The 105957-nt window shown below is 40.1% G+C and overlaps 2 protein-coding genes across 9 annotated transcripts; one reads left to right on the top strand and one right to left on the bottom strand.

The window, feature by feature from the left end:
- The first annotated feature begins 3564 nt into the window (after positions 1 to 3564).
- LOC128737837 (uncharacterized) lies at positions 3565 to 9841 on the top strand. Its single transcript, XM_053832573.1, has 4 exons — positions 3565 to 3675; positions 8907 to 9434; positions 9501 to 9665; positions 9701 to 9841. The coding sequence occupies exons 1-4, from the start codon at positions 3565 to 3567 to the stop codon at positions 9839 to 9841; spliced, it is 945 nt and encodes a 314-aa protein (XP_053688548.1).
- A 19148-nt stretch (positions 9842 to 28989) lies between these two features.
- On the bottom strand, positions 28990 to 89304 carry LOC128738196 (trehalase). 8 transcript variants are annotated; one of them, XM_053833144.1, is made up of 8 exons: positions 88677 to 89304; positions 46693 to 46731; positions 32146 to 32497; positions 31951 to 32082; positions 30908 to 31879; positions 30719 to 30842; positions 29293 to 29392; positions 28990 to 29213 (listed from the first exon to the last, which is right to left on the bottom strand). In XM_053833144.1, exons 1-7 carry the CDS (start codon positions 88688 to 88690, stop codon positions 29295 to 29297), a joined length of 1731 nt encoding a protein of 576 aa, XP_053689119.1. In that variant the 5' UTR covers positions 88691 to 89304; the 3' UTR covers positions 28990 to 29213; positions 29293 to 29294. The 8 variants fall into 8 exon arrangements, with proteins under 8 accessions (XP_053689119.1, XP_053689116.1, XP_053689115.1 ...); XM_053833141.1 differs by lacking the exons at positions 46693 to 46731; positions 88677 to 89304 and adding exons at positions 38991 to 39359; positions 68884 to 68900; XM_053833140.1 differs by lacking the exons at positions 46693 to 46731; positions 88677 to 89304 and adding exons at positions 38991 to 39359; positions 68505 to 68765.
- Between the last annotated feature and the right edge of the window lie 16653 nt (positions 89305 to 105957).

The following is a 105957-nucleotide window of genomic DNA, read 5'->3' on the forward strand; positions in this document are numbered from 1 at the left end:
CACTCAAGTAAATAATTCAGTTTCATTAGATTTGTTTTACGCTGATTCATCTAACTCAGCTCGTTCCCTACAACAAGCTGTGGCAGATAATGCACGAATACGGTTTTCCGGACAAACTGACGCGACTGATCAGAGCTACATTGGATCGAGTGATGTGTCTCTTACGCATCTCTAGGACACTCTCGAGTTCCTTCGAGACGCGACGAGGGTTGAGACAAGGTGACGGTTTATCCTGCATGCTGTTCAACATCGCTCTTGAGAGGGTAATCCAACGAGCGGGCATCGAAACAAGAGACCATTTTTACCAAGGGTAGCCAACTTCAAGGCTTTGCAGATGACTGTGATATTATAGCCAGGAACTCTGCGACGGCTGAGGCAATCCACGCCAGACTGACAGCGGAGTCTAGGAGAATTGGGCTAAAAATAAATTCATCAAAGACCAAATACATGAAAGGAAGAGGCTCAAAGGAAACAAACGCGCGTTTCCCACGGACGGTAACCGTTGACGGCGACGAACTAGAAGTTGTAGAGGAGTTCGCGTATTTGGGATCGCTAGTGACTGCGGACAACAACAGTAGTAGGGAGATCCAGCGGCGCATCCAAGCGGGAAATCGGGCCTACTATACTTTTTTTTGAAACGATGGTTCTACAATTGATGAAGGGACGGTAGGGGAAAGAAATGAAAATTTTTTGGTGAAGGAGGGGAAGAGCGGAAAGGAAGGGCGGGGGGGTATTGGTAGCTATGCTTGACAAGTAGTCATTTTGACTCCTACCTTTTGTCCAATGCTGGAAGGTGCATGAGTCGAACTAAGCTTCCAGCGATGTTGAACAGCATGCAGGATAAACCGTCACCTTGTCTCAACCCTCGTCGCGTCTCGAAGGAACTCGAGAGTGTCCTAGAGATGCGTAAGAGACACATCACTCGATCCAATGTAGCTCTGATCAGTCGCGTCAGTTTGTCCGGAAAACCGTATTCGTGCATTATTAGTTCTTTATAGACTTGAAGCGGTGACGCTGCTCACGGAGGACTACGCGCCATTGCCGTGTTCGAGCGGAAAGTGCTGCGGACGATATTTGGCGGAGTACAAACTGAGAGCATAGAATGGCTGAGGCGTATGAACCACGAGCTACAGGCACTGCTTGGGGAGACTCCCATCGTACATCTAGCGAAAGTTAGCAGACTACGATGGGCCGGACATGTCGTAAGGATGCCGGACCACAGTGCGACGAAAATAGTCCTCTTCAACAACCCTACCGGCACCAGGAACAGGGGGCCCAACGTGCACGATGGCTCGATCAGGTCGAAAGCGATTTGCGACTTCTGAGACGACTAGGAAATTGGCGACGAGTGGCCCAAGACCGAGTTGAATGGAGACGAGTGCTTGAAACAGCACTAGCCACCCCGGCTCTATGCTGAAGAAGAAGCAAATATTCAAATTAAAAATGAGCTCGGCTGATCCGAACAAGGTGTCATTTATATTATTTTCTTATTAAATGTTCTATTCGATTGTATACCACTCCCCCGAAAACCATTCCCCAGAAATCCATTCGCCCGAATTCCAAACCCCAGAATGACCCATTTCTATGCTGAAGAAGAAGAAGACAAACACAAGAGTGTCGGACGCCAGGGTGACGCAGGAAGGTAGATGGCTCAACGACATCGAAGTTCAGCTGATTTGCCAGTGTCAAGATGTTGTACAAATTAGCGACGAGTGGCCAAGGACCGAGAGGAGTGGGATGAGTTCTTAAAAGGGCACGAGCCGATATTATCGATATTTTTTATTTCATAAATGGGTTCTGTAAACTTCTTCGCTACTTAACTAATTTTATTATAATCTGACAGCTAATTTACTTATTTTATTTGTGCCTATTTTATTTCAGTTTTCTTTTTTCGCAGCCTATTTTGCTTACCAAGTTTAAAAATTATAAAAGTCTTCTCCAAACTGCTACCAATAGAACCAAAAAAGTTTTAATTGAAATATTGGAATAATGAAATTGTTTGTGATATTTTTAAACTATAGAATAGAAAACCAATATCTAGTTTTACCGGTTACAAACTTCGATAAAAACAAATTTAAACTTAAAATCTAACTTGCTAGTTTCTGTTACATTTGAAATATGGCTTTAAAATCTAACACTGCTTACCACGCTTAGATCGGAACGCTCTCTTACAGCATATTTACAACGCGTAAAACACGGGGAAAACTTGAGCGGGGAGAGCATGAACTGAACGATCGCGTGAAACTCCCTAGGTTCAGGCGCAGAATTTTCTTTTTATTTTCACTCAATATTCAAAGAAAATGTACGCTTTCCCTATATTCGTTCGACGAACGGTCAGTTGTCGTTGGATCGTTGCAGAGAGAGTTCTGAAATTTGGTGAACATTTTCCGGTCCTGCGGTTCGTTTTAATTCGGCGCTTTTGAGGTCGACACACCTCACAGCTGTCGGTGTCGATCGAGTACTTGTAAAAAGGTAAATTTGTTCTTGTCAGGAAAACGGGTGATGGAGCTGATTCATTAAAATTTTCCGTATTCACTTTGCAGTACATGGTTTATAGCTTCTGTCAAATCAATGGTTGACATATTGCGAAAAACCCATGCACATGGACGATTTCGGTGCTCTGTAGCAAATACCGGTACAACGGATAAATCGAGTTGGTACCAATCGTTTATATAAATCGAACTACGAAAAGTGTAATAACTGTGATAATTTTGCGAATAGTATTGAATAAATTAACGAATTTAACGAGCTGTTCCTTTGGCTCGAATAAACATGTCGCCAGATCGTGTAGAGGCGGATGTTTAAAATTACGAAAAACAATCGCACTAGTATAGTTCGAAAGCTAAATCATCCTTGTGGGGCTAATTGGAACGGTGAACAAGGTGAAGTTTTAGCTTAAATGCGTATGTGCAATATAGATTCGGAAAAACAGTGAATAGCAAAGATCAACTTCACTTAGACCATTCAGGCTATAAATAATGAAAAGATATTTTTAGTTTAACAACACACACCCATACAATCGTGTTCGAATCTAGTCAGCGGGGATCGAGACAACCAGTGCGAGAAAAGAGAAAATAAGACGGGACGAAAGGAAAATGCCTACCGCGATCACTGCCAACGAAAGGTGTGCGCTCATCATCCCGTAGAGTATCAAATTTTCTTCCCGATGCCCTATGCGCATTACGCGTACATATAAACATATGGAAATAGTATAATACACAAATAGTGAAGATTATTTTCGGTATGCCGACGAAAATGCCTTAAGCAAAAACTAAAACAGAACGAATGAAATAACAACAGGAAAAGTTTACCGTATCAACACGTTTCGAAAATAAAGCGAGACGGCATCTCGGACACACCAACGAGAAAAGCCGGAAAATCGTTTAAGTGAGTTAACAAGACATTCGACGACGGTCGTGACAACGTGTGTGCGTGTGCCTCTGCGGTAACACAGATTTCCCAGCGCGCAACGTGGTTCGTTGTTCACAGTGTGTCGCACTGTGACTGATTCCTGCTCTGTTGGGAAGAATTGAGGTTACATTTTGTAATTGCTGATCGAACGCGATGGGCCTAGAGGGTGTCCAACCGAGGCAGAACGGCTCCAACGGGCTATACTCATCGTCCCTGCAGTGGTACTATCTGCCCAATGTGGACCATTCGAGTGATTCGATACAGGTGAGTTGGCAGAAAAATATATTTTAAGTTTATAATAATCGAACCAAATTTGCTCTGAGATAGGAATAAATAGCTTTTCGATCCAGTGACTCGGTGAGATTCAATATAAGATTATAATATTGGTCTGAGAATCTTTTCGTTCTAGAAATTTTCTCAGCCCATTGCGTGATACCCACAAAAAAGGGTAACAAAATGTCAGATTCTATTGGCTAGTTGCTGTTCTAGAAAGTTATAGCTTGAACGTTTCGGCTCTTTAACCAATCGGTTCGTTTATCGTTCTGGTTATATATTAAGCTAGTTCTGGGCGAAGGCCTTCGTTTTTGAATATGAAAGCGTATATTTAGCTCATAAACGTCTAAATTTGATGTGCTAGATTTGATGTCAGTTAATTCGTAGGTAAGCTAAGTGAAAACTTCAAGGTATACATCCGCATGGAATGTACAAGAGGATTACGTAGGGTATTATATCAATAGTTTATCAATTTAATACAATTTCTAATTCTGCAATTATTTATTAGCAGTTCATATTAGGTAAAACCTTCATTTTCAGTACATTTTTTGCGCAAATTTTAAGACGTTTGCAAAGAACTAAACCAGACCGCTGGGTCACGATCACTCACAGTAGTGATTGGCGATGAAATAACATTCTAAAAGGTTTTGATTAACTTGTAATACGCCGACACGTGCAGTAAACATTTAATAGTTCGCAAATGCTTTTATTGTTCGCAAACGTACGCAAGATTTGAGGGCCAAACAGAATGATGCGTGAGCGCGTCCGTCAGCGTTATTTTGACAGTTTTCTCAGGGGTTTACCGTCAAATTGACGCTGACGGATACGTTGACGCAGCATTAAGCTTTTACACACGGTTGTCTAACGTTTTCAAATCCACCGGTTGTCCACCGGAACGAAGACGATGAACAAGTTGTTGTAGAGTACTCTCGGAAAACTGCTGAGCAGATCGGTGAACGAATTGGAGAGAATCTGAACGAGCTGTGAAAATACATTTACGATGTGATCAGTACTGCAGCATCACAAGATGTATTGAGAACTACTGCTAGAGCAGAGTCAGAGCAAAGGAGATGCCGAGATGCAAGAGCTGTTAAAAGAGACTTAGCTGTCGTAAGAAATGCCAGTATTGGGATCGCGTTCATGTGGAGACGGAAAATTACTACGAGAAGCTGGAGCTGTCGACAAAAACAGGATAATGGTGCTGTGCAGTGGATTCACCAATTTTGGACGAGATAAAAAGCCGCATCACTGGACTTTCAGAAGTCGGAAGCGAACGACTGTATTGTTCAATCTATCAGATTTTACTGAAAGTATGGACTGAGGACTATGAATTGGTTGGAAGGTCTCATATGTCCTATTAGAAAACCGACCATCGACTCGAATGCCGCAATTAGCGGGGCATTACTCTTCATTCTGCATACAAAATTCTCTCCCACATTTTGTCTATAGATTGATGTCGTTGCAGAAAAACTTTGTTGGTAACTAGTACCCAGTACGGTTGTTCGCCTTGCACACATCCAAGATAAATTGCGAGAATTCAATATGCAGATTCGTCGACATTTGATGCAGCTCAACCTGAACCATTGCAGCACGGCTCAGCAGCTGTTACACCAAGCAGTTACTGAGTCGTCAATGGGCATTGTCATCATCTCGGAGCAGACTCTCCAACCACCCGTGGATGGAAGACATCATACTTTGATCCCGAAGTATTTGTGGAAGCGATTCGATCCGGTGATCGCGGTATGCCCCATCCGAACACTGATCTTTTGGCGTGCGCGTGACGCCACCATGCCCAGGAAAGCCGGCACCGAAGGACACCGGCTTACTGGTGGACAGATGAAATTGCGGAACCCAGCGGAGCATGCTTTCAAGCGAGAAGAATTATACAAAGAGCTCGTTCAGACGAAAGCAGGGCTGAATGTCGAAGCGCTTAAGATTGGGATAAAAGCTAGTAAACGAGCCTGCTTGGGAAGGTTATGCGCTAGTGCCAATGCGAACCATTGGGGTGATACCTACAGGGTAGTAATGGCAAAGACCAAGGGCGTGATGGCACCCGCAGAGCGATCGCCAGAGATGCTGGAGCGGAACATCGAGGGACACTTTCCGCCCCACGAGCCAAGACCCTGGCCTCAGGCCGCTGAGTCGTCCCACGGCCGACGTTCCAGTATCTCAGTCCATAGTGTAACATGGTCGGACTTCTTGCCGAGCATACAAAGTAACGCGGACGACGGCGGCTTAGAGGTCGGAGAGGAAGCGATGGTTACGAACGAGGAATTCATTGAGGTCGCCGATTCCTTAAAGGTGAGCGAGGTACCAGGACCAGACGGAATCCCGAATTTGGCCGATTAAGCGGCCATTTTAGAGGCTCCCAAATTATTCGGGGCAGTAATGAGTAGATGCCTGGAAGACGGTCACTTTCCGGACAGATGGAAGCGACAGAAGCTGGTCCTATTGCCGAAACCGGGAAAACCTCCGGGTGTCCCCTCGTCATATAGGCCGATCTGTCTGCTCGATATTGCCGGCAAGGTGCTGGAGAGGGTTATCTTTAACAGGCTCGTACAGTACACTGAGGGTACAACCGGTCTTTCAAGGAACCAATTCGGCTTCCGAAAAGACAAATCTACGGTGAATGCCAAATTGTCTGTCACTAAGACAGCCGATGTGGCAATCCAGCGCAAGAGAACGGGTATCCGCTATTGCGCAGTTGTCATATTTGACGTGAGAAATGCGTTTAATAGCGCTAGTTGGGACTCCATAGCCAACTCGCTTCGGAACGTCCAAGTGGCGGTGTCGCTGTACAGGACAATTATTTGCAGAATCGTGTGCTATGCTACAACACGGAGGAGGGTCAGAAGTATATTCCAACCACCGCAGGTGTTTCGCAAGGCTCCATACTGGGCTCAGTGTAGTGGAACGTCATGTATGACGAGGTGTTGAAGTAGAAGTTCCGAGTAGGGGTTGTGATTGTCGGCTTTTCGGACGACATGACCTTGGAAGTCCACGGTGAATCTATCAGAGAGGTTGAGTTGACGGCTGCCCACTCTATAAGCAATGTTGAAAATTGGATGCGCTCCAGGACACTGGAACTAGCGCATTATAAGCGCATCGTGCTGAAGAACGGTGCAGCAAGCAAAACTCAGCGTCAGGGACTGCACTATTTCGTCAACGCGGTCCTTAAAACTCCTGGAAGTCAAGGTCGACGACAAGCTCATGTTCAGGAGCCACGTCGACTATACCTGCAAGAAGGCTTCCACAGCTATTTCGGCATTGTCTCGTATGGTGGCATGCGGAGTCCCCCGCGTGTCCCGAATGCGTGGATGTAGAGGAAACCGCAGAACATGCTTTCTTCATATGCCCTCGTTTCGTGGATGCAAGAAGCAACATGATGGCAGTGAGCGGACAGGACACTACTCCGAATAATTTAGTCAAAAGGATGTGTTCTAGCTCGAACGTCGAGGGAGCGGTCAATGCGGCTTCTACCCAGATTCTAATAGCGAGTAAACAGCATAACTATCATAGTCCAGTAGTTATCTAAGAGGGTGCGTTAAGCACAATAGCCCCTCCCTGAAGTAATACCGATTAGGTGGTGCCAGGGGGAATTGAGGCTGGAGACTCGAGTAGGGTTTTAGTGGGTCGGGATCCTCACGATCCATTAGGGGGGTCGCAATAGTCAACCCCACATTACCTGGGTTGTTTTCCCAGATATCTGATAGCACCGTATCTTCCTAGGTGTTAAGCAGATTTCCCAAACATGCCTTTGCCTTGTAACTAGCTTGTGCCTGTGAAGTTTCGTTAGCAAAACGAGCTTTTCAGTCGGTGGTTTGACTACCATAGACGGAAGAAGAGAAAATATTTGTGTCTAAAAATAACTCAACCCGCCAGTGTTGGTAGAGTTTGAAACACGTCGCATGCTTAATAAGGGGGTTGTGAAGTCTCTCTTTTGTCCAGTCCGCTGTGGTTCAAAAGGTTCATCACTACCTGCTGTTCATAGGGCCTGGGAGGACAAGTGGCTTCAAATCCGGTTATAATCGGCTCCGATTATAGATTGATTCGATCCGCGGATCCCCCAGCCTCGATAAAAAGGAGCGGTACACAACTTCCTAAGCGTTGTTTCTCCCTTACCTCATTTTTCCGCACTTTCCCCTTAACGGCTGGTTCCATTCTGTTTGGTTACTATCAACATGTTTGTATCGACGAGCTTAAGGTGTGTTTGAGCATAAGATCCTGCTATCAATTGTTGACAGTTCCTGTTGGAAAAAGGAGTGTGTTGCAAGCTCATAAATCACAAGCTACATAGATCAAGTGTATAAAAATGCGTATATTGTGAAGCTACTTAAACCCGGTTACACTGGGCTGGCCCCACAGTAAGGATGCTGGCTGAGTAATCAGCAAAAGCAATATTTTGCAGAGAGCTCGGTAGAGGCCAATCACTTGGTGTTGTTCACGGCGATGCTAGAACAGTGCATCTTTATCTTCTACATATATAAAAGTGAACGTATATTCGTATGTTCCACCATAACTCCAGAACACCTTGACCGTTTTCCACCAAATTTGGCACACATGTTTCTTGATATAAGGGAATCAGCACTGAGAGGTTGACAGAAGTGGGGTGGTCCCTTTTAACTGGGCAGGTCCAAATAAGAGACAAAAAGTGAAGGGGAAATGGGGAGGGGGGTCTAAGAGGGATATGTGAAAATAAGGCTTAATTTCCCTTTATAGAGAATTTCAGAGAGCAAACAGATGCATAAGAGCTTACGCGACAGAAGATGCAGTGGACTGGAAGGCAGCTGGGAGGGAATGTTTCGGCATAGAATTAGCGCGTGGGTTGACAAAAGTGACAGACGGTCTCTTATAAGGGGAGAGGAAGATTCAAATGGGTAAAAAAAGTGTGTTTCTCTTGTATTTGGAACGGTAGTAGTTTTACAAGTGACTGGACGACAAGAGGGATTTCTGAAAGGGGGTATAGGTTGCTCTTTACAAAGGGAGAGGTTTAGAAACGTAAAAGAAGCTTTGTAGAGATTTACAAGTGGCTGGGTGACAACATGAGGGGAGCTGGAAAAGGGAGTAGATACATTCATATGAAGAAGAAGGGTTTTGTTTCTTGCATTATGACATTTTTCATGGCTGAGAGACAAAGGGGCTCTGAGTAAGATTGGGCAATCAGCTAGTATATCATGAAAATTCCCATTTGTAATAAATATTCATTCTCTTATCGTTTACAGCCAAACTCGAAACTGTTGCCACCCCTTTGGAGTCCATTTCCGACGTCGCAAAATTATTCCAACGGCACCAACGATTCCATTTCCCCCTTGGCCGACACCATCAGCGAGCTGTGCGACCAGTTTACCGATCTCAGCCTTTTCGGTTTCGGCCATAATCAAAGCTGTTCACCGCAGCAACATCAGCAGCTGGGAAGTCCCAACGCAAACAGTCCTCGGTACACGAACGGATTGAGCTGCTTCAATGGTTTTGTCAGCGAGAACGGATGTTCCAATGGTGGTGGCAATGCCACTACCATTGGAAATCGTTTGACGAGCTTGGCTGGCAGTGCAGGATATCTGGACGGATGTTGCGGTAGTCCAATGAACCATCAAAATCAGTATCAACATCAGCACGGCCAGCGACATGATCATCATCTCTTACCGACTACGAACGGACAATCAAATCAAAAATACAGCAAGATACCACCAGCTAACTATCTGTGTCATCTTTGTTTTAAGAAAGGTCACTATATTCGGGACTGTCCACAGGTGAGTTTCCGTGAAATTTGTATGATTAGCTTGAAATGATCTTTAAATAATAACAAATTCAAACAGGCTCGTCCCAAAGCTGAGGGTAAAACGCCTTACCAGGGCAAAAAGCGTTGCTTCGGGGAATATAAATGCCCCAAATGTAAGAGAAAGTGGATGTCGGGAAATTCCTGGGCCAATCATGGACAAGAATGCATTAAATGTCATATAAATGTGTACCCCCATAAACAGGTTTGTAGTCAGAAGTAAGACGAATGATATATGAGTATTACCTAATCTGTGACACATTTCAGCGGCCTCTGGAGAAACCCGATGGTTTGGACGTATCCGACCAATCTAAGGTTCATCCGCAACTGCTGTGTGAGAAATGCAAGACACTTGGTTACTATTGCAGGAGAATTCAGTAGCAGTTCGTGTATTGTTTTTGTTCTTGAAGCAACTATATATAAAGTGCTTAATCGCGTGTTACCCCTGACTATTTGGACCAGCATTCTCATTATCTTCCATTTACTTTAGACTTTGAATACTATGAATACTATGTTTTTTGTGCGTTTATTGCAGTCCACATTCACGAGTCGTATGTTACGAGAAGCAGGAAATAACGTGCCATTACGTTTAAAAACGATCGACTAATCATAAACGGAAACGCTCAGCTGCCAGTTGAAAGGAACTAATCTGTATATAGTAATGCTCTATCGTGTTTTTTTTTTGAATATGTTTGTGAAATTTTTTTTCTATCGAAGCATTATAAACGTATATTGGAAGAAAGTCGAACTATGACACTACTGAGCGACATAAAACTTATACCGATCGAAAATTGTTACCGTACTAAAACAAACCAACCATGTGCCAAATAAAGTTTTACTCCGAGTTTGAATGGCTTTTGAAATCGAAAATTCCCAAAAATAGTCAATACTTTCGTAACTTTCTGTGCAACAGATGAAAAAATATGTGAAAATTATTAAAGGTTGTCCACGATAAAATTGCAACACACTCAAATTGTTCTAACTTTTGAACCGTTGGGTAAAATTAATTAAAACTTTGCATGTAGAAAGCTCAAAGTGCATTGTTCATACTGTGTGAGTCTTTTTTGTCAGGTGCGCAAAGATATGAAAACTGGAGTCGAAAGAACAGCACGTTTGCGATTGCGAAAATCTGCACAAATACATCGAAAATAAGAATCTATCACATCGTACCATTGGTAAAAAAGTTGGTAATCCCGAATTCTACGGTTTCTATTGTCATAAAACGGTTCGAAGAACATCTGACAGTCGATCGTGAATCATGATGTGGAGAAAAAATGCGTCTGTATACTGTTAAGGATCACAGCTGCGTGGCCTTCGATGAGAAACCAAACTCCTCCGTTCTAGAGGTAGCAAAAACTATTGAATCTGAGCAAAAGTTTCGTGCAGAAGACCAAAACTCGAGCTGAATTACGCACGTTCAAGGTTCAAAAGGTCCCAAAAGGATACGGTCGCGAAAAACCGTGCCCAGAAGTTATACGATCAAAAGCAGACGAAACCTCATTGCTGCGATATGGTCGACGACACCTACGTGAAAGCCGAATCCAACCAGGTTCCGGGAAACCCATTTAGAGCAGATCTTCTGAAGTCGCACAACTGTCCTACGATCTCCTGGCAGAATTTGGCTTCATGCCATTACGCAAAGCTCATTTGATCATATCCTGTAATATCAACTATCGACAATGTATATTTGTGGTTTGGCGTACTGTCGAACGTCAGTGTATGAGAGACTCTTTGCTAGTGCGGCTTGCATACGTTTTGTGGCTCTTGGCAATAACGCATGTGGTTCGTTATCGCATTATCAAATAACAATCAACCAAAATGGATAACGTTTCTGAAGGTATGTACTGTATTAGCGTTATACGCGAATTCAGTTTTTTTCGTTATAAATATACTTTTAATCAGCGCGCGCAATGAAATTGGAATTTATTTTGTGTGCCGCGAGGTGCCGTCATATGTTATATAGTTTTGTGAGCGTCAGATTGTGACGGTTCAAAGGGCGTGTAGCTTTTTTGCAACTATTTGTAACTCCACGAGAAAATGGAGATTTTCTGCAAGACGTTTTATTGAACATTGGAAAGTGTCCGCATGAATATAAAGCATCAAGGATACATACTTCTTGCGAAAATATACGAGAGAGGAGATAATGGAAGATATTTTTCGAAAAATGCTTGCTTGCAACCGCGTTATTGTGCTACACAACATTGAATGACAGACAGCGATAAAATGGGCAACGGTGATGAAAGTAACAGCTATGAGCATTCCGATTAATAATATTTTTTAAAGTAATGTTGCATAACCTAATGGAATACAGAATTTTGCGATTTCAATAGGGGAAATAACGCGATTTTAAATTTGATTTGTTATTTAATCCAATTTTGTTTTATAAAAAAGTTATCAAAAACGCGCTGAGCAAGATATAAACCAAAAAGAACTAAAAGATACAAAAGCGGTCCGCCATGTTGGTCGGCCATTTTACATTTTGAGTTTTATTGTTGAACTCAACGACCTGATAGTCACCTTTAGATGAAATTTACATCAAAAACTTAAAAATTTAACAAAAAAGACCACCATTTTGGGTCAGCCATTTTGAATTACACATTTTCAATATCATTTTTGAAATCAGCAACCCGAAAAACATGGAATCACATCATCTTGAGGTTTTGGCCAAGAATTTTAAATTTCCGACTGTGTGTCATTGAAACGATGTTTTGTAAGAGAATTTGTTCGAAGTGTTACGTCTGTTAGTCTGTGGCTTCACCATGGCCAACTTCTTCGCTACGGGGTGGAGCTTGCGGTACGAACAAATCATCGAACGTAATTGTTTGACAGTTTTCGCCATGGCTACTGCATGTAAATCAACTGGTAACGTGGCATGAAAAATCGCTCAATCCAATGCGTTTGTTTTTGCTAATGCTTTACTGAAATGCAGACCCCTTTTGGCGCCCCCAAGAGCTAGCGCCCTTGGTGGGGCCAGTCTGGCTAACCGCACGCTACGGCGCTGCCCATGGCTTAGCTTGGATGAAGCAGAATCTTCTGAAACATCCTAATGTAATCAAAACTGTTGATAAAACGAAGAATGCATGACAAAATTTGCAAAACTTGGCGATTTTGAGGGTGTGCAAAATTTTATGGGTGGCGTTAAGGCCAAAGTACGAACATTCGAATACGGAGGCGAAATTCAATAAAATAAAGACGCCAAAACTAAGTTTAATTGTTTCATTTGATGCCCTGAAAGTTTGATGGTAATCGGATAAAAACTCGAATTATGCGAATTAATTTTGTGTGTTGCAATTTAAACGCGGACACCCTTCACAAATGCTCTGTCAAGGATTATTATTCAGAATTTGCCTATTAACCTGGTTCATCCTGATTAGATCGAGCTATAACCGAATCAGTTAAATATATGAGTTACCTTTCTTAGCCAATATTGAGCAATATTATTAAAAGTAAAAAAAAATATTCGATACTGTCTGAATATTTTTTTGACCCACTGTATGCTAGTAAGCCAGCTTTTGCTGTATCTTTGTTAAACGCCGACCTTCTTGGCAGCGTCATGTTTTGAATTATTAGGATTTCGGGTGAAATTAACCTTGACATGTCCCTCCGCATTCCTGCAAGTTGCTCCTGGTTTCCCTCCAGCTCATGATGGTTTATGATTCAATGTCGATCGATTCTTGAAGCTTTTCAACACTCTTCTTGAGACGGTTGAATTACAGCTTTTTCTCAGAGCACGATATGATAGGATAGCTCCGGATTTTCCATATGATTTCTTTTGTTCAATTTAATTAATTTCTAGCGTGTAGAAAAAAGGTATGGCCAGTTAAAAGTATTGCAATAATTTCGTGTTCATCATTTAGAAAATAAGTGCCATGGTATCATTAATGCTTACTCATTCTATTATCTTCAAATGATTTGATTAGTAGGCTCCAATGTAGCAGAAAGAGCATATCTTGTTTGTGGTGACGGTTTTGTTGACGTTGACGCATTTTGCTCTTGTAAATAATAATAAATCAGGAGTGTATATCAAGCGCCAGATCGAAGTAGACCGCGACAGCGAACGAAAGTAAAGTTTTTTTTTTGCGTCAATTTATATTTCTCATGGTTGGAGTTTATATACCACTGACTTGAAAGAAACTCAAATCAATAATAAATACGTATTTTTTGCAGGACCACTCTAAGATTAAGGAAAAAACGCCTTATCAGGGTAAAAGGCGTTGTTTCGGCGAATATGAATGCCCCAAATGTAGGAGAAAGTGGATGTCGGGAAATTCCTGGGCCAACAATGGACAGATGTGCCTCAACTGTAATATTAATGTGTTTGCCCATAAGCAGGTTCGTACTGAGAGTAGAATAACGGAAACCTTATCTCATATGAGAACTTTTTAGCGCCCTCTGGAGAAACCCGACGGTTTGGACACCTCCGATCAATCAAAGCATCATCCACAGGATCTATGTGAGAAATGCAAGAAACTTGGACGCTTTTGCGGGAGATTTAAATAGTATTTGTCTATGACACAACAATATATAAAATGCTGTAACATATGATGATTTAAATACTGCATTTGTTGCCTTCCATTTAATTTAGATTTTGGGTATTACGAACTATTGTATTGTGTGCGTTTGTTGCAGTCCACGATTACGAGTCGTATGAACATGTGTACCTATGAGCCTGAGCATAAGCATGAAGAACCATACACATCGTAGATGCAAATAATCTTTATTATTCTTTGAGTAGGGATAAACCCTAGGGTTGCCAAGTCTGTGAATTTCAAAAACCGGCCGGTCGGTCCCGCCTTAAAAAATATGCGGGAGTGGGGGTCAGGTCGGTGGATTTATAGCATATGCATATTAGAGGATTCGCCTGGAATGTGTAATGGTGTAATGTAGTCTAGTCGCCGGTAGCATGTAACCGGCACAGAGAGCAAGTGGAAGTCGTTTGACAGTTTTCCGTGTAAATGATATGAGCAGTCAGTGGAGACGAACGGCAGGACATCACAGTCACAACCACACCGAACATTGAATGGACTATTGAAGGTTGTAACAACCTGCTGCTGGCGCTAGTGGACAATTTAATGTATGTTACCGCCAGAAGCAAGGTATCGTCACTGCAAAACTAGCTATCTTCAATGATCCACTGCTCAGGATTACTAATAAATTTATCAGAAATTTTAAAAATTGGGTGAAAAGTACTAATCCGGCTTCACATGTCGGCAAACCAGCCTTTTTGCCGGATTGACCGGCCACCGACTTTACAAGTGGAAAACCAGTCGGGCCGGCCACTTGGAAATAATAAACCCGCGGAAGTGAAGCTTGCTCCTTCTTCAGCAGACACAAAACTTTGCTATGCTATCCGACTTATGCTTAGTTTTATTAAATTAAATCACAAATCCATGTCACTTTGAAAACAAATTAAAATTTTATTCAAGACACGACACGACAAGGTATAAAAACCTGAAATTGAATAACTTAGTAGAATTTAATTGGATAAGTTTTCTTTTTTATTTAATTTCAGGTTCCGTATTCTACTAAGACGCTCCAAAAATTTCAGTCAAGGTATAAAAAGCATTTCGAGTAAGTCATGCCTCATTGAAGGGCTGGCCCTGGGATATCTACCTGTTTCTAACTTCCGTTTCATTTCATCATCATCATCATTCATCATCATCACCAGATTAAATGTAAATGTTTAAATGTAAATGCAGATTAATCTCGAAGCGAAGTAAATAATAATTACACTTTAGTTTTCTTTAGGTAAAGTTTTCTACATTTTCTAGGGAGAACGAAATGTTATATCCAGCAGTGGTAGCAATCCCATTGCGCCATAAATACAAGAGATAAAACTATACTTTCTTCAACAATATTGTAGATAATAATTAACTCTATAATTGCCTTATACGTCACTTTTCCGAATTCTGTTTCGCTGAGGCGCTGTAATCAAAAGAGCATGAACTGAGCCCGGAATGAAGCCTGATTTTTAATGTATAAAATATAAATTCAAAGTTTGCTGCTCTGTATTGTTTGTAGCTGTTGATCGTGGATCGGAGACATCGTGAGGGAAGGAGCGAACAAGGTCTGCAGAGAAGCACTTGACTGGCATTCATAAGGACGGCGTAGAAGAGGCAGACCAAGAGGCTCATGGTGACGCAGTGTAGCCAACGGCATCTGGGCTGTAGACGAGAACCATGAAAGCCATGGCGGGCAACCCTAAGCAAGGGAGATCTCAGCAGAGCTATGGCGTTCTGACGCTCTTGGCAAAAACCTGATTGGGCGGGCGTTTCCTAAATAAGTTTTTTCAAGTTTATCATTCGAATTATAATTCAAAATATGTAATGCAACTTTAAAGCTTAGATCAGGATACTTTCCAATGCGTGTGTTTAACATGCGTGTAATTTTTTCAAGCGAAACACTTTCTAAAGATGCCATATTTAATGAAAAAATTGCAAGAAAAAATCATACATCGTTATTTCGAAGAAATTCTCTCATCAACCGACGTCACAGTCTTGACTAGCAGGTTCAACCAATTCTTCAGCTTCCATTTCATTATCGCCCAATACTTCTCTATTGGATGATACTGGGGATAATTCGGTGGATTCCTTTTGGAATGATCTGAACTCTATTGTCGTTGCACCAGTGTAGCACATCCTTGCTGTCACTGGACTATCTTAAGACTTAATGAAGGGTAAAATCCGTTTACTGAGACACTGCGTAATGTAAACTTCCAAATTCTTGGTATTACCTATTACGCTGGTTTCCTTGCAATTGGAACAGAACTTATCCGCTAAAACAGTCGGAATCTATCAGGAATCTTGCCGCCGCGAGCGGAAATTTTTGTTTGACCCCGGAAATGGGTTGAAATCGACTTTCTGGCCAAGGCTACTCTTCGTTGTTAAGCTTCGGTTGGGTTGTCTAATTGGTCGGTAACACTTGTAGGTTTCCCGGAGATGGATTTGTCGCACAGTACAGAGGTCGGTCAGCATTCAGTTCTTAAGTCAAATCACCGATTTTCGAATGACCGCCAACCGTAGGCAGTCATCAGGGTTTCATTGCACCTAGCTTTAATTCCTCGCTCCACTTAGGCTAATCTACAAGTTTTGACTTTTCGCAAGTTGACGCTGAAGAAATTTTGAGGTGACTTTGCGCAATTATTTTCCTTTCCTCCTCCTGTATGATAAATATCTCAAAACCACGTTAGATTTAAACTGCAGTTTAAACCTTTCAATTGCATAGCGAGAGCAGCGCCGGTCTGATTTATCTCCGACCATGGTGGTTTCATACCTACGACATGCGACGTAAAAAGTTATCAACTGTTTTGTATTTAAAACAGGTAGAGGTAAAACGAAACATTAGCCCGTATGAAAAAAAAGCAGTTTGCTTTGCTTTTCCAGTGTAAACGTTATGAAGGAAGTAAAGTAAACAGTTTTATTCATACAACCTATTATCATTATTTGCATTGCAAGATGCAACAACAATGGTTTACAGGGAGAATAAAAAGTTCTATTCGTCATTTCTATGTAACAGAACGATTTCAAAGTGCCTTTCGTTAAAAAGTATTAGTTAACCTAGCAACGACCACGGCAACGACGCTTTAGATTTATAATTCACGGTCGCGTGAAAAAATGAAAATGAACATTTGAGCAAAGAAATGTAGATGGAGGAAAAATAAGTGAGTTGTTCGAATAAAATAATAACTCTATCTGTATCTATATCCTATAATATCGGTATACCCGATAATTTTGTTGTATAAAAAACACAATATATGTGGATTTTAAAACGTAACGTAACAATTTGATAGTTTTCCATGGATTTTCTGTATTATAATCCATATGAATTATGTTTGGATTTAACTTTTGCAGAACATTTTTTTAACTTTTGCAGAATAAGTGTTTATATTCGCCTCTTATGACCCCTTGTATTGGAATCTATGACGTATTATGTCTTTATTCATTTTAAATAATATTATTTGGATGAAATAAAAAAATGGATTTAAATTGTATTTCATTCTGATAAAAGATTTAAGTAATAAGACACATTCCAGCGTTACGGGACACTATCCCTACTATGCAGATCGGTTCCAGTTTCATCAATTCCCTGGCATTCTAGTAGAAAATGAAGTACTCTTCTAACAACTATTCTACAAGGTATTCGCCAAAAAATTGGTGAAACAGGAGGCGATTCACAGGGTAACAATGGGTGCTAATTGAGTCCCGTAACGCTGGAATGTGTCATAAGCACAACAGCTACTAGTTTTAGGCCGAAAAATTGCATCGAATAATGAATAAATAATAGGCATAGGTTTACCGCAAATTAGCAGTCATTAACTTTTCGTTGGAGAGCCCAATTCCCGAAGCAGTTTTTGGACCCATAAGCGGGGTTCTGTTTATAAAAATGTATTCACTGCATTCTTCTTGTTAATCTGAACACAGCGCATATATTTTCATGAACAGAATTTTTGTTTCAAACAAAAAAAAAACTGCTTTTGGAATTTGTAGAATCGATGACGACTCGTTTCACCATAATAATTTTAATAGCAAACATTAACAGGAAAAGTGTTTTTCTCTTTTATGAACTTTTATTAACTGTTCAGATTTCGTGTTGCTTCAGATAAATCGTAAACCTCGTTCTGAAGTACCTATCTCACTGAATCAATACGACTGACGTAATGTTTTATTATCTTATCTTATCATAGAACCTAATGCTAATAATGCTAATAACCAATTCATGCAGAGCACATGCCGTCCAGTGCATTTAAAGCGGCGCGTGATAAGAGGAAAAAAGAAGATACACGTTACTTAAGACCTCTCATTGCTACCTAACACCTTTTGAAATGTGGCGCAAGAGATTAAAGCTGGTTTGGATCATTCCAAACGAAGTAAGAAATGGTTCTGGCCGCATGACAAACCATTACATTTGAAGAATATGCATGTCAAGATACAATAAATTGTGTTTCGAATGTGTTCCTTTTTGATTGCGACAGCTAATATTAAATAGATAACTGACTTTATGTGAAATGGCATGTTTATTTGATTTAAATTAAAGGATGTCCACGGTAAAATTGCAACACACAAAATTAATTTGCAAAATTCGAGTTTTTATCCGATTGTCATCAAACTTTCAGGGCATCAAATGAAACAATTAAACTTAATCTAAGCGTTTTTATTTGATTAAATTTCGCCTCCGTATCCAAATGCCCGCACTTTGGCCTTAACTCCCTCCATGAGAAATTTTCAATTGATTTTACTCAACGGTTCAAAAGTTAGAACAATTTGAGTGTGTTGTAATTCTACCGTGGACACCCTTTATTTTAGTGTGTTTAATACCGCCCTGCTGAAGTGCCTGTCCTGGTTCTGGTCCTGGATGATGACACCATCATGAAATAGTTTAAATCAAGCAGGATTTATAACAACAAAATAACGTAAAATCCCATTACAATATATTTACGCAAAACCAGTTGAATATCGAATTGGTCAAAATCGTCTAGAATTTCTTTCCCTGAGCAGATCAGAAAAGAAAAGGTGGGCCAAGATCAAACTAATAGAGCATTTCCAGCATTTTCTACTGAAGACTCTACCAAGGTGAGTTAAAATAGGTGATCTAGTTTTCACAGTTTGTAGAACAGAAGTGCGAGGAACGATTGGTTAGCAACCATCGACGTTGTTTAAACATTCAACAGTTTCCGCTTTGAAAATTTCGGTGATCGTCAAGGGTAACCCAGCGGGGGTGAAAAACAAATTTGAAAGTCAGAAAACCTCTCTTGACTAACCTTGGACTCTACGAATTTGCATCGGAAAAGGATTTGTTTTGACAGCACCATTCAGCTTTTTGTAATGATGTCAAACTTTTCGTATGTTTGTAGCAATTGTAACAAAATCGTGTTTATTGCGAAAAATTATGTAATCACTTCCTAAAACGATCCAAATACCTCCGTTACCCCACGTTTGCCCATTTTTGAAAGTCACAACGATAACCCGGTATCATGTAACATGCAAAACATAACAGAAAAGGGGCGATGCTTTCATCGATATCAACTTATTCTGCAGTTTTGATAAAATAGTGCAAATCTGTGTTTACACTGACGTGGTTTTGTTGACGTGGGTGCGATTGGTGTTTACATTTTAATGCGCAAAAGTTAAGCCTAGGTGTTACGTTCGCTTTTCAGAACTTGGCTTTCTCTCCCTATTAGACAAACTTCAGACCTAGCTGTTAGAGAGTACAAGACAATTGTGGGTATTGTCTAGTCCCCCTAACAGGTGCTCCTAGTCGAGACTCGAACGTGTGTCGACTGGTTTATTAGACCAGTGTCGTACCGCGAGGCCAACTGGGAGGCCACATTCTAATGGACGACAGGCAGGATTGATTAGAAAACACTATTATCTATAGTTTACTCTACACTCTCAAATAATTTCAACTGCAAATTAGTTGAGTTTAAATTTTGACTGGAAAATTTATCCCATTTTGGATACTTACTATCAATTATTCACGGCTATCAAATAGCCTACGTTTGAATTCCTTCTACCAATTTTTGGATTTCAAAACTACTTAGGATTTGAGCTCGCACACTTCAACAGAATTCTAAGTAATTTAAACCAATTTATTGGTGAAAACATTTAAGATTGTGCGTGATTGTATTATCTACCTACACGCAAAATAATCCACATGTTCTTTCCACGTGAAAAATCACGTAAATTTCTCTACAGGGAGTTACGTGACTTGCAGTTGAACATTATTGGAAAATACAATAACATCTATCTGATTTCCACGTAAATGCACGCATACTAATGCAAACTACGTTGAATTCACGTAAATAATACGGGAAAAGTTAGATGGAAAATAATCACACAACTTTTCACGTAATTTCGACGTGAATATTATTTTGAGTGTACATATATGTAATCGCAGCTAGCGTTGCATAAATAAGCTGCGAGCGAATATTCAGAAGCAAATCTTAGTAGACCGCGACAACGAACGGAAGTAAAAGTTTTCGCTTCAACTGATTTATTTTTCTCATGGTTAAGTTTTATATACAACTCACTTAAAAGGAACCCCAATTAGTAATAGTTTTTTGCAGGACCGTTACTTCAAGATTGATGGACGTTGTTTCGGGGAATATGTATGCCCCAAATGTAAGAGAAGCTGGATGTCGGGAAATTCCTGGCCCAATCATGGACAAAAGTGCATGAATTGTGATATCAATGTGTATGCTCATATACAGGTTTGTAGCCAAAATTACTGGTTGCATGACATGTGAGCGTCCTATTCCTAATTTGTGAACGTTTTAGCGTCCTCTGGAGAAGCCAGATGGCTTGGACAAATCAGACGTAACAAAGGCTCATCCGCAGGAGCTGTGTGAAAAATGCAAGAAACTTGGATACTATTGCGGTACCATTCGATAGAAGTGTGTGTACTGTTTTGGTGTACGTAGCAACCATATATGATATATATGCATAAAAAGCTTAAACCTCTTATTACCACTGACTATTTAAACAAGCATTCTTTATCTTCCATTTAACATCGGATTTTGTACACTATGAGTTACGTTTCTTGTGTGTTCATTGCGGTCCACATTCACGATCTTACTTACGGATTGGCCCTCGTCAACAGCCCGATTGTCGTAGGCTAAACTGCGTCGCCATGAGCCTCTGGGTCTGCCTTGTCTTCGTTGTCCTTGCGGATTCCAGTCAAGTGCTTCTCTGCAGATCTCGTTTGCTTCTTTCCTCAAGGGATGGCCGATCCACTTCCACCTACGTTCTCGAGTTTCTGTTACTGTCGGCCGTTGATAACATCGACGATGGAGTTCCTCATTGGACATCCAGTTGTTAGGCCACCAGGCACGAAAGATGTATCGCAGGCAGCGATTAACAAATACAGTTTCTGTGTTGTCTCCACCGAGACTCGCCACATTTCGCAGGCGTAAAGTAATACGGATTTAACGTTTGAGTTGAAAATTCTGGTTTTGGCTTTTCACTGTGGTTTGAGCACCAAATGTTTCGCAGATCTGAAAAGACACCCCAGGGCCCAGGCTTTAACAGTCTTGGCACCACCATCGGTCGTTGTCTGGCTACCAAGATATTGAAAGGCTTCCACCTGCTCAACGTGTTGTCTCGCTGCAGCAAAGTTGGTGGGATTGTCAGTGTTCACTACCATAGACATAGTCTTTGCTACATTGACTGTGAGACCTGCTGCATGAGAGCTTTCGAGGAGAATATCTAACTTGCACTGCAGACTTCCAAGTTAACCCTCGATTAGGTCTACTATCAATCGTTCCAACCAATATTTTACCCATAACGTTGAGAAACAGCGGTGGTGATAGCTGAGCTTCGATGTGGTGGACTAGCTTATCTGGAAGTCCTCTACACCTAAGTGCGCCTTAAATTTTTTCATCGTTGTGTCATTCAAATGCTTTTTCAAAGTTAATGATAATCAGCAGAAGAGAGTCCTGTAGTTCGCTGATCTGCTCCAATATAATGCGGAGCGCTGTGATTTGGTCTACACATGATCGGTCAGAACGGAATCCAGCTTGCTGCCGGCGAAGATTAGCGGCGATCTTCTCCTGAATCCGATTGAGGATTACTTTATAGAGTGCTTTGAGAGTAATACAGAGCAACGTAATGCCACGTCAGTTACCGCATTCAGTTAGGTTTAGGGTCTTTCACCAATATGTCCTATATATGCAGTCCACCGGAAAAGTTGCGGTTTCCCACATATTACTAAAGATCAACCAATGACCAATTGACCATATTGTTTTTTACCACAAACAGCTCAATTGAGCCGTTAAAGTCGCTCAAGTGGATCTGATTGTCTCCCTCCGGGATTTTCTCAACCACATTTTTTCTACTGCAGGTCGGCATCTCTTTCTCCTGCATATGTTGACAGTTGCCACATTGCAGTGGATTACGGTAAAGTTTCTAGCACGGGTTCTAAACCACGATTACTCTTACATTTATCGATTCCCACTTCATCAGGGCCGGATGTACCCCTGTCCCTCTTCTTTCCTTCTTCGTTCACCAGTATCCAGCCAACGAATTGCCTACAAATGGTGGAAACTCAAATGGTCGAGATAACGAATGGCATGATAGATCTAATGGCTGAATCAGAAATGGCCGCAGCAGCACGCATGGCCCAATGTCATATTCGACCGAAAATATTGGCGGCTTTCAACCTGCACACATGTTGAGTGTACGTTCCCTCTCGTTCGACCTCTACTTCTAAGGAATAATGGTCAGTAAACCTAGGAAAATACATGCACCGAAATAGAATTGGTTTTTGTGGGGTACCTTCTTGACCTTTGGACAGTGGGTGATACGGTGGTATTTGCAGATGCTAGATTCCGCACTATTTGCAGAATGCGGCAAAATGTTCCGAGCTAAATCTCAAACCGTAGTCCGATACTATCTTTTCTGGATCTCCAAATCGCGAAAACAGTTCGGGAAGCATGTGCGATTGCCTTTATGGAACCTTTAGGAAACCGATATTAAGCGACTGCACTATTAGGCCAGTTTTCGATGCTTCTGGTGCGATGAAGATCTTCGCATTCGGGTCATAGTGTGTGAGCAGCAGGTCTGATTGTAGCATTTGCTTGATCTTTTCAAACGACTGCTGGCATGTTGAGGACCAATGGAACAGGATGTCCTTCTTCAACAGTACATGTAGTGGATGTTTAAAATGATGCATTTACCGTACGAACTTCTAGTAAAAGTTGACAGCACAGCAGGAATGAAACGAAGGCTGGTGGCATCGCTTGGTGCTGGCCCAAGGAGGAGAACCTGGTTCTATAGCAAGGCATTCTATACGAATCTTATGCAGAACTCCTATACACGATTCCATTACGAGGAATCCCAGAGAATCTGTGCGAATCTTTTTGGTTCGTCCAGGGAATAGTCGGCACAGATACGTAATTTTCCATTTGGCTTCACAGTAACTATAGGAGGGGCTCATTGAGTAAAGTCGACAGGTGTTCTAATTCCCAACTATTTCGGACGGTCGATGTCGGCATCAACCTTCACTACAGAAGTAAACGGCGCTGAACGTCTTGGCTTGAATACGGGACATACGTCTTACTTGAAGAACAGCTTGACTTTCGCCTGTTTGCTAAACCTGAATGACTACTTGAACACGTTCGGAAACGCCGCCTTTAAAGAAACTATCTAAAGAAATGACATTGGAGCTCAGTCACTCACCACCACTTGTCATCATGAAACCTACTTTGCTCATTGATGATTGTTGTGCGTGACTCTGTTTGATGTTGCTCGAAAAAGTTATACCGTCATCCGGGGATACTTGCAACACTTTTGAACTTTGACTTAGTATAGCTTCTGAAGTATGGCGTTTAGGTCCAAGTGTAAGTAGCCAAAACTTGTATAGTGGATAGTACTTTTGATTTATGATTATGAGAAAAAAATATAAACTAAATGAGTCTGGAGAATGAACCGAAAATAGGGGTGTTGCAAGTTACCCAGTAAACGGGGTTTCTTGCAACACTTTTCTGATTTTGCGCTTCTTATGATTTTAAATCTGATTTCAAACCGCGAATGACTATTTTTAGTTATTTTGGATGTATTTGTAGTAAAACAAGAGATACTGGAGGCGTTATTTGTTTCCCAATTTCGTCTATCGCTTTTTTAAAGATATTCGATGAAAATACAGCATGTCGGTAAACCCCAAATTGCCGTTTCAAGGCACGTGGAATTTTTCACAATTTTAATTTTTCTGGAGATGGCGGCAGACAAAATAACGTCGTACAGATGAAAATTTACTTTGTACATACTATCTATTACGATAATTTTCCTTTTTACAAGTGCTGCAAGCCGCGCCATATTGGAAGTAACAACACGAATTTATCGTTTCTTCTCTAAGCTCAAAATATAACTTCTTCTTCTTCAACAGCATAGAGCCGGGGTGGCTCGTGCTGTTTCAAGCACGCGTCTCCATTCAACTCGGTCTTGGGCCACTCGTCGCCAATTTCCTAGTCGTCTCAGAAGTCGCAAATCGCTTTCGACCTGGGCGAGCCATCGTGCACGTTGGGCCCCCTGTTCCTGGTGCCGGTGGGGTTGTTTCGTCGCACTGTCGTCCGGCATCCTTACGACATGTCCGGCCCACCGTAGCCTGCTAACTTCGCTAGATGTACGATGGGAGTCTCGTGATTCATACGCCTCCGCCACTCTCCGCTTTCAGTTTGTACTCCGCCAAATATCGTCCGTAGTACTTTCCGCTCAAACACGGCAAGGGCGCATATGTCCTCCGTGAGCAGCGTCACGGCTTCAAGTCCATAAAGAACTACCGGTCTAATAAGAGTTTTGTACATTGTTAGCTTCGTGCGGCGGCGTACGCTTCCTGATCGTAGCGTTTTACGAAGGGCAAAGTAGGCACGATTTCCCGCTTGGATGCGCCGCTGGATCTCCTTACTAGCGTTGTTGTCCGCGGTCACCAACGATCCCAAATACACGAACTCCTCTACCACTTCAGGTTCGTCACCGTCAACGGTTACCGTCCATGGGAGGCGTGCGTTTGTTTCCTTGGAGCCTCTTCCTTTCATGTATTTGGTCTTCGACGCATTTATTTTTAGCCCACTTCTCCTAGACTCCGCTTTCAGTCTGGCGTAGATAGCCTCCGCCGTCGCAAAGTTCCTGGCTATGATATCGAAGTCATCTGCAAAGCCTAGAAGTTGGCTACCCTTGGTAAAAGTCGTGCCTCTCGTTTCGATGCCCGCTCGTCGGATCACCCCCTCAAGAGCGATGGTGAACAGCATGCAGGATAAACCGTCACCTTGTTTCAACCCTCGCCGCGTCTCGAAGGGACTCGAGAGTGTCCCAGAGATGCGTACGAAACACATCATTCGATCCAATGTAGCTCTGATTAGTCGCGTCAGTTTGTCCGGAAAACCGTATTCGTGCATTAAATTCGTGCTCAAAATATAAACAAAGCTCAAAATTGCTATTTGTTAGCTTGTATGATGCACTAATTGTGTACAGGGACCAAACGATAAAAAATAATTTTATGTCAATGAACCGATGCAACTTTTCACAGCCATTTTTCCTACTCTGAAGGTGAAATTACTTTCCAATAGGTAAACGTGTCTTCTTTAAAATGGCATTGGGTACAAATGGTTATGTTAACAAACAAATGCGTTAGAGCTGTCAAAAGCGCGATGCGCAGAAGTGTTGCAAGTAACCCCGGATGACGGTAACAATATTTTTTTCGAGCTCAAAATTTATGCGATTTATCAATTGTACGCTACAAAAAAGAAAAAAAAGCAGGTAATAAAGGAAAATGGTAGGATCAGTTTTGGTGTGTTAACGAAAATTTTATTTCTCAGAAGCCACGTGTGTGGCTAACCGTGATTGGGTGCGCTACACGCTACCGTACCGTTTCAGTGATCGTCGTAGAACAGCGCGGTGACGACATCGTTTTTCACACCGTTTTCAACAGCTATAATAACGTGCGTTCCCCGTCGTGGTGTCCGGCCTGTGAGACACCCACGGACCTGATCGGTGGACCTGGGCGATCCCCCGAGTGTACTTATCGTCTCGAGTTTGCGTACCTCGATAGGTACATTTGGAGTGCATTGGTCATCGTGGATAAAAAGTCTGTGGAAAGTCGGCCTCACGAGCACCACCTTCCGTCACTGTGGTTGCCAAAATCGTGAGTGGTCTACCTGGGGAAAGAAGTCCCAACGCCAGTGCGATCGGCCCCCGACTCACGCATAAACAGGAAGCCTTCCGTCGGTCTCGATCGAGCGAGGATTGCTTCGCTGCCCGTGTCGTTCGCCTGCTGAAAGACCACCCGTCTCCATCGCGTCGTATAGCCGCACCGGCAGCAATCGCTTGTGGTTCGCCGCTGGAAAGGACCCACGCCACCCGCAGTTCCAGCATACCACCCAACGGGGTGGTGGTTGTAAGTTCTCCGGAGAAAGATCGTGAGTACGCATGCCGTTATCACACCACTTAGAGTCAGAAACCAATTACCAATTAGTAGGGACAGACATTGTAAGTAGGGAAGAGATACGAAGTAGGAAACGAACACGTCTCACAAGAGAATTAACGAAACTGGTGACGTCATACATTAGGGACCTGAGAACCAATCAGAAGGATCGTTCCCGTTGGCCAGCGACTACGCTCTGAGAGATCGACTGTTTACTTCTCAGAAGAGAAAGAAAGATAGGAGAACAGGAGGGTTAGGAAAAAAAACTTGGAAAAACATTGAAACAAGTTTGAAAAATTATAAAAACGTGTAGATTTCCTCGAGTGCGAAAGTAGATTGCATCCTCGGTTGCTACCGAGTAAACTCGTTTCACCCTTGCACAATTTAAACAAGGATTAATTTAAATCTGGTTGGAAGGGACTTGGGAAATTGGAGTTCGGATTACGACTGAAGGTGGATTCTGGAGTCAGACTGGGAAAACGAGCTAGCCAGGGCAAATCGATCTGAATTCCCGGCAGACGACTCGTCGTCTGGCGCATAAGTCGGGTCTTTAGAGGTCTGGCCACAATCCCCCTTACACCTTGTCCTGCTCAATCGAAGGATGAATTGAAATTGAACGTACCTGGTTGCAGCTTGCAGATCGCTAAGTCGAGATCGAATAAATCTGAATGCGTCTGAATGTGTGGTTACATAGCAGTTGCCGTCGATTATGACTCCTCCCAGAGTGATGAGACCGGTCAGTTCTCCGACGAGGCAATGGTTTGTCGGACGCCGTTTTCGTATGATGACATTCAGGAACCTGATTGATATGCATAAATGCCGTTCTCAGTGGATTTGTTCTTCTTGTTATTGTTTCCAATGGAGATGGGCCAGCATGGTGTCTTCAGATTCTGAAGTTCAGAAAGTTTGCCTGCTTCTTCTGCTTGATGGCACGGTCTGATACGGTTGTCGATGATTTCTGTTCTACCAGGGCGGTGTCATGTTTCAGATTCTGCAAACGTTGACATTCATAGTCTGGTGAGGACGTTAGGTTCTTTAGGTGAACGCAGCCCACAGATGAGGATGAGAGATTTGAATTGATCGGCTGTGATACGGTTCAACTCGACATCCGCTCATCGCTTGTTCACTGCTGGTGCATACGCTACGGAATCCTCCTCAGCGTGCTTCGAAAGTTGGAAGCACTGTTTTATAACTTGCCGTGCACCTTCACACCACACTGATGCTTCGCAGTGGAGGAGACGGACCTTAGCTGCATCGTCCAGTGTAGCACCGTCCTTCAGGAAAAGATCTTCATATTTCTAAAATCATCGGTCGAACACACAGCCATTCTCGAGGTTCACGGATATTGGACGCCAAATATTCGATGATGAACTTGGGACTGCTCGCTGGCCGGACCGGTGCTTTTTCATTGTTGAAACGTTCCATCATGGCCATGAGAAGAGCATTTTGTTCCGTCATCTGCTGGTTCTGTTGGAGAATACGCTTGAGGACCCCTTGATTCTCAGCACTGTTTAAAGTTTTGCCTTCCGCAGGTGGAGCCATTCTTCCGATCCTCGCGGTTCCAAGGTGGATTCTTCAATTCTCCTCGCCAAATTGGCACATCCGAAACACTTTCGGAAAAACGAAATAAACTAGATGGACTATGACTAGGATCTTTATTCACGAATGAACATGATGGTTTGAAGGGTGAAATACATCGCCTCACTTGTCACCGCAGGCGCGGCTACTTCGATGGATGCCATGACCGGTTGCTCGTGGTAACAGGCCAATGAAACAATTTGTAACTTGTCTCGCGCAAGGTTAGTCACCTTGGTCTCCAGTACATTCAATTCCGCATTAAGCCCTGCCCTGTATATATAGAGTTCCAGGCGAAGTGAAAATCCCATGCAAAACAACCTAGGTCTAACTTGGTGAAGGTGATTATGTTCGGAATAAATATCTTAGCATTTTTTTAATTCATAACGATAATTTTTTTTATTGGAAGCATTTGTAGAAAAAATCGATCATGTTAACGTAAATAAAACCAGTCTTACCGCCCGAAAAACCGACGAAATATGCTGCTATAAAGGTGGAAAAAGAAAAAGAGCTAAGATTTAAATAGAGCACTGTAGACCTGTATATGTAGTTTTATATGAGAACGGTTAGTACTATTGGGAAGGATATTCTCAGATGGACAATAATGGACAATATACAAAATACATTGACGTATTTTTCAATAAAGTTAAGATAAAAGTGGTATAGTCTGAAAGTAACGTGTTGATATGAAATTATAACATGAAAAATGATAATAGATTAATTGATGTCTTCTTGTTAATTAAATGGATTTTCTAGAAAATGGAATGTTTTAAAATATACTGTAAGAACTAAAAACGTTTTCTAAAAAAATTAAAATGAAATCAGGTCGAACAGTATATTTTGGGTGAGTCAACATTCATCTCAAAACTAGTAATTAGTTTTTTCAACGACGTAACCCATCAAACATTTGATTAGAAAAGTGACTCTTTTAAACGCTATTTAGTGAGTATCGAAGAAATAAATGTTTGACTAGACAATACATAAGAAAAATGTTTGCTGGGTACTGGTCATCAGATCATGGTAATGTTAATAGTTTTTTTAGTTTTTATTGATTACATTAAATGCATCTTATTAGGAATGTAGCACGTCCTGTTTCGGTTTCATTCACATAAAATGCCATGCACTTATAGTCGATTTCAATATCACGTTTTGGTTTGATCTTTGCGAGGATACGGTTGACATTAGTTTTGTACGGTTTGCTGGTCTTTCGTTATGAAGGGTGGCGTCATCAACGTCTGTCACTTAAAATTAGTTAAGTGAATCGATTCTGAAAAAAAAAACAACGGAAATAAATTAACGTAACATTGTTACGAAGCAAACTTCTGGTTGGTTACGGCGTTACTCACCCTTACCCGACAATGCCAACAAAGAATGCCACGATCGTTGCCAAGATACCTGTTTTTACCGAAAATGACACCAGGGCACCGGCGTTGTTTTTACTGTCATCTGTTTTGCGGTGGAAAATTCAAACAGTTTAGATTTTACTATAAAACGAATGAACTTTTCCATTAAATGAACAGACGAAACGTTCGACGGATGAGAAGGTTCTGTAAATAGTAATGAACAAATTTCCGAAGGATGAATTATGCGCATGGCCGATCACCGATAACGTTATCTTACGGGTTGCAATTGTCGGGCATGCTGACAACTCCGGTGCGAGCAGTAGTGAATCACGCTGCATTCCAAGTTTGCACGACAAACGTAACACAATAAAGCGAACCGATTTAAATGGTTCCGGAAATCATTTTATTCCGGCATACAATGAACGGTATTTAATGTTTTGCTTCGATACGTTCCACCACCTTTTTTATAACCATGTGAAATTAACATATACACACATCTGTTTTAGTCTCAATGGCTTGAATTAAATTCTTCTTTATTTAATGATTAAACTACAGTTACCTTATCTACTTAATGAATAAACATTCATCTCCTATAGAAATCCTAATCTTGTTATGCATTCTGTTAAAGAAAAAATGGTCTCCTTAGCTTTACATCCTATTTTGTCTATCACATGCAGCTGGTTTTCAATAGGCACGATATCAGTTAACTAATGTACACAGATTTGACAGACATTGTTTTAAACCTGAACAACTTTAATACATCGGTTAGTAACCGTCCTGAGTGATGTCTTTCCTGCAGATTCCGAAGCACAATAGTTATACAATTGTTATAAAAAATACTTTGCCTAGAATAAATCGACAAACTTCCTCTAAAGGCACGTTCTGAATAAATACAACTAAAAAAATAAAACCATTCTGGTTAACATTAAAATTAAACGAACGAATCGATTTGATATTTTGACACAAAAAATTGTTTCTTGTTTCTCATTTGTTTTTCGACATGTAAGTGTGCCTTTCCCATAACTCCTAGTGCTTGGAAAGTGTTGCTGTTATTTTTACGCACAGATTACCTAATACCGTACGGGTGGTGCATGCAGATTTGCTTGAGTTGGCAATTTGTACAATCATCGGTGAATCTTGCTGTCAAGTCACAGCAAGTCACTCGCGCAGTTTTCGAAACTGTCATGATAAAATTTAATGGTAAAAGTAGGTTTGTACATTGAAATAAATAGGCAAAAAAGTGTGGTGATTTGGACAGTAATTAAAAGTTAGAGGAGGAGTGATTCAAACACACACAGAAATACGAACGTTGTACATTTAGTTGATTGTGGTGATAAAGATGGACACAGAACAGTAGAAATCGAGGTGGTGTTGGTGGTAGTGTGAGTTTCAACAAACTGATAGCTTTTATCATTTTATTCGATCGAACCTGTCGTTAGCCGGTCGCCATACTTGTGCATCAGATCCATTACCGCTCCGTTGGACCAACCGAATCCCTTTTGAATCTCGTATTCACCGCCACCGCCATGACCGCCAAGTTCCTCTGCGTTATACTGAAAGGAAAGAAAGGGGAAAAGGATTTAGTTAACACCCAGATTACTGGGACGATCGATCCTACCTTCTCAAACATGGCACTGGTTTCGTTGTACGCAATGTAGTTGCTTCGTACCCAACGCTGGGCCCATTTGAAGGCTAGATCTTTCGCATCCTGACTGTCCATTCCATCCAAGCCCATAATCAGCATGTGCTGCATCGGTGGCCAAACATTTGGGAAGTCCCACTGTTCGTTTGTGTTGGAAAGCGTATTTGGGACACCTCCTGGGTATTGGTCTAGGTTAAGCCGCTCGATATAGGCAAGAACTTTCTTAGGCAAAGTAGTGTCTTCTTTGTCATAGCATCCCGTCCACAGTGGCGATAGATTGGTGGGAACGAAGTAGTCCCGATGTTTTTTGTTGATCAGATCGTAATCCTGCCAGATGCCCTCCTTTTCGTTCCACAGAACTACCTGTATGGCTTTCTTAATTTCATCCGCTTTCGCTTCGTACGTGGTTGCTTTTTGGAGGTCATTTTTTAGTTTGTAGAATTCTGAAATAATTTTTGCGTTCCAGTAGAGAATGGCGTTCAACTCTACGGCGATGATTGATCGGCACTTGAGGTCCGTTAGGGTTCCAGCATTCGTCCCATCCTTGATGAACCATCGGCTGCTAAAGTCCATCCCACTTTCGGCAGCCGCCTTAAGTTCACAGTAGAAATCCTGCTTGTCTTCTTCTTTTTCGAACACTGCAGCGCTGAGCACATCTTCGCGGTAGGACTCCGGACGAGGTCCGAGTGATTTGTAGCCATAGGCTGCCAGATGGTGCCCGTTAACCTCTACGATGTAGTTGTTCATGAAAAATTCGAATTCGCGTTCCAACGTTTCAACGGAATTTGCTGCAAATGTGGTGTCGTTGGTTGCGTCAACATAGGCTTTGACCATACCACACAACAGCGGTGGTTGCGATCGCATGCTATAGTAGATTCGACCACCATTCGGAATAAAACCGTACCGCTGAATGATGGACAAGAAATTCTCCAACATACCACGTGTCGTCTGTACATGAAAAGAAAAAAAAGCCAAGTTGTTTACTCATACCCAAAAACAAAAACACTGAGTTTAATTACATGGGTCATTTCCGACAGTAGCAAGCCTTTCACAATCCAGAACGAATCCCAATAGTAGAACTCTCTGAATCGTCCTCCTGGAACAATCACCGGATGCTTAACGGGAATGATGGAATACTGTTCCGAGTTGATCTGTTCGAACGAATGCCAATTAGTGAAAACATATTCATTTCGTCAGCAGCGGCGAAAACTTACCTCGACGTCGTCGATCATTTTGCGTCCCAACTCGTGCCAAATTTGATTTAGACTACTAGCAAATTGACGCAACTCTTCGTCTTTAATGCCTTGAAGAAAGGCCGGACTTTCTTTCCAATCATCCGGAATCCAATTTTCGAACTCCGCCCCGGGCTTGTCGAACATCTCCTCCACCCAGGCTTGCACCTCCTGTTTGCTCGGTTCGTTCTGCTTCTGATCCATGAAATCCTTGAACGAGGCCAGCGTATCGTTGGGCGATTTTCGCATCTTCATGTCGACAAAAGTTTTCGAATCAGGGTAGATACCCTTCATCTGCACCGTATGCAGCAGGTTGCCATGGCAGTAGATTTCGCTGTAAAAAGGAAAGTGGAAAAACAACGTAAGCTTAGCGTCGCGTCAAATTGAGTAGCGTCAAAACGCGGAAAAATTCTAGTTTTCTAAAAGAATATTGTTCCCAACCATTGTAGTTTCATTTTAGACTGTAAAAAAACTTAATTGCAGGACAACCCAGAAACACAGCCTACTCAATCTTCATTCACTAAGCCACTGCAACCGGGCGAATAAAATCACATTCTTGAACGCGTCGTAGGTAACCATTGGCTACTTGATTACGTGAGTACTCACCGATTACATACCCGTCCCTTTTCACCTTAGTTAGCGACCGCTATATACTTAGCTACTGGATATAGTAGACGGCAAGAGTAATTGAGCGAATAAAATTGCAAATGCGCGAATTCGTATCAAAGTTAAGTTGTCAGCACCCTCCATGCTTTGCAGAGGGTACTGCGACGATTGCCATAGGGGCTACAGGGGTTGTGTTGTAGGATTATTTTTATTTTTTTCAGCAATTACCTAAATAAATATAAAATATGTGAGCTGGGTATTTTTCGAAGTTATCGCCTAAAATGAATAAAAAAGGTTTTACCCAAATTTACCACGTCGGTGAAAAAATTCTTAGGCTAGTCGGATAAACTATGTTCTACCTTAAAGAGAATTTTCAAAATATGATTTGTCATTTTTTTTTAGCCAAAAAAAATCGATTTTCTTGAACATCCAACTACTTCGAAGATTCGAATCTCAGGAACCAAACAAATAGCATCGCAGAGCAAATATTTTTTTAAAGAAAATTTAAATAAATTTTCTCAAAAATTCAGAAATTTTCCACAATGGTGGGCAACTCCAAAGAAAAGCTAGATAAACTATGTTCTACCTCATTTTCAGTAATTTTCAACCTCAAAATTTCCAGTCTTACACGTTTTTTTCTTTTTACAAATTCTTTGGTGAAATTTTTTACATTATCATAAAATTCGATTTCCTAGAAAATTGAAAAAAAAACTTTTTTAGGTATTCCAGGAAAGCTGAAACGCGGAACTATGCTCTTGTAAAAAATAATAGAATTCCGGCACATTTCGGTCCAAACCAAAGTTGTAGCAAAAAGCCCTATTGCGACATTACCCTACAATGCGCCTTCTTTTGATTTAGAGACGGAAATTCATCGGAATTCATCATAACAAACATACATTGAATACGATTTTTTTAAAATAAGTCGAAATAGAATACGCTTGATTAAGTAAACTTATAAATATGAACAGCTTTCTTAGGGTGTTCACTGTACCCCACACGTCCCTAGTAGTCTAGACTGTAGGGAGCCAAAATTGGAAACTTCCTTGCATGGGACGAGTGGACTGCTTGTCGGAAACTGCTGGCGTCAGCAAGTCTGGTCTTGCCATTACCATAGTATATATATACACTATACAGTGTGTTCGTGGGAAGGTAAATATCTGATTGAACGGAACAGGCTTTAGTAGTATATCTATTGCAGTTTGGTCAGCAAAAGTTTTAACATTAGAATCGTAGAATTGTTGAAAATTTAAGTAGAAACCTTGAAAGAAGAGATGTTGATTATGTAAAGTGATGTATAAAGTAATAACGATTTAAGTAAAAACTAAAAAAAAATTGAGTGTTTACATGAATATGCAAAATTTACCAATAAAATAATTTAGCTTTACTGTAGAGGTAGACCTTATTGAAACTGATTTTTGTCGCCCTTTGCTATCAAATTTTAAATAAAATCTAAAATCAAAAAATTTGTCAAAAAGATTAGCGGTCCAGTAATACAAAAGAATGGTTTTGCATAAAAACTTAACTTTTTCTGTGGTATCCAACACGCGTAGTGAAGGCAACGCTGATTTCAATCAGTCAAAAGCAAAACCTTGGGATTAGACGTCGTTCAAAGACTTGACCATGCTTCATTGTCAGACCTCGCGACCAGCTGTTAGAGTACCGGGCAACTACGGGGCTCGTAAAACCATCCTACTGATCTCTATCTAACAGCACAACCGAGATCCGAACATATGACGACTGGCTTGTTAAACCAGCGTATAATTTTGGTACTGACTAATAAGAATATCTTACGATTCCTCTTGCACGTTAAGCCTCTCTGTTCCTGGTGCCGGTGGAGTTGTTATTAAGAACTATTTTCGTCGCACTGTCGTACGGCATCCTTACAAATTTACAATGCATTCGGCATCTTAAGGAGGAAGCTCCGAGAATAGGGCTTATTACAAATTCTATCAAAACGACGTATATGGTGGCTGGTAGAGAGCGTGGTAGCCTTTCGGGTGTTAGAACTGCAGTGGTAATAGATGGAGATATTTTAGAAGTTGTCCAAGAATTTGTTTACCTTGGTACGTTAGTGACATGTGACAACGATGTGTGTCGTGATTCGTGAAGTAAAAAGGCGTATAGCGGCTGCCAGCAGGGCCTTCTATGGATTACGTAGCCAGCTAAGGTACCGTAGCCTGCAACTCCGTACAAAACTCGCGCTCTATGAGACGCTAATTCTCCCGGTGGTACTCTACCGCCACGAAGTGAAAACGTCAAAAGAGAGCGACCGACGAGCCCTTGGCGTTTTTGAGCGCAAGATCCTGCAATCAATTCTTGGCGGCAATTTAGACGAAGGAGTATGGCATCAGACCCTGTTCGAGTGTCACTTAGCGTACAAGGATTGGCTGCAGTCTCCAACATATTTTAAAGATGTGAAGCGGAAAGTTTTTTTGTGGTGATCGCTGCTCACTGCTCACTATAGTAAGGAAGTGCCATCCGGCGTTCCGGCATCAGGGTAGGCTTTGAATAGCTTCCTGAAGGAATTTTATACTGCAACCGGAAGGGGAAAGAAAGTTGGCAGATATCTTTAAGCATATGAAATTGTCGAAGTGCACTAAGAAATATTAAAACTGGCACCACTATCTACACCCGTGACCTAAAAAGAAACATTTGCCTTTGGTCACGGTCACGGCCGTCAATGAGCTTTTAGAAGCAACGCGGTTGTTCCGTCCTACTTTGGTCAGATTTGACAGCCTGCCATTAAGGAACAAATACCATAGAGTGGTACGTCGCCAATGATGTGCAAGTGGTTCCCATGGAGAAGGGCTCTACCACCAAGCCAGAGCTGCACTCAGTCGAAAAATACTGTGCCATTGTTTAGGTTCTACTATGACCTAAAGAAGACGCAAAAAATCGTTGGTAGCGACAGCGCCGTAGCGTGCGGTTGGCCAAACTGATCCCCGCCAAGGGTGCTAGCTCTTGGGGCCCCAAAAAGGGTCTACATTTCAGTAAACCATTAGCAACGCATTAAAAAACTGCATTAATTTTAGCGATTTTTCATGCCACGTCATTAGTTGATTTGCATGCAGCAGCGTCAAACACCTACGCTCGCAGATTTGTTCGTACTGCCAGCTTCACCCCAAAGCAAAGAAGTTGGACACAGTGAAGCACTTTGTATCCCAAGCAACATTTTTGTTGTATAATAGCTTATTAAACTATTGTACAGTTAATTGCCGTTACAACAAAAATGTTACCTGGGACTCGCTGAACAGATCCAATCTGGCATTTACAACATCCTCTTACGCAAGAAAGGCGCATGCGTTGAAGGGAAGCCTGGTTCCGGCCGCCCGAAGTGCTGCGTGACTCTAACGTGCAGCAAAAGCTTATAAAATGAAGACCGAGAGCAAGTTGGTCTCATAGTGCCGCGCCTTGAGCCGGGAGTTAAGAGTAACCGGCTAAACAGTGAAAAAATACTTGACCAAAATGGACATTTTTTTACGGAAGCGTTAGTCGAGGCTGGCTGTGTCTGAGTAGCAGAAAATCGCCCTGAGAACGGCTGAAGGTGCTGGTAAAAAAAATTATCCGGTGAAGCACGATGTCGCAGTCATGATAAGCGACGGAAATTACTTGACGCTGGATGGCAACGAGTGGCAGAGGACTGAGTACTTTACGTCCCCCAGCAAGAAGGCAAACGATGACCTCAACTACATATATCTTTCGCGCCAACTTCCCAAAGAAGATCCTTCTGTGGCTGACGATCAGCGAGGAGAGAATGTTCAAGCCGCTGTCCTTTTATTCGGTGTTTACGGCGTACGAGGAGATACGAAGGTACAGTACGAAGTATCTACCGGAAGTTGACCCCTTCATCAAGAAGTATTGCGCAAAGCATGTGGCCTTTTGACCGGACCTGGTCATGGTCCATCATGCCAATAGATCAGAAGATAAATGAGATGAACCGGCTGAAGATGAACACTGCACCGTGGATCACGAACTCTTCCAACGTCCCCAACTGCGACCAATAGAATAGTTTCGGGCGAAGCCCAAACGGAAAAATGATAAACTTGGAAGGAACACTGATTTGCGAAACGAGGGGGCGCCAAATTGGATTTTCGCCAAGGGCGCAACAATGTCACGCTGTGGCTCTGGGTAGCAAGAGGTAGTTTAAATCAAATTGGCGTTTTACGGCGAGCAACATGGACGGTAGCAGCAGAATTTGATGGCAGGAGTTAAACGAAAGATCTGGTTCGATCATCCGGGAGCATAACTGATTTTTATGTATTTTATCCTTAAACTTAAAACTTACTGAACTTAAAATTAGATTATAGATCAGATCTCAGACATTTTTCAACATTAATACAACACTACAACATTAGTTATGATCTTAAGTCAGCAAATTACAGGACAACTGTTGGATACCTGGAATAGAAAAATTAACATTTTCATCGACTTTTTTTGAATATTTATCAATTTTTTATCAATAAAATTTAGAATATCAGCAAATTTCCATTTGTAACTGATGTCTTAGTACAGACAGACATTCTGTGAAAATCCAGTGATCAATTGGCTTCCAGCTTCAAAGGCTGAACTCCTCAAAAAAGTACAAAATTTGATATAATTCTTGAGTACATGTGATATTTATGATTTATATATCATACAGTTCAATTTGTGACATTATGAAATTAGTCGAAACAACTAGAATACAATATTTATTTCCTAACAGCCGAACTTAATCTTTGAAAGAATAATAGTAGTAACGATTACGACAATCCTCATAGTAGCATATGCTTCATTAATACAGTTTTTTCATCCTTTTTTGTATGCCAAAAGCGCTTTGGGTCTTTTGTGGCCGGCTCCGATTGCTTTTCAACCTTATCTGGTTACAAGGACACGCCCGGTGCAATTGTTACTCGCTAATATACTGAGCCATCGAAATTTGTACAATCAGGATGGACCCAATAAAGTTCATCCGCATCCGTTGAATAATAAAAAATAACCAACAAAAATACATGATGCAATAACCGGAACATCTCCTCCTTGCAATCCAAAAACAAAATCACTGCAAAAAGCAACCAGATGGCAAAATAATATTTTTCTTTGCCGGCAGTATTTTCGAAAAACATACATTCGAGATCGGGCAATTAACACGGTTGTGCTCTTTAATGAATCAGTATCAGTTTTGCACTTCTGGTGCTAAACATGTCAGGAAAGTTCCAGTGTGGAAAATTACTTTTATTTTGATAGCACTGTGGACCGAAAAAAAAACTTCCATTTTCGGAAGCCATAAATTATTCCATGTAGAGAAATTAACACCATATTCTGCAATGGTCCTCAATTATACGGAGATGGTTGCCTTTGGATACTGAACACGCTCGGGTGAATTGGACTGACGCAATAACTGCTATAAATGGATCAAATGTATCTATTTTTGACAATTTGTGTGATTCACTGCTCTGGTGAGATTTTTATAAATAGATTACTGTGATGAGATTAAATTAGTGGTCAATCATTAATATATTAGCGCGGATTGTCGGATGAATCTTTTTGATTTACCTTATTTACAGTTACCAAGTCGTAAAAAGCAATCTTGCCTTTGGAATATTAAATCATTCACAGACCGGCTTCTTAATTTGTGTTAAGATATCATCGCTTAAACTTTACCAGAAAACTAATCAATAAAACCGAGGGGTTTTTTGTCTAACCAGGATAACCATGCAGACGGAATTTCCTGTAATGATTCATTTTAATCCAAAGCGCGACTGTTTCCTGATGAGAGAAGCTCTAAATACCGGCAAGTGATCCGTCTAGATGACCTATCAAATTCAATCATCAATATGCCGGTGAGCAAGTTAGCCGGTAAGCGACAAGCTACCGCATTCTAAGAAAAGTCAGCTCACGAAAATATCTCGTGACCAGCGGATCTACAATTACCGGCAATACTGATGCCGATCACGATTCGAGTTGCTTCGCAACTTCATCCTGCCAGCTTATCGTCGCTGATGACGCACTCGTCGAATGATGGTGGCGGACTTTCCGCATATTTTTAAGAACTGCAGCACGCGAAACCAGGCCCCTCTCTCTTTCTCGTTTCAAACGGTGAAGGTAGCTGTGCAGAACTACCGGTTCATCATCTATAAATGCAAAGTTGCAGCGGGGGCTTGGCACTCTCACGGAGTCGACTATGTATAGGAGCAGGTGTTGATCGAGATGCTGAAAATCAGAAAGAAAAAAAACCGGCTTACCTTGGACAGCTATACGGGAGCTCCCCCTGAAGTCGATTGTCAGTGACGTGGTATGTTTGTATCACAACGGCACCGTGCAGCACGTGAACCAATGCGGCCAGCATCAGCAGCGTTCGGCTCAGCGAAATTCGAACAAGCATTTCGTGAGACATTTTTCCCCAATGTTGCACACAAACACTTTAAACTTAAAACCTTATCACAGTCAACGTGAATATTGAAACTGTTCGTTCTTCACTGCTTTGCTTTGACTAGCTTCACTAACTATCTAACTAACTATTAAGTATCCTTAAACTAGGTCTTCTTATCTTCACCCCTCTTGTTAAGGTGACGATTATTTTCTGCTAAGGTTTAATTATCGCACAAGGATGACTAGATTAGATAGAATACCAGGTACAGGTGGATTGTCGTGAGAGGGAACAGCGCACTTTTGATTTCAGCCGTGGATTCCGTGAGGAGCGTTCGATCGGTTTCGAACTGCACTGTTGGATTTCTGATCTGTGAACGTCAATTTTATACTTGCACATGGTTAAGCAACGAACGACGTGACGGCACTAGTTAAAGGCATCTATACTTAACCGGGGGGAAACTCCGGTGAGCGGGTCGCTCCCATCAGTAGCTTGCTTGTTTTGGCTTATTACTACCAACATGTTATGAATAATATTTCACTCGATCGATGATCGATTATGAAAGTTGACTATTTCGGTGGAAGTAAGAGTTCTATAGGCTACGGTGCGTTTGTTCAAAACATTTTTTCCCGGGAAAAAACGGCACTCATTGGATGCATTTTTAGTAAAGATTCCATTAATGTAAAATAGACAATATTTATAGCGAAATAGGATTGGCACGAGTTTCATGTCACGGTTGCTCGGTGCAGCTGATGGTCGTAAAAGTTATAGTTATGATGCTATCGACGGATTGATTCATCGAACTGGACCTGTTGAATATGAAACTTGTTTCATCTTGCACTAAACGATGTTCGATGTTATGAGTGAATCACTGGATAAAGACATTTTAAGAAAATAGTGTGGTTTCAACCTATTTATAAGTGAAAATATTTAAAAGCGTAAAATATTTTTTGTTTACATTTGGCGCTTACGCTATTTTTACATGATTGTGTGAAATGCTAAAATTGTTTTCCCTAAATCGAAGAGCAGCATGCCAAAACAAAATAGTTAGGCGCTCGGTAGGTTAAATTTTACGACGTTAGTAAAAGGTAAGAACGAAAACGTTGAAGACTGTTTAAGAATAAGAAAACTTAAACTATTAAAAATAGCATCCAGAGAGCAAACATGGGGAAACTACAATTTGACAATTAAAGATCAATTGAAGGTGAAATGTATTCCAACCTAATGTTCCTCTGAATTCCGAATTTGGTCGGACTTTGATCACCATTTCCATCGGATTCGATATTAGTTTTGTTGATTTAATCCCATATTAGCAAGAAAAAGGCATATTGGTAAAAAAAATAAAATTATCCTAATCAGGTTTTTGTGAAAAACTGGAATATTTGACTTTAAGCGGCATCTTTTCAAAGACTTTGTGCCTCTTGAACTTTTCTGCCAAATCATCGTCGTTTTTATCCTGGCATAACTTTGTCGTTGATGTCGTAATCTTCGCCAATATCAATGTCACTTAATGTTAATAACATTAATTTATACCTGTTTCAAATATCATGGTTGAACTACGAAATTCCTTAATTTCCAGGCTAAGCTTAGAACGCAAAATGTATGTTAATATTGTTACCAGAAAAAAAGAGGAAACGACAATGTAGCTGGATGAGTTCTTTCTACGTTTTATCCTTTCTTGTCTTTTCAAAGTCAAATGATCCGCCGGAATTCCAATGATGGGAACAATCAACATTAACCTTTTTGAGAGTTTTTTCTAGTTTGTTAAGACCCCACTCCGAGCAGTTTATTAGGTCCATTATGCGCATCTATTTGATGCAAATTTTATAAAGTTTCAGGCTCTACTAGTTTTGAACATTCTCAAATTGGGTTTCAATCAACCTGTAAAGGTTTGGGTTGATTTGATTGCAATTTGACTTTGCACAGATTAATTAAAATTCTTGTGGAAATTGCTATGATCAGTAATTTACTCAGAGAGGCACTGTAGCCGTAAGGTTGCCAACTTTGCTTTGACAAGCGAGTGGTTGTGGGTTCGAAACTTAGTAGAAACAGGCCGATTCAAACGATATCACACGTCTTTAGCATGGGTTTATTCTCATGTTCGGTTGCATTCTTTTTTCGTACTGAATTCTGCATTACCAACAATGGAAAGCTTCTTACCAGATCAGCAACAAGGATGGTAATGGCTCGAGTCCAAAGTAGAGTTATAGCTAGTTTCCACAACTCCTGACTCTAGGAGCAAGATTGATATTGAACAGTAATAAACATGAACAGAAAGAAATGAAAACATCGACACTCAAACACGCAGTTCAGTTACTCAATAGCAATACTGCAAAGAACGAAGTGCGGAATACAGAAAAACTTGGACAATATTACAATACTTCAAAATAATGGTCGCAGTGATAATGTTCATACATAAAAAATCATATCATGCTGTACAATTGTGCTCAACAGCTACAGGAAGATTTCTTAATCAGACTAATAAACGGCTGCATAATGCGTACAGTTGATATCTTGCGCATCTGCAGGCATAAAATAGCCCCTACAATGCACCGTAGTCCAAGAGGGCGAAAAGTGGAACTTTTTTCCTAGCATCTTTTGTTTTCATTTTATCATTTATGGTCTCCAGTACCTTTGTTCGTATGAATATCCCCCTTAATCTAAAACTGTCAAAAGTTAGTCATCGCTTACTATAATGAAAATAAAAAAATAACTTTTTTGTGTTAGGAAATATAGACATAGTATCTTTGGCAAAGAAGTAAATATTGTAAAAACAAGCAACTTTGCTTAAGAAACAAAATTTTTATCTTTATAGAGTGCTGAATTATAGCGCATATTCTTTAAAATTTATTTAAAAATTTGTTTTTCATGCTTAGCTTTTCTCAGTTACATTTTACAAGAAAACAATGTTTCAGGCAATTATCGAAGCTTTCAAAATACACGTTTTTGCAGAAGACCACAAATCTCTGGGACTTTTACTTTCTAAGCTATCATATATTCAAGCTTTAAAGTTCTTTAGCTTCACGAGCCTATGGGGTAAAATGGGGCAAGTTGATTTATGAAATCAGCACTTCATCTTAAAGCTTAAGTCGAGTCCTACAAACCTGTATGAGTTCCGCTTGTCCCCAACCACCTAAATGAGAGTACGGCAAGCATACGTTTTATGTGTTCCGCGTTCGCTAAAGGCTCGATACACGTCCTTTTTTGTGTTAGTAGATTGACACATGATTTCTTCGGTAAAGTTATGGAAAATATAAAGGTAAACAGCTTTGCTAAAGAAATGACATTTCTATCTGCATTTTCCTTGGAAATTCTTTAAAAATTAGTTTTTCATACTTAGCTTATGGTGGTTGCATTTCACAGGAATATATGGTTATATGCGATTATTGAAAGACTCAAAATACACGGTTTTGTAGAAGATTGCTCTAGGACCTTTCCTTACAAAGTTATCGCTTATTTAAGCTTTTTTTCCCTAACTTCACGAGCCAAAAGCGATAACTTTGTAAGGAAAGGTCCTAGAGATTTGCAATATTCTACAAAAACGTGTATTTTGAGTCCTTAAATAATCGCCTAGAAGCATATATTCCTGTAAAATGCAATCAACATGAAATATGAAAAACTAATTTTTAAAGAATTTCCTAGGAAAATGCTCTATAGCTCTGCACTCGATAGGGATAGAAATATCATTTCTTTAGCAAAGTTGTTTGCTTTTATATTTTCCATAGCTTCGCCGAAGAAACCATGTGTCTATCTACTAACACAAAAAAGGACATGTATCGAGTCTTTAGCGAACGCGGAACAATGAAATCGTGCCGTACTCTCATTTGGGTGGTTGGGAACAAGCGGAACCCATACAAGTTTGTAGTACTCGACTTAAGCTTTAAGATGAAGCGCTGATTTCATAAATCCACTTGCCCCATTTTACCCCATAGGCTCGTGAAGCTACGGAAATTTAAAAGTTGAATTTAGAAAGTAAAAGTCTCGGAGATTTGCGGTCTTCTGCAAAAACGTATATTTTGAAAGCTTCGATAATTGCCTGGAACATTGTATTCTTGTAAAATGCAACTGAGAAAAGCTAAGCATGAAAAACCAATTTTTAAATAGGTTTTAAAGAATATGCGCTATAGTTCATAAAGATAGATAAAGATAGAAATTTTATTTCTTAAGCAAAGTTGCTTGTTTTTACAATATTTACAACTTTGCCAAAAAACTATGTCTATATTTCCTAACATAAAAAAGTTATTTTTTTATTTTCATTATAGTAAGCGATGACTAACTTTTGACAGTTTTAGATTAGGGGGATATTCATACGAACAAAAGTTCAGGAGACCGTAAATGATAAAATGAAAGCAAAAGATACTAGCAAAAAAGTTCCACTTTTCGTCCTTTTGGACTACTGTGCAATGCCGCCACAATGTCAATGTGGCTGCAAATTCGACATCTTAGCGCTACAGTAAGTGTGCTGGAAGGGCTCAACGGTTCGTACGTTCAGCGATGGAAATACCAACTATCGGAGCATCGGCAACATGAGCTGGGTACAGTTTTCTTGGGCAGTGATGGGTGAGATGCATAAACGGATGATTGGGTGATGGTCAATCGATCCTCAAATGTGCAGGTTGAGAATTAAGAACCGGTTCTTCAACATAACACAAAACTCATCCCGAAAGTACCGATAACAAGAAGGAAAAAATCTACACGTAGTTGGAGCGTGAATACGACCACTGTCCAAAACATGGCATCAAGATCGTCTTTGGGCATTTTACCCCTCAGGTCGACCAGGAAGAGGAATACAAACTAGTGATTGGAGAATTCAGCTCAACCCAACTGACCAACGAAATGGGCCTAAGACTTTCTTCCAGCATAAACTCCTAGAGAGGTCAATAAATCAGACAGAAATACGGATCGACCACGTTTTGATCGACTTTTGGCACTTCTCCGACTTCAATGATATTAGATCCTATCAAAGCGCTAATATTGACTCGGACAACCACTACCATACCAAGATGTGTTCAAAACTCTGTTGCGAACGACATTCGGCATTGGAGATATCCTCAGTTAAATCTCTAGCGGTTGATGCAGCCTGGCGTCGTGACCGTAAGCTGCGCCCCCGGAAGAGAACGAACTGGACGGAGTTCCACTGGCGGACTGTGGGCATACCTCGAAAACAGCCATCAACAGTGTTGCAGAGAGCATCATCGAGCACGTGGCACAGAATCAGCGGAACGACTGGTATGATGACTAATGTAGGAGATAAGATAGATGGTAGGTAGGTAGGTAGAAAGATGCGTAATGCCACTCGCGGGAGCGCGAGAAGACAAAGACAGAAGAAGATGCAGTGACCCCAAATCTTCCGGGAAAAGCGCTGCTAGGAAGAGTAGGAATAAGAGCCACTTCATCGTTTTCGGGAAATGTGAAAGTTCTTCCAAAAACTGAAAGCATTCCACAAACGCTTTGTGCTTTGTGCCGCGAGCCGAAATGTGTCAGGATGAGTATCTTGACGGACGATCATGAGGTGACCGAACACTGGATAACCCAACACACATTTTAGTTGAATAACGGCTTATCAAGCGCTTATTACCCGGTAATTAGCTATACAACGGTTGAATAAGCTATTAATAAAAAAAGAAGTTTGTTGGGAATACACTAAATTGCTCCCAAAGCGGAGAACGTGGTGACGGAGAAAGCATTTTATTCTTCAGTATCAATGCTTAGACTGTGACCTAGACATAATAGCAGAACTAAAGGATAACATAAATTTTTGTTTTTTTTCTTAAGTTTTAGAATTTGAGACTATGAACTGGTACCACAGGAGTGGATAGTTGGGGTTATCTGCCCGATCTACAAGAAAGGCGACAAGCTGAACTTGGTCAACTATCGTGCGATCACCGTTCTTAATAACACCTACAATATGTCCCAAATCATTTTTTCCCCACTATCACCAACTGCGAACAGATTTGTGGGAATTTATCATACAGGCTTCGTTAAGGGTTGTCAACGGCAGATCTTCCAACAAGGTCATGAGTACAGAGTTCCCACGCACCGTTGACCGTTGACTTCAAAGCTGCATATGATATTATCGTCCGAAAAGAGCTATGGAAAATCATGGACGAGAACGGCTTTCCCGGGAAGCTGATTGGACTGATGCAATCTACGATGAATGATCAACAGTCCTATGTTCGGATTTTGGGTGGATTGTCGAGTTCATTCGTAACACACAGAGGGCCTCGTTAAGGTGGTGGTCTCTTATGCCTACTGTTCAACATAGCGCTACAAAGTGTTATGTGCCGAGCGGATATTAAGATGCAGGGCACGATCCGCAGCGACTCTAGTCATTTCGTCTGCTTTGTCAATGACATGGGTATTATTGGTAGAACATTTAAGGCGGTACAGAACAAAACACTAGACTAAGGCGGTAGCAGAGAGTTGGAGAAATAATATTCAGCGAATAGGAGGCATTTTTTCGAGTTTTTTCGACATAAAGGATCGATAAAGAGAGAGTCGATTTCTCTGGAATCCGTCGAGATAAAACCGAACCGATTTTTTGAGCATAATAAAGCTACTTCAATGCAAAGTCCGATGGCAGGTTAATTTATTCTAGGTTAATTGATGTGAAATTCCTTCTGCTAAAAGAGCCGGATATTTATGATTCAAAATTTAAGCTTTTTTCATAGTTTCACCTCTAAGTCTACGAGGAACATTGTATAACGAAAACACGAGCATACGAGTGGTAGTATAATATGTTGCTTAAAGGCAAGCGAACGAAGTGAGAAGACAGGACGTTACAGTCGATCGAAAATTATAGTGTTATTGATAATTCGTAGTTCACAATAGTGTTTGGCACTCAAAATCAATTCCACCTGGACAAACTGCCAATAAACGTTACTGGCTAGGCTAGTACGCGCGTTTGGGGGAGTGTTTTCGTGGAAATTCTTAGGGCAGATTTGTGAAAGGATCATTCATGGATTCTTCAGTACGAAAATTGCCAAAATTCACAACTTGTGCGGAATTGTTAGGCAACAAAAACACATATTTCGTACCCTGTATGACTTTTTCCTTTTTACAAGTAAAAAATCGTGGAAATAAAAAATCGCACAAAAACAGGTTTGACTGTAACTACATTTCAAATCAGTTTTTCTTTTTGACGATAAAAGAAAAATTTGATTGTTAGCTACTGAGAATACAGAAATAAAAATGAAGCTAGTAAATGCAGTTTTAATATTGTTGTCGCATAAGAAGTGTAAAAAGAGGTGTAAAAGCATGCTAAAATAAATCACATTTAAGCTGCAACGTTACAAAAAATGACATCTTTCAAAGCAATGGGAATTCCCAGAACATTAGTGCACACTACAAAGTAGGTGTGTCGTGGGTTTTCCCAGGGGATCAGCAATTTTTTTTGTTCGAACGACATGTAAAAAATACCCCCATTGCTGTCAACCTTGGAGGGAACTTTCAGTTGGCTAATTTATTTCGCTGGATTATTTATAGCGTTTCATTTGCGGTTGGTTATATATAATAGTGCGCTGCTGCTAACTTTCGTATGCAGCAGCAGCAAATATCCAGATCTGGGGATTTCTTACCGGTTCGTAACGATGCGGTCGGTATCACCCAATGTGCTGCTGTATTGAATTGTTCAGCAAAAGAGAAGAACAAGAAGAAACGGGAAGGAAAATATTAGTTAATAACATGTAACAATAGAATTTTTAGCTACCAAATATGTGGATGAATGTGCTCGATCATGCTGGTGAATGAACATATGGGATTTATATAAATGGTAAACGGCTGATTAGCACAGATTAAAGAGAGATTTCACTGATCTTGTATATATAAAAAACATAAATATGTTTTGAATTTTGAATTACAAATGTTGGTAATAGTTGTCTCCAATTATTTACAGCTGACGTAGATTGAAATGGAACAGAATTTCTCACGGAATACACGGCTGATTAAACACAATATGCTCATCATTCGCATGAATGCGTAGAATTTATATGAGAATTATTTGGTTTGTTCGATGGTTTTCATTTTATCACTTTCACATAATTATTTTGCGGTAACTGTGACACGTTCCGTAATGACATCTAACAAGTGTACAACATTTAATTTTCATCTGCAATCAGTGTAAATGGCGGTGATAACACAACGATCTGTATCACCAGCAGCGCTAGATTTCGCTCTTCATAAATAGCAACAAACGCTCGTCATCGGCGACTTCCGCTGTAATCATCCTCTATCACACACACGAACTTCATACACACGAGCTTAATAGAAATCCACCGCGTTAAATTGTTCTATTGTATCCCTTAATGAATTGACTAATTATTTCGTATCACTAACTACCAACGACGACCGAGATCCGAGCCCGGTGTCGAATATTCTAATCAACACACTCGCAAACGAAAACACCTACACGATAGAGCAGTATACTAGATCCAACACCCGCACTCAGCACCGAACCGGCGTGATCCTTTCTGCCACACGTATGGCAGGTGAGTGAATTTGGCGAAAATTATACGCTCAACTTTTATAAAGAGGAAACGACACCCTCTTGCCTTGCGGTCGATCGGTGCGGCGCAACTGTTTCTCGCGCTTTGTCAGCGCCGCGCCGCTCGGCTCGGAGGGTGGCTCGCCGCGGAGTGTCGCGCCAAAGGGTGATAAACTCGCGCGCGGATGATAAAGTTTCGCTGAACGGCGTCGTCGGTGCGCGACGGTAGCTAGAATGGATGCTTTATCGGGGAAATAACTTTTGGCGTGCTGCTCCATCACCCGTTGCATCGAATTCTCGAATCGGCCTTCTTCGAGTCAGCTGAAAATTTACATACCCGTTCACCGTGGCCATGGACTGTGTCGTTTCCACACCCCCAGAGTGACATTTTCTTTATTCGGTCGAGCCTCAATTTTCGAAATGCTTTATGGAAAACGAAAATTCAAAGTAGCTTATGAACGTGGATTGATCCGGAAGGACCTTCTCCGATGCGGGTGAAAATTTACATTTATTCACAATGAACGAATATGCTAGTTTCATAGTAAATGATAGTTTGTCATTTTTAATAACGCCTAGTTTATGAAATTTGCAAATTTAAAAATTTAAATTTTGTAAAACTGAACTAAAAAGTTGACAAAAAAGTTGTAGAGCTCTCGCTGTTTTGTGTGCGGCATCCAAGCTATTCGAATATGTAGTTTTAGGACCAGTCTTCTACTATCGTAAACAATTCATTGACGATTCTCAACGTTGATTGCTGCCACGACACATCTCCTTTCATTTAATACTTATGCCACGGATAACAAGGTGCCTCCAAACACGGATGCAATCTACACCGATTTCTCTGATACTTTTGATAAATTGAGTCGCGAAATTGCGAATGCCAAACACGAAAGGATGGGACTTGGTTGCACCTTACTACTATGGCTGAAGTCCTGTTTGGCTGATCGACGTCTAATAGTTGAAATCGGAGAATCAATATCCAGTACGTTTATTGGTACGTCCGCTGTTCCACAAGGCAGCCCTTTTGGCCCACTCATCTGCGTGCTATTTATTAACAATGTGAACTTTTTGCTACGAGGACTCTGGTTTTTCTTTACTGAAGCCCTCAAGATTTATTTCGAGGTCAAAAAAGTCGAAGATGCCATGTTCCTGCACCAACAACTGGAGAGTTGGTGAAAAGAAAACGGAATGCTGCTCAATACTAGCAAGCGCTCAATTGTATCGTTCATGGGAAAGAAACGGTCGATCCTTCCTGGCTATCATCTCGGCCGGTGGTGAACCGACTGAAAGAGGATCCTGCATCAAGGACCAGGAAGTCCTCCTTGACTCGCAGATTACCTAAAATTATATCGCTGCTAGAGTAATCTTGGCCTGATTATAAGATTGGCGAAAGGTTTCACAGATGCATATTGTTGGTAGAATTTATATTGCGCGCTAGTTTGTACGACGCTGTAATATTGCTCGGTTTGACGATGGCCAGGACTGATAGGCCATGGCTCCTCAACCACATTAATTAGCTAGTTAGTGTTCAACCCCAAGCTTTTTATAGCAGAATGTTCCTCCAAGTGCCGTTGTGAGACACAAATTATGGAGTAAAACGAATCAATGTCGTCGGGCTTCTACAAGTTTGCAACTTAGTATCGGTTGGGTTTAGTGATGGAAAATCAATGATTTGATCAAATCTGTGAGTAGAAGAAGAAGAAAAAGAAGAAACTAGACGCTAAAAGCTGTTTTAATTTCAGTTCTCAGCCATTCTCAAAAAATCAGATCACGGTACCCAAATGGAGGTTTGCAAAAAATTTAACTCGCAGCAAAATAGGATATGGTATTCTGCCAGGGGTTCGTGAACGAAAAAAGGTTAGGAACTACTGGTTTGGGATGTGTTGATTTCTAAGCAATTCATTCAAGTTGATTTCTACTTAAATAGGCACTTTTGATAAGAAATTTTCTACATAGATTGAAGTTAGTCGCGCGGCACCAATTTTCTATTCTGTAAGCATTTTTTACGCTGTGTTTACATGTGGCGTATGATTTGAAAGGTCACAAACACTGAAAATAAGATATATGAAACGGCTATTTCGTGTGTCTTAAATGCACCTTGAACGCTTAGAAGCAGCTGAATCGACAGTAACTGATTCGTTCAAACAGCAATGCCCGGCCACCGGTTACTTTACTAATCAAAACTATTTGAATAGCCGAGGCAGGGAAGTTCTACTACACCTGCCATATTCACCAGACTTGACGCCGTCCAACTACCACTTATTTCAATACATGTAAGTTCACTTCGCGCTTTTAACCAATTCCAAAACCCTGTCTTTAAGAATTGACGTTTCCTTAATGACGGACTCCGCAGCCGGTTATTAGAGTTCATGACAATAGCGGGGCTAATGCACCGATCTTGTAGATTCCAAGCAGCACCGCCCAGTCACGATTCGAACGTACGAAGATTGGCTGGACTAAAACAGTTCGTGTAACCGGAAAGACAAATTCAATTTAGTTTGAAGTTGAAGTCCAAATTCTAGCTTAATTTCAAATCAACACGGCTGCGAAGTCTATCGATAAAGAAGGGCCAAGTCGTAAAGAAGTTTATACTCAAGGCTTTACTTTTCAGAACTAATTTAAAGTTAAACTGTAGGTCCAAATTATTCCAAATTCAATTCTAATTTCATGTCTAGTGTCAAGTCCTATTTTTATAGTTCTTACAAGAAATTCAACATCTAGTCCAATTCCAAGTACATTTTTAAGTCCAATTTCTAGTTGATTTTTACTTTAACATTACTTCAATAATAAATTCAAGCAAATTCAAGTAGGTATAATTTCAAGTGAAATCTCATGTTAAATTACAATTCCGATTTCATGATCAATTTGAAATTTAGTTTCAAATATAATTCCAAGTTCAACTTGAAGTCCAATTGCACATTCATTTAGAATTCAATTTCAAATCTATTTTAATACCAATTTCAAGAAAATTTTAAGTCAAACTCTGATATCAAGTCTGATTTTAGTCCTATTTAAATCAGAATTGAAATTAAATTATTTGTAGTCCAATTTAAGGTCCGATTACATTTCGTAAAATCGCTAAAAAAACTATGACAGAAGAAAGCAGAACTTTTTGATGACCGCTATAAAACTGCCTTCCGACCAAGTGGTCTACTCTTCAGGGTTTTATAACCTCTTTAAGAATCATGTTATGAGCTGCGGTAGTCGTATCACGCTCTGGTAAAAAGCTAAGTCTGTCAAACAGGTTTGTTAACTTGAAAATATAAGTCCATGAGCAGAAAAGTTTAAGTTTTACTAACATATCATCCTGATCGATTGGGTTTATAGCGACCATAATAAAATATTCCATACAATATCGCGGAAAAGCCACCTTCTTAGAGTCCCACGCGAAAATTATTAGCGTGGTTTTTTTCTGCGTCGCACACACACATTTGCATTTTAGCAATTTGACGTCCCTGTTTACCTCTAACTTAACTAGGGGTGTACAAGGGTGTTGTTTGGCATATCTTCAATGTTTTGTTGAGTACAGCATAATTCATGTTCAAATATGAATTTGCGTAGAACTCGTAAAATTGTTGCAAAGTACAATAAATAATAAATTTTCAGCAGTCTCCGTAGTTGTGTAGCATATGCGCATTAAATTTTATCATGTATATTGATATGATTGGCGGGTAAAATCAACGCACCATCGAAATTGTACAATTTCCGAAAACAGACTGTTTTAACAAAATAAATATATTCAATTAGTCAGTTTAAATTTCTATCAAAATCATTTTAGTGGCTTCATGTTATAACATGAAAACTGATTGATAACAACTGTCTTTCTGCAACATACTGTACTTTTATGAATTTTCGCTTGCGGGCTAAAAATAATACTAAAATACGACAAAATTATAACATCAAAAATGATCTCGTTGTTGCACTCAATTATTCTTAGCAATAGCAGCATTAAATCTGATTGATCAGAGTGTTTTCGTTTTGATAGCTCTATAAAACTAACAGATTAATTGCGGTTTGACAAGCAACCGCAATAAGCTCAATTGGAACGCCATATAGTATTGCTAGGCCCGGCCCCACTTAAGGCAGATGTGTGCCGTGCTCTTCAAAAAATATTAATTCTCAGCGTTTTACTAGCAAAGCACAGAAGTATAATTGATTAGCTCTCTCTCTCTCGCTCGCTCTTTCTCTCAGTCGGATGTTACCTTCTCCGACAAGCGACGAGTTTGTCTGCTTTTACAGTGCTTTACTGATTTGCTCTGTCTCCGATTGAGCATCAGTTTGGTTTCATCTTTCTTTTTCTGTCGGAGTTTCGTTTCAGCCCATGTTCCATGTTCCTATATTCTCTTTGGGATACGGAGCCAATAGTCTCGTGTGTCCAGTGTGCGAAGAAAATTGCTCTGCTTGTAGTTATGCTCCTTCTGCGCAAGATGAGTGGTCGTAAGATAGTATTCAGGCATCAGTCGGAAGGAGAGCAAACGGTTGAACAGAAACGAAACCAGATTGCTCTGCCGCTGTACGAATAAGACGAGCAAATTCAAGCCTGGATGTGGTGCAGCCAACTAGTTTTATGATGGTAGTATAAGTAACCACAATAAATTTTTATAGCTAGTTATAAGTAGTTTTTGACTTGTATCATCTTGGTATTGCGCAGTGTTGAAAAATTCATAGCAGTAAAAGACTCAATGAGATTTCAAGCACAAGAAATTTCAACTTTGATCAGAAGCGCCGAACTCACATATGAATTTCTTTCGCTATTATATGCGATGTCTCTGTTGCTATGTGATGTAAACCAAATTCAGCTGTGAGCATTTTGCTTACTTCTTCCGCAGCTGGCATTTCATACAACGAACCAGAGAGAATTAACCGCCAGAGAAAACATCAGCTGCGTAAAAAGCTAGCACACATTCATGAATGAAGATGGCAAACAAATTGGCAGAATTTACATTTTTCCTTCGCGGGAATCGACATTTTCTTAACTAGAAAGTAAAAAGCCTAATAAGAATTAGATAAACATGTAGTTTAAATGTGTGTTTTAGTTTAACTTTACGATTTATTTAGAGATTCATTCTCTTACGCTCAGTCACAGCATAGGCATTCTCTCGTGCGATACGTACACGAGAGAATGCCTATGCTATTCAACAACGAATTTGTATGTATAGGTGTATAGCTCCGCGTAGCAGTTGAAGCAAAGCAGAATATGATCAAGCGGGAGGAAATATGTGTGAGTTTTGTGCTTCTTGCTATGAAAACAGAAAAACTCACGCGTGAGTTTTTTCTGCATAGGATCAAGTTGACATGATTCACAGTTGATTTTGATTTTTGATGAGTTTTGAGATTTCGAGCTTTTAACATCACTGGTATTGCGCAATACCATGATAAAACCAGAGGTAATGATTAATACCACAATAAAAACTTTATAAAATTTGAACCCAACGGCTTAAAATTATTACTTGGGGTACTATTTCAAGGTCAATTCCAAGTCTAAGTTAGCTTCGAGGTACGATGCTGGTCTAACAAGCCATTCGTCGTGTGTGCTAATCTCGGTACGGCTGTGCTGATACATAGAGTCAGTAGGATTGTTGTAAGTAGCCCTATAATTATCTTGTACTCTAATAGCCGGCTGCGAAATGTGTCCATAAAGAAGGGACAAGTCTTAGAAAGACGTTTTAGCTCCAGCTCAAGACTTGGCTTTTTTCCCAAGTCTAATTAAATTGCAATTTAACCCCTCTAAGGTCTACATCATTTTTAGCACCGCAAAATTCACTAAAATGGCCATAACTTTTTTATTTTTCAATATTTTTTCACCAAATTTGGGAATTTTGCCGAAAATATTTTCTATTTTCATAATACCTATAGATAATGGCCATATGCCATATGGTCCCGGAGTTATTGCGGAGTTCCTTGGGGGACCGAGATATGGCTTTTTTAGATATAGTTGCCAAATATCTAAAATTTGTTTGAAATCTGTTGAGTTTTGAAAACATATCATCGACTGTGGATATATCAGTTACTTTGCCGCAGTTATGAGCCATGGTGCGCGCCATCCGGATCCGGGGGGACACCATAAATCCGGAACCGGTTCCCATAAAGGGACATTTCAGCAACAGTAAACTATGTCGTGTCGCATATCAAAAAACATCAGCATTCGATAAAATAGCGATTGGTGATCATCTCATGTCTTTCAGAGGCCATATGGCCGATTCCAGGTCCGGGAAAAGTTCCTCCGAAATCCGTTCCGTGCTTGAATCAGAAAAGAAACCCTCCCCGGACCCGGAACCGGTCATGGATTTAATATGGAAAAAGCTTTCTTCTGTTATTTAATTTCAGCTTTCATATTCTACTAAGACGCTTCAAAAACTTCAGTACAATTTGAGTCTAATTTTAAGTGCTCGCTGTGTATTAAGTCTAATTTCATATCCCATTTTAGGTTTGATTTCAAGTCCAATTTCAACTTTGATTTTAGGTCAAATCATATCCGGAAGTTCGCAATTTTCAGCCTAATCAACCGTTATCTTTGGTTAAAAATAAAAATAGATTCGCCGTCCTACGATTACTTGATTTTTCCAATACAAAACATGCTTCTGAAATACCAGGTCCCCCCCTCTGTTTGTGTCTGGGCATGCTCGTGGTTATATGTTCTTCATAAGGGTGTCACAAGAAATATACAATAAATTTTCAAACGATGTCGGAGGCTATCCTATCAGTTAAATTTAGGGTACTTTGTTAAAAGTTTAAGTGTATCTGTGTGGTAAATGCAGAGCTAATTCAATCGTTATCGTTTATTGCAAGTGCAGTATAACATCAGGTTTCGTTACCTATATTGAACGTACTGTCAAGGCTATGAGTTGATGTTTGCAGGTACTAACTGCAGCTACTGTAGGTTGTTTGCGATAACAATGGCACTGCACATACAATGAATTTTAATAAACGAGTTTCTTAATAATGGGGTTAAAAATGTATTATCATAATTTAATCAACCAAAATGTCATTATACATTGAAACGAATTGTGTTCATTGCAATGTCCCCAAGTTCTGACGGTTCAGCTAATTTTGCACTTTTTCTTGCTACGTCCCGTCTCGCAAACACCGTTCCTATTTCAATTATCTGCGCTCCATCCCGCTGCTGTGCAGTAGGGTAGCCAGTTTGGATGCATCTACAACGACCGCAGCAGACCGCTGGGGTGGTTGGTGGGATTTTTTTCAGTTCAAACATTTTTTTGCACTGGAAAATTGCTTAACTGTCAATCAAAATGCGCTGGATGAACCAGATGGGATTTTTGCTTTAGTTCGCACTAGTTACGTCGTTACGTACGGTGTGTTCCTACTCGTTGTCACGTCGCATGCCACCAGAAGGGTAGTTCTATATGAATCAAACGATTATAGTCAATAATCATAAGTGATTTATTGCTTGGATAAGCTGAGAATAGTTCACGGGGACACGGGGAAATAACCTTGCTTGCCTTCTGATCACATTTTAACCCGCTTCCCTCCGGTAGGATTTCACGTGTACATTGCAAATATCCCCAGACAAAATACGTGAGTATCACCCAAATGGCAGTCTAGCAAAATCTATTTATAGTTAATTGACACTGTAGGGACGTGATCAGAAGGGGACATTTTTTGATAGCAACTGATGATACGTTGGCGTGCGAAAATTTATGGCCCGTTTGCTAATTTCAACAGTATTAAATCTGTGGAGATAACACGAGAGCTTTTCTTTTTTATTTTTGTTCAAATATGTCCCTTCATTGAAGGATGGTTGAGTTTGCACCTATCAAATAAAGATTAGAATTGTTTTCTACTGTGTGAACAAATTGGTTTGAAGTGTGATTGTTTTCGAATGATTGATATTGATTTGTTCGTTGACTGATAAGACCTGAGAGTGCAGTTTTAAAACAGTACTAGGGAGAGTGGCGAGTTTTGATGGGCATTTTATTTTGTAGCCAAAAATTCTAAATAAAATTCCAATCCGACCACTGAATTTTCTAACAGTTTCGGGAGAATAAACAAACGTTTTCGGCTTGTCAGTGTATTGTTAATAACGAGATTGAAACTGTAAAAACACTCAGAATGAGCCCGTCGTCCAAAAAGTTCAGTTCAGATCGAAACTAAGTGCAACCAGAGTGAAAAGCACACGTTTTGATAACCGATTGGAACTAGGGCGAACCTAGGTTGGACCTAAGCAAAAACAAAAACGCTATAAGTTCTTGAAGCACACGACAAGCCATTTGCACTATACAGCTCAAATTTTTGGGAACTAAAAAATCAATATTCTCTAAAGCAGAATTCATCCAACTAAGTTAACCGCAGGCGGTTTTTCAACACCTCGAAATGATGTTGCTGGATTTCACTCAGCTATTTCAAATTATATTTGGATGCCAAGCAATTTAACTGCAGAGGTTAAATTTGCGTCGAAATTTACTACGTTTCAAGTTCTGCGGATTATCTTATCGGATCCTCATCCGTTCACAGATGTTATAAAACGTTGCGAAACAACAATGCATTCAGTTTTCCTGAACAGTAGTAGTAACTTTCTAAGTCAATAATCCACTAAAACTGTGGTACTATACCCGTCGAAGACGGTAATTTTGATACGGCGAACTTAAATTTTCCTTAACCACTCGCTACTGACTGTCCTACTAACCTTCCGTCTCGTTGGCGGCACAACGCTAGATTCTGCTGCTTGGAGGCGGCCAGTCCGTAGAGTGTCCTTCGCGGTTGCTGAGGTGAGCAACCGTCAACGGCGTTTCCCTGAAGCACCAGTTGCGAAGCAGTGGTTGCAGAATTTGGCCCGATGCTGGCGGAACTACCGCAGAACCGACCGTGTTGCAATGAATGACGGCGTGGTACCAGCGGAATTCCAATGAACTTGACAGTGATCACATCAAGAAACGTGTTCCGCTGTCGCCGCCTGCAGTGGCACAGTAGGATCGCTGTATCGAATCGCATTATGGTTTTGTCGCTGCTGCCGTCGACGCCGCCACCCCCGGTGAGAGCTGCAGCGGCAGGGCATCACCACCAGCTCGGATAATATGCACGGGTGCACGAATAATTGATAAAGTGAGCGGAAAATAACATTCGAGTGCAGTGGCGTGACCTTCGAGATAAACGATAAACCGACGCTAGACATTCACGGACCGAATTCGAGAGTGGTTGAAACAATGATTGCGATACTTGCACTCACTTGAGTAGATCCTGATTGACTGATAGTTCGAAGCGGCGGGACCTAAAGTGGTTTGGAAGGTTCAATTGTTGTGGTTTAGATTGCATGGGAGCAAAACAGAGCGCGCGCACATGCCACATGGACCGTGTTTGCTGGCTGATAACAGGCCAGGGTAAGGCTAGTAGTGTGTGATTCGCGCGTCACCGCACGGCCAGCCGGTTCGGCTCGTGTGACTTTCGGTGAACCGTTGTTGACCGACCACAGCAGCCGCTGAATCATTCCGGATTCAAGAACTTGACCGCACTCGGGGTCGGTTCCGCTTGGTCACGTTTTTTTTTTGCGGTTCAGAGATTTAAGGGGGAGACATGGCAGAATAGTTTCACAAGAATCAGGAACAGGATAATGATTGATTTATCTCTATATTATTAGATGTACATTTAATCCAATGGTTGTTATCGAACAACATGTGTGCATCAACACCTAGACGACTGGATAGACTGTTGTTTGTTGGTACTAGCAATTATCAACTAGATTTAATGAGTTTTTTATATATTTTTTTGTAATGCGCATTGTTCTAAAACAAAAGCAAGTTTATGTAACATCTTGTTTACCTTAACCTTAACGCTGCCTGTCTTTCCCAATATAAAAAAAATCTAAATAATTCATTTGACTTAGTTGTTATCATTAGCTGCTAATGCGCAAACACAATCGACTGGGCTTGGTGGACACGTGCTTTATAATTTAACAATTCCAAGTACTTCATATTCGCAAGGTCACTGTCACAGTGTCAGGTGCAAAAAAGCACATACAATTCCGAGTTCTAATTATTAAAATGTTAGTGCAACGCTAAGTGTGTTAATAGTGTCACCACTAAAAAGTGATAAAGCAGACAGTTATCAGTGGCTCACTATGGAATTCGTAATTATATTGGGCATTGTTGAAGTTCAAGCCCAAGGTCACACTCATCCTCCACATATATTCAGTGTATTTTCGTAAGCGCAACCAGCTATAGATAAAAAAGTAATAAAACTACGAATCATGCAGTGAATTGGTACCGGATGGTACTGAATATTATTATCTGAAGTGGCTTTATACTAAGCGCTTCAACATGGCGGCGCTTACATTTCTTGCTAAAAACATCTTAAGAAAAAAAATAGTTACCTTTTACCCAGCTTGATAGTCATTTTGCGCAAATTGTCGTATGGGTTGGATAGTGGAATACTAGTTACCAACCGTTGGAGCTTACACTCTTTGGAAGAATTAAAAATCCACCGGAAGGTTTTTGCCGCAAGATTCTATTGTTTCATATTTTTTGCCTATTAATTTCGCTTTTTTTTGGATGAAAATTTGTGCGCAAAAAATGCACAACTCAGTTTATTTTAGAATATTATTCCACATTGTAACTGTCCAAATTTTACCATTTCGGTAAAATTTCGGTTTTACCATTTTGTAAATCACAAACGCTATATCTACACTTTGGCGAAACGTTCGCCCTCGAACAATTGACCGCCACGGTCGGTTATAGTATTTTTTGTATCTTATCTACATGCCTTACAATTGATAACTGATTGTCGGCTTGGAATAATTTAGCCTACCATGCCAAAAAAAAACTAATCTAATAGAGGGGAATTTTTAGAACAACATGGCCTAACAAACAATTCGGCTTTCTGTGTTCGGCGCAACAGACGTCATCGGTTCGTAAGCACGAGTCAAGATGCCGACGGCACGTTTTCGTACATCTGACTGAAGCCAGAAAAGACCTCGGCTAAAATGACAAATCTGCTGTACAAACAGTGCCGGCTGGACGGAAAGCAACCGTTTAGCGAACACTGAATTGATATGCAAATGTTGATCGAAATGATGTGTGATGCTATGGTTTTCAGTTCTCGTATTGAGAGGTTTGCTCTGATTTTTTCAGGTACTTGGGATGAAAACAAAAATAATACATTTTGCATTCACGTGTGCCACTAGAGGGGAGATAATTTTTTATTAGCAATTTAATAAAAATTAGTATATTGATGAGTATAAGAACATCACACAATTATTACCAGCTTCGAGTTCCAATTAATCAAGCCCACCCAATCTTATGGCATTCGACACACACACGAAGTGAAGAAAAATCATTAATGCAAAGCGTGAGGTATGCTTGCTAGTACACGTTCCACTAGCTGACTGACTTCCTTTTGCCCTTGGCACTGGTCGTTGGACGTTCCGAATCAGGTATTCGTCGGTGATTATAAACGGTAGTTGTGGACCACCACCCCCCGCCCTGCCCTGGATGCCAAACGGTTTACATACAAATGACAATTCATTGCTGCAATTTGCTGCTGCCGCCGCCGCCGCCGACAGCATTCCCCTGATAGTCACTTATCACAGCAGCAGTGAGCCGCCCGCCCGGCCGTTTGGGTGACGTAAGCTTTATCCAGCGGTGTCCCACGATACGATAGTCAGCTCCGCACAGGCACCGCAACAACAAAAGTGAATGGAGTCCGCTCGAGTATCAGTATTCAGTAGTGTCGGCGGCTAAGGGAAAATATTCCCAGCCTATCGCCACTGTAAGTAAGGATCCAATTATTACTACCCACCGGATGTTTATGGTAATGCAGCAATTGTAAATGTCTGATAAAATCATTTTCAGTATTACTGGCTGAGAGAAAAACTATCGCAATTCTGTTTACAATCACCGAAACTTATAATCGCATTCCGAGAAACTCCGACAAACATCCGATTCATATTATTTACCAGAGTGTTGATAAGTAAAATGCGCCGCATATTTTCTGAGCATTCTATTCGAACAACAACTGACATTTGCTCAGCTGATCGTAATAGATCCCTATATGTACTTAGTAAGTACAATCAGATCATTTTTATGCAGGCATTCGCACCACCACGCGCGTCGCCTGTCGCCGTCGGAGCAAAACCGACCGATGATTATTATGCTCAGTTAAACTGATTGTATACATACTAATTACGATGAGCAGACAACACCGGGGCACTTCCTTCTGTCTACTGACTTGAAGATTGAATAGTAATGAATTGCAGCTGCATCATTGTGCGAGAGAAAAGAATGCATTATCTGGAATAATTCTAGCTCTGTGGAATCTCTTGAATTTGAAACAATGTACCCCATGAATTGTTTTCTGCGCAATTCACCTGAAAGTGAATGTGTACTTTCCTCAATCTAAGTCTAATGCGATGCAGGAATCTTCGTGATTGAAATACTTAGTGATAATATTGGAGATACATTTTTAACCGTTTTCCCAACAGTTATCGTTGGTTGTTTCAAAGAAATCATGTCTAATTCAGTTTACATTTAAAAATTAATACTGCATTTGCTGTATAATACGTAAAACAAACAGATCAAAGAGGTTTTCATTCATAACATCATTCCTTTTCTCGCAGAAATGAAAGTAAACATGAGAGATATTTGATATTTATATGAAAAAAATCGAATTTAGCAGTGATAAATTATTATATACTTGATTAATCATTATTAATAACGACCGAATTCGTTATTACCTTCTTAAAACCAATAATTTTAGACTTGAAAGGAGCAGAGGAGCTGATACAGTCACTGCATATAGCTAATAGAAGGAAGCCACCGACCGTAACTGGAACTAACCGATAGAGCAATTTGTGATGAATAAAAATAAGAAGAAAATTCTATAGAATACATTCGAATTTGATTTTCCGGGTAAAGTGCCCACTGTTTTGACATAACAAAGACGAAAACCTATCATACAATTGGTACAAATCAGCAAGTCACTTATTTCAGCAAGCAACATCTCAAACAATGCAGTGATTATACCATACCGGCAGCACTGAGCTAGTAACCCATTGAACAAAACCCCGAATTAATCCACCTATCGGTGCGAACTGTCATTTGTCGTTTAACTATTCAGCAATTCTATAATATAAGGATATACCGAAATTTATAAAAATGTTCCAATTTTGTTCAAAACCTGTGTAGGCTAATCAACTTCGCTCAAACCCCATCTGAAGCTGTACATAATTTGGACACTTACAGCAAAATCAAGTGGATAAGGTCAAAAATAGGTTAGTAATTCTTTTGGTTCCTTCTTGGAAAATTTTAGATTTTTTTCAATTGATAATTTTTGAACCACGGAACCGATTTTTAATGAGCTTTTCAGAAAAAAAATCGAATAGAAGGTGAAAGTCAGCATGTAAGGTGCTATAACTCAACATATTTGCGTTGGTAAAAGGAAATGCTCACCAACTTACGGATTATATGCTTCCAGAAATGCTTAACTGGTTTCACTGTGCCTGGTATTGCGCTCCAATTAGCAATGCGGGAATGCTGTATCAACAAATTATATTCAAAAAAATCGTCCAGAATTTGATACTGTTTCGCGGGATTTCAAATTTAATTTCATTCAGATTCAGATTTATCAGATCAAATTATTATTTTCACTTTGCGTCAGTAATACTGAGATGTTAAAAATTCTGAAAATTTTATTGTAATGGAGTTCAGCATCGCTTGCTTTCGTGCCTCGTTCGTTGTAAAAACCTTTTTCCGAATCCGCAACAATTGCGCAGTTGTAAATTCTGGCCAGCGTCTCAACCTAGCGCCTAGCGCCTCCACGTGGTCTTACCCGGTAATGCTCTATTGAGTAGCCACGCTAGGAGGTGCGATGATGGGTGGTTCCCGGCTGCCTGATCTCAAAACTGCAGGTTTGAATGATGGCTGAGCCACACGACCTTGTTAGTAGGTAAGCTTAACATAAATTATTTTAATTATTTGTTTCGTTTTAGCTCATTACACCTCCTACTGTACAGTGAAAACTCGGGCCGAAGAAAATTTAAATAATGCTCATGGATACCAGGAGAAAAATTAAATTAATAATGAAAGTACTCATGTAAACTCAAATGATGCAACCTATTAAATTAAATATGAAAATTTGCTTCACTTTTGCGAACTTACTTTGATGTTACAGTGATTGTTATACTTTTCTAAAAGAAGCAAAGGGTAACACTTCATACCGATCTGACGGCTGTCTGTCGCTTGTCTCTGATTGTATTATCAGATATCACTGTTTAGTATACTAACATGATAGCAAACATCGGCTTTCACATAGCAAATGTTAGTATTGCGAAAAAGTAAAATGAGATCTATTTTCAGAAAGTTACGGTTCATAAAATGTAAACAAATGCTCGCTACTCGTAAAGATTAAGCCATAAAAATGCATTAAAAATCACGATGAACAGTTCTGTTGGAAAAATCAAGATTAAAAATAAATTTTAATGACTAATTGAATTTTGATGACTAAAAGTATGAACAGCAAATATCTCTCACAGTCTCACGAACCTTTTCTGGTCAAAAGTTGCATTCGCGGACTTAGATATATTTTGGGTGACTATTTGTGACTTTGATCAAATATATTATATTAATATATATAATATACTAGCAGATCTTTGTCACAAACTCGAGTTTTGCAAGTTTCTGAGGAGTTCAACCTTAGATGATTCATTTTGGCAACTGCCAAAATGTAACTACGTAACTATGAAAGCATCTCAGGTAACCAATAAGCATCACCAATGCTATTCAAATGCAAGCCAATAACCATTTAAGTCGGCTTAAATGCTACTTAAATGCTATTTTGGCAAAATATACAGCTACTTTACTGCTAACCTTCTTATAGTGCTGACAATGCTAATTTACAGCTAATTACCGACACGAAGAATTTGAATAGAATTTTGGATGCCGATTTACAACACCTGTGCAGTCAAAAAGCTAATATACAACAACGCGCAGTATAAAATGTCAGATATGCTGATTTGCTGCTTATGTTAATGCTTATTGGTTACCTGGGATGGGTAGTTTAATATACAAATTTGCAATTTTTCCCCACAGTAAAGTAGAACACAACTGGGTATGAAATGGGGAAGGCAAATAAGGAGTGTCCAATATAGCTCTAGCCATCCCAAGCCCCTACCTAGCGCCTCCAAGTGGCCATACCTGGTAATGCTCTTTTGAGTAGCCAAGCTAGAAGGTGCGATGCTGGGTGATTCCCGGCTGCCTGATCTCAAAATCGAGGTTTTGGGCAGACGGCGGAGCCACACGACCTTGTTAATAGGTAAGCATAAAATAAGTTAATTTCAATTATTTTTTTCGTTTTAGCTTATGAAGTACCTCCTGCTATATAAAACTTTGGCCAATACGAGTGTTAATACTGCACATGGACATTGGATACCAGAAGAAAAAATTAAACTAATTATTGGAAGCACTTATGGAAATTAAAAGGACGCAACTCTATTCCATTCGAAGGACTGCTGGTGAGATTGTTCTATTTTTATCCATATATACCACATTTCATAAATAAACTAGAATGGGAAAGAGGGAGGGACCATCAGAGCACTTGTTTGAAGCGGTGGGCCTAGGGAGAGTGAAACAGTCAACTTTCTAGGGTTAATCTTGGCCCGATTAACAACACATCGTAGATAATGAGCGGGCTCTTCTCCCCACCTGCTGGAGTCATTCTGCATTAAGACGGTTTAAAAAGGGGAGGGGTCTCAATTCACCATAGAAAAAAAATTGCCTACAAAAACACCCATATGCTAAATTTGGTTCCATTTACTTGATTAATTCTGGAGTTATGAGGAAATTTGTATTTCATTTGTATGGGAGCCCCCCTCCTAAAAAGGTAAGGGGTCCTAATTCATCATAGAAGAAATTCATGCCTCCAAAACACCCACATGCCAAATAAGGTTCCATTTGATTAATTAGTTCTCGAGTTATGCAGAAATTTGTGTTTCATTTGAATGAGAGCCCTCCTTCTTAATGGGCCTTACCTTACCTTACCTTCCCTGGCCCCAAAAACCCCTATATGCAAATTTTCACGCCGATCGGTTCAGTAGTTTTTGATTCTATAAGGAACATACGGGCAGACAGATAGAAATCCATTTTTATAGATATAGATTTGTATGGGAGCTTCACCTCTTAGTGGGTGGAGGAATCTCTAATCACCATAAGAACCTTCCCTGGCACCAAAAACCCCTACATGCAAATTTTCACTCCAATCGGTTCAGTAGTTTTCGATTCTATAAGGAACATAGAGCAGACAGAAATTCATTTTATAGGCATAGATTTTTATGGGAGCCCCCCCCCCCATCTTAGTGGGGGAGGGGTCTTTTGCCATCGAGAGAACTTTCCCTAGCCCCAAAAACCCCTACATGCAAATTTTCACGCGGTTCAGTAGTTTTCGATTCTATAAGGAACATAGGGACAGACAGACAGACAGACAGACAGACAGACAGATATCCATTTTTATAGGTATAGATACTATACGGCTGCTACTCTAAAATCCCAAATGAACGTTCACTTGGCTACCAATGGGATAGCAGCATTATAGCATCGTAAATACAAAAGATACAGTAAAACATTATTCAGCAATATTGTAGATAATAACTAGTTCTACAAATGTCGTAGACAAAATTTTTCCTGAACTGAGACGGTACTTTCAAATTCCAAAATAGAGTCAAAGTGATCGAGCCCTTCTTAACTGGCACAATAAAAAATTTGCAAAGCGGGACACTTTCCGGGATGTTTGGTCATTAGGCACCAGTCATTCAAATTCGGAACTGTCTCGCAAAGTATGAGACATGTGTTCAGCCTAGATTAATGTATATGTACATAATTACTGAAAAGTACCTATAGCTTTGCCTCGTTTTGCGCATTATACGCAATTAAATAACAAAATGATTCAGTATGATTACAAAGTAGAGTTTCGATTTGTCAGGTGTCAGTTTTATCAAATATCACTTCTAGCTCAATTCTCACTGTAACACTGCCTTTTGCCGTCAGTCGTATATTTATGCCGTCAGTAGCCAGTACCTTTGTTAACAAAATTATTTCCTGTTTGATTTTCCCATCCAGATGCGTTGAAAAGCGTCAGTCTAGATGGTGACGTGCATCGCGAGTTTGCTCGCCGTTAATTTAACAGTCGTGTGAAATTTCGCGTAGTTTTTGAAAATGACTCTTCTACGAATCCACTTAAATGCATCTCGGTTGCTACTGTCGTTAGCTGTAGAATTTGCTGTAGAAACTGTCTCAATGTTATTTTGGTTCTTTTGAAAGGTGACGCAACCCTTTAAAAGATTCGTATGTTATGAAAATTTCTTGACATTCAGTTCAGTCAGTTGAGCGATATTGCTGTTAAAGTACAGCTTTAACAAGTAAGATTTTAAACGCGGGTGAAGGACTTTCAAAGACTCAAAACGCCTAGCGAATTGAATTGAAGTGGCTTTGAAAAGTCCAAACAACTTTGAAAATGTGTTTTGTTCTATTGTAAAGTTACGTTGCAAGAAAGATAGCTGACATCTCAAAGATATCAGAGGGTACCGTATTAGAAATTATGCCTGAGAATTTAGGTATGAACAATTTTTTATCAAATGAGCTTCACGTAAGCCCACAAAAGAGCAAAAGCAACTGCGAATAAATAATGTAGAACGTTGTTGAAAGATGTCTTTCTGTCTCTGATCTTCACTTCAACTTCTTAAATTCTATAATCGGCATTTATTTTACTACATATTGTAATTATCCACTATTTTTATGCAATAGCCGATTATATAATATTTCATTATAATCAATATTTATTGCTGTCTAATTTGCATCTACATTGCTTCCGATTAACCTTTCCATGTACTCACGATGGAAGCGTTTCCTGTGGGATTGACTATATTTTTAATGTCAACTAGAAGGTGGTTCCACAAGCTGATTGCTTGCACAACAAACCAGTCTCTATAGTGTGCTGTATTATTCCGAATTCCGAAGCAAGGTCTTAGCTCTTGCACTTATTGTTGGAGGTAATTTTCCCAAAAAATGGTTTGGATTATTTTGAAAATAATATAGCAGTATCGTAAATTATGACAATTACAAAAAGTACATCCATAAAAATTATTCTGAAGGATTCAACACTAAATGCCCGAATAAAAAAAGAATCAACAAATTGAAGAGGAGATTTTTTTGTTGTTTATTAGAAAGGTTTTAAGCCAAAGATGTTCATTCGACTTTAGAAGATGAGATGGTAAAAACAGGACGAATCGTCCGAAGACTCGGCAACCGGCAGGAAAGGTTCTACCAAAATATTTGAACGATCAACAACGTCTATTATATTGCGTTATTGAAAAAAGCCTCACATGGCAAGGAAGGCAAATTATGCAACAATCATTGCATATTCCATATTCCCCAGATCTGACCTCATCTGACTGTTTGCAGATCACAAAACGATGCTCAAGAGAATGAGCTTATACTCCGAATATACAGCTGCTACTGAAGCATATTTTAAAGCGAAAACAAAATAATCGACACAAACGGTATCAAAAGTTTATGAGTAAAAGTAATGCCAGTGTGACGCTCTAACGAAATGTTAGTTACAGTAATTTTTTTATGAAAGTGAATTCGTCATAGCATAATAAAAAAATGTAAAAAAAAACGTAAGAGAATATCCGTACGGTTAGGCCAGCCATTGACATTCGTTCATAACTTTTGATCCAAAACAAATTTAGTAATCTAAATCATGGTGGTCAAAAACTCTGAAGCTGAAGCTGAAATTTTCGGCCCTAAATGTGCTAACGTTAACAAAATGCGTTACAGTTTATTTGCCATATTGCTGGTCCAACAATGAATAAAAATTAATTTGTTAATGTTCGCCTACTTGCGCTTTTGTATTTGAATATAACCTCAACACTGAATATGCCTCGCTTGGTTTGTTTTCACAAAAATATTCGTTTCAAACGTAAAGTTGATAGTTAGCATAACACCTTATTTTAGGTGAAGGTCGTCAGAGTCCAGTTGCATTTTTTAACGATTTCAGTACTTTCACGACGAGAACAGAGTTGCTAGTAGAAGGTAATAATCTGTTATGAACAATTATGAAACGTAGAATCGCCTATCTATTTTTGCTGTAGAACGGGATCCGAGAGTAATTCTATCACACAAAATGCTGTTTACGGTGAATTTTATTGTCAGTGAATTTTGTAAGCATATTTTCGACACTCTACGACAGTTAATTTAATAGCGAAAATTATTGGTCAATTTCATGCTCAACATAAATATGGCATTACTCCACATATACATCCGTTTCCTTGGTAACGTACAACAACGACGGTCGCGGATTCGGAATTGCAATCGAAACGAAGTAAAGTTTTTCATATCAATTCAAGTGAACAGTTTGGGCAAAATCATCTGTTCGGGTGGTAAATTAAGGTTCTCTGTGTCTCAAGTTAAGTTTCGCGAGTGATATGACGACTGGAACGGCCAAAAAAATTGATGAAAAATCGACGGCAAAAAAGTGAAAATATAGCGATGAATTTTAATTGGGCAGAAATCTCAATATTGAGTGTAATTTGTACCCCAAAAAGTTGTAGAACCCATAGAATGCAATGGTTGGTGCTTTGAGTTGCAAGATCTTATTACTGCCAGCAGGTTAGTTAAACTGATTTTATGTTTTTGTGATGGTTTCCCGATGGTTGGGAGCATGTTGGTACACTGAAGAAAAAAAGGGAAGGGTGATATTCGGTGCCATACTGACTGCCATAAATGGAATCTGACGACATTGTCGTTAAATTGAACAAGTAGCAATATGAAACAAAATAAGTAATGTCCACACTCGGCAGTAGTTGTTTTGCGGTTAATTTTTGCGTCCCGAAACAAATTGAAATTTTGTGCCATAGTAGTCAAGGGGACACTATGAAAAAATTTCAACTCAATCGAACTATAGAACCGCACCGGCACGGGTTTTGGAGCTAAAAATAAAACCAAAATTCATCAACCGGAGTAGAACCAAACATTCACATTCCGCCGCGCATGGACCGATGCGTACCGGGTTGGAAATTTGCACTGTCACTTGGCCACCAACAATCGGACTCGTACCGTGTGGGTACTATTCAGCTTCTATCATTACCGTGAGTGCTTAGTGCACTGCAATTTGCTAAACAAAACGGGTGGGCATGGGTAAATAAACAAAAACATTGTGAAATTATCGTGAACCGCTGTCGACCGCCAAATCAACTGGGTTGCGGTTTAGCGTGTTTAATTCTCGTTTTGGAGAGCAAGTTTTTCTTTCTTTGTGTGCCAGTTTTGGCCCTAAAAGTGCTGATTAAGAAGAGTGAAGCTGAAATCGATACGATTTGTCCAAATTGAACCGAATGCTAAATGAGCAGTTCAATTGAAGCAATTTTTCGAAAATTCACTGATAAGATTAATAAATCCACAACAAGAATGCTTTTCAACATGCTTGAATTTGTTATCACAAAAATGAATCTAAATACACTGTTTGCTACCATCTAATTATTGCATTAGGAAATGCAACCGAATGCAAACAATGAAAGAGTCATAATTGAGGTACAACATAGGACGATTTTTCTTCATCAATCGACGGCGACGAAAAATATTTTTTCGTCTCAGCAAATGGTAGAAACAAATTTTCCCCGCAGAGCACAATTTTGGCCTACAATCATTAAATTTTGTTCATAGTATGTGTAAGCATAACATCCTAACCTTAATTACCGTCAATTCTATCCGTTTTGAGAAGGTAACAAATACTGTAGAATGCGAAAAATTAATGTTATGATTCTGAAATGATATTTTGGTGAAAGTTGGAAGTATAGTGACCATCTGGTAGACACTTTAAGCTGATTGCAAAATAAATGCACTTTCACGGTAATTATCCACGACTGAAATCACTAGACTGCACCGTCTGCATAAGTAAAATGCACTTACTGACACTACTATAAAACGTATGATCTCTTTCTTCTGTCACATTGGCGGAAAACAAATTACATTTCTGCGCACATGAATCGTCAGGGCTGAGCTATTTGCGCTCAGAATTACTACTGCCGCCGGTCACTGTACTTGGTCATACTTGGGGTTATTTTCTTCGTTTACATCATTGACTACGCAGTTTCTGCATTTAGTTGCATAATGCAAGTCCTACTTTCATGATGCTATTAATTCCAACCATCCGGATTAATCGAGTTTAAGTCACTACTGAATATATATACACTGTTAACGAAAACTTAACCCTCGTACAGAAACGTTTTAAACAAATGCTCTTATCAAACTAATTCACTGATAACAGACGATCGGCAAGATCCGCAACAAACCATATGAAATGTAAACAAAAGACATTTCGTTTTCCATTTGTAACGCGACACACAACGGCAATGAGAGAGAGAGCAATGGCCGCCACTTGAAGGCACACAGACCACAGTCAAAAATAAATGCCGAAATTCAAACGACACAATCAAAATGCGCCGGCGCCACACCGTTTCACGTTCAACTGCTGCCTGCCTGCCTGTCTGTATGACTGTTGCGATTGCGAACGCGGTGACGACGGATTAAGACTGCAACTCTCGGTTCGGTTCGCGCTCCGCTTGATTAACTCGATACCACACCGATACCGACCGACCGACCGACCAGGGCGTGCGGGACCGCGAGAATGAACCCCTTTCACGGTCTCCGAACAGTTGGTACGTTAGGTAGGTGCCTATGTACTATCTCAACATGATTGTTGGTGTCCATTGGTGCCGTGCAGTTCACCGAAATCGGATCAAGTCTATAAACAATCGATTGGCAAATTATCGCAAAAAAAGCGTCACAGTAGATCGCTTGAGTGAGCTCGAGATGAGGAGAATAATTAAGGATGGTTTCGTACCCGACTAATGCAGTATAAGCTACGAGGACAGCTACTGTAGCGTGCATGGTTGAAGGCTTCAATAAATTAATATATGGGAAACGATTTTAATATTACTAAATTATATTCTATCAGTTGTGCAATGTGCAATGCATATTTAAATATATTTAATTTAACATTTTCATCCTCGAACGTTAGCTATACGTTTTAAAGTAATAATTTAAAATCAATTTGAATTTATTAATCGGGTAGCCGCAATAATCACGTAGTGATAAGCACCAGTTGTTGTACACGGTTTAAATGCCGCATGAAGCACTAAGATGTTGCAACGGGATGAACACTCAATGGAATGAACTGTCCCTTGCTGACGCGACTCACATATCTACTATGTACACAGGCATGTCTCGGTACAAGCTACTGTAAATTTGCCAAATAATGGAAACCGTCATTAAGCAAGTAGAATTTCGACAATCCGCTGCCAACTATTGGCGTTACAATTGAATGACTGGTAACAATTTAGGGATATAACAGCGAAGGCCGTGAAGCGCAGAATCACCGAATTAACGTTTGACTTGTGACGTCAAGAGTTTTATATGCTGAATAGGTTTAATTTGACTGATGTGTTCATTGCCTACGTACGTTCTGGTACGAATCAAGTAATAATCAAATCAAGAATAAATATTCTGTTTATAGAGAGAGGTAATACTTTTACTTTTAAATCTGGACTTCCACAACAAAAAAACCTGACCTGATGAAAAGTTTCTCAAACTAAATTGGAAGGCAATAAGAACAAGAATCAAGGCAAACTCAGGACTCGCGGATCGGGATATCACCATAAAATACGGTGTACCGTTCGAAGAATTCGTGAACGAGGAGGCTACTGTTAATCCGCCTAATTGCCCAACAATACAGCCCAATCGGAAAATATTGTGCAATTATCAAGAGAAAAGCTGATCTTGATCTAAAAGGAAATGTGCGCCATTATAGATGATGAAATACATTAATGTTCCAATTTTGTCAGACCCATGTTGAATTTTGGGCTGACAAAATGGGAAAACTGACAAAATCGGGAAAAAAAATTGTTCGAAATTTTTTCAATTTTTTTACAATATCAAAGACTTCTACTAAAAATTAAACTTTAACCCTCAATTGGTCAACCGAAAGCTCAATTAACCGGGCACAGCACACTGGTCCAAAACCTTTTTTGGTGCGCATTTGCTTTGAGCGGGAAAACTTGGTTTTAGGTTTATGAAACCTTTGGCAAAGTTACTTAAAATTAAAAGTTCTATCCTCCAGCGGAATTCAAATGTTGATTAATCCCCATAAAAGCGTAATAAAAAAATTATTTTTCTTCAGTTTAGTTCAGTTCTTTTCTTATTGAATATAACACATTGATGTGTTCTACAAAGTTTTACAACATATTATTACAAGAAATTGTGACAGTAACCTTCTATCTCTTTAGCAAAGATAGAAAAATCCTATTTCTCATAAATAAAAAATCGTTAAAATCAGTTTTTCTATTTTGGCTGTTTTTGATAGTTGTTGTATGACTTTTTCCTGTTTTACAAAGTTGTTCAAATAGTAAAAATACACAACATTACTGAATATACTATACCTCTATCTTTGCTTGTTTAGGAACTATAGAACTTTTACTATGAAAATATCCTTATTTTGACCCCGAATAACTCGCAAAAAGGCATCAGTTTATTCAAATACTCTCCCCAGAGAATCAGAATAGTTTCAAGCAGGCTGAAAAGTATTATAAATCATGTTTAAAAGCACAAAAGTTAAACAAAATTTATAGGCTGACAAAATCGGAATAAAAAGCTGATAAAATCGGGAGTAGACAAAATCGGGGATAGACAAAATAGGGAGCTGACGAAATCGGAACATTACTGTATATGTTAAACTGGACTGAAAAGCGGGGCACAATTTTAGATTTTCAAGTAAGAAGTTTTTATTTTTTGAAACGATGGTTCTACAATTCATGAAGGGACGGTAGGGGAAAAGAAATGAAAATTTTTTGGTGAAGGAGGGGAAGAGCGGAAAGGCATTGTGCCCTGGCGGGTGCTGTGGGTTCGAATCCGGTTATAATCTCAGATTACAGCTTGGTTCAACTCATGCACCTTCCAGCATTGGACAAAAGGTAGGAGTCAAAATGACTACTTGTCAAGCATAGCTACCAATACCCCCCCCCCCCTTCCTTTCCGCTCTTCCCCTCCCTCTCCAAAAACAAAAAAAAGATTTCATTTCTTTTCCCCTACCGTCCTTTCATCAATTGTAGAACCATCGTTTTAAAAAATATTAATATATATGTATGACCGCATTTCAAGGTCAAGACTAAAAACTTGAGATTAGTCTAAGAAGTTTTTGTGAAAAATTCGTAATAAATTAGGTAAAGTTTATATCATGATTCTGCTTCTGCCAAAACTCAGGAGCCAAAAAATAACGCTTTCTGCGTACGTAGCTTAATACAGGATTAAGGTACAACCAAATATTGCAATCATCTATGCTGCTTTACAATTCACAGTTGTAAGTTGTATATCAGGATATGCACGATTGCAAAACAACTCATTGTGCACTTCGTTTTGACACACTCTAATCATCATGCAATTCAAATGTAAAGCTGACATGCATTTTACAACTTAACGCGCGCTTTCTATTACGATCTTGTGCTTTCTGGGTTCTGGTCTGACAAACCAGTCGTCGTATTTACATATTTCGGCTGGGTGCTGCTGCTCGAGAGTCGGTAGGATTGTTGCACCAGACCCGTAATCATCATATACTCTAAGGCTACAAAGGCTATCGATAAAAAAGAGCCAAATTCTAAAGGACGTTTATACCCACAGGCTTTGCTTTTTTTTCACTGCAGAAAATTAAGTGAAAAACTTTTGCCAATTTTCACATTTTCATAAACAATAGGATTTCTGAGAAAGTCAGTTGAGCGAAGAACTCTCGAGGGTGCGGCGTTCATATTGATCTTTGCTAGAATCCAAGGAGCATCAATTGTAACGGCACCAGTTTTCGTCAGGGCACCAGTTTTCGCTACCCTAGCGGTTCTCAAGGGTTTTTATTATTATTTATGATATAACGATTAGTATAACACATTCAATAATTTGTTATGTACTGAACCAATAAAATACGACTTCAAACCTTTAATGACTATGTAACTCAAATTGGCATGATTTTCAGTTGGTCTTGTTAGATTGAGATGATTTGAACGTGATCCCCTTTTCGCCATTGGCGAATTTGAATGGTTCAATGGTCCAATGAACACATCACTGGAAACAGCGACGCGGTTGATTTACAACGGAAATCTGTTCTGTTTTCACTATTCAACTGAAAATTGATTAAATTTCTCAGAAAAAATATGAATATAAATAAATTTTTAGAGAACAAGATATAAACGATGCTTCTGGGGGTAGCGAAAACTGGAGCACAGCAATGGCGAAAATTGGGTCTGAGGGTCGAAGGTTGGTGCCTCAACATGCATCAAAAATTTTGTATTTACTCCGACTTTTTCAAATACTTGGTCTTAAGTTTTATGCTGAAAACATAGAAAAAATGTTTCTGCTCAAAAGTAAGCTAAACATTGCTTACCGATATGGAACTATATGCAATGAACCTCGGTTTTCTTGTTTGCCGTCTGAAAAAGTGGCGATTTCTGGTGACGTTACCCTATATTGTCCCTTCTCTATTCCAATGTGTCCATGTCCAGCAGCTTACACCTCGGTTCGTGTGGAGGAAGTTCGGCTGGATTTGTCCAGGGAAGATCTAAAGGCCAGTGTAAGGACTCCAAACGTACAAGTGCGTAATGAAAAGCTTTCAAGTAGTATGGATCACGAAACTTTTTAGCAATTCTCATCATGAATCCCAGGTACTTGTTTGCTTTGGAAATGATGCTGCTATAGTGGTCCTGGAATGTAAGTTCGGTATCCAATAGAACACCAAGATCCTTGAGAACTGTTACGCGTGCAATATTTTGACCGTTTATGGAATAACTGTATTGGATTGGAGTCTTCTTTCGGCTGCAACTGATTACGAAACACTTGGCAACGCTGATGCTGAACCGGTTGCATACACACCAACCATAAAACATTTCGATCCGCTTTTGTAATTCGATACAATCAGCTACTGAGCAAACTACAAGGTAGATTTTGAGGTCATCAGCGTACACGATTCTGCATTCTGGATGAAGTATCATGCAGATATCGTTGTAGTACAGCGATAATAGCAAGGGTCCGACGTTGCTGCCATGAGGCACGCCCGAGGTACTCCGGAAATCGCAAGACTCAGTGTACTCCAGTTTCACAGACAGCGGTTTTCAAGGAAGGATTTCACCAACCGGACAAAAGTGCAGAGACACCGAGATGGTTTATTTTGGCTAGTGTAGTGTGATCAACACGATCGATCGCAGCTTTGATGTCAGTATCCACCGTGCTGACTCCATCTATGTTGTAGACAAATTGAGCTAAACTTCATCAGATTTATACTAATCGTTGAGATGTATTGCGCAAAACTTCTGTGCAACGAGCCTCCAATAAGAATCTCAAATAATTTCGAGCCAACGCAAAGTATTTAGAACATAAATGAACTTCTCCTTTTGCTCTTTAACAAAGCATGAACATTTTAACACAAACCCAGTGACACAAAAATATCAATCACTGAGTATTTACGTTGTCCGAACTCGCTGTGAACAGCCAAGTAGTATCAGGGAAAATGGCCTTCCGTTGATGTTTTTCGAACCGTTGCTTATAAAATCTTGATGACGTCTTTTCAAACCAATCATGAGACGAGAATTTCCAGTTGGACAATGCTTCATTATTTTCAATTTTTCGATAGTGTAAGCATAAGAATCAATATTTTTCTTCATTTGGGTCAACGCGTGCAAGGTTTTCCGGTCGACTGATGCAAAAATATTGCACAACGATCAGGAAACTTTATGAGCTAGATTTTTTTGGAATGACCCGTAATTCCGACCCGTAGTTTTCCATCCGAAGCCCGTTGGTTGAAAAAATAAAATTTTGTCTTCTTTTTTTCTCTGAGTCAAACGTAACGAAAATATTCTCAAAACTTAAACCAAGAAAACAAAAAAAACTTATTGCAATACGTTAATTAGTTTTCGGGAAAAGGCACATGAAGTTCGAAAATCGTGTTTCTACAGGAGCGGCGCTCTTTTAGCCGTTCAGTATCGGAAAACTCTGAAGAAAAGTCGGGAAAATCAAATTTTAAAACATTTTTTTCTTCGCCAATTCGCTTTTTTTAGTGATTTAAATTTCACGGTGGCATTTTTCTGTTATGCTAGAGTAACGATCGGAAAACTCAACTTTCCTGAATATTCATTTAGGTACTTCAAATATTAATATCTCAGGGAACCAAGCATAGCAGAGTTATTATTTTATTATGAGAATGTGAGTAATTTTTTTTTAGCTATCCAGGAGAAATACTATCTGAAAAAAAATTCCAAAATTTCATGAAGTTCTTAGACCTTTCGGTCTATTTTGTACGGTGTTATTTTGAAAAATGCATATGATAAACAAGTAGAAGCGAAAAACCATTATCTGTTCAGTTGAAATATATCGATCATAGTTACAGTACGATCGTACATCGTCGCTACTAGAAGCACGCCGCCGCCGCGTCGTATTTAAATAAATAGATTGGAAGGTATGATAAGTGAAATAAAATAAAATAAAAAAGTCTGAAAGACTTATATCGATTTTCTTGAAGCCTGCCAAATGGTGGAATTGGGAACCAAAGGGTTAAACTATTCAAATTAAAATTATATGTTCCAACCAAGAGTTCAGAACATCGCCGTCGGTCAAAGCATGTATAAAGGATTAATAAACAATAATACCTAAATTATAGCCTTATTTCTAGGTTTTCTGGGTTTGCTGCAATCGAAAATCAAAGCAACATTTTCACTCACTCCGTCAATGTATGACAATCGCAACGTTAATGTGTCACGTCGCAAACGCGACGATACACTCCAGAAACAAGTTGGATGTTGCATTCGAATGTTGCATGTCGCATGGTTGCACAGCTACTGCCAACTCACACATTCTAAGTTATTATCATTAAAACGACTTGCGAATCCAACGCGAAATGTAGTTGACTACATAACGTTACGTTTTAATGTTTATCTTCCGTCTTTGCAAAATGTATTATCCAACTGAGTTTATTCAATATTTGAATTGAGAAAGAAAATTTATCTATGATAAATTTAGTCACATTATTATTTCGCAACATCTTTTCCTACTAAGGAGAATAAGTTCATAGAAAACTTAATTTTTTAGTAAAATAGATATGGGTATCTTAGCCAGAAAACTCAAGTAAAGTCAAGCTTAAAGCTGCCGCCTTTCACCCATCCGTTGCAGCCATCAGCAGCAACAGGTTCCCCCGTCACTCTGGAACACTAAAAATCAATGGTCAAGGCCGTCGTCGGCGGCGTGCGGAGTCTTGCCTGTTCGAGTGTGTGATAACGTTCACGGATAGTTGTATTACTATAGAGTGATACTATTACAAACACCGTTGAACGTGTTTTGGGCGTTAATTCTAACCGAGCGGATAGTGAACATGATTTCACGATCATCAGCATGCTCGAGGAGAAGAAGGAGGTGCTAATTATCCTAGGAACCGTCTATCAGCCGTTATTCGTAGGTTTTCGTCGTTTTACGGTAATCGGCCAAATTGCTTCCGCTTTGGTCGTGCGTCATACTGCACAGTAAACATATAGTAGTAAAACGTGCTTGTATCGAATTCGTCGGCATATTGCAGACCGTATTTTGTTGAACGCAATTGGGGTGACGTAGTAGTAGTGTTTGTTCATTCACAAGTCGACAAAAATGATCGAGGTCGACCGAATTCATTGAACCCAAAAGTGTTTTTATCGCAATTGTATGCATATCACGTTTAACAAATTATTGTACAATCTCAGAGTAAAGGCTAGTGAGCTTCATGATGGACTTATTTTCGGTGACGTTTCTATCCCATTTTACTGGACTGATTTGGTCCTTACTGGATAAGAACAAGGTCAGGGAACCAGTTAGCGGCACCTATGAGGCGCTTTTATTATCATAAAGTATTTTCTCATGCGGACGAATGATTTGATTGCGCGAGTTTGTCTCCTATAGCCCGCTTGGATGGCACACAGATGGATAATTTGAACAACTGTTTTACTCCGTAGAACCGACATGGAGGCAATCGTGCCAATTTAGTTAAATTTAGGTATCAGACGTAGGATAATATACCAACTAACGGCCTGTTAAGCGAATGAGATAATGTCGGTATAATGAAGATTGAGGTGGACAGTTTGAGTTACTCCTTAATCTATTTCAATGTGACCTCTCGGCGTTCGGAGTCGAATTCATTGTTTCGAAGTAGTTTCTACCTACCTAATATGGATTATTTTTGTTGGAGGATTTGACTACTTTGTCCATAATATGAACTTTCGTAATAATAATTTTGGAATAATGTGAAATATTTACGACGATTGTTAGACTGCATTATTTGAAACAATTAAAAATTATTTTTGAGCGTCTTCGTAGAATAAACTGCCACACTGCTAACTTGCCACACGGATGAATGTCACGGATGAAAGCTGTAACCAAAATACTTATATTTGTGAAGGTCGTATAAAATAGAGTAGAATTAAATGCTTTTAATTTTATCTCGATTATATTATTTGTTTAATGTTCATCTCTGTTTGTTTCATCATAGCGGGTTATATTAATTTTGAATATCAAAATTTTATTGCAAAACATTAACAAATTTAGATTTCACAATGAAAATGTAATTTTTTTCTGCTGGTGAAAATGGCGCATCCATCGGCTCTTAAGAAAATGGGGACGCATGGTAGTTTTTCAAATTGCACTTTTTAAGTTATTGTACCAAATGAAGGTTCCTCTTATACGTCATAAATATTTGAAAATGGAAATCACCATATTTTTGCTGAACACCAGAAACCACACTCATTAGAATGAAACTTTCACTTTAACTTTCATCATATTTAATTTTCTAGTGTCTAATTTACTGTCGCTACTCGCATAACAGTCCCATATTCTATGAAGTTTCCTATATAAATGGGACTGTTATGCGGCTAGCGGCAGTTTACACTAGACAAATAAATATAATGGAAAGGTAATGATTTAATCTGCCAAAGCAGAGACGGTTCTGACTACTGTGGATTGACTATAACAACATAAAATAAATTAGTTGTCTACAAGCTGATTGAATATCGGTTAAAGGTTCGATGTCATTAACAGCATTTGCAGTAGTATGTCAATTCATCTGGAATATCCTCAATGGAGGCACGATCTAGGTTATATTTACTACAAGTATTCAACGCAAAATTGTTAGAATGTCACGTTCTAGATGTATTCGCATTTTCTGACATCAGTTGTTTATTGTATATTAATTCTAGCGCTCAAAAATAGAAACAACGTCACGTGGTTAACGGCAGTGAAAACAGTTCTAAAGAAGACTCATGGCTCATTGGTTTTCTCACGGTATGTTCCGATGCATGAAGAACACTTGTTGTTTGAATGCAATCGAAGGAATGAAAACAAGTGAAATAGGAAGCAGTTTCAAAGGCAAAGGTGTATTTTTTGGCCATTCTTTCAATCGAAGCATTTTCTAACAGTTTTGTGAAAAAACTGAAACAGATCTTTCACCGTTATTTCCAATGAAAATCATTCATCGAATACTTTCGAATTCATAGTCTTATATATTGTAACAATGCTGGCAAGAACAGACCCCTTGTCAAATCATGAATTTTTCACGAACTTATCGGCGAAAACAAACTTCAATCTGCTCGAAACCTTAACGTGAGTTTCGGTTAGGATATCTACTTGTTCGGTAACACTTGTAGCCTTACTGGAGATGAATTCGACCAACAGTACAGCGGTCACTATTTAGTTTTTTTTTCACCAAATCACCAAATTATTGTGATTAGCTTTGACTTTCTGAAAGACCTTGGTTTATGCTTTGCGGGGGCAGTCAAAAGAGTTAACTTGTGCATACTTTTTAATCCCTCGATCCACAGTACTTTTAGAGTAATCCAGCAGTTTTTCCAGCCTGACGCTGAAGGATTTTGCGATCTCTTGCGAAGATGTATACAATTTGCTAGTTTTTAACGGAAAATTGGATGGAGTTTAGTAAAAAACTAAAGCTCACATGTATATGTACCTTTGTGTACTGTATATTAAAGTATTATTTTAATTTGAATAAATTTGTTTTCATTCGGATTCGTTTTTTCAAGCTTTAAATCAACGAATCGGACGAATAAATCAATGAAGGACAACAGTTCAAATCCATAGAAATATACAGCATTTATAAATAGATCGAAATCACCATCCACGAACACGGAAAGCTGCATCTTATACATGTTGTGTTCACGTGATTTGTTTTGTTTTATTTTGTTTAGACAAAAAACCAATCGATCAACGAAGCTGTACGATATCTAGAGGAATTTGTCGATTATCTATGCTTTATGAGTTATGTCCTAAATACCATCTGAGCTACAATGTGTAAACTATAAATAGAAATTCTCCTTTCGAACGTGAAATGAAATAATTTACAAACACACCCAGTTACAGGGATGGCACAATCACTTTGACTCAATTCACATTCATTTGACAGTACCGTCTCAGTCAAGCAGAATTTGAAAAAGTTATGTATGGGATGATTAAAGAACTAGTTATTATGTACAACTTTTCTGAATAAAGCTGGGCTGTATCTTTTGTAGTTACGGTGCTACAATGCTAGTAGCTGATTGGTGGCCAAGTGAACGTTCATTTAGCTACTATTGAGCTACTAGTATTGTAGCATCGTAACTACAAAAGATAGACCAAATCTTCATTTAGAAAAATTGTAGATAATAATTAGTTCTTCAATCATCCCATATATAACTTTATCACATTTTGCTTGGCTGAGACGGTACTGTCAAATGAATGTGAATTGAGTCAAAGTGATTGTGCCATCCCTGCCCAGTTATATTGCGTACATAAATGTAACATACAATGGAAATTTATCCAAGAATTATGAGCTTTAAGGACATGTTCAAAGATTAGAAGTTTTTTAAACACTAGAAATTATGTCAAGTTAATTTATGATAGGCTCGTGGCAACAAAAATATACTTTTTATATTGCAGTGATATTTGACTAATCAACGATTCAATTAATCAATTGAAATTCACCATCCGGAACAATTTGAATGATGCTCTATTTGACGCCAGCATCCAAATGGTATCTATGAAAATCGATTAAAGAAACTACGCAGTTTGCTATTTTTATTGCGTTCGGTTCATCACAACACAACAGACCACAGATCACGCAATATACTAAAACGTAATATACAACTGGGCGTCTCCATAAAATTCGCGTGCTACTATGTGTCTTTTCCCCTGAGCCATTAAATTTTCTAGTGAAAGCAGACTGAGATAGATATCGTTCATTGGCTAAATGAAAGTAACCTTCGGCGTTGTTCCAAATTTTCGCAAAGGTCACACGTCAAAATAAAAACTGCCGTTAAACAGACAGATGTCCCCTGCCCAGCGTCGTCGGAGAGAAAAATGTTCGACACATCGACATTGGTCGGTTAGTCGCGGTCACCCGCCCGGGTGAACGCCGAATCGGGCTGGGATTCACGGAATTCATCGCTTAGCGTCGAACGCTGGTGATGACGCACGGCGACTGCCTGCCATGCCTGTCTGCCTATAGTGAGCGGCAGACTACGAATCAAACTTCCACGTGCGCGTTTCGATTGTTTGGCGTTGAACTTGAATAGGTAGGTATCTAGCAAAACTTGAAATTACACTACTACTAGTAAGTACCTACCTACGTATGTTTTGCTACACAAACTAAAATATGTAGATATCTATTTGTCGATATCGGGTATCGGGTAAGGAAAAACGATCGATGTTTCTACCGTGGAATGTTGAACATTGCGTAGAATTTTCACATTTTCAAATGACTATGAAGGAAAATAAATTATATGTGTTTACACATTCACTCGAGGTGATACAGTGCTTTCGCGATCTTTTGTAACCACTCCTCGAAGATAGAATAGAATAACCAACAATTTCCAATTGCTTAAAAAAATTAATTCTAAGTATAAAATTTGTTAGGAAATTTCCTACCAATGAAAGCAACAGAGTATTTAGTATAGAACAGTATTTTATATTCAAAAGAACGTTACCTTTATCGAATGCCAGATACTCAAAATCTCTTTATTACCAATCATCCACCGGTCATTGATATTGGTTGACGAAAAGCTATGCCTTAGTGGCAACATTTTGGGCGATGTAAAATTATGGTCTTAACATGGTTGGCGTTCATAAGAAAGACTTGCGCTGCAAAACTCAAGATTTTCTCATAATTAACTAAATAACTCACAGTTAAATAAATAGTTAACCATGCGTCTCCTTTTTCTTAAGAGTTGATGAAAACGCCTGGTCTTTTGAGGTTTTCACCGTCCGTCATCGTCATCGGAATCAATGGAGTTACCTTATCTACCACAGTTGTGTCGATGAAATGTCTTCAACTGGATAAGCTACAAACTGGTTTGCAAAAACTAAGCTGCAAATAAATTTAGCGGTTAGTGATTAACGTTAGCTTCCACTAGATCAGTGGGCAGGCACTTTTGCACAAGCAGCCGTCGCCGATAATTTTTCCCACACCAACGAAATACCCCAACAAGATCCGGGACAAAATTTTGAGAACACATAGTACACCTGTTTTGTGGTTTTATTGTTATAAAGTTTGACTAAAAGTAAATATGGACGCCACTTGTGCGATACAGGCACGTCTCTTGTGGTAGAAACTGGAACCAATAGACATAGCTTTGTTTACGTTTAAGCAGAATAATTGGTACAAAACAACGTACACCATGTTGCTGAGCAGTACAGAATGGAATTCGGACAACATAAAATATATTGCACAAACTCCTAGAAAATTAAGACTGATCTGGATCACAGTTTGTTGAAGTACTAAATATGCCAAAATCAACAGTGTACTACTTCACATTTAATAAAAGTTGGATCTTATTTAACTGAATACCCTTTGGAGGCATCTGAAAGTGCATAGTTTTCTCTCCAAACTATTTCTGCTACCGAATAACTATTGGACGGGTCCTTAGATCATACCGTTTTTTGATTTTTGATAAGCTTTCGTTATATTGATCTTAACTATATCCCGTATTTTTGATAGTTTCTGAAAAGCAACTTCATGATTCTCTTGCGGGTTTTTGTTCACCGATTGTGCCCGAAATTTAAATAATAAGGACCTGTGGATTCGTGAACTCATGTGTTTTTGGCACAAACTTTTTCGGAAATATATTTACCCCATTCACGTTGATCATCCCCAAGCAAACAACGAATGAAAGTACCAATTATTTGATTAGTCCTTTCGGTTGGATTAACTTGTGGATGGTAATAATAAGTTTTTCCAATGCCGTATCTTCGTGACGCACTGCGAAACAAATTATTTTCCGTTGTCGGTAACGAGGATTTCCGGTACCCCAAACTTATCGAGTAATTCTTCACGAACGAAATTAAGTACGCAGGTAGTCGTTGCCGCCCGGTAAGGTTTGGCAATAACCCACTTTGTAAACCAATCGGTTGCCACAAGTAAAACTGCATTTCCAGTTTTTGAACGAGAAAAATGAATAATAAAAATGAAAAATAATTAATGAATAATGTATAAATACTTTTTTTGCGCTTTACCAGATCTAAATGGCAATATTATCTAATAACACAAAATCTAAGATCTAAGAAAATCGAATATTCCACAGATGTACTGGCCGATCTTTACTACGTCCGATAGGCAGAACGCTTCTAACTGTGATTGCACAGGAACACTCCCCAATCCCTAAAATACTCGAAAATTAATTTTTATGAAGTCTAAAACGACAAACAGATATGCTCATGTATATGATAATATAGCTGCCATTAATTTAGAAATAATTTTTATACTCTTCGACGTTTTAACTATATATTTTAGTAAAGGGTTGTCTGCTTTTTATCCGATGTCTTTTGCTTTATTTCCATTGCAAATGTACTAGTTTAGATACTTGGAAAAAATGCGTTCCAACGTCGCTTGATTTCATTTGGTATGATGATCAATGTCGTGCAGAAAAACACATTTTTGAGATTCGTAAACAAGCATAAAAGTCTGTCACTCGCTTGAGCGCATGCAAATCGGACGATTGATGATTGGAAAAACGTATTTTGGACAGATGAATCGAAACTCGAATTGTTCGGTAATAAACGGAAGCAAAAAAAGATCGTAGAAAGGTCATATTGAGCAACGTGTAGCGCCTTCAGTCGAGCAGGGTATGGCGCTATCATGGCCTTGGGTGATTTTAGCTTCGATGGAGTCGGAGATCTGTTAAAAATCGATGGAATAATAAATCAAATATACTACCATCGCTTGCTTCCCGAGCAAAGTTTTAGAGCAAATTGAAAACAAAATTTAATATCTTGATGTAAGGGATTTTGAATACTCGGTGTGAGTTCATTTTGGTCGACTTAGCGGTTAAAATATCAAAATTGATATCAAAAATTCCACGCCGTGAAATTAAATTGAATACTACTTTTGCTATCAAAAATATCAAACGGAATTCTAATCTTGCTGTTGCACAATATTAATAGGAAAGCAGAATTAGTTGTCATTTTACTATCATATGATCATCATTTTGCTATCATCATATAATTTGAAACACCCATTTTACTAGAAAAAAAATTATGTGAAAATCGATTACTTTAAATATTGAAGGTTTATTTACATCATAAATAAAATTTGTCAACACATTTTCTTTCAATAAAAATGAAAGCAAAATGATAGCAAAGTCTGATACATCATAAGTACCATTTTGAGTTGGTAACAAAACATGTTTGCTAGTTGATATCAACAGCAGAATATGTAATAATTTTGATATATTTTTGTTGTGAATCCTTGCTCGGGAATTCTGCGTCACATCATCCCATCTGGTCGTCGTATGCTAGGCAACTGATTCATTTTCCACCAGGATAACGACCCCATACTGTGCAAAAATTATGTTTCCCAAGGAGCTGCTGCTAATAATAACGTAATGGCCACCGAAATGGCCAGTTATAAACCCCATCGAGCTTCTATGGAACGGATTATACCGAGAAGTTTGCAAAAAACTCAGTGACAAAGTCGACCGTTTGACGTTTTCGCAAAATCCCGCTTGACGTAATTTAGATGACGTTACGAATATGCTTTTAACTGTGAACGGTGGAAACCGTAGAGTTCCTGGGTTCCTTGGGTTGGATGTGAACGGTAGAAACCCTCGGGTTTCTGCCGAAGGCGAGTATTCTTCCGTTATTGTAAACAATCCGGCATTTAGTTGTTGTACGTTGCAGCACGAATCTTGTACTGATGAGGTATGGATCAACTATCAAAATGCGAGGGGATTAAGGACAAAAATCGACGAGTTATTCCTAGCTTCAATCGGCTGCGGTTATGACCTCATCATTTAACTGAACCCGGCTTGAATGAATGCATCAACTCTGTGCAACTGTTTGGCTTTCAATGTTTTCCGCTGCGACCGCTCATCCCGTAACAGCCATTAGACGAGTTTTGGAGGAGTTCTAATTGCAGTCGCTGCTAATAAATACGTAAGCTCGGCCATCGAGAGGCTCAACGGCTCTACAATTGAGCTGGTATATGTTGAAACCACAAATCACAGAAGGAAATTTTCGTTATGTGCTGTTTATTTGCCGCCAGACAAAAGCCGTGAGGTTGCATCTTTCGAACAACACATTGCATCGATCCGTGAACAACGGCTGTGTCACTTGCTGCAATACTAGCATGTTAACATCGTGTAGCAGCACGCTTATTGATGGAATGCATTTATTGAACCTTCACCAACAAAATTCACTACACAGTCATCTTAACCGGACTCTTGACCTGGTCTTCACTAATTCTAATTCGGTTGATATCAATGAATGTGCTGAGCCGCTGCTTCCGGTTGATCCCCATCACCCTCCTCTAGTTCTATCAATATCTTTTTCTGCTGATGCAACTGCCAAGTGTGTTGACACCAGTGCTGAACATAGACTCAACTTCCGGGAAAACAACTTCGATATGTTACTCGACTACGTGTCAGGATTAAATTGGAACGCAATACTGAACTATAGTGACGTAGATGATATGGCAGAAAGTTTTTGTTCATGCATTTGGGAATGGTTGTCATCGAACGTAACAGTTAGCAAACGTCCCAGTTTTCCAGTGTGGAGCACCGAGTGAGTAATGCCCATCAGCATCGACTTCGCCGTTATCGTTCTGCTGCATCAAAGAATGCATTTCGGTCTTCTAGCAACGTCTATCGGAAACTAAACGCACGGCTATATAAATCGTATGTATTGCGCGTACAATCTAATTTGAGGCATAATCCAAAATGCTTCTGTAACTTTGTCAACTCAAAGAGGAAAAATTCAGTTATACCATCACTTACGTTTTTGGATAACGAACAGTCGTCTTCGGAATCGGAAACCCGCGAACAGTTTACAAAATTCTTTGCTTCTGTTTTTGCGTCGGACGTTGCTATAGACCAAGAAATTGAACAAGCAATTGTTGTGTTCCTGATTTGAACACATTCGACATTACTCAACCCGCGATCTAGCGATCTGCAATTAACAAAATGAAGAATTCTTTTTCTCCTGGCCCTGATGGAATCCCTGCTGTCGTTTATTGTCGTTGCGCTACATCGCTGGCTTATCTACTCAGCCTGATATTTAATAGCCCTTTTGAACAGCGTAAATTTCCAAAACTCTGGAAGCTTATGTTCCCGGTATTCAAGAAAAGTGACAGAAGAAATGTTCGTAATTATCGTGGAATTACTAGTCTTTCGGCAGCATCGAAATTATTCGAGATAATTGTCTTGCAAAGTATTCTTTCTGGCGTGAAATGTTATATCTCTCCAGATCAACATAGTTAGTGTTCGACAGCGCCAAATCCGACCGGAATAAAGTCGGACTAAAAAAGTTCGTTCCGCACCGGATCGGAACCCGGACTTCAATTTTCGTTCCGATGTCGAACACTAAACATGGTTACCACGAATTTACTTAATTTCACGTTCACTTGTTTCACACAAATTGAATCGAAAGCTCAGGTTGACGTGGTTTATATTGACTTTAAAGTAGCCTTTGATAGAATTGACTATCGCATACTTTTGCATAGCTACGGGCATCTGGGAGCCTTAGATAATTTAACCGAATGGCTTAGTTCTTACCTTAGTCATAGAACAGGACACGTGAAATTGGGAACATGTATTTCATCACCGTTTGGTAACTTGAGTGGAGTACCTCAGGGGAGCAACCTGGGACCTTTGCTGTTCACGATATTTTTCAACGATGTTGCATCTTTGCTCAATGGTGACTGTAAACTCGTTTACGCTGACGATTTAAAACTATACCCTGTGGTAAGATGTATCGGCGACTGCAGTCGTTTACAAGGATTGCTAAATATTTTTATTGATTGGTGTCAACGCAACAAACTGATTGGCAGGGTCCCTAAATGCTCCGTCATGACATTTCATCGTATTGCACAGCCAATTATTTTCGACTACCACATAGAAGGCATTAAGCTCAACAGAGTCGAAGAGATTAGTAACCTAGAGTTCTAATGGATAAGAAATTTTCCCTTGCCAATCATCGAGGAGCTATCATCGCTAAAGCTAACCGGCAGTTAGGCTTCATAATGGAAATAGCGAAAGATTTCAACGATCCTTACGAATAGAGAGAGTTCAAAAACGGTTTCTTCGCGTTGCTTTGTGCAATTCGGCGTGGCGTGACCCTCTAAACCTTCCTCTTTATCGCTGCGATCGCTGCAAACTAATCAATCTTGACACTTTGACCAGACATCGGAAAATTCAACTGGTAATTTTTGTTCCCAACCTTCTAACCAACGGGGTCGACTGTCCACGATTGCTATCGCTACTTGATCTCAGAATTCCATCGCGGTCGCGGTCCCTTAGGAATGCTACGTTACTTCTACCATTTTATCGCATCGATTTCATCGCACAGCATTTGGATACAATGAACCAATGTCATCGATGACACGTGGTTTTGCCTCTGTTGAAGACTTGTTCGAGTTTGGTGAAAGTTTCGGCATTTTTTCGCGTAGAATAACTAAATCTGACGTTTATAAATTATGATATTTTTATTCATTAAGACAGTCTGTTAGATGAATACAATAAACAAACAAACAAAATGCATATTACAAGTGAAAAGCTTTGTGGGAATGCCTAAATCGCGCTTGGAATGCTTTTCAATCGGAAACGTTACTAAAACTGGTTTGTAGAATGCCCAGAATCTGCACAGTAATCATTAAATCCAGAGGTGGGTAATTCGACGAACAAACAAATTAAATTAAATTTTCTTTTTTTGTTTTTTTTTTTTTTGAGTGCGGAAGGCGACCAGTTTCTGAGTTAAACCAAACCCCATGTGTAACCCCATTATAAACTCAAAATAAAATATTACAAACAAAACGAGAAAAGGCTAGAAAGGAGGAGATTTCAGTCGAAACAATTCAAAGAAAAGTGTAAATACAATTCAAATGAATGATACATTTTATTTCAATACAAACATTGGAAATTCGATGAAGTTACACAATTCAATCTTCGTTATCGACATAATCATGCACCTTCTCGGCCAGGTTTTCCCAAAATGGAATTATAACTTCGTCTGTTACTAGGCTGTTACTGTTACTTCAACAGAGGTTTCTTCCTGTCTTTGTCGATCCTTCGCACTTGCTATTCAAGATATCGAGTTGTGCACTAACGATTCCGGAGAGGTCATTTCTGGAAACTGCTTACCGGTCCGCTCAAATTCGGAGTACTCAACACTGTTTTCAGTACTGAATTACTTTCCAGTAGTAATGGAAATTCATCTTTGGAACTATCCTCATTGCCGTGAATTTTCATAGACATTTTAAACGGTTGATTTCAATGAACATGTGAATTAACGAAACAATAACGACACTGCCGGTTTTGGAAACGCTGCCGAGTCGCTAGCAACGCAAGTAGTTCAACGCATGCTGTGACTGTTATGCGTTTATTTGTTTAGACTAATTTGAAATGCGATATTATACGACGTAAAATATGCCGATTCCCGCCACCGATTGTAACGAACGGCGTCAAACCGGCGTCGCCACCGTAAATCTCTCTTTCTTTCTAATACAAACGTTTTTTTTTGTTGGAAAATAATTACGAATTGTAAAAATGACATATTTTAATATGTTAATACATATTCTCAAATTGAATTTTCATCTTTATGTTTCAAATTTATTCTTTCTTACACTCAGTGGTACAATTGAATTGAGAACGTTTGAGTTTCCCGCAGCAATCAACGTAGCTGTTCTTGTGATACGCATTTCTAAAGTTTTGAAACTTTTGACTTTATAATGAAATCGGAAAAGCACTGTACCCATAACGGACTAACTTCACTCAGATAACTTTTATGATTGACAGACATTTGATTGTATGTATAACTCAATCGAACATAGTCACCTGAAATTGCACTCACCGCGTGTGTCAACGAGTTGAGTATATTGGCCACACCTCCCTCGGTTCTGGTCAAATTTTACAATCCACTCACTGTGTTGCGGAACCGTAGTCGATCAACCAACCACATTAGCTAGGTAGGTAAGTATAGTTGGTTTGAACACGAAACTCTTCGACGTTCGCGAAATGCAGTTGTGTTTGTATTATGGTCAGGTTGAGTTGGTATCTTCGAAAAGCAACCAACAGACCACCAGCTTCTCAACAACAATTTTCCTTCGCCAGTCGGCAGGGGAATCACGATAGCATAAGCTATGTAAACGTCGTCTATATATACACATTTCTCGTCACATTTCAAACGTAAACTAATTTGACATTCGCCGTAGATTTGGAGGTCAACCACGTAATGTTAAAGTAAGCTTGTCGAGATTAAAATGACAGTGACTGTTACCTATATTACTACATTTTTTTCGCGATTGCAAAGTAATTACGGCATCGAATTACACCTAATAAGAACACATTCACTAGATGTGGCAATTTTTTCGTTCGCGTGTGACTGTAAAACGTGACTTATAGGAAAAATTCATAATCAGAAAAAACTTTTTTTTGTTATTTTGCATAACTTTCAACAATGGCTGTCACAGCTTAGTTCACTATTGAAAAAATCTCTCTTTTTCTGTTACGATGTGATTCAATATGGGTTGATGGGTTTGATGCGAAAAGTGTTAACAAATGGCTCTTACCTGGAATCGGTCATTTTGCGGACAGCGCAAATAATCGGTCGGATTTTGCGTAACAACTTCGAATCGAACTCAGTATCTCCTCGATACTGACACTGGATTGTAACACTTCGTCAAAATTTTGCAACACTGTTGCACGCGACACTCGTAGCGGCTGTCTCACTGCTTAAGAAACACTTCACTGCTTTCGTATGTATCTACTAGACTTTGTGGCTGGATAAGGCTATCCAATATTAGGGAACACTCCGTATCCTGGGACCAGCGTCCGAATGATGAAAACTGTACCGTACGACTGAATTATATCTCCTTTGTTTCTTTAGCACTTCACGAACCGGTAGCCATGTGCTAGTGGGTTGGATGACGTTTAATGTTCATCATCCGCGATCTCGTCTGCCAGCCACCTACTACCTGCTTGCCCGTTATTTGCAGTTATTTTTTCGCGCGTAGCAGACAAGCCCTGGTCAATGTCTTAGTAGCTAGCCTTCGCGGTATCACTTTTTATCGAACGCTGCGTTGTTTGCTACACGTTTACACCTTTATACAGCAAAACAAAGATTCACTTCGGCACCAGGTAGAGTCCAGAGAAAATCAACTAAACCAAGCTTTAAAGGCACTGTTTAAAAAAATGGCTGCTGCTGGTCAAAACGAACTTCGTTCAAACTGGAGTGACGTCAATTTTATGATGTTCAGCGTTTCTAGCGCTGGCTTTTTATCGCTGATGCAACGAATCCAAAGTTCATCCGTTGAGAACCCGTCCGAGGGGAATGAGGTAATTTTTAGCTGAACAAAATTTTCTCTATCGCGCATGTACACCCATACAATCAAACCGTATAAAAAAAGGTTTACTACGATAAATATGCCATTCCTGCCTGACTGAAACGGCGTAGGCAACGTTCATTATCGTGTAAGGAAAACACATGGTTGCTTAGTTTCCATTCACCAGACGCGTACGGCGACTCTGTCAGTGCATAGATGTTGGTTGGGGGCCAATCCAACCCACACAGGCTTTTTCGCAGCGCTGACCGTCCACATGTGGCAAGCTGAGTGACGTCGGTCCACCACTACCGACAAAGAACCAGTTTTCAACCAATCTCGAGCGAGCTTAGTCGAGGGCTCGTCTCGCGCTGAACATGGTTTCTTCGAACGTGCATTCCGCCTACCTGTGTGGTGGTAGGTGGTAGCTGTGGTGGCATCGTCATGCAACTCACTCAACAAACAACATGCTCGAGTGCAGTGTTTACGATCAATCAGCAGCAGCGATGTTTGGATTTGTCGATCACACTCTATCGTATATTTCACCACTTGGAAGGACAATTGAATCAGCGCACGTTTCCCTTCCTACTCTACTGCACTCGGTGATTGGAAAGGGTGTGTCTCGGGTCGCCTGTGGCGTTTGTTGACTTTGGTGGCGGTTCCGACTGGTTTTTTTGCGATGAGCGAAATCATCAAGTTCATCGTAAAATAAACTAGTTCGAGCTGGTTTGGTTACATAGAATAAATCTGAAAATTTTAAATTTGATGGTAAATTTTTACCCCGTCCCAATAAAAAATGAACGTCATAGTCCAGGAATTCTTCTGACAAACAATTATGCAAGTGACACTGCGAAAAATCGTACAGTCATCGTTATTAACACTTTGCTTAAAACAACCGTGCGTCCCTGTTTTCGGCTTACTTGGTTCATTGTTCGGTGTTTGACAGTTTTAATCCTTTATAAGGTTAAACTATAATGAGCAATCTATTGCCAACCGAAATGAACCTCGAGTTAAACAATTACCATTTCAAAAATATTTTATGCGTAAAACTGCAGCAGATGCAGCTTTTTAATCTGGTTCAGCCTTGAATCGGAGCGAATACTCGAACTAACCGGTTAGGACCGGTTCGGTACCACCACAGGTACAGTTGTTGTCAAGCGAAAGATAGGTACGATGCGAGCACGTGAGTCAGTCAACGTAGCGCGTAAGTGCTTCTTTTGGAATTGCGCGAAGCCGCTCAAAGGTCCGGGCCTTTTAGATTGATGTTTGGGGCTTTCCGAGAAACATAAAAGGGGAAAAAATTTCGATAAAATTTTAATCAAGAGAGGTTTAAATGCACCCAAATATAAGGGAAGTAGGAGTTGAATGTGCAATTCAAATAATTCCTCTTTTGATCGTTGGTGCAAGTTCATTGTGAAATGAATACTTCAGGTAAGGCTGGTGAAAGTTTCAAGCGACAAACACGATTTGTCGATGTTGACTCAATTAGTTAGAAGATGATTACCTTGCAGAAATTGTTATTTAAAATTAACTCATTTCTGTTCAAGGTTGCTAGTATGTTACCAAATATTGACTGACGTTGATGGAAGCCTGTTTTGAAGTAAACCACCAGCTACTTTAGTTGAATTTAAAGATTTATTCTGTTAGATATTTTATCATAGCGTGACGATTTTTTCGGAACCTTGTTTCTCCTCCTTTTGTGTGGCAGCACAATGCCGAATAAACAAGAAAATTTGCTGCATTTAAACCAACAACTATCTCAGTGGTAGTTGAATTATTTGGATTACGTTATAATTCTCTTTCGTGTCTGTAAAGTGAGATGATACTAGTTAAACTATATGAGACACGACGTTAAAGATTTTCGTCAATGTTCATGGAATTTAAATTTCCTGTCGAAAAATAAAAAACTCAGGAAAATTTAGACATCTTAGAAGCCTTGTAAATTTGTGAAAAATAACATTGTAAATTATGGGAAAGTATGTGCATAAAAAAAAGTTTGCAATTATAGAATGTTTCGAATGTTTTTTTTTAACTCCGTCTTTTTTGTCTTGTTGATAAACTGCCACGTGTGGCTCCCTAAAAAGAGTGAACAAGTAATGGGGAAATTGGATCGGGACCCAAGCTGCCTGTCACAAGCCAGTATAAAGGAGGAGGAGTGTTAAGATTTGTCACTCGGCGTGCAGCTCCGGAAGACTCCGTGGTAAATTTATGGTAGATCAATTCAGAGCTGCACATCGAGTCTCTTCCGCGGCAAATACATGCTACATTCCGAGCGAAATATGGAGGAAGGCCCCGATTCTCAGTGCACCGCGATCCGTGCCTAAAGATGATCGCTTGTGGGAGTCTAATTAAGTTTCCAAAGATCGAACGAAGCCTGCATGGTACCAGAGCACCCTGTGCAGTAAATTGCTCCCTCTGTTCCAAACTTGTAAAGGACAGTTGACAGCAGATTATTACCATCACGATGGAAAGTACCCCTAAAGAAATTGATGGGGAAGCCAACAACCCCAAAAAGTTGTTGCAAAACACCGGAGGTAGATCGGAAGTGCGTAATCCGATCGGTTCGGACTCTACTGGACGGATATATGGACAGGGAATGGGGAGAGTTTCACAGATAACTTTCCCGATCCGGTGACGCAACTTGAGGTCAAAGGCAACCCTAGACCTCCGGCGATGCGATCAAGCGACTCTCCAACTCGCAACGACGACGGCAGAAGTGGTATCGTAACAGGGGCTACTTAATGGATAAGGCGCAGATACCCGCCCTTCTACCGGCCGACTAGCCTGGCTAGCGGGACCTGGTCGTTACCAACAGGCAGTGATCGGCTGACGCGGTGTCGTCCCACCAAAAAAACACCAAACCACTCAGGGGGTGCACTTACAGCGAAACATCTGATTTGATCTTAAATCTGAACATCTGACTGCCTCACGTAATTCCTGCCACAATAATATATGTACTCCAGTTGAATTGGATAACGCCGCTAGTGACCTGCAATGTAGGATCACATACGTGTGTAACCAAAACTGTCCCGTAAACACGCGAACAGTTTGCCCAGATGTTCCCAGGTGCAATGAGAAGCCTAACAATCTCCGCCGGAAAGCCAAACGTTTGTTCAATAGGGCCAAAATCACGTCTAATTGGGAACACTACAGAGCTTCCTTCATCAAATACAACGCCGAGCTACGCAATACCGAAAGGAAATCAAGAGTTAAATTTTGCGAAAGCATATAAAGTCTACCAGATGCTATGCGTATGCAGAAAGTGGTGTCCAAGGACAATTGCAATGATCCAGGGTAGCGTTTCCAAAATGGGGGTTCGCGAAAAATTTATTTCGCTGAAGAATAGTTTAGGGAATTTCGCCAGGGAGTTCGCGAACCAAAAAAGTTTGGGAACCGCTGATCTAGGGTAATTAAAAACAGAGGATGGGAATCACACTGCTACCACAAGGGAAACTCCCAATGAAACCACGCACTTCTCTGGCTCGCCAGCAACCATTGGACAAGACATAGGCGGGCAGCAACGCAATGGGTCGTTACACAATGTGCCAAATGACTCGGTTCTGCTTTTACGCTGATTGTTTACGGAGGCTTCGACCAAATGGGCACTTAGCTCTTTTGAATCAATGCAATCTCCCGGTCCGGATGGTGTTCTATCCATTTTCTTACAAAAAATGGACGATGTTATAATGTCCGAGTTCATCAACCTCTTTCGAGGCAGTTTCACTTTGAAATACATCCCAGAGAATTGGCTGAAAGTAAAGGTGGTGTTCATAAGGCTGGCAAAAAAACATAATCATACCTAAGGCTTTCTGACCGATAAGTCTGACTTCAACTCTTCTTAAGGTGAAATTAGCAGTCAGCGCTCCTGCCAATTTCAAAAGCAGTTTTTTTGTTTGAAACAAAAATTCTGTTTATAAAAATATATTCGCTGTGTTCAGATTGGCAAGAAGAATGCAGTATTTACATTTTTACAAACCGAACTCCGCTTTTGGGACCAAAAACTGCTTCCAAAATTGGGCTCTCCGACGAAAAGTTAATGATTTGTAATTTCCCGTTAAGCTGATGGAGAAAATCATGGATAACTATATTCGCTATGAGCTTTTAAAAAACTTTCCGTTGCATGAAAATCAACATGCATACCAACACGGTAAATCTACGGATACCGCACTGCACTGCTTAGTGACGTTGAGAAATCGTTTAAATATCAAGAGACGGCACTTTGTGTTTTTCTTGATATTGAAGGCGCTTTCGATAGTCTCTGGCCCTGCGAAAGTCCTCCGCCTCAATTATTACGGCTCTCTGTCAAAAGGGAATCGCTCACACTGCAATGTGTTAGATTCGAACAATGCTTTCGAGCAGAGAACTCATAACATCATTGGAGATACGTCAGTCACGATTTCGCTGATCAAAACATGTTCGCAAGGAGTTCACTCCCCCTTGATTTGGACACTTGTGAGTTGTGACCGACATACCCGTTCGCAAGCTATCGCATTTTTGTTATGAAAACATTCCTTAAGCCGACGACATAGCGCTTATCATAAGAGGAAAGTTTGGCGCAGTACTGTCAAATCGTATGTACTGATTAGTGTCAGGCTGAGCTTCAATAGTGAAGTCAATCTCCTTGGGATAATTCTGGATAAAATACTGAACTGGGCAGCCCCCCTAGATCATACTGTTAAGAAAGCATTCCGCTGGGATCAAATACAGGATTGTAGTATAAACAGTTAAACAGTTCATCTAGCCATATCTAAAAAGGTCATTGGTTTCATTAACCACGTAGTACCGAATTGGGGTAGAGGATCTAGTTCAATTTCTCCAATGGGTATGAGCAGTAAACTGTATAGAACAATCAGAGCCTACCCAAAAACGACTATCAAGGGTGTCTTAGTGGCATTTTAATCCAATGTCCTTCTGGCATACACAAAAGGTCTCGCTGCTTAATCTGTACAGGGCCTCGCACGATCTAACACCGGCGCTGGTTCAAAACATGATTAATATTCAACTTTTAGACCCTTGTTTTACTCCAAAACTTCTCATAAAATATAGTTTTAAATTATTTTGAAGAAATAAGAATAATTTGTAATTTGGAGAAATCAAAATTATGACTTATCATTTTTGTTTTACTTTAGATATGATCAAAATTTGGCCACATTACTTATAATCGTGCGTTGAAAAGACCAGAATAAGCCGCATTTTGTAGGTGTGTATGAGCAGAATAATGTCTTTATTTTTATTTTGACATTTTCTTTTTAGTTTCCAAAATGGCAAACGGAGCAACGCATTAAAGTTTAGCCAGCGTATCACCACGGTAATCCGAACTACCATCACGTAGGAACAACCCCCCGGCACGTCCCCATTTTTCTGCGACTGAATCTGAAACGTCAAAAACTCTGGGCGGGAAATCACTTCATAGAAAATCAATGCGTCGGCCCTTGTTGTTTGGGGGTACAGTAGTGAGGGTCCAACTTAATGGGGGTACAGTCAAACTATGTAGACCAAGATAGCGATGTCGAGGAGGTGTGTAGGAACGTTAGTCGAAATCCAAAAAGTCTGGATCGGGTGCAAACCGAATGTCGGAAGATGGTAGACATTTTCAAGCATACGAAACTGTAGAACTTTGATAAGAATAGTCCGGTCTGGTAGGCTATCTGTACCTCTGTCTTGAATAGCGACATTTTTATTGCCATAATGCTGTTACGAAAAAAAAGGCCACGCAGCGGTGTGCTTCCAACACAGGATATCAACATACAACACGAAAACAACATATGTAAGGATGAAAGCTCATCCAATATGCCAGAGTCCGCACAATCGAGATATAGCCATCGCTCAGTGAAACCTGCAGAAGCTTAGCTTAGCTTAGGTAATCGCCAAGTGGATCCTGTAGAAGTTCCAAAATTTGTTGGAAGCGAGAAACAACCTAAAGTAAACTGGCGTACCGTACTGCAATCTGTGGTGAACGAAAGCCCCGGCAATTCGTACTTGGTTGACCAGAAGTTTGGCTGAATTTTAAGAAATATAGTGCATGTAAAGCAGGAAACTGGGTACTATAGATTCCCCGTCAAGGAGGTAAATAAGCGATGACGTCAAATATATCTCCCACACCAAGCTTCCGATCCCGAAGAAAGTTCTTCTGTGGTTGACGATTAGCGAGAAAGGAATGTCCAAGCCGCTGTTCTTTCCTTCGGGGCTTGCGGTGAACGGGGAGATATACAGTACGAAGTGCCTGCCGGAAGTTGCCGCTTTCGCCAATAAGTATCACGCATAGGAAGACGGAGGGTTTTGCCACACCTGACCTGGCCTGTTATGTCCAGAGATCACTGAGGTAAAGTCTGACTAAAAGTAAATCTAAACGCCCCTCGTGCGTCACCGGAACGCCTCTTGTGGTAGGAACTGGAACCAGTTGACATAACTTTGTTTGTATGTTTATTAAGAAGAACTGGTGCAAGTTTCGTCAAAAAAAATCCATCACGTTGTGGAGCAGTAAATCTAGGGGGTCTGGATCAAAGTTGGCTAATGTTTAAAAATGTCAAAATCAACAGTGTGTAATGATCTGAAGCGTTACAAGGAGAACCTAGGTGTGGAAAAGCGCCAAAAAACTTTAATAGAAAAAACCGAAACTACACGGGTAGAAATTTGATCTCCAAAACGAGTAAAATGACTCATGTTTCCCGGTTTTTAGCTCATGATTTATGAAAATACACCATGAATAAAAATCATGATATCACGAGCTTCTTGCAGTACAAAACAACGCAAAATCATGAACTATTATTCATGATTTTGTGCTGTCTGATATGGCAGTTCAGCCATGATTTAACATGAACTCACATTTCATGATTTTATGATTTCATTCATGGCATCGGAATCAAATTTCTTTCCGTGTAGGGACCGACAGCTGAGTAGGCTGATATTACGGTGCGTTAAGCCCAATCCTGGCATCTCCATCTGGGATATGACTAGAAGGTACGATGCCAACTATCAAACGACGCGGAATATCCTCGCTCGAGCAGGCTCTAGGTCTTACAGTGCCAGTAAACATCCGAATCGGCACTTGAAACGGAATTTGGTAGCCAACAAGCGTGCTAGGCATTTGAACGAGCAAATATACATCAATTTTTTACATTTACATAAAAAAATTAACATTGCAATTGGACGTGGCGATATGCCACGCAAATATAAGTTCGTGCCTTTCTATGAACGCCATAAATCAATTGTACCACGAAATAAAGCATTTATGTAACTTAAATATTCAGAATAAAGATGGTTATTTATTAAGCTTTGATTGTTATTAGCTTATAGGTAGATTCAAAAAGTCGCTCACACTATCGCTGCAACATCGCAGATTGTTGGCAGGCAAGGCAACTTCATCGTTGCCAAAACAAAAGGGAACGCGTGGTTAATTATAAATGTAGTTCTAAATTACTTTAAAACCAGAACTTACGAAATGAAATCTCTAAATAAGCATCAAAAGAGCAGAGCCGTTTTTTTCGATCGAAAAAGGATGATATTCTTCATTACACCAGCAATATCAGATGAGGAATCGACTTGGCTAAAACAGCTTTGATCAAAATCATAATGTGTCCAGAACAAAGAATAAAGTCAATAGAGTCAAAGTGTACCAAAGGAATATACTCCCTTTAAAACAATTTAACTTTGAGTGCCGACCCAGACAGCTCCGCACGAGCCAACAAAGCAAAACAAAACCTACGCGTGAATGGAAGATTCCGCTGATTAACCACTCGGTAAACCGGCAGCAGCAAGTACTATACACGTAAGTATATACCTACTACTCACATTATAGTCACGACTCGCCTCGGCGACGCCACTAGCACTCGATGCCAGCTTCCTTTAGTGGGCAAAAGAAAAACCGCCCCGTTGTGGCCAACGTTATTTACTCTACTCGGCGGCCACCACCTATTCACGCGATATCGAGCTAGGAAAATGTTACAGCCTTACAAGTTCGCAAGAATTAACATATCTGGTTCAATTGACCGTTCAGTAAGCAGTGGTTGTCTCGTCGTTGTCGCTTACGGGTGCTAAATGGTGATGGAGAAAATAGATTTTAATTATTATTATCTTGCAGGAAAATACCAGTTGAAAGACTGTACCGAACGAATTGGCTAATTTGTGCATTCGCTTTCGAGGAGTGATTAGAATTCCGGTTTATAAATTAGCATTCTGACTTCTCTTTTGATGTAGTCTCATACTAGTCTTGTTTGTTGGTGCGAGAAAAAATTTGCAAATCGTTTTAGAAATGTAAGCTATAATTAGCTTAGGTGAGCTCAACGATTAAGCTTTAACGATCTACGGAATAATTTATTCTATTAAATTAATATTAAATTATATCTATTAAATCAATAACCATATACATAGTACCATACCAGTTTGGAAGTATTTTTTTATTTTGGTATTGTTAGGCATTTTAAATCGTTTGGTGTAGAAACTTTAATGAAACCCATCAAAAGGAAAACAGATTTATGTTTCGAATAATATACTTGTTCAAACATACTTTTGCATCTTCTATGGAAAATTTTATTTCAATATGTCATTGCTACCCTTGCCCGAAATTAGAATTGAATGTTTAGGTGAAAAGGTAAATAAATAGGCATGTGTGTATGTGTAAACACGAGAACTGTAACGTGGAAAGATTATTGAATTTTTCCTAAAACCCGTTGAAAAGAAGAATTGTATGCTAAAGAGTTAAATTATGCATCCAAATTTTCATTGTAAGTGTACGCTAGACTACACTGGTACAAAGCGAATGAATGAGCCACTCACTACCGTTTCTTTATCTACCGACATACGCGTGAGTGATGGGATATTCCTAGTTCATTTTTGTACTCTTTGTCTAAATTAGTTGCGAAGGAAATGGTAAACAAAAAAGGATAGCCATAGAATTTACTATTTTTGTTTATCGCCTGATGTCTGCGTACTCTTTCGGCGTACACTAAATTCAGAGAGCAAGTGTCGATGAAATCAAATAGTTTATGACAGCGAAGTATTGATGCTGGCGATTACCTAGCGCAGCAGTGTTATACAACCTTGTGCGTAAATCAACAATGGAGCAGCCTATGTAGGCGTTTATCTAGTATCTAGCTCGGAAATAGCAAACTTTTCCTGAGTGCAATTTGCATTCCCGATCGAGTACGCGATGATTCTCTGAACGATGTTCACTCCCGGTCGGTTATGTTGGTGATCGATTTGGCTACCGTGCTCATTGTTATCGGGGATTTCAACCTACCAGGGCTTCTGTGGCAGCCATCCAGTAATGGTTTTCTCCACCCGGATCCCGATCATTCCACTGCACACCTCGGAACATTACGTTTTATCGATTGCTATAGTTCTACCACATTGCGACAGATCAACCACGTGTCCAACGGGAGCAATCATAGTCTGGATCGTTGCTTCGTCAGCGTACAGGACGTTGCACAAGTGATTTCGCTCACTGTGTCGCCTCTGGCTAAACTAGTAAGACACCCTCACTTCTCCTAGCCCTCCAAGACCATCATTCTGATAAAATGAAAATCATCCCGCCTGTTTCATATGACTTTCAAAATACTGATTACCGAAGCATTGCTGAATTCTTTGCCACTATCGACTAAGATAGTATACTCGCCAAACAGTAAGCCTTGGTTTACCCGCGTGCTTCGTATGCTGAAGACGGAAAAACGGGCTGCGCTTAGGACGTACACCAAGTTTCGCTCCCTTTAGCTGTGTGAGCATTACATAAGATTGAACGCTGATGTATACAAGAGAACCAGTCGGAAATGCTTTAGACGACACCTGCAGAGAATTAAACGTAATCTGAAGGTGAAACCGGCTGGTAAACGGCTGAATAATGCGTACCGTCGGTACCTTGTGCACGTGTAGGCATAAAATAGACCCTACAATGGTTCATAGCCTCTTAATCAGCAATTCCTATTCCTACCTCCTCGTGGTACCAGCCGGGATACGAGCAATTTGGAGATGGAGATCGGGTAATTAACCCCGGTGGAAGCCAAGGTCGTATGCTGTCAGGAAAGGAGGGCTCTTTCAAGCTTTGTTGTTCCTCCGGCGAAACAGATGGTTGGTGTAGCAGGGTTTGCAAGCCGTCACGCGACGAAAAAGGACTATGGATTGGAAACTCGGGACGTGGAACTGTCGATCTCCCAACTTCCAAGGGAGCACTCGAGTGCTCTCCGACGTATTGAAGAGCCGCAAGTTCGACATCGTAGCGCTGTAGGAGGTGTGCTGGAAGAGCTCAACGGTACGTACGTTCAGAAATGGACATACCATCTATTAGAGCTGCGGCAACACACACAAGCTGGTTACAGCTTTCATAGTGATGGGTGAGAAGCGGAAACGGGTGATTAGGTGGTGGCCAATCAATCCTCGAATCTGCAGGTTGAGAATCAAGGGACGATTCTTCAATATAAGCATAATCAACGTGCACAGCCCTCACCTCAGTCAGTACCTCAGTACCGATGACGGCAAGGATGAATTCTACGCGCAGTTGGAGAGTGAATACGACCGCTGCCCAAAACATGATATCAAGATCATCATCGGGAATTTCAATGCTCAGGTCGGCCAGGAAGAGGAAAACAAACCGGTGTTTGGAAGGTTCAGCGCATACCAGCGAACCAATGAATTGGGCCTAAGACTTATCGACTTTGCCGCCTCCAAGAACATGGCCGTACGTAGTACCTTTTTCCAGCACAGAATCCATCACAAGTATACCTGGAGGTCACCAAATCAGACAGAATCACAGATCGACAGTCGGCACTTCTCAGACATTATCGACGTCAGATCCTATCGAAGCGCTAATGTTGACTCGGACCACTACCTAGTGATGGTTAAGATGCGCCTAAGACTTTCCGTTGTGAACAACATTCGGTACCGACGACGCCAGCCTCGGTTAGATCTCGCACGGCTGAAGCAGCCAGACGTCGCCGCAAACTACGCGCATTCACTCGAAGCTGCGCTGCCGGAAGAGGACGAGCTGGACGAAGCCCCTCTCGAGGATTGTTGGAACACTATTAAAACAGCCATCAGCAGTGTAGCGGAGAGCTCCATCGGGCATGTGGCCCGGAATCAGCGGAACGATTGGTTTGACGATGACAGTAGGAGGGTGATGGATGAGGAGAACGGCACGCGGGCGGCCAAATGCGCAGTGCCACACGTCAGAACGTGGAAAGACACAAACAGAAGAAGATGCAGCGAAACCAAATCTTTCGGGAGAAAAAGCGCTACCTGGAAGAGCAGGAATATGCAGAGTTGGAGCGGCTGCATCGTTCTCAGGAAACGCGAAAGTTCTACCAGAAACTGAACGGATCCCGGAAAGGCTTAGTGCCGCGAGCCGAAATGTGTCGGGATAAGACTGGCAGTATTCTGACGGACGATCGTGAGGTGACCGATAGGTGGAAGCAGCACTTCGACGAACACCTGAATGGCGCCCAGGCGGAAAACCATGGCGACGGGGAAAGGGATTTCGACGGTGCAACAAACGGGGAAGAGGTGCCAGCCCCAACGATAGGCGAAGTTAAGGAGGACATCATGCAGCTGAAGAACAACAAGTTAGCTGGAAAAGATGGCATCGGAGCTTACTTACTTACTTATGTGTCCATGTCCGCCGGTCCGGCAGAATAAAGGGATGAAATCAGAGATCTCCACTGCTGACGGTTACCCGCCATGGCTTTTACCTGTCGCCAGGACAGGTTCTCGTCTACAGCCCGGATGTCGTTGGCTAAGCTCCGTCGCCATGAGCCTCTGGGTCTGCCTCTTCTACGCTGTCCTTGTGGATTCCAGTCGAGTGCTGCTCTGCAAACCTCGTTCGCTCCTTTCCTCAAGGTGTGTCCGATCCACTTCCACCTACGCTCACGAATTTCTGTGGCTATCGGCCGTTGATGACACCGACGATGGAGTTCCTCATTGGATATCCAATTATCAGGCCACCAGGCACGAATAATATATCGCAGGCACCGGTTAATGAATACCTGCAGTTTTTGCGTTGTCTCCGCTGAGACGCACCACGTTTCGCAGGCATACAGCAGTACGGATTTAACGTTTGAATTAAAGATTCGGGTTTTCGTACGTAGAGTGATCTGGTTTGAGCGCCAAATGTTTCGCAGACCTGCAAAGGCACCCCTGGCCTTCCTGATCCGTGTGGCTATATCAGTCTTGGTACCACCATCGGGCGTTGTTTGGCTACTAAGATATTGAAAGGCGGGTACCTGCTCAACTTGTTGTCTCGCTACTGTGAAGTTGGTGGCATTGTCAGTGTTCACTACCATAGACTTAGTTTTCGCTACATTGACTGTGAGACCTGCTGCTTGGGAGCTCTCTCATCTAACTTGCTCTGCATGTCGTTTCGACGTTGTGCGAGCAAGACAATGTCGTCGGCTAGGTCGAGGTCATTTAGCTGCTCCATCGTTAGAGGATTCCAAGGCAATCCTCGATTTGGTCTACTGTCAATTGCTCCAACTAATATCTCATCCAAAACGATGAGAAACAGAAGCGGTGATAAAATGCAGCCCTGTCTCACGCCAGCAGTAACCCTTATGGGGTCGGACAAGACGCCGTCGTGCAAAACCTTGCACGAAAACGCCTCGTACTGAGCCTCGCTGAGCTGGACTAGCTTATCTGGAACTCCTCTACGCCTAAGTGCGCCCCAGATGTTTTCGTGATTGAGTCGGTGGCATCGGAGCGGAGCTTATTAAAATGGGACCAGAAAAGCTGGCCGTTTGCCTGCACCGACTAATTGTTAGAATTTGGGATACGGAACAGCTACCGGAGGAGTGAAAAGATGGGGTTATCTGCCCGATCTATAAAAAGGGCGACAAGTTGGACTGTGAGAACTATCGAGCGATCACCGTTCTCAATGCCGCTATAAAGTGCTGTCCCAAATCATTTTCCGCCGTCATGTACGCCGAAATGTTAGTGGAAGATCAAGATGACGTTCATATCTGATATAGGCGGGCTAAAAAAACAATCATACCTAAAGCCATTAGATCAATAAGTGTGGTATTATTGATACCCAAGTTGATGGACAAATTTACCTACGCAAAAAGTTTCTGAGAAACTCTTCACGAATTTGAATGAGAACCCCTCGCTGGCTGATCGGTTGGATTTTTAGGTTAAATTATGAGTCAAATGCATGTTGAGTCTTCGTATAATTTGAGCTAGTGTGTTACTGACCATGGTTGCATTCAGAAACAACTTCAGTTTTCCCAAGTACACACCCGACATATTACCTGATCCAAAAGTGTGCTTAGAAAACCTCAGTTCCACACTGTTGAATCACGATCTAAGAGCTATTTCCACCTGTTGACATTCTCAAAACCGTTCGAGATTGCTCTCACCTTGTAAAATCCCAAGCACAAAATAGGTGTATTTGTTCTTTGAGATTTACCTGACAGCTTGTTTTGAGGGTCGTCATTATATCGCTTAGTTCCCAATTAAAGCGAATCGGCCGGTTATCCGTGAAAACTAAAACGATTATCAAAATACACCAATTAACTCGGGACTGTTTATAATAGGATAAAAGTTCGGAATTAATATCAACTTACTAAGTTACTAAATAGACAACCTCACACCGATTTAAAGAAATCGTAAGAAATGTCGCATGATTGTGGTCGAGAATATGAACACGTCCTGGATTGTCATTGCACAGTTGCAGCCGGCCACGATGAAAGCGTTTTCTAGGGGTTGTTCAATGTCATCCTACAACGAAAAAAAGCACAAGATTAGTCGGGATTGTTAACAATAATAAGTTAATAACTTACTCCGAAAGTTGTATTCCGCCCTCAGGGACCTATCTTGTGAGTCGAGGCGAGCAAATCGCTGTGCCCAGCGAAGAGCGAAAAGAAAACTGGATGTCAGACTCAGACCGTTGATCAGCTAGTCGGCGGTGTAATGGAAAGGCAATCGACGCGAGATTGAAAGGTCTGTGTTTAAATCCCACCTGCCCAGTCAATTATTTTCCACAGTTTGCATATCATTTTTCCCAGCTGATTCAACGACTTTCGTTCTTAACAAAAATACATTTCTCTCTTGGGAAAAGGAACTTTTTGATTTGGAAACACAATATCACACTCACCGTGCTGCGGTGCTTTGCTGCTTCTAATTTCAGCTTGCTTTCGAGTTTCTGTTAAACCAATTTTATTTATAGAAGCTAAAGACATTTTCACGATCAGTTACTACTGAATTTCAACCATTGCATTATTTTAGTTATTGTACTTTTTTCTACTTTATATTACCATTGTACCCTTCCCTTCTGAAAATGGTTGGAAATCTTCTTAACCTGCTACTTACCCACTCAATAATTCTTTTCTGTTTCTACTAAAACGCCCTGGAAAGTAAATCACTAAATCTTAGGAAAGAAGAAAAATTTTGCAATAATTCAGATTAAACACTTAAAGAGCCCTATTATGTAAGTCACGTTGAGTGTCACTTTGCCCGACTGGTCTACAAGCGAAACGATTTTGTCGAGCAACTGGAATGAGTCGATCGCCAAAAAGCTACTGACTCAACTGTCTGTCAGCAAACGGTGCCTAAGCTTGCTTTGTTTTGGCGGTACCTTGAGCCGCTATGTGCTGTCCATTCTCGACACTCTACAACTCGACTGAGTCGAGTCGAGTTGCTCGATACGACTTACATAATAGGGCCCCAATCTGGCGTATCGTTGAGATCCTAATAGTGAATTTCTTGGAACAACGACAGTTCTGATTAATCCCGATCTACCCGACCGATAATTTGCACGTATTTTGAGTAAGAAAAGAAGGTAGAACGAACGTTCTCGATCCAACAACGTAGAGAGTTGAAGTTTTAGCAAAAGGAAAGCGCGAAGAAAAGCTGCTGGTGTCCGGACTTTCTGGTACTGGTGACTGACTGACTGACTGACTGGTGACTGGTTTGGTGAGATTTGGTGGTTGTGGTTTTTGGTGGTGGTGACTGCAGAGTGGTATATATTAGCCGAGAATAGTAGTGGTTTAATAGTTATGAGAGGCGTTTGGTTTTTTTTTTTGAGGGGGGGCGGGCGTGATGAAAACAAGTTTCTTTGTGTTTTTCTTCTGTGTCTAAATGTATATATATATATGTGTATTAATGTATTGTTTGTTTACATGTAGTAATTAATCCATATCTAGAATAGATTGTATTTTCATCATTTTATTTTTGTTTTCCAATTTTTTTTCGGTTTGTTTGCTGCTCATGCAGGTTTTTACTTAATCATCGTTTCGCTTTACTGTTTCTATATGATGCTGGGTGGAGGAGAATTTCGGTTTCACAGTTTACTATGTTTTGCTTTCCAGAGCATACTCTTCTGTTTAAGTGTATATGAGCGCGTGTGTGTGTATGTGTATGTTGTGTATTTGTTACGTAATTTGCTTGTGTGTACGTGTTGTTGTATCATAGTGTAATATCTGTTTGTATGTATATGTTGGTGGATACAGCTTACAAGTGTAGTATATTTATGTAATCATGTTTTCAGTAGTCATCTAAAGTATATAGTGTAGTGACATTTAATCTTACAATTGGTTAGCGATTTTGCTTTGATTTTGTTTGACAATCGTTTCACAAGTATGTTTTCTAGCAGTTGTTTATTATTGGGTAAGTATTTGGAAATTGCTCTAGCAGCAATGTTTAGTAGCATTTTCCACAGAGATTTGTTTTTCCTACGGCATGATTTTTTTTAGTCAAAAAAGTACATGACTTTCACTGTCTCTGCGTGTATGTTGTTTTGCACAATACAACTGTTAGCGTCTAATAACTATTAGTAGTGTTGTTATTTTTTAATGATTTTATAAACGATATGTTTGGTTCTAATTTCTTTTCTTACCTTCCGTTCATTGTATGCATTTCAATGTCACTTGTGTTTTTTTTTATATGTTTGCGTGTTGTTCAGTGTCGCTGTTTGTGTGAGTGTCTAGTGTCAATGTGGTTATGTTTCTTTTGTGTCTCCTTACTTCACTTTCCCTGGTGGTACCATTGCATTCTTTCTCTACTTTCTTCCTTCTTTTTCTTTTGACTGGTGGGGCTGCACAGTGTCTTTGTTTCGGTGTGTTGTTTGTTAGTGTCTGTCAGGTGTTTGTAGTTTGACTATCACTTTGTTACTATAGAGTAAAGTGTTTACATGAATAAACAGAACAGAAACAACAACGACTTGCGTCGTCGATAGAAAACAACCATTACTCTCTCTTTCTTTCTTTCTCTGACTCTCCTTTTCCTCAATGGCAAACAAGCAAAAAATTCGTTGTCGAATGTGTGAATGTGTATGAGTGTTCCAGAATGAACAATTACACCGGATGTTGAACCGTTTCCCCCGTTTTGTTATATGCTTTGATGTCGAGGTGGTGTGCATGAAAAACATTATTGGTTCGTTTGGTAATAATCTCAGTGTTGTGACTGACTGACTGACTGTAAGTGCGAGCGTAAGTATAAATAATCGCTCTGGAAGCTAACAATATTAGCGCTGGTACCTGCTACGACACTTGCACACTTTGTGCACCAAATTTTGTGCACGTGCAGTGAAGTGGCACAACTTGGTGGTTCAACTTGG

This window comes from Sabethes cyaneus, chromosome 2 (genome assembly GCF_943734655.1).
Source record: "Sabethes cyaneus chromosome 2, idSabCyanKW18_F2, whole genome shotgun sequence".
Lineage (NCBI taxonomy): Eukaryota > Metazoa > Arthropoda > Insecta > Diptera > Culicidae > Sabethes > Sabethes cyaneus.

What these genes read in the sequence shown, in the direction of transcription:
- LOC128738196 (XM_053833141.1), bottom strand. Translation starts at nt 39,142, where the DNA reads ATGTCTCACGAAATGCTTGTTCGAATTTCGCTGAGCCGAACGCTGCTG. An exon ending in AAATGATCGACGACGTCGAG is followed by an intron (nt 32,083 to 32,145) that starts GTAAGTTTTCGC and finishes TCGTTCGAACAG; the next exon opens with ATCAACTCGGAACAGTATTC. An exon ending in TGGCGACCGGCTAACGACAG is followed by an intron (nt 29,393 to 30,718) that starts GTTCGATCGAAT and finishes ACCGCAAAACAG; the next exon opens with ATGACAGTAAAAACAACGCC.
- LOC128737837 (XM_053832573.1), top strand. Translation starts at nt 3,565, where the DNA reads ATGGGCCTAGAGGGTGTCCAACCGAGGCAGAACGGCTCCAACGGGCTA. An exon ending in ATATTCGGGACTGTCCACAG is followed by an intron (nt 9,435 to 9,500) that starts GTGAGTTTCCGT and finishes AAATTCAAACAG; the next exon opens with GCTCGTCCCAAAGCTGAGGG. An exon ending in ATGTGTACCCCCATAAACAG is followed by an intron (nt 9,666 to 9,700) that starts GTTTGTAGTCAG and finishes ATGATATATGAG; the next exon opens with TATTACCTAATCTGTGACAC.